Source organism: Geotrypetes seraphini, chromosome 4, assembly GCF_902459505.1.
Source record: "Geotrypetes seraphini chromosome 4, aGeoSer1.1, whole genome shotgun sequence".
In the NCBI taxonomy this organism is placed as follows: Eukaryota; Metazoa; Chordata; class Amphibia; order Gymnophiona; family Dermophiidae; genus Geotrypetes; species Geotrypetes seraphini.
In genome coordinates, this window is record NC_047087.1 from 307,768,161 (window position 1) to 307,912,339 (window position 144,179).

Consider the following 144,179-nt stretch of genomic DNA (forward strand, 5'->3'; position numbering starts at 1 on the left):
GACGCCGGCAGACTCATTAGCCCCTGGCAAGTGCACGCTATGGATTTTGTGTGCACATTTTATAGAATCTTGATTAAAGGTATTTAGGCATGTAACTGCTAATTAGTGCTTTTTATGGGGACGGGCGGGGATGGAGGTAATTCCTTGCGGGGATGGGTGGGAATGGAGAGGATCCTGGCGGGGACGGGTGGGATTTCTGTCCCCGTGCAACTCTCTAGTCTAGACCTGGCCTAAATTCTAGGGGGGGGGGGGGGGTGTCAAAACCAAAGTAACAAAAACATAATTTTTCATTTAAAATATACATTTTTCAATAGTTCAATGCAATCTTAAATTTATTCTATCTTTAGGTACAAGGTGCCGCTGAAAGGTTCTCAGCTCAGCCAACAAAATTGGGGCAGTCTTCGAGGGCTTTACACTTGGTCCAGCGATTTTCCACTTTTTTCATTCCGTCGGAAAAATATGGAACGAAAAAAAGTGGAAACATCACTGGACTAAGTGTACAGCCCTCGATGGAAACTGCCCCAACTTTGTGGGTTGGGCTGAGAACTTTTCAGAGGTCTCTCGTATGCTCTTTACCCTCAGAAGGGGATGGAAAATAACATTTTCAGTTGAGCACGACACATAGGATGCTCAAGCAACCTATTCTTGACACAGATACGGGAAGATAGGCGTGTGTCCTTTTTTTTTTCAAGCTGGTTTGTTTTTTTTTTGGCTCTGGAATGAATTTTGTCAAGAGTGCATGTTATGAGTTGGATTTAATAAATGATGCCCAAAAGTAGGCAAGTAAAAAACAGAAAAGCACAAAGGGCCTCAGAGATGGGAGTAGTGAAGTGCACTTTATTGAAAGTCCCGACACAGACCGTGTTTTGGCACAAAAGTGCCCGCATCAGGAGTCCAAGCTGCTGTAACTCCCTCACTCAATCAGACAGAATTTTAAGCCCTAAAATAGGTCTGTGATAAACACTTTGGGGCTTACAATTAGAAACATAGAAAAAAGCGGCAGAAAAGGGCTATAGCCCACCAAGTCTGCCCATTCCAAGTATCCCCTCCCCTGAATTTACTCCCTTAAAGATCCCACGTGAGTATCCCATTTTCTCTTAAAATCCGTCACGCTGCTGGCCTTTATCACCTGGAGTGGGAGTCTGTTTCTATAACCATAAAGCCCTATGACCTCACAATGCAGATGTAAAGAGCTTTAGCCAATAGGAAGAGGAGATGCAAATGTTAAGAGCCTTAGCCAATAGGGAGAGGAGGAGATAGTGGATGCTGTGGCCATTTGGCCTTTATCTGCCATCATAGAAACATAGAAAAAAGCAGCAGAAAAGGGCTATAGCCCACCAAGTCTGCCCATTCCAAGTATCCCTCCCCCCTGAGTTTACTCCCTTAACGATCCCACATGAGTATCCCATTTTCTCTTAAAATCCGTCACGCTGCTGGCCTCTATCACCTGGAGTGGGAGTCTGTTCCAATGATCCACCACTCTTTCGGTGAAGAAGTACTTCCTGGAGTCGCCATGAAACTTCCCTCCCCTGATTTTCAGCGGATGCCCTCTGGTGGTCGAGGGTCCCATGAGCTAGAAGATATCCTCTTCTGTCTCGATGCATCCCGTGATGTACTTATATGTTTCAATCATATCTCCCCGTTCTCTTCTTTCCTCAAGTGAGTACAGCCGCAATTTCTTTAGTCTTTCTTCATATGTGAGATCCCTGAGCCCCAAGACCATCCTGGTGACCGTTCGCTGAACCGACTCGATCCTCAGCACGTCCTTTCGGTAGTGTGGTCTCCAAAACTGAACACAGTACTCCAAGTGAGGCCTCACCATGGCTCTGTACAACGGCATCATAACTTCAGGTCTCCTGCTGACGAAACCTCTGCGGATACACCCCATCATTTGTCTTGCCCTGGAGGTAGCCTTCTCCACTTGATTGGCAACCTTCATGTCCTCACTAATGATCACTCCTAGATCACGTTCCGCCGTGGTCCTAACCAAGGTCTCACCATTTAGTACATAAGTTCTGCGCGGGTTTCTCTTACCCAGGTGCATTATCTTGCATTTTTTAGCATTGAAGCCTAGCTGCCAAGTAGTCGACCATTGTTCCAGAAGCAGTAGGTCGTGTGTCATATCATCAGGTAACAAGCTTCTGCCTACTATGTTGCAAAGTTTGGCGTCGTCGGCGAACAGTGATACCCTTCCTCTAAGTCCCCGCGTCATATCTCTTATGAATAAGTTGAATAGAATTGCCTGAGTAAAGGAGTTAAGCAGTTTGATGCAGGTACTTTTGTGCCAAAACACGGTCCATGTCAGGATTTTCAATAAAGTGCACTTTCACTATGCCCATCTCTGAGGCCCTTGATGCTTTTTTTTTTTTTTGTCACAGGATCGATGTGTACTTTGAGTCCCTCTTCTGGATATTTGGCTGAAAACTAGGCACCTGGAAAAGTCAGCACTATTCTACAAGGAGCACTCTGGGATGACTGCCTTTTGTAAACCAACACCTAGCTGTGCCAACTTTGGGCACAGGGATTCATGCCAGCTGAAACCTGGTGCAAATCGTGGCATTCAAGTTGGGCCAGGATCCCCAGAATTCTATTACATTGCGCACATCTTTTAAGAATGCCCCTAATCCACCTATGCCTATGCCTCCCCCCCTCCCCTCTTTTTAGGAGTCAAAGGTAGTGTTATCATAAACTGCATACCCGGGCACAATAGTGCGTCACAGAAAGATTCCAGGTATGCCGCAAAACAGACGAGCGTCACTGCTGGCGCCTCTCCTCCTCTCCGGATTTTGAAAGGCCTCCGAGCTTAGGGTTGCATCTACAGGGCCTCTGAGCGTGTGCAGATGTTGCCATGAAGATGTCAAGCATATGCGTGTGACATTACTGGTCAACACACTCAGAGGCCTTGTAGATGTGGCTCCGGGTTCAGTGTGCCGCGGCGGAAAAAGTTTGCGAGACACTGGCTTACAGAATATGCAAAAGATACCAATTGCCAATAATTAAATGCTAGCGTCCAATTATTGATGTTAACTAGCCCATTAATCAATTAGGTTGTGCACTCGTCTTTGGATTATACCCAGAACGGTGTGCCATCCCCCTCTAACTGTAACCCCTACCCTGGCATCTTGTCTTGTTTAGGCTAAGCTCACTAGAGCAGGGACTCTCTCCTTTGTGACTCTGTACAGCGCTGCGTACGTCTAGTAGCACTCTAGAAATAATAGTAGTAGTGTGAAGAGTTTCAGTCTTTGGGAAGCCGAGCTGAGATTGTGATGTCACAATGCCTCATTCCACCAATAAGAGCCAACCTCATCAATGATGTCACAATGGCTTGATTGTCCTGTACTCCCCTCTGCCCTCCAAACCCAGCCAGCAGATTAACCCAGCCAGCAGATTGTTTATCTGTTTAGATTGTAAGCTCTTTCGAGCAGGGACTGTCTTCATGACACTGTACAGCAATGCGTACGTCTGGTAGCGCTATAGAAATAATTAATAGTAGTAGGTACATATAAAGACAGTATACTCTTCTTAAAGACTATGTACTGTGTAAAATAGGGTACACTTTCTTAAAAATTGCACTACCAAGAGTATATAATCTTTACACATACTCCCCCAGACTAAAGTTGTACACACAAATCTGTGTGCATTGTTGATTTGCACCCATGACTTAATTAGTTAATAAATCAATCCATCCTGATAATTGCCAAATTAAGTCACTGCTGCCACTAATTAGAATTTACATTCACAATTTTCTAAGCATATTCTATGAAGTGCTTTGCGTAAATTCTGCCGCATGGATCTCAAATAGAGGTGAGGGTGGGTCATGAGCACTCCTAAAAGTCAGGCACCCTGTTTTTAGAATACGCCCGAGCCACACACAATTTAGGCGCCAAGAATTTATGCCGGGTTTTAGTTGCCATAAATGACCGCGCCTAAATTTTTAGTTGCGTGAAAATTGATCGCGCCTAAATTTTTAGTCGCGTAAACAAGTGCTATGCATAATTCTATACACCTCGCCTATCTCTGCATGTGGCTTATAGCGGATTTTTTTTCCTTTTGCAACATAAATAGAATCTGGCTCACTGTGCAACGTTATTGGTGAATGACATTTTGTCCATAGCTGTACATGCATTTGAAAAGAAGCTCTGGAATGAGAGGGCATAAAATGAAGTTAAAGAGGCTCCGGAGTAATCGAAGAACATAAGCATTGCCTCTGCCGGGTCAGACCAGGGGTCCATCGTGCCTGGCAGTTCGAAGGAAATACTTTTTTTTTTTAACAGAAAGGGTGGTAGATGCATGGAACGGTCTCCCAGTAGAGGTGGTGGAGAAAGAGACTGTATCTGAACTTCAAGAAAGGCTGGGATAGGCACGTGGGATCTCAGAGATAATGGTTACTGCGGATGGGCAGACTGGATGGGCCAATTGGCCTTTATCTGCCATCATGTTTCTATCTCTATCCTCTCATTAGACTCCTCTTGGGATCTCAAGCAGAAAGTTAACAGGAGAGCAATAAGGAGCATTTCTTTAGGACATCCATTATTTCCAAAAACACTTCTATGAAAGTACCAATGAGGCTAGCAGAAGCTCCAATGAAAGAAGAACATGCCCTGTGTAATTCTAGAGTTTTTTCCCAAAGGAAAAGTGTCTCACAGGGAAGTGTTTCTGAATAAATTAGTTTTGCATTTACCATTATTGGTTCTTAAACCTACCCTGGGGCACCCCCCAGCCAGTCAGGTTTTCAAGATATCCCTAAAGAATATGCACGAGGCAGATCTGCATATAACACAGGTGATGGACATGCAAATCTGCCTCATGCATATTCATTAATAGGGCTGATGCACCCCATGCATTTAGATGAATTTCTGTATCCAACCTGCGAGAGGATGGGGAAATCCATAAGGTCTGCATTATAGTCTGGTAGGAATAATGGTCTCTTCGCATACCTCTAATTCATTAGTGTGGCTTTTTAGGGACTCTTTTAATAAAGCTTAGCGCGTGCTAACAGAATTAGTGCACGCTACGCTTCCTAGCGTTAAGTGTGCACTAAGCTTTAGCAAAAAGGATTCCTTAGTGTATGCAAAATCAAATTAATGCATATAAAGTCGATCTGCATGCATTAAACAGTTCTAATGCACATTACACGTTTTGTTAGCATGAAACCAAAAAGTTAGTGTGAAACAAAAAGAAACTCCTAATTTCAGGGGTGGGGGGGGGGGGGAAGGCCAGATGATCCAAACCATTTTTTTCCCTTGTGCTTCCTTATTGTTTGGCACTGCTGCTTTAAGAAGGCAGATTAAAAGGGAAAATCCTAAAGCTCAATGAGCCAGCAGTACCCCAGGGAGGGACAGACCATCCTGCTTAAATGAGCACTAGTTAAAACAGATACAGAAAACAAAGAACCCAAGCTGCTAGCCCATTGTCAAAGTCACACTCATTACATACCATGAACCAGAGCAGCCAGAGGTCAACTTAGCAGCTTTGTTCCAGAGAACATGGAACAGGTTAGCTTTACAGCCTCCTCCAGAACATGCACAAAATTATGGCATGTGTCCCTCAGTTAGCAAACAGAGTCCAAGTTTTTAATGTTAGCATCTAACTACGCTGTTAATCTTGAACCAATGGTGTTCATATTGATCCCCAGGATTTCGTTAATGAATATGCATGCTATTCTCCTACTGCCTGCAAAATCTCTCTCGTGCAGGTTCATTTGTGGGTAACCTAAAAATAAAAGCACCTGGGCCCAAGGATCAATTTTAACACCAATGTACTGCAGAACATTTCCCAAACCATTTTGCAGCCATTCAAATCAGAGGCAAGGATCTGCCACAAATCAAATACAAAACCAACAGGCAGATCAGTCCAAACAAAAAGGTTTGTCAGTCCAAATAACAAGTAGTCTGATTTATTAATATCACTGATCCAACATGGCACGTTTTGCCCACAGTAGTTTTGCCTACGTCAGAGATAATGGCTATAACACAAAAAATTCATAATTGAATAATAATTCCAAGATGGCCACGGTACAAGTGCTGTGAGGATCGCACCTGAACCGCACCACTTAAAGTTTCTTTCCTGATAATTATTACAGCTCATGTAGCTTACCTTCAGCGATGCCGAAGAGGAGAGGCAGGAGCGCCGTTAGCGCCTCACGACGCCCCGACCTTTGGCACCATCGAGCAGTGCCTGCGGAGGATGCAGGGAGCCTCAGTTGCAACGCCGGGAGCCAGCCCGCTGAGGGCGCCAGGTCATGATGAAACCCGAGTCCCTTCTCCTGGGACAGACACCACGCTCAGCCCCGACGTTAGAGCTCCACCCCCGCAGTACCGTGTTACCAGCTCTCCAGGGGAGGAGGAAACCACGGAGATGGGGGAGGAACTCTCCCTAGAGGCGAGTTTACCGTCGGAGAGTTTGGAGACAGAGCCCCTGGTTCAGGGTGTCTCTGGGGGAGAAACCGGGGGAGTGCCAGCTACCGGAGGTGAAGACATCCAATCGGAACAAAGCCAAGGAACAGTACCGTATTTTCACGTAGATAATGCGCACCCGTGTAAAACGCGCACACGGGTATAGCACGCGAAAAACACAAATTTATGTACAGAAATTTTTATATACCGCGCACACCCATATACCGCGCATGCTGCCCGACTCTCCTTTCGCCCGCCCCGACTCTCCTCTGGCCACCCCGACTCTCCTTTCGCCCGCCCCGACTCTCCTCTCCCCCTTGAAGTCCTGTCCCCACCCTGAAAGCCTGATGCTGCCCCCGACGTCCGATTCACCCCCCCTGCAGGACCGCTCGCACCCCCACCCCGAAGGACTGCTCGCACGCACCCGCACCCCCACCCCGAAGGACCGCTCGCACGCACTCCCACCCACACCCCCACCCTGAAGGACCGCTCGCACCCCCACAGCCTCCCGACCCTCCCATCATGTAGAAGCTCCTACTGGTATCCTGCTGCTTCCTCTTGGCGGTCCCGACTCTTGGCGGAGCTCAAGCCCTCTTGCCCCAGCCAACCGCGGCACCCCTGACACGATTGAGCAAGAGGGAGCTCAAGCCCTCTTGCCCCAGCCAACCGCGGCACCCCTGACACGATCGGGGCAAGAGGGAGCTCAAGCCCTCTTGCCCCAGCCAACAGCGGCACCCCCGGCCAGGGGGGTCGCGGGTCGGCTGGGGGGGGGCGGTCGGAGGTTCTTGGGGGGGGGGGCGGTCGTTGGGGGAGGGGGGTTTGCGTCGAGGGCAGGAAGGCCTGGGATCCCTCCTGCCCGTAATGTAGTGCGGGATGGGGGTAGGGGGTCGCCGTGGCCAGGAGGGTTTGGGCTCCCTCCTGGCCCGAACAACTAGCGGGGGGGGGGGGGGGGGGGGTCGCCAGAGCCAAGAGGACTTGGGCTCCCTCCTGGCCCGATATTGTCGGGGAGTTGGGGAGTCGGCGGGGCAAGAGGGCTTGGGCTCCCTTTTGCCCCGATCGTGTCGGGGAGTCGGGGGGGGGGGGCAAGAGGGCTTGAGCTCCCTCTTGCCCCGATCGTGTCGGGGCTGCCGCGGTTGGCTGGGGCAAGAGGGCTTGAGCTCCCTCTTGCCCTGATCATGTCGGGGCTGCCGCGGTTGGCTGGGGCAAGAGGGCTTGAGTTCCCTCTTGCCCCGATTGTGTCGGGTGTCGGGACCGCCAAGAGGAAGCAGCAGGACACCGGTAGGAGCTTCTACATGATGGGGGGGTCGGGAGGCTGTGGGGGTGCGGGTGGGAGTGCGTGCGAGCGGTCCTTCGGGGTGGGAGTGCGGGTGTATGCGAGCGGTCCTGCGGGGGGGGAGTGAATCGGACGTCGGGGAGGGGGAATTATGTAAAAAAAAATTTGTACAACGCGCTCACGCGTATAACACGCAAGGGTATGCGCGGTACGTAAAAATCACGTATATAACGCGCGCGTTATATGCGAGAAAATACGGTATCTACAGACGGTGAGCATTTTTATACTCAGCAAAAGTTCTTAATTCCTGATAAACCAGCACAAGTGACTCTTGAGTCCCTATGGGATTTAATTACAAATTTTACAAAGACTATGAGCCCCAATTTCCAATATGTTGAAGCAAAATTGATTCAACATACTAAAGAGCTTCAGGTGCTAAAAGAGGATCTGACAGTTTCAAAATCTTCAGTTCAAAAGCTTGACCAAGACTTATTAACTAAACAAGTACAAAAATCCCTTGTTAAGGATCAAGTGAATCTTAGGAAGAAGTTAGAGATACTTGAGAACGCAAGAAATAATAATTTAAGATTAATTAATTTCCCAAGAGTAACGATGGTGACTCCTAGGGAGATGCTTATGAGATACCTAGTGGAAATCTTACAAATTCCAGAGGAAACATTACCACTTTTTTCCCAAGTTTGCTATTTGCCTAATAAAGGAGGGAATCAGCAATAGATTAAAATGACCGATCAAGCTTCATTAAATGTATCGGAAATTTTGGAAACATCAAACAGAGATATTGCTATACCATCCACGATGATAATAACAGGAGCTCTCTCAATTGATAAAATGTGGTTATTGAGGCTTTTTTTCAAAAACAAACAGAAAGAATTTCTTGGATGTAAAATTCAAATGTTTCCTGATCTTTCAAGGGAAACTCAAAGGCGTCGTAGAGAATTTTTTCTCCTGAGACCAGGAGTCACTTTACTGGGGGCAACATTTTATTTGAGACATCCTTGCAAGTGTATAATTTGCCACCGTTCAATTAAATATGTTTTCTTTGAACCTCAACAATTAAGTGCTTTTTTGGCAATGTCCCGCCTGGATGAAGGAAAATCAAGTGCTCCATAATTATAGAAGAAGCTCCTTCCCCAGCACTATCTGTATCAGATCTTGCTAAATTGTTGAACAATTTTCTTTATTTTTCGTCTATATGTAATCTTGGAATCCTAGATTGAGGACTTGAGAGAATTAGTCAAAGTTTTCCTAAAATCTTTTTCTTTCTTTGTAAATTGTATTAAGATATGATTTACACTTTATGGAATTGTATTCAGACTAATTCACTTTCTGTACAAGTGTTTTTTCTCTTGGTATGTTATGATGAAAACTTATAAATAAATAATAATAATAATAAAATTCATAATCATAATTAAAATCAATCAAAATAATAAAACTTATAAAATCATGCAATAAGAAAAATAACTTAAACGAGACCGCCACATAATAAAAAGATGTGTTCTGAAAAGAATAAATAGTAAAAAATAATTTTATTTGTGTGAAACATTCTGTGGTGATACACAGGCAATTACCTTTCAAAAGCATTTTGTCTTCTCTGGTTATTAAGTAGTTTTTTTTTTTTAGCTGTGTAGGGCCCACAAGCATTTCAATATATATTTTTAGGCTGTGTGATACAGAAGTACTGAATAGCAGAGCTTATTTCTTATTGTTTTCCCCTGCAGGTATATGGAAAACGAATAATTTGAGCACACGCAGCAGTCATATTACTGTATAATCTTTTACAATGCCTCTCTTTCTGCTGTCTAGCACAATTTATTTATTACATTTCAAGCCCACTTAAACCTAAGCGATTTACAAAAATACATATATAGCCATCAAACAACATACAAGTCCTGCAAACTCCTTATAACATTATTCCTTAAATAAAAGCATCCATAAACAAAGTAGTTTTCAAAACCTTTTTAAATTTCAGATATCTGAAAGTGATCTCATTGGTCCTGTTAATAAAACAACTCCTGCAATGGAAATCACAGTTCTCATATTTTCATAGTGTCTATGCACAAAACCCTCCACTGGCAGACGCACCTTCCCTTCAGATCTTAAGTGCTCTGGGGAGGGGGTTGGTAAAGTGTCAACACTTGTCTCAAATAGCAAGGAATCCTATAATGGATAACCTTGAAAATCAACACAAGAACTTTGTAGATAATATGAGATTTCACAGGGAGCCAATGACGTTCCTTCAACCAAGGTGTTGCATGCTCAAATTTATCTCCCCCACCCCCAAATATCATACGCACTGCAGCATTCTGGATCACTTACAACGCCTTAGGAAGAAGATATTCCCAAGTAAAGCACATTGCAACAGTCCAGTTTCTGAGTAATGACAGTCTCTGTACTACCAACCGAAAATCTCACTTCGACAGCATCTGAAAAAATAAAAATGCTGCCTTAATCACCGCCATTACTTGATCTCTCATACTTGGGAGTTGAGTCTAACCAGAGTCCCAAAATCTTCAACTGTCAACGTACTTTAAATTTCGTATCATTCGCCACAACACTTTTGAGATCATGATGGATCTTCTTTCCTACCAATTAGCATCACATCTGGAGTGGCAAAGTGGTTACAGCTACAGCCTCAGCACCCTGAGGTTGTGGATTCAAACCCCGCACTGCTCCGTGTGACCCTGGGCAAGTCACTCAATTCTCCAATGCCCCAGGTACGTTAGATAGATTGTGAGCCTACCAGGCCAGACAGGGTACCCGATTGCAAACTGTCTAGATAACCTTGATAGGCAGTAAATAAATACCTAAATAAATATCTAAAAACTGATGCTTATGAAAGTTCAATATAATTGCCTGTGTATGTCACCACAGCATGTTTCATACATATACAATTAATCTTTCACTATTTATTCTTTAAGAGCACATCTTTTTATTATGTGGCGGACAAGTTTCATTATTATTTTAATTATATCATTATCGATTGATTTACGATTATAATTTTATTACTGTGCTTTTATTTATACGCTTGACTTTTTTTAATGTTATTGCCATGACCCCTGGCTCAGCCTGTGGGCAAAACATGGCCATTTTGGGACACTGATATTGCCAAACCCATTCTTTTACTGAATGAATAATGCCAGCCCCGTCCAAGTTCCTCACTCAAAATTTCTAAGAGGCCCTTGTATGAAAGCTTAGCGCACGTGAACCACATGGAAAATTTCAAGCCCTTTTTTATAAAATTACAATTATTGACTGGTTTACGAAATTTAAAAATGTACCTATCAAGGATTTTATAATGCCGTTTCTTAATTAAGGAGCCCTTTTATTAAGCTGTGCCAGGCGCTAATGCATAACAACTTAAACATGGGGCTAATCCATGCCCTAAAAATGTTTCTATCTTTTTGGGAAGAGGTGACATGAAAACTGCCAATCAAGTGGAGAAAGCTTCATCTAAGGCAAGGCAGATATTGGGTTGTATCAATAGAAGTTTCATCAGCCGATAGCCTGAAGTCATAATGCCGTTGTACAGGGCCATGGTGAGACCTCATCTGGAGTACTGTGTGCAATTCTGGAGGCCACATGACAGTAAAGATGTGCGCAGAATTGAATCGGTTCAGCGGACGGCCACCAGGATGATCTCAGGGCTCAAGGGTCTCTCGTACGAAGAGAGACTGAACAAATTGCAGCTCTACACTCTCGAGGAACGTAGGGAGAGGGGAGACATGATCGAAACATTTAAGTACCTCACGGGACGTGTCGAAGTGGAAGATGATATTTTCTTTCTCAAGGGACCCTCGGCCACAAGAGGGCACCCGCTCAAACTCAGGGGCGGAAAATTTCATGGCGACACCAGAAAGTATTTCTTCACAGAGAGAGTGGTTGATCATTGGAACAAGCTTCCAGTGCAGGTGATCGAGGCAGACAGCGTGCCAGACTTTAAGAATAAATGGGATACCCATGTGGGATCCCTACGAGGGTCAAGATAAGGAAATTGGGTCATTAGGGCATAGACAGGGGGTGGGTAAGCAGAGTGGGCAGACTTGATGGGCTGTAGCCCTTTTCTGCCGTCATCTTCTATGTTTCTATGGGTGTGTCAGGGGGGGGCAACTATATTACAACACCCTACGTTGTTAGAGCACCCTCAAAATGGGTGGCAGTTAAGTGCTCATGCGATAATTTTTATTAATGGCCGTGCAAGACCATTAATACAATGGAAAATCGGTCATTTCATGACTGTGGCAAAAATGGCCTTAGTGCACAAGTTTTCCAAGTTTATTCAGATCTTACTATCCCGGTCCAAGGGTCAAGACCTTCTGGGTGACTTTCAATCTAAAGTCCTAATTAACTAAAAATTAATTACATAAAATCACTTATTACTTAAAATAGAATTCAAAAATAGTTGTTTAAAAATTTAAAAAGTCGTATATACATAAAATCAAGTCTTCTTATGTCTAACTGAAGCCTCTAAAGTGCTGAATTGTCGCTATTTGTTTTCATAGGTGACAGAAAAAAGAAATGTTTTAAATTCAGTTTTAAACTTAGGGCTCCTTTTACGAAGCGTAATAGCGCACGCTAAACTGCCGGCCGCGCTAGCCGCTACCGCCTCCTCTTAAGCAGGCAGTAGTTTTCCGGCTAGCGCGGGGCTTAGCGCGTGATTAAAAGCCGCTAACGCGGCTTCGTAAAAGGAGCCCTTATTGAGTGTTCTTATTAATTAAAGTGCTAGCGATGCAGAATTGCAAAGTGGACTATTTCTCGATAAGATGGAACTATAAGACATTTTTCATTTTCCGATTTAAGTGTTCTCGATGGTACATTTAGATTTTTTTTTAAACACATGCCAAACAAGGGCACTCTAAGGCCACTTTTTGCTGTAAAAGAACTCCTTAGAAATTTTGTGTGAGGAAATTAGACGGGGCTGGCATTCATTTAGTAAAAGAACAGGTTTGTAATATCAGTGACCCGACGAGGCCACGTTTCGCCCACAGGCTGAGTCAGGGGTAATGGCTATGACCCTGGGCAAGTCACTCAATCCTCCATTGCCCCAGGTATATTAGACAGATTGCGAGCCCACCGGGACAAGATGGGGAAAATGCTTGAGTACCTGATTGTAAACCGCTTAGCTAACTCTGATAGGCGGTATATAAATGCCTACAATGATATAAACAAAACAGATAGCGAGGGTGGTGGTGCTGGAATTAGAATCCAGGCACAGGGAACTAATGCGACTTTAGAGCTCATGTTCCAAAGCTTCCCCCTCAGCAACAGATCAATTCTCCTCCCTTAAGCATTCCAAGGTATTATAACATAGTAAGTGAATGAAAGGGTAATAATTATCCTTTAGCTAAATGCACGTCAAATATAAGTATACAAATCCATAATATTATTGCTTGAAAATCTCAGGACATAAATTCTCTCTTTGCAAAAAGAAATCAGTGCATGACAGCTCATCAATAGCATGGAAAAATTAAATCTTGGATCGTTTCTCACCGGTTTATATTGGACACTGCTTTAAATGTGGTGCTTCTGGTGCCTTTCAGATACACACACACACTGGGGGACAGATGAGGAGTTAATTCTGAAAGCGCAACCGGCATACCGAGTTAACCCTGCCGGAAAAAAAAATCAAAGCAGCTTAACTCATGAAGTAAATAGGCAGAAACAACTCCTTTGACCCTTTAATTGGCAGATGGTGAAACGGCTGCTTTTACTTTAACTCGCCCCTTCCCTTTACAAAAAACCGTGGCGCAGTTTTTAGCATTGGCTGTGGCTGTAACGGCTCCGACGCTCATAGAGTTCCTATGAGCGTCGGAGCTGTTACCACCGTGGCTGGTGCTAAAAACCACGCTACGATTTTGTAAAAAAAAAAAAAAAAAGGGAGGGGGAGGGGCGAATTGATGTTGAACGAGAGCAACAGTGTTAAGTAACAGGCATCTGGAGATGCAGATCTTCCATAAGGACCTTCAGAAGACACATGTTGCTTCTGAGCAACAATGCCAAATAAAGGCTTAATAATGACTATTGTTTGTATATCCCTCCATTTTTATAAATTTTATTACTGTAAACCGCTTAGAAAGCTGATAAGCGGGATAACAAATTTTAATAAAGCTTGGAAACTTGGATAAAGCCAACAAAATGATCAAGGATGCCAAGCTTCTGCGAATGTGACCTTCCCCCAGATGACGGCAGAGGAAGGGTACTCGAAACGTTTCATCCTTGAACACTCCATTAACCTTACCAGGATGCATCTGTCCAACAAATTTTGAAGGAATCGGCAGAGAGAAAGCTGTGCGGCAAAAGTTGTGCCAGCCAACAATTGCTGTATTTAATTAGACCCAGCTTCATCACATCGGTCACCTCTGAAGTGCACGTTGCAACTACATTAAAGAAATTGGTATTCTGTTCTGGGCCCCCATGCAGTCCCCAAGAGCACACTGCAGAGCAAGCCAGGATAAAAATGGGGAAAATAAGCTGATTTTCTTGGCAATTTAGGGGGATTTTTGGGGGGGAATGCCCCCATCTGGAAATAAATCAGAACCAAATTCTATTTAAATAAGAATAAAATGTAACTGGACCGGACTGCCAAGTGTTGGTGATATCCATGGCTGCTGTAATCAGAAGGACATTTCCAGTCTATGCCTAGAGGCCAGGTCACTCCTGTTACCATCCACTCCCCTATTTCATAACAATGACGTGCATTCTCCCATAGCCCGAACTACACAAAGCACTTTTAACTAACATACGCTTACCCACACTGTCTCTTGCTGAAAATTTGCAGCTGCAAAGTACATACCCTAAATGTAGCCACGTGTGGTTGGAGCAGGATACAAAACAGTGGAAGTAAAATTTAAACCTTCTGGCTTTGGGAAAACTCTCTTCATCCTCTCTTGACTTAGCTGCAACCTCTGGACTCTAAAGCCTTTCGAGGCAAGAACTGCCTAGTAGAGAATGACACAGGGACACATTTTTTCCTTGCCCTCGCGAGAACTAATTTTCCCGTTCTGTCCCGGCGAGTTCTTTTCCTGTCCCTGCCCCATTCCTGCAAGCTCCGTCCTCATCTGCACAAGCCTCAAACACTTTACAATTCTAAGTAGCAACATTCTAGAGCGCAGATTGTGATGTCATAATGCCTCATTCCACCAATGCCTAAGCTCCGTCCTCATCTGCACATGCCTCAAACGCTTTAAAATCCTAAATAGCAACATTCTAGAGCTCAGATTTTGATGTCATAATGCCTCATTCCACCAATGCCTAAGCTCCGTCCTCATCTGGCCAAGCCTCAAACGCTTTAAAATCCTAAGTAGCAACATTCTAGAGCTCAGATTTTGATGTCATAATGCCTCATTCCACCAATGACTAAGCTCCGTCCTCATCTGCACATGCCTCAAACGCTTTAAAATCCTAAATAGCAACATTCTAGAGCTCAGATTTTGATGTCATAATGCCTCATTCCACCAATGCCTAAGCTCCGTCCTCATCTGGCCAAGCCTCAAACGCTTTAAAATCCTAAGTAGCAACATTCTAGAGCTCAGATTTTGATGTCATAATGCCTCATTCCACCAATGACTAAGCTCCGCCCTCATCTGGCCAAGCCTCAAACGCTTTAAAATCCTAAGTAGCAACATTCTAGAGCTCAGATTGTGATGTCATAATGCCTCATTCCACCAATGCCTAAGCTCCGTCCTCATCTGGCCAAGCCTCAAACGCTTTAAAATCCTAAGTAGCAACATTCTAGAGCTCAGATTTTGATGTCATAATGCCTCATTCCACCAATGACTAAGCTCCGCCCTCATCTGGCCAAGCCTCAAACGCTTTAAAATCCTAAGTAGCAACATTCTAGAGCTCAGATTGTGATGTCATAATGCCCCATTCCACCAATGCCTAAGCTCCGTCCTCATCTGCACATGCCTCAAACGCTTTAAAATCCTAAGTAGCAACATTGCAGAGCTCAGATTGTGATGTCATAATGCCTCATTCCACCATTGCCTAAGCTCCGTCCTCATCTGGCCAAGCCTCAAACGCTTTAAAATCCTAAGTAGCAACATTCTAGAGCTCAGATTTTGATGTCATAATGCCTCATTCCACCAATGACTAAGCTCCGCCCTCATCTGGCCAAGCCTCAAACGCTTTAAAATCCTAAGTAGCAACATTCTAGAGCTCAGATTGTGATGTCATAATGCCCCATTCCACCAATGCCTAAGCTCCGTCCTCATCTGCACATGCCTCAAACGCTTTAAAATCCTAAGTAGCAACATTGCAGAGCTCAGATTGTGATGTCATAATGCCTCATTCCACCATTGCCTAAGCTCCGTCCTCATCTGGCCAAGCCTCAAACGCTTTAAAATCCTAAGTAGCAACATTCTAGAGCTCAGATTTTGATGTCATAATGCCTCATTCCACCAATGACTAAGCTCTGCCCTCATCTGGCCAAGCCTCAAACGCTTTAAAATCATAAGTGTTCAAGGCATGTGCAGTTAAGGCAGAGCTTACAGGAATGGGACAGTGACAAAACTCGTGGGGGTGGGACAGGAAAATTGAGTTCCTGCAGGGACAAATATGCATACCCAATTATAACTCACCTTAAACTCTGATTAGTAAAGGCAAATAATTACACCTAAAATGATCCTCCCCACCCCCCTACAAATTAAAATCATCTGTGCGTGTGCTGTTTTCCTTCCCATATCTGAGGACGCCCAAAGGAACACCCACAAGTTTGCACACTATGGAACCTCTGAGTTCTTTTGGCTGCATTCAAGCTGGGGTAACTTCAGTTGGGCCATTTTAGCCAGGGAAATGACCATTTACAAGGGTATTGTATAATAACAAAACAAACTCACTATGAAATTGAGGCACCTTGAGGCCTTGTCATTGCTTATTTGCTCCGTATTCCGAGGCTTTTTCATCTGCAGTTGAATATATAAGCTCTAGAGCAGGGGTAGGGAACTCCGGTCCTCAAGAGCCGTATTCCAGTCGGGTTTTCAGGATTTCCCCAATGAATACGCATGAGATCTATTTGCATGCACTGCTTTCAATGCATATACATTGGGGAAATCCTGAAAACCTGACTGGAATATGGCTCTCAAGGACCGGAGTTCCCTACCCCTGCTCTAGACTCTGTGCTTGGCACTTTATTAACTGTAAATGACATAAGAAAGTAAGCAACGACAAGGCCTCAAGGCGTCTCAATTTCATAGTGGGTTTGTTTTATTATTATAAAGTATATTTTGGACCACATGGTCAGACCAATATAGATTTCTCATTTACAAGGGTAATCACCTTTGTAAATTTCCCTCCCCATGAGCAATGATTAGAAATGTGTATCTGTTGCAAAAAAAAAAAAAAAAAAAAATTTTTACAGCAACTTTTCTTGGGAGAGGGACACTTAAGGTCATAGTTACACTTGGGTAAAGAGCACATCTTTGCTTTGTAATATTCTACATGAGATTTTTCGCCAATAGATATCAGCTCTCTCTCTCTCTACAAACAATCCTCATACGTTGCTTGCCCCCAACTTTCTGCTAATGAAAATTTTTTTCAGATGAACGTAGCGCCTGAGAAAGGTGCTGGGCCAACAGGAAGCAGCAGAAGTCCTTAATGCACCCACATAACAGGTATGGCATCAGCTAAAGCTGTGCAAATTCCTCCCCTCCCCCCCCCCCCCACTGCCCCAAAGGGACCACCATTAAGGCATGAGGTGGCTCTATCATCTTTGGTCCCTCTGCCAAGATTAATAATAGTATCACTTACCTCCAAAACCGTGGAGGTAGCTTTTCTGATGCACACCATCTGTACACCAAGAACTAAACGGATTATTAACCCCTATGCGCTATTACATGGCTTTGAGAAGAGAATAGCTTTTAATCACTACTAACCTGAATCTGACTGAACAGACTCACAATGCCAAGTCCTCCCAGGAGGCGTTTTTTCAAACATTTTTGCCATGTATATGGAATAAACAAAATATTGAAAAGAAGGTGCCTAGTATTTTTTGAATATTTCATGCTAATCCTGTCTGTAAGTCATGAAACTGTGACTTCAAGGAGGACAATGACCAAAGTGAATCTTTAACCAGGCTCACTGCAGCACGCCTCTGTACCCTAGATATCAAGTCACTCCCTTCCTCAATTCTGCAATGTTTGACAACTTACATCATTCTTAAGAACTGTAACCATAAACTCTATTTGCCTCTTCATGTGCTTTTCCATTACATTAAAAAAAAAATAATAATTAAATTAAAACAAAATCAGTAGACGAAAAATAGGCAAAAACTTGAAGAATCAAGTTTGAGAGAGATTAATTTACCATAGGAAACTATGATAACTGGTAAGTCACAGAACCAGGCAGAAATGAGCAAAAGCATGTCCATCGGTTTGTTAAAATTGTTGGTAGAGCATAAAATTGAAGTAGTGGCATTTTCACAGGCGGGCGGTCACAGTAGTCCGTCTCGAACAGCAAATTGGTTAGGCATATCAGATTGGAATACTGACAAGACCACGACACATTCAACGGGTGTTTCACCAAGTCTACGGGTTAGAATGTTTCCGTTAAAAAAAAAAAAAAAAAGTTCATAGTAACCATGAAACTTGTTAGATGCGCACCTCTATTGCAGCTTATCACAGATGAGGCGATCGTTAGATATCTACCCTAGCATTATTGCAAGAAGGCACTTCGTCTTCCAGTGCTGTACGTTATCAGGTCACACAGATTAGCACCTCACAATATGGCCAGTCACCATGAAGTTGCATGGGTGATCTTCCACATTCGCCTCCGCCTGCATGTGGGTTATAGCATAATGAAGCTCAGAATGTATTCCAGTAGCTTCTGTCTACTGCTGTGAGGTAGAAAAGAACTCTTCAGTTCCAAAATGCAGTCTCGGTTGACTTTATGCTCCTGGAAAACCTAAAAGAAAGAGGAGAAAAATGTTTGCATAATCTGAAATCACCAAGCAATTTTTTTAAGTGGATCCCATGTTTCTATTCTAAATAAAATCTGTTTGTTAAGTGAGTCAACAAGACCACATCAACAAGAAAACAAAAGAACAGTTCCTCACAGGAGGCTGTTGAACAAACTTGAAGGGCTGAAGTTAGGACCCAAAGTGGTGAACTGGGTTAGAAACTGGCTGTCGGATAGACGCCAGAGGGTGGTGGTTATTAGAAGTCACTCGGAGGAAGGAAAGGTGACTAGTGGAGTCCCTCAGGGTTCGGTGCTGGGGCCAATCCTGTTCAATATGTTTGTGAGTGACATTGCTGAAGGGTTAGAAGGAAAAGTATGCCTTTTTGCAGATGATAACCAAGATTTGTAACAGAGTAGACACCGAAGAGGGAGTGGAAAATATGAAAAAGGATCTGCAAAAGTTAGATGAATGGTCTAATGCCTGGCAACTAAAATTCAATGCAAAGAAATGCAGAGTAATGCATTTGGGGATTAATAATCGGAAGGAACCGCATATGCTGGGAGGAGAGAAGCTGATATGCACGGACAGGGAGAGGGACCTTGGAGTGATAGTGTCCGAAGATCTAAAGGCGAGAAAACAGTGTGACAAGGCAGTGGCTGCTGCCAGAAGGATGCTGGGATGTATAAAGAGAGGCGTGGTCAGTAGAAGGAAGAAGGTGTTGATGCCCCTGTACAGGTCATTGGTGAGGCCCCACTTGGAGTATTGTGTTCAGTTTTGGAGACCGTATCTGGCGAAAGACGTAAGAAGACTTGAAGTGGTCCAGAGGAAGGTGACGAAAATGATAGGAGGCTTGTGCCAGAAGACGTATGAGGAGAGACTGGAAGCCCTGAATATGTATACCCTAGAGCAGTGATTCCCAACCCTGTCCTGGAGGAACACCAGGCCAATCGGGTTTTCAGGCTAGCCCTAATGAATATGCATGAGAGAGATTTGCATATGATGGAAGTGATAGGCATGCAAATTTGCTTCATGCATATTCATTAGGGCTAGCCTGAAAACCCAATTGGCCTGGTGTTCCTCCAGGACAGGGTTGGGAACCACTGCCCTAGAGGAAAGGAGAGACAGGGGAGATATGATTCAGACGTTCAAATACTTGAAGGGTATTAACGTAGTACAAAATCTTTTCCAGAGAAAGGAAAATGGTAAAACCAGAGGACATAATTTGAGGTTGAGGGGTGGTAGATTCAAAGGCAATGTTAGGAAGTTCTACTTTATGGAGAGGGTAGTGGATGCCTAGAATGCGCTCCCGAGAGAGGTGGTGGAGAGTAAAACTGTGACTGAGTTCAAAGAAGCGTGGGATGAACACAGAGGATCTAGAATCAGAAAATAATATTAAATATTGAACTAAGGCCAGTACTGGGCAGGCTTGCATGGTCTGTCTGTGTATGGCCATTTGGTGGGGGATGGGCTGGGGAGGGCTTCAGTGGCTGGGAGGGTGTAGATGGGCTGGAGTAAGTCTTAACAGAGATTTCGGCAGTTGGAACCCAAGCACAGTACAGGGTGGAGCTTTGGATTCTTGCCCAGAAATAGCTAAGAGGAAAAATTTAAAAAATTTAAATTGAATCAGGTTGGGCAGATTGGATCGACCAGTCGGGTCTTTATCTGCCGTCATCTACTATGTTACTATGAATAGAATTGATGCACTTCTAGGTCACCGAAAAACTCTAGATGTGTCCTCAAATTATTCATTTTCCATATACCTGCGGGCAAAAAGGCATTACTAGGCAGCAGTGAATCCTCGACTAATTATTGTAATGCCATTTATCTCAGCATCACAAAGATCTGCCTTCAAAGACTACAATTGATTCAGAATACCGCTGCGAAGTTGATTTATGGAAAAAGCAAATTCGACCACGTTGACTCCTTTGCTTTTGAGTCTCCATTAGCTCCCAGTTTATCTCAGAATCCAGTTTAAATGTTTATGTATTATTTTTAAAATTTTATATGGTATTTTTGTTCCCCTTCTAATGTTTATAGATTTTTATATGCGAGACGCACTCATCAATTTAAAAATTTTCCCTCCCTTCTAGGAAAGGAATTCAAGGAGTCAAGAATTTTAGCCTCTCTCTGGCTTTTAAATTTCCCCAATTATGGAATGAACTTCCTTTAATTTTGAGGTGTCCCAGCTCTTTCCAATCTTTCCATAAATCTTTAAAAACTTTTCTATTTGCTAAACATTTTGAAAACTAATCCTCTTGTATTTTAGGTTATCTTTTAACTTATTATTAACCACATTGAGCATTCTCTGGTTGAAGATCCGCTATATAAAGTTAAGTTTTAGTTTAGTTTAGAATGACACGGTGACTGTTACCCAGCCGAAACAGGGAGGAAAAAAAACCTGGTCGCCGCAGGTATGGAAAATTGAGGACTGGAAAGTAAGAAAGCAGACAAGAGGTAGAAAACAAATTGATAAGAGAAGAAAAGAAAAGGAAGGGAAAGGGGGAGGAGAGAGAGATACCAGAGCACTGGGGGAGGAGACAGATACTATATCTGAAGGGAGGAAAGAAGGAGAGAGATGCTAAAAACCACCTGAGGGAGGGAGTGATAGATGGAAGCGAAGAAGCTAGAGATGGGGGGAGGGGGAATGGAAGGAAGAGGCCGACAGTTTCTGGTAGAGGCACAGAAATAGAGCAGATGCCATATGGAAGAGGCAGAGAGAAGGCAGACAGTAGATGGAAGGAAGAGAGTGACAAGATGAAGAAAGCAGAAACCAGACAACAAAGGTAGAAAAAATTTTCTATTTCTTTTCTTTTTGCTTTAGGATAAAGGAGTATTGTAGCTGTGTTGATAAACATTTATAAACAAAGCCCTGCCAGCTGAAGATCTCTTTCTCTAGTTCAGCAGCCAGAACTCTGATTTATAAAGTGATAATTGTACAGAATGTTTCTTTTTATACTTTAATAAAATAAGTTCAGTATAAAAACTATTTGAGGCTTGTATGGATGGGATCAGATTGTTTTCGGGGACAGGGTCTGAGCTCACGGGGATGAAGCAGAGACGGGGACCAAGCGGGGACAGGGACTGAGTTTGCGGGGACATGGACAAATTTTTTCCCCATGTCATTCTCTACTCTGAAGGTGCTGATGTCTGCATCAGCTCTAATAAGTAGCTGGGTATGGGAGAAGGAATTCTGCCTCAATCAGCCAATCCTCAAATGCTGAGATCTTCAGGTTTCCAGTTGGACTGATCCTCAACTGATCCTCGCAGAACCACGCATGTAAAAGAGGGGGAAGGCACCCTAAAAAATCCTGCTGAGACCCCTGCAGATGCCTAACAACCTGCGCTCAAGACCTTGTGATTCAGTAGGTGAGCCAAGGTATTAGGAGTACAGACCCCGAGCTCCACAAAGGTCTTTCCAGGCTGGCCAAACAGGTCCTCAAGAGATTAACCTGCCGGCTGCAGACCCAAGTCTGCTTATTCTCCTCGCAGGCAGAGGTATCCCCGAACTGGGAAGCTCTGGTGCACCGACAGCCATAAAAAAATCATGAAAAATACCAAAAATAAAGAAATATATAGACACCTTCCAGCTTGTGTGCAGAAGGAAAAACTGAAAGGGGCGGCAGAGCCCTCGGTAGGAGGAGGAGTTGAAAACCTGGAGTGGATTCATTCTGCATGACTCACAAGCATAGTGTTAGGAAATTCTACTTTACAGAGAGGGTGGTGGATGCCTGGAATGCGCTCCCAAGAGAGGTGGTGGATAGGAAAACGGTGGCTGAGTTCAAAGAAGCGTGGGATGAACACAGAGGATCTAGAATCAGAAAATAATATTAAATATTGAACTAAGGCCAATACTGGGCAGACTTGCATGGTCTGTATATGGCTGTTTGGTGGAGGATGGGCTGGAGAGGGCTTCAATGGCTGGGAGGGTGTAGACGGGCTGGAGTCTGTTTTGACGGAGATTTCGGCAGTTGGAATCCAAGCACAGTACAGGGTAGAGCTTTGAATTCTTGCCCAGAAATAGCTAAGAAGAAAAAATTAAAAAAAAATTAAATTGAATCAGGTTGGGTAGACTGGATGGACCATTCAGGTCTTTATCTACCGTCATCTACTATGTTACTATAGTGAGAATATCTTACTATCCAGAAATGATACAATTATTGAACTAGAAAACATTTTAGATAATTTCCTGGAGATGACATGCATAAATCATTATGGTAAACCCAAGGAATGCCACTGCTTATTTCTGGTGGTAAGAAGCAAGGAATTTTACTACTTTGGGAGATCTTGTCAGGTTCTTGGGACCAAGATTGGGAAATTTGGTCTGGCCCAGCATGGGAATTATGTTAACCCTAATATAAAGCATAAATTAAAAACAAACAAACAAACAAACAAAAAAAAAACCCACACACAACTTACCCCAAGATCCTTAAAGGTCTTGACAGAGTTCTTCACAAGACAAAGAGTGGCACTTTCAGCTATGGGGAGAACAAATATTAATTATGCTATCACACTTCAGGGGAAGTAATAAAACTCAAGAGAATTTAAATGAAATCAGAATCAATAAATATCATTAAATTATTAAATGTGTGCTCAATGACAAAAACCATCAGCCACGCCAGCTGAAAAGCTGTACAGATGTTAAACCTGTTACATCCTGGCACACGCTCTCCCTGCCTTCCTAACAAAATACTAACTCGACCAGTGTCATCCTTAAAGAGTAAAAAATGACTTATCTTAGTTGTTTCTTCAATGTCCTGATTGAAAAGGCGGTGAGCAGTTCAAGTACTGTAACATTGCATATCAGCTGGCAGCAGATTCTATGCGTTCCCATTTCCCCAATATCCACAGTGAAGTGATCAAACTCACAGTCCAGAAAACATTCAAAAATCATCCACACAAACTCCACATCTATGATCGTATAGTATCAGTGCAAATTCCAGAGTGAGGAAGCAGAGTTTGAACTGCTGATATGAAAACGTCAGCTCGGCATGTTATTCCCCTGTCCCAACCAAAACATGGCACCAGGAATGTGAGCAAAATTATGTAGACAACGGTGCAAAATGTTACCTGTCCAGAAAGTAAGAGATTTCCAAACAGCCCATTTTCAAGAGGTAAAATGGTGTTCTAATTCCAAAAAAGGACTTCAGTGATCTTCAAGTACCTTTTCATAGTTCACATTTTTACCCATTTTCCAATGACAGAAGAGGGAAAGAGGATGAGACGTAATATACCGCCTTTCAGTGGTTACAATTGAAGTGGTTTAGGAATTAAATAAAAAGTACTACCGTATTTTTCGCTCTATAAAAGATGCACTTTTTCCAACCCCAAAAAGGGGGTGGAAATAAGGGTGTGTCTTATGGAGCGAATACCCCCTGTAGGCAGCACCCCTGGTACCTTTTTTTGAAGTCCGTTGGAGCTTTCCCTACTCCTGCCCATCTCTCTCGCCGGACCGCTCTTCTGTTCGGGCAGAGCAGCGCAGAAGGCAGGCGCATGCTGTTCGCATTCCTATCTGGTCCAGTGCCACTCCCCAATTGGTTGCAGTCAGTTCTCATCAGAAGAGCCGTCCGGCAAGAGAGACAGGCAGGAGTAGGGAAAGCCCCAACGGACTTCAAAAAAAGGTACCAGGGGTGCTGCCTACAGGGGGTATTCGCTCCATAAGACATACGGGCTGCATACGGGGAGGGGGTTATGTGCCTGTGCTGCCTACGGGGAGGGGGTGTTCCTACGTTGCCTGCGGGGTTTTCGCTCTGTAAGACCCTGTGCTGGCCTACCACTAGACCACCAGAGGGGGGTACAGGGTAGGGTGGTGGGAATTTTTTTTTCTTGGATTTTCCTCCTTTATAGGTGGGTGCATCTTATGGTCAGGTGCGTCTTATAGAGTGAAAAATACGGTAATTTTGTACCTGAGGCCATGGAGGGTTAAGTGACTTGCCCAGAGTCACAAGGAGCTGCAGAGGGAACAGAACCCAGTTCCTCAGGCCGCATGAACATGGGCAGACTAAAGAGCATTCCTTGCCAACAGACTCATCAGTATACTATACTGAAAACTGTGTTCTACACACGCTCAATGGAATCTAAACTTACTGTATAAAGCGACCTTCTTCTCAGTCCTGGAAAGCAGGAACTTGTGCAGCCTTTGTACAAATTCCCTCTCGGAGACCGGTCCAGCGAAGTTGTGAATAAATATGGCTGCCGAGCTGTAGGCTTCCAGCATGGGCCCCAGCAGTCTCTGCAGGAAGCTGACAAAGTGCTGATGCTCCTGTGATTGGCTTATCTAATTCAGCAGCAGTAAAAAAAAAAAAAACGTTACCAGCAATAAACTCTGAAAGGCAACAAGCTACCAAGAGAAACACTATTTGATCATAAAGGGCAGGTTTATATAAACTATTGTATAAACACATCCATCCAAAGAGGCAAAGTACTAACATTGGTTTGCAATTCTACAGGGTTAAGACCACAAAGAAAGGGTTCAACAAGTGCACAAACAGCAGCAAATCTAACCAACAGTACTGTATTTCCCCATGTATAGGCCGCGGCCTATGCATGGGTTTTACAATCCCTTGCACTGGGTGCTGCTTCCTTATATGGGGCGGCCTATCTAAAGACATCGTAGAAAAGCCACCCCATTGGAAGATCAGCCGCGGAGTCCCCCATACCTGCAGCTCCCTCCTAGACGGCTGCCTCCTCGTGGCCAGCAGTGCAGGGCAGGAGCGAACATGTCAGCATCCAGCCGGCTCCGCGCTGCTTCCTCAATGCCTGCGCCAGTTCTCACGGGACTTGCGAGTCTCGCGAGAACCGACGCAGGCATTGAGGAAGCAGCGAGGGGCCGGCTGGATGCTGACAGGATCGCTCCATACCCTGCACCGCTAGCTGCGACGAGGCAGGAGGCGAAGGTATTTACTGGGGAGGGATGAATAGGCCACCCCACTTTATAGGCCGTTTTGGGTTTTAAAACGCTTAGATAAGCCACGGCTAGTAAAATGGGGCAGGTTATCTAAGAGTTTTAAAACCTAAATCTGCATTTCTTGCGGCCTATACATGGGGAAATACGGTACACAGGCCTGCAGAACTGGAACACAATATTCTTTATTCAAAGACCCGACACTGTCTGTGTTTCGGCCAAAGGCCTCCATCAGGGGTCTGTATGGTTGTCATCCAAATCAACAAAACAGATCTCGCTCTTCAAAGCACAAGTTATAAACTGGGGAGGAAAGCATCTCAGTAGGTGGTATGGAACAAGCCTCAACCAAGCCTTACAGGGCTCCACGTTTCATTTGTAGATCCTAAAAAAACCTCCCCCTCCTATATTCTAAATATAAATTGTACTTTATTAGTCTTCTTTTTAGAAATTGCTTTCTTTTGAACTATCTTCTATTTATATTTTTCTAAAACATGCATATAAATCTTGAATTCTTCGTCATCAATTGCCCTTCATAAATTACTTATCTTTAATGAAGCAGGCAGCCCTGTGTACTGTTTGTTGGATTTATAGGGTTGAGACCAGACAGGCAGTTCAGTGTCATTTTTCCAGGTACTTTAGTTAGATTGTGAGCCTTTGGGACAGTAAGGGAATTTCTAAGTACCTATTTTACTTATAATTTTAATGCACCCTTATTGTCTGTTTTTTTCTGTAAACCGCTTAGAATCCTAACAGAGTTTAGCGGTATATAAGAAATAAATTACATTGCATTACATTAATGCTGTGCGGTTCCATATGGAGAGACTTAGGATTGAGTCTCAAATCAGGTTTTCCAGTATCTGGGCGTGTTAGAAAGGCAGAATTCACAACCCCTGGGGAGAGGGAGTGACGGACACTGCACAACTGTGACCATCTTAGAACAGTGTTCTTCAAATGTCGGTCCGCAAAAATTTCCGGCCAGTCCATGAAGGATCAGCTGGGAAAACAAGGCGGCTTACTTACTTCGCGGACTACTTCGGCTAACCATTTCCAGGCAGCACCGGCGGCTGCTAATGGGGAGTTCACGTGAACCTGGTGTGGTGGCCGGTGGGTAATTTTGTGTCAAAGAAGGCTACTGGAGAGCCCAGAGACGTACACCTCGAAAGGGAGGCACCATGTGGTGAGTCCGCCAACTGCGATGTTCAAAGGCAGCTGCTGCGCGCTGCACAGAAAGTTACCGCCGCTCCGGCTTGCGCTCTTTTCCCGGTCTTCCTCGGGCTGTCTGTGGAAGGAACAGAGGATCTCCTTGCTCTTAGACCTGGCTAAAAGGAATGAAGGTCCTGCTGTTGCAACATGTGGTATGGAACTGGAGCAGTAAAGACGGAGAACGTGAGACGCAACTTCCCGAGCTTTCAGGTAGGCTGAGGAGGAGAAGCGGGCCTTCCAAGCAGCTAAGCTGAACCCATGGCTAGCCCAAATGATACTCGAGGCCCCCACCTACCTCGGCTTTAGAAAACTACTTAAAACCTACCTTTTCAGCAAACAAGACCCGAATTGTCCGTCCCCCCCCCCCGACAATAACTCCCCGCCTCCCCACTTCGCCTCCCTCATGAGGCCACTCCTTTTTCCCTGCTTTCCACATCCTCTTTCTAGTTCGATTAAAGCTGTAATTTCTGATAAAGAATTGTAAATCTGCCTGTCTAGGCAGATCCTAATCTAATTGATGTAAACCGCCTAGAACTCGCTGGGTATGGCGGTATATAAGAATAAAATTATTATTATTATTATTATTAATTGCACTTCTCAGTAAGGCAAAGTCCCGATTGTGTGGGCTGGAGACTAGAGACTCCTTGGACCAGTGAATGGACCGGTTTGGTGGCAGAACTGATTAGCAATTACGCGAACATAACGGGACGATGCTCTCCTGAAGTTCTATATTGTATTTACCGTAGTATTCGGGGTGGGAAGAATAGGGGAGTTTTTTTCTCTCCGTTCTTTATTTCTTATAAAAATATCCTTGATGATTCTTTTTAAGGTTTGTCAAGCTTCTTTCAGTGAGTCTTTAAAGGACCACTATTTCAGTAATGAAAGACTAATGAAAAAGCTCCCCAAAAAAGTGGCGAACTTGTACTTTTTTTCTAATCCCAAACTGATCGACATCGGATCAAAACAACATTTAATTTTCTTGTGACCCATCAGTATTTAGATTTTACTCAAAATCTGCTGAATTTTGCACCATTTGCGGTGTGTTTGGAAAATTGCTTAAAAAAAAAAAAAAAATTATTTGTAGCCTCCTAAATAGGAAAAGTTATACATTTTCATTTCCTATGGTAATTTAGTAGTGGCATCTGCGTCTACACCAATGTTCTTCAATCGCCGGTCCACAAAACAATTCTTTTATTTCCGCTGGGTCCATAGGTGTAAAAAGGCTGAAGAACACTGATCTAGAGTCCAGATGGAACACTCTAGGACCGTCAGGACACGGCTAAGTGAAGCTAGATGGGGACATAAGGGGAAATGAAAACCAGAGCTGGTGCACGCATGACTTATCGCACTGGGGGGAAAATGGAACCTGTAGGGGGCAGCGCACAATTGTAGGGGAAGGAAAGGAGGAGGAGTCCCAGCCTCAGCTTCTTTTATTAGGCTCAGAGCATTTCAAAATGCAATACGATTTTTATTTGCGTACCGCCAATACCTCTGTGAAGTTCACAGCAATGCACAAGCAAATAACTGATATAAGGTGCTTGGAAAACATCCCTAACTGCCCAATAGGTTTACAATCCAACTAAAGCACCTGAATAAACAATTGCTTACATATTAGGGGAAAAAAAGAAGACCCAATAAATTAAATAATTAAAAAGACCATTAATAAAGAAAACCAAATAAAAGAAACAAAAGAATATTAAGTAAAGCATGCACAATAATACTAGGGGCTCCTTTTGCTAAGGTGCGTTAGGGCCTTAACGCGCGGAATAGCACGCGCTAAACTGCCGCGCGCACTAGACCTTTAACGCCAGCATTGAGCTGGCGTTATTCTAGAAGCGTTTTCGCTAAAAATGCTAGCGCACCTTAGTAAAAGGAGCCCTAAGGTACCCTATAGAACAAAAAAGAAAAATTCAAAAAACTAAACAAAAACAACCATGTCCACAATGAGTTAGGTTCCGACAGCCTGTTCCAAAAAGAAGATGATCTCACAGAACGCTGTTAAAATTAAACCAGTTTAATTTTACACATACACAAAACTAGTTCTCATCATCTCTTAAAAGGCAACAGTTTGAGAACACAAAGTCCGATTTCAGCTAATAATAATAAACTTTTATTAATTTTAACAGGGGTCGCCATACAGCAAATTACTCAGAACTGGAAGGATTACACTAAATTGAATTACACTTTTTGGTGGAATTCAATTTGTCATATATATAAAATGGAAAAAGTATTGGCATTACAACAAGGTTATATTAAAAAATTTAATAAAATATGGGGACCATTGACAAATTATTCTACTGATCAGATATAATAACACATGTATAGAACATATAGAAGGGGTAGGGAGGAAAAACTATTGTAATATTAATATGATATAAAATTCTGATAAAGGGTTTATTTAATTCACATTGTAAGAACATTTAATAATAATTTCAAGTGTTTTTTCATAATTGAATGTATTACATGTATTTCACTTGATGTAAGAATTTAAAAAAAGAATAAAAAATATTTATTAAAAAAAAAAAAAAAGGCAACAGTCCTGCAAGGTGAAAAAATAACCACTTTGCTGTATTTTATGAAACAGCTGGTTAAGCAAGTTTTAAATTTTACTAAAATGAACTTCCCTCCTGTGCTGTTTTCGCTTCAACACAAAAACCACAATAATGTACCTCGTAGATTGATCTGAAAACGTTATTATTTCCAGGAGTATGAGAGTTTCCATTTGTTCCCCTGCTTGTCTTTTCAAACACAATAAAGTTTGTACCTTTTATATAGTTTATTTTAATGGCTTACGTTGTCATCTATTTTATGCTTTTAACTAAATTAACAACTGTAACAATCTTTTGGTATTTCATAGATAGATAGAAATAGAAATAGACGGCAGATAAGGGCCACGGCCCATCTAGTCTGCCCACCCCAATGACCCTCCCCTACCTTTCTCTGTGAATAGATCCCACGTGTCTATCCCATTTGGCCTTAAAATCAGGCACGCTGCTGGCCTCAATCACCTGTAGTGGAAGACTGTTCCAGCGATCAACCACTCTCAAACATTAAAAGTCTCAAACATTTAAATGGTTGTAATTGAAGCAGGCTATTCAGAAAGGGTTCCCTGAATGGCAAAATTTAAAAGATCAGTATAGTCTGCCGGTTCTATGCTTCCAGATAGATTTCCTAGGACATCAGGCTGCCCAGTGGTATAAATTAATATCTGAATTTGTGAATAAAAAGCCAAAAAAATAGTCTTAAAGACATTTGGAGCATTGAGACTACTGCAACTCTATCTACCTTAGCCTAACAAAGAAAAACCTTCAAAGACTCCAGCGGATTCAGAATACCGCTGCTAAGCTTATCTTCGCAAAAAGCAAATTCGACCACGTCTCACCGCTTTTATCCAAGCTCCACTGGCTTCCGATTATCTCCAGAGTCCACTTCAAATGTGCCTGCCTCGCTTTCAAGATCCTACACGGTATCCTCCCCTCCCTTCATTCCTCTTTCTTGGAACTCCTCTAACCCCAATTCTGCCAGATCCACCCAAAAACTGAAACTTTCCTTTCCCTCTCTAAAAGGCGTTTCACTCGTAGGAAAACTAAGTTCTTTCCTCCCTTTCAGAATCACTTAGCTCTGGAACAACCTTACCTCCCCTCTTAGGAATCTGAGCTCCCTCCAACTCTTCCATAAATATCTGAAAACCTGGTTATTCTCAAAAAATGTAACTCCTCCTCCCTCTCGGGTTATTCTAGTCCTCTAAATTTTCTCTTCATTTTGCCTCTTCCCTCCACTGCAGTTCCTTTCTATCCTAACTCTTGTTAACCGTGTCGAGCTTTACGAATGTAGAGATGATGCAGTATACAAACCTAAGGTTTAGATTAGATTAGATTTAGAGACGAAGCAGCAGATTTCTGCATCTCAATGGCCACGAATTTGGAATTGGAGAATGAGATGTACAGCTTCAGCATCTATGAGGCAGACTTGGTTTTTCTTATTGCATAGATCTTTTTGGACCCCTGTTAGGTTACAAAGGTTAGACGGTTCTAAATCTAATAGATGCTGGCACTGTCATCTTGAAGGAGGAACAGCGGATCATTTGCTCTATCATGGTCCCTTGATAATCAAATTCTGGAAATCCATCTGGGGTCAAATTATCACAATATTGGACGTTCTATTAGCATTATCATATGATATAGTATTGTTTGGAATGATTTTATTACCCCCCCCAAAAAATCAATTAATGCAAATCAAAACAAATTACTCTTCATCATGACAGGAGTAGCCATGCAATTGATAATGAAGAAATGGAAAAGTTTGGATAACTTAAATTATAGTTTCTGGTGGGAATCCCTATGCCAGATTTATAAGTTTGAAAACATTAATTCTTTACAGTTGGAACATCATAGCAAATTTAAGGAAATTTGGGGCCCGTTAACAAAATATGAATATGAACTATTATTACTACTATTATTTCCGTTTGTTTCATGAATGAAGTCATACATATCCAGGGAGGATGGGGAGTTGGTTAGGGTGGGAAGGGGAGATAAAACAGTTTTATATTTATTGTTGGAATAGAGTGCAATATGGTACGTTACTTGATTGTTCGTGTGTTTGCACTTTGTATTTGATATAAAAAATGAATAAAGAATTTTAAAAAAACCAAAAAAACCCCAAAGCTGCCACCACTTTTCATACAGATACCTTTAGGTAGCGGTCTCTCTGCTCTTCACCGAAATCACTGTCCTCATCTTCCTCATCGCTTCTCCATGACAAGTGATCTGGAAGCTTATTATCCCAGGTCTGCCCTGTGAGACCTGGACTTACATCCTCCTGGTCATCCTATCCATAGCCAAAATAAAATCACCATGAACAGTGCAAATTTACAGGCAGGCTACACACTATGTCTATTAAAAATTTCTATATCACTTATACAGGTAATAAATCCCTGTTCGAAGAGGTTCACACACACACACACAATTAATAATTAAAACTATTACAGGAAAAACAAATAATTAGAGGCTTAATTCAGCTCCATTTCATAGCGTTGTTCAGCCTTAAAGAACCAGATTTCTGGCTTTTTTTTAAAGTTATTCAAACCCAAAAAACAGGTTTTTAACTTCTTTATTTTTAATTGTTGGACATTTGTTTCCATTCTAAGATCTTTTGGGAAATTCAAAAGATCTTACAAATTAAAACAAGTTCATTACAAAGAAACAGAATTCACTATCAGTTAAACAGGGAAACTGGTGCATTAGACCAATAAGAACAGCCCCCCCCTTTACAAAGCCATGGTAGTGGCTGCCACGAAGTAAACACTCCAATGCACATTAAATCTCTATGGATGTCGGAGCGATTATTGCAGCTTTGAAGGAGCGCTGAATAATTAAGTTATCCGCCTAGATCAGCTAAGCGTTCCAATCTAGGCACCTAACTTCAGGTGCTGTTTATAGAATCTGGACCAAGGTGCCCAACTCTAACAGAGCATAACTCAAAAGGGGGGGGGGGTGTCCAAGGGAGGGGGCCTGGGTGTGTCAGAACAACCCTGCACATGCAGAATGGTGAACTCACCTCAGCCACTAGGAGAACGCCATAGTGTATAAATCTTTCCACTGCTTCGTGACAAACCTGATAAAACATCTGGCAGGGCTGAAGCAAAACAAAAAACAAACAAGAGAAAATAAATCCTCTTCATGCAGCCATTCAATTGCAGGTGTACCAGCTGCTCACCACGAGACCTCAGTTTCATACGGTCACAGTTCTCCTGAATTAATCATGATCTTGCAAGCTGAATTGCCAGTGAAAATGAAAACTGCCTTCAGCGTTATTTGAAAAGGTGGGACAGAGATCCAAATCCAAAATTATAAAAGTAAATCATGGCAAGCGATTGAGCAAAGAAACAAAGCAGACTGGAACAGCAGACCCTTGATTGAAAACACACTTAGATTTCTAGCACAGATGAGAATTTTGGGCTACTCTGCAATAAGTTGTATGCACAGCCTGCTCACCTCCTAACAAAGTAAATTATTCTTTCACCCATAAGAGCATAAGAATGACCATAATGAGACAGACTGAAAGTCCATTAAGCCCAGTATCTTGTTTCCAACAATGGTCATCTCAGGTCCCAATTACCTACCTAGTAGTATCCCAAGTAGTAAAACAGATTTTATGTTGCTTATCCTAAGAATAAGCAGTGGATTTCCCCAAGTCCATCTCAATAATGGCCTATTCTCTTTTAGGAAATTATCCAAAACTTTTTTAAACCCTGCTAAGCTAACTGATTTCACCACATTCTCCAGCAACGAATTCCACAGTTTAATTATATCCGTCCTAAACTAGACTGTTCACAACTACCACTTGCATCAGTTCCCCCACCCCCCCCCCATGTTTTTTTTTTTTAATTAACCGCCTTGAATCCTGATTTGAAAGGCAATATGTCAACACAAACTAAACTTGATTACCTATCACCTACATTCTTCCCTTGTCCTGCAGAGGGCAGCATATCCACAATCTATTTTATATCAAATAGAGTTCAATCCTACTACTACTCCTATTTATTTATTTATTTTTAAACGGCAGTACGTTCGCTTGTGGGAGTGACTGTGGGAGTTGGTACTTATTTCTAAAGTAGTTTTTAATTAGTTCTTCCTTCTCTTATGTTTTCTGCTATGTACTCTAGTCTTAATTATATGTGAATCGAGTCGAGCTCCACTGGGAGATGACCCGGTATATCAACCAAAGATTAAATTAGATTAGCGCTACTAGACATATGCAGCACTGTGCATCCAAACTTAGAAGAGACAGTCCCTGCTCAAAAGAGCTTACAATCTAGTCAATCCAAAACATTAACCCCATATTTTAATTTACAGCACATGGCTCAAGACAGGCTTTTTTTTTTTTTTAAGGTGGAGCTTTTATAAACTACAAAAGATCGCAGAAAGAGGAGACGGTCAAAAATATCTGGAAAAATTAAAAGGCTGGTCAGGAAAATAAAAATGCAAATGGAAGAAAAAAAATAGCTGACATGACAAAATAGGGATGATGACAAATTTTAGATATACAGTCAAACCTCGGTTTGAGAGTAACGCGATTTGCGAGTGTTTTGCAAGATGAGCAAAACACTCCAGCAAACTTAAACTCGCAAGACAAGCGCCGTCTCAATTGCGGAAAGGGATTGAAAAGCTAGCGTATGGAATCCCAAAGGGACGTTAACAGAACTGGCCTCTATCTGCCGTCATGTTTCTATATTACACTGTGAAATGGATTACATTACATTAGTGTCTTCTATTCTGCAAATACCTTTTGGTTCTAGGCAGATTAAAAAAGAATTGGTCTGGGCATATCCAGTGAGATTACAAGATAGATAATTAGAAGAAGCATTAGGGTCCAGGGATATATTGAGAAGCTTAGTTTGACTTGACAGATGCCCTGAATACTTGGTTTTTAATTCTCTCCTGAAGGTTTTATAGTCGGGTATTATCAGCAGGTAGGAGGTGTGTTGGTTCTAGTTTTGCTGTTTGGGTGGCTAGTAGGCCATTATACATTTTCTTACGTATGATTGGGAAGTGAGTGAAGGGCGTCTGTGTTCTCCTTGGTCTGAATGGTTAAGGGGCTGGAGGAGTTGCCGTACAGTGAGAGATTAAAGAAACTGGGCCTCTTCTCCCTTGAAAAGAGGAGATTGAGAGGGGACATGATCGAAACATTAAAGATAATGAAGGGAATAGACTTAGTAGATGAAGACAGGTTGTTCACTCTCTCCAAGGTAGGGAGAACAAAGAGGGCACTTTCTAAAATTGAAAGGGAGTAGATTCCATACAAACATAAGGAAGTTCTTCTTCACCCAGAGAGTGGTAAAAAACTGGAACGCTCTTCCAGAGTCTGTCATAGGGGAAAACACCCTCCAGGGATTCAAGATAAAGTTAGACAAGTTCCTGCTGAACCATAACATACGCAGGTATGGCTAGTCTCAGTTAGGGCACTGGTTTTTGACCTAAGGGCCTCCATGATAGCGGACTGCTGGGCACGATGGACCACTGGTCTGACCCAGCAGCAGCAATTCTTATGTTCTTATAAACGTGTTGATCCTGGTTAGGTGATTGTTTAGATGCTACTGAGTTAAAGTTGCATTCCTGTGTCCCTGCTGCTACGATTGACAGCATTCCAATCACACCCCCCCTCCAGTCCTAGAGATGATGGACATAAGAACCTAAAGAAGTAAATCTCAAAATGACTGAAGAATTATTAAAAGGCTAAAACGCTCTCGAGGGGAATGCCTGAATTCCTTCAAGTGCTATGAAATGAGTATTCTGATTAAGATCCTTAGCACCTGCTCCCTCCCTTCCTTCCCCCAACCAGCCCAGCCAGACTGATTTTCAGGGACTACCACAATGAACATACCTGAAATCTTTTACATTGAGATCCTGAGGATCAGGAGGTTAATGCAGAGAGCCAAAGTGTATAGCAAAATTGCCAATAAAATATGCCTCGGCGAAGCTATAAGCTAATGAGATGGAAATGCCCAATATAATCAGGGAAAGCTTGCTGGACAAATGCATGAACGAAAAGTCAGTGTCTGGGGGTCCCTTAAACTAGCCAAAGTAAAAAAATAAAATAAATTTTGGTCAGTTACAAAGATAGAAACATAGAAGATGACGGCAGAAAAGGGCCATAGCCCATCAAGTCTGCCCACTCTAACAACTCCACCCCCTTGAATTTACCCCCCTAGAGATCCCACATGTGTATCCCATCTTCATTTTTACCCTACTAGAGATCCCACATGTGTATCCCATTTCCTTTTAAAACCCGGCACGCTGCTGGCCCGAATCACCTGAAGCGGAAGTTCATTCCAACGATCGACCACTCTTTCGGTGAAGAAGAACTTCCTGATGTCCCCATGAAATTTCCCACAAGAGGTTTTTTTTCCCAGCTTGGTTTGGAACTCCGTAATGCAACATTCTCTTAAGCATGGAGCACTGAAAAAAAATCAAACACCAGTCGGCGAGTACTCTCAAGTTTAACCGATGACTTACCAGGGACAGCATGCCTTCATTTGACAGCAGGTAGCACAGGCCGGCAGCTGTACGAATCAGCGCTTCCTGGCTGATGGCACCGTGGTTCCCGTCTGCACCCTGCTTTCTCATCTCCGCGTGAAGGCTACATGCTACAGCGTAGAAAGGAACACATAAAATTAATGCTGTGGAGTACGTTCAATCGGAGGCCACAGAATAAGAGTTTCCTGGCTCTTCTAATAATTTCCTGAGGCCAATTCAGTAGTCCTCGTATTATCTCAGCTCATATTCCAAAGTTCATGGACTCCTGCATTTCAAATGTTACTAAAACCTGAAGATTTTTTTTGTTATATACAACTAGGCTTGTCTTAAAAACTTCAATATGGCTACCTGCTATGTTAGTCTTGTCTTAAGCTTGTATTGCTATGTTATTTTTTGTTATTTTATGATGTGTGTTTGCTTATACATGATTTTTTTTTTTTAAATCCTCCCTGCATGCTTTATTTAGCAAAAGGCTAAATTTAAATATAAATTTTTATATTAAATGCATACCAATAATGGCTTCCATGATAAAGACGTGCAAAACCCCGTTACTATAGAAATTGAGCTCAAAAACCGCAGGAATGCTGGTGTCTGGGGAGATGAAGAACTCGTTCTGGCTAGTGCTGGTGATGTTTACAGAGTTGCCCAACAAATGAATGGCATGCATGACGACGTCTTCACAATTTCCCGAAAATCCCAGGTCGAAATCACGTGCCAGGACCTCCTCCTTCATGGAGAAGAAGTCATCCACCAACATGGAGAGCTTAATACCCTGGAGAAGCAATTAAGCATAGAGTGATCTCAACTCCTCAACTTTAGGATCCTTGCTTAATTTTCTAATTTAGGAACTTATTTTCATCCAATTTTAGGAACCCTGAGCTAAGGAGGACCACCTAGAGATCAATTTTAAGCAGAGAGCCACCCGCACAATGCTTAGCTCAATGCGGACTTTCAGCGGTGCTGTTTTAAGTAGCACCGATGAAAATTCAAATAAAAGGACATCTTATTTAACCTTGATTTGTACCTGCTATTAGGGCAGTGACACATGCTAGGATGATTACAGGAACTTTGGCCGTTCATCTGTACGTGGTCTGGACCCACGGCATACGTTACTACACAAAAAAAGCCCAAAGGTCAAAAAAGACCCACGATACTTCAAAGAAGCACAACACAGAGGACTCCTCTGGTGAAACAGGAAACGTGGAATGATAATTTAAACATTAAAATATTAATATAGTGAGTGAATCTTCAGTGCGAGGTTATGAGTAGAGAATGACACGGGGACAAATTTTTCCCCGTCACTGTGGGAACTCATTTACCCATCCCCGCCCCATTCCTACAAGCTCTGTCCTCATCTGCACAAGCCTCAAACACTTTAAAACTCATAAGCTTTCAAGGCTTGTGCGGTTAAGGCACAGCTTACAGGAAGGGGACAGGGACAAAACTCATGGGGACAGAACGGGAAAATTGAGTTCCTGTGGGGACAGAGACAAATTTTGTCCCCGTGTCATTCTCTAGTTATGAGCTCTAAAGAGCACTACCCCCGAATAAGGAAGAAGCTCTATTGCTCATACGTGGCCCACAGACCAGAGGGGAAAAACCCCCCCCCCAAAACCTCCCACTGTTTTAACCACACATCATCATCAGATTATAACTAGTGTGCAATCAAAAGAACATGTGTAGCGATGTGCAATCGGTGAATCAAAAAAATGAAATAAAGGTTATAACGTTCCACGTTGCCACATTTCACATACCATGAGAAAGCCCCGACAGCTCGCTACAAAGGAAGCGAGCGCTGAAATGGCAAAAGCAAACCTCTTCTTGATGAGAGTAGCACGACAGCACAGTCACCAGGAAGTCCGACGTTCGGTAACGTTTAGCACGCTCCCACTTGTAGATAAAGTTGTGCACTTGGATTCGACTACGCTTAGTTTCGGGGAACAGCCCCCTTCTTCGGGAACCTCACAGCAGCTTTGCATAGCACGAAATAGCAAGAAAAACTGCTCTCCACATGAACCGCTTCCAGTCCTCTGTGTTGTGCTTCACTGCATACGTTAACACAAAGTTTTAAAGAAGGGGGTGGGGGGTGGGGGACCAATGTTCCACAACAGGATCGATGGATCCGAAAACACAAAAAGTGGAACACAAGTTGCTGGATATACAGGAAGCTTCTAAATAAAATGTTTATTATACACAAAATTAACTTATAGTAATAACATGAACATATGAGGTACAAAAGGTCCGTGTCAAATGTATCACGGTAATAATACTGCATACTCAATGTAAACCGGGCCCTACACGGGCCGTGTTTCGGCAGTACTTTGCCTTCCTCGGGGGTCCTGATGATTATCCATCAATGTGGATTTGAACCAAAGAGCTGTGACTGAATGACACAAAAGTGCCATACCCAAAAACTTAGGTGAGAATGACATGGCTCCTAACTTGAAACGCCTACGGTGAGAGAAGTCTGTATATGTTAAGACACACAGGGCCTGATTCTATAAACAGCGCCCAACTCGTAAGTGCCGCTTGGCGTGGTTGTCAACCAACCGCTAGGCGCCGTTTACAGAGTCAGGCTTAGCAGCACCTAGGTAGGCTTAGGCATTGCCGAGCGTTTTTGTGGTAGGTGCCGTTATATTAGGCCAGGGTTTTCCTAGTCTAATTTATAGGTGCCCACCACAGATGCATTACAAGGTCTAAGTCATACCATGCCTATACCCTGCCCCTAACCACACCTACTTTTCAGGCAGACATCGTTAGGTGCCTTGACATAGGTGTCGCTAAGCGCCGTGCAAATTCCTTGCAAAACTTTTAATTTTAAAAAATTTTTTATTGTTTTTTTTAATGGCATGGTTAATTACCCCGTCGATTAAAAAAAATTTAAATTGCACAAAGATTTTGGTAAGGCATCGCTAGGTGTCCTCAATAAGGACGCCATTTATAGAATTTTCCACACAGTGTAAGAGGGCTGGAACACTGCCCATACGCCGAGAGGTTGGATAGGCTGGGGCTCTTCTCTCTGGAAAAAAGGAGGCTCAGGGGAGATATGATAGAGACCTTCAAGATCATGAGGGGCATAGAGAAGGTGGATAGGGACAGATTCTTCAGGCTGAAGGGGTCAACAGGCACGAGGGGGCATTCGGAGAAACTGAAGGGAGATAGGTTCAGAACAAATGCAAGGAAGTTTTTTTTCACCCAAAGGGTCGTGGACACTTGGAATGCGCTACCGGAGGAAGTGATCAGGCAGAGTACGGTACAAGGATTCAAACAGGGATTGGATGGATTCCTGAGGGATAGGGGGATCGTGGGATACTGAGAGAGGTTCTGGGATGTAACACAGGTATAGAAAGCTAACCAGGTAATAAGTATAGACATCCAGCCAGGTCGTGCATGTGCAAGACCGGAGGGTTAGGACTTCGATGGGAAGATAGGACTTAATGGGAAACCAAGGTGGCAAGGGGGCCCCTTCTGGAGACTCAGACAGGCCGTGACCTGTTCGGGCCGCCGCGAGAGCGGACTGCTGGGCGGGATGGACCTATGGTCTGACCCGGCGGAGGCACTGCTTATGTTCTTATGTCAAGCATATACCTTTGCCCCCTAAACCTAGTACTACTGTTACTTTATCATTTCTATAGCGCTACGAGATGTACACAGCACTGTACACTAAACAAGTACAAAACCCTGCTCGACAGAGCTTACAATCTATTCAAGACAGAGAAACAGGACAAATAAGGGATTAGGGAATTATCCCTTTTGTGAGAATGATTAAAACAGATGCGAGTACTGAACAGGTGCAGCCTGTGAAAGGCGGGTGGGCTTTTAGCCTCGATTTGAATAAGGCCAGAGACAACGCTTGATATACCAACACAGAAAGTCTATTCCAAGCATATGGTGCAGCACAATAAAAAGAAACAGAGGCTGAAATTGGCAGCAGAGGAGAAGGGTACAAGTAAGAGAGACTTACCCAACGAACGAATCTTCCAGGGAGGGATGTAAGGAGAGATAAGAGCGGAGAGATACGGAATATATGCACTCCTAAGTCAGTAAGAGGAGTTTGATCTGTATACAGTAATGGATAGGGAGCCAATGAAGTGACTTAAGGAGAGGGCTATTACGAGCATAATGATGTACTGGAGAAGAAATTTAAGAGAGTGAAGGGGCGAGAGATGGTTTAGTGGGAGACCTGCGAGGAGCAGGTTGTACCTGCCTGCCTTCCTAAACAACTATCTCATTCCACCCCCACCCCCCGCTAGGGCCCTTAAGATCCACTAATCAGAATTTACTGACAGTCTCCTCAATCAAGGACCTATATTATACTAGAAACACCATTCTTCCCCCGCAATCGCGCCTTCGCTTTGGAATGCAATGCCACCACACCTCCGCAGTGAAAATTCACTAAATAAGTTTAAAACAAACCCTAAAACATTTCGATTCAAAGGCGCTTATCAAAATTGCAATTAAGAACCCGATAAAGGGAAAATAAAAACGAATAGAGAAACGCTTTCAGGAAGTGAACCCTCTTTCTCCTCTTGTTTTATCCTTTCCCTCTTCCCCCTTCTCTTATTTTTATTTACACAATGTAATTAAAATCTCTCTCCTCCCCCTGTCCCTTTCGTCTCCAACCTGTCTTAAATTTTGTCCTTGTCCTGGCCTCAATCCCCCCCTATTTTTATTTCAATTTTTTTTTTAAGCTATTTTTAAATATTTTAATTTTTATTACTGTAAACCGACTTTTGGTAGTGTGTTCAGAAAGGAAAGGACAAAGTTTGGTGATGTTACAGAGAAAGAAACGACAGGTTTTGGCCCTCTGCTGGATATGTGCCAAGAAAGAGGGAAAGGTATCAAAGATGACCCCAAGATATCAGCTGACGAGACAGTTATCCACAGAAATAGAGCATGGGGGAAAGATAAGGAGAAATTAGGTTCTTACCTGCTAATTTACTTTCTTTTAGCTTCTCCAGACCAGTAGAGGTTAATCTTTACGAATGGGTATATATCCAATCATGACCAGCAGGTGGAGACTGAAAACAAAACTATGGGACAGTATATACTATACTCCCTTCTCTATTTCCCTCAGTCTGCCGAATAGCCAAGCAGAACCAAGAACTGGAAAACAGAAAGAAAACAATACTCCGAACAGGAATAACAATTAACATACCCAAGTGCTGTTGGAAAATGTAGAGGAGAAATACCCGAAGGAAAATGTCCCCATAGCTCGCCAGCTAAGCCAGCCGAGCCACAGCCGCTGTTCTTTAATTCTCCCCGGCCCTAGAAAAATACTAGAAACCCGCAGCAAAAAACAAAAACTGCCCGCGAAACAGCCCCAACAACAACAACAACAGACAGGGTGGGGACCTCTACTGGTCTGGAGAAGCTAAAAGAAAGTAAATTAGCAGGTAAGAACCTAATTTCTCCTTCTTTAGCACTCTCCAGACCAGTAGAGGTTAAACTTTACAAATGGGACGTACCAAAGCAGTCCCTCTCACGGGCGGGACCCCCGCAGGGCCGATACCAGAACACGCTCACCGAACACCGCGTCCCAACACGCCTGAACATATACCCGATAATGTCTAACAAAGGAATGCAAGGAGGAACAAACCGCAGCCTTACAAATATCCACTGGAGGCACGAGCGACGACTCAGCCCAAGAAGCTGCCTGACCCCGAGTGGAATGAGCCTTGAGAAACTCTGGAACGGGCTTCTGTCTCAGAAGCTAAGCGGAAGCAATCGTCTCCTTGATCCAGCGCGCAAAAGTAGCCTTAGAAGCGCCAGCCCCCCGACGAGGACCCGCCAGAAGGACAAAGAGATGATCGGATTTCCGGACTTCCTGGGTCCGCTGCACATAAGAGCGAAGGACCCGACCGACATCCAACTTGCGCAGCTGCCATTGCTCAGAAGAGCCCTCCCGACTACCCAAGACTGGGAGGACCACCGATTGATTGACATGAAAAGGAGAAACTACTTTCAGCAGAAAGGAAGGAACAGGCCGCAAGACAACCCGCTCCCTAGAAAACTCCAAGAAAGGAGCCCTACAAGAGAAAGCCTGTAGCTCAGAAATACGCCTAGCGGAAGTAATGGCCACCAAAAAGACCGCCTTCAGAGTAAGGTCCTTCAAAGAGCAGCCGTCCAATGGCTCGAAAGGCGGGCGCACCAAAACAGAGAGAACCAGATTGAGATCCCAAGATGGAACAGAGGGCCGTATGGTAGGCCTGAGCAACTTGGCCGCCCGCAAAAAGCGAATCACATCAGGAATGGCCGACAAACGCTGACCTGTCACCAACCCTCGAAAAGCCGACAGGGCCGCAAGTTGAACCCGGAGAGAAGACCAAGCCAGGCCTCTATCCAGGCCATCCTGCAAGAACTCTAGAATGGTAGGCAGGGAAGCGCGAAAAGAGACCACTCCCCGTGCCCGGCACCACCCCTCAGAGACGCCAAACCCGCACATAAGCCCGAGAGGTAGAAAGCCTCTGGGACCCCAAGAGCGTAGAGATCACCTTATCTGAATATCCCTTCTTACTAAGGCGACCCCTTTCAAGAGCCAAGCCATAAAACAGAAGGGAGACGGGTCGAACATGGGAATGGGACCCTGCGTCAGAAGATCGTCCAAGAGAGGCAGAGGAAGAGGATCCGCCACCAGATGCCTCACCAGATCCGCGTACCACGGACGTCGAGGCCAATCCGGAGCCACCAGAACCACCAGACCCGGATGGTGAACAATGCGAAGAACTACTCTGCCCACTAATGGCCAAGGAGGGAACACATACAACAGCCCCTCTGTTGGCCATGGTTGGACCAGAGAATCCAGACCCTTGGCCAGACTGTCCCTGCGACGACTGAAGAAGCGGGGCACTTTGGCGTTGCCACTCGTGGCCATCAGGGGCCGCCCCCAAGCCTGCACTATCAACTGCAAAGCCACGGAGCCGAGACACCACTCTCCTGGATCCAAGAAGTGACGACTGAGGAAGCCCGCCTGAACATTTTCTACCCCGGCAATGTGAGAGGCCGAGAGGTCCAGAAGATGGGACTCCGCCCAAATCATGAGCCGAGCCGCCTCCTGCGCCACCTGAGTGCTCTTGGTGCCCCCCTGACAATTGACATAAGCCACCACCGTGGCATTGTCCGACAGGACTCTGACCGACTTGCCCAACAAAAGGGAGCGGAAAACTAACAGCGCCGGACGGACCGCTCTGGTCTCCAACATGTTGATCGACCAGGAGGCCTCCTCCGTGGACCAGGTGCCCTGAGCTGAGTGAACCAAACACTGAGCCCCCCAACCGAGGAGACTCGCATCCGTAAAGAGCACCATCCACTGCGGGAGATCCAGACCCACCCCTTGAACCAGGTGAGGGGTCCAGAGCCACCAATGCAAACTGCAGCGCGCCACGCCTCACAGGGGGACAGGAACATCCAAACTGTGCCTCTGTGGTGACCACCTCCGGAGCAGAGCATACTGAAGAGGACGCATGTGGGCCCGCACCCACCTCACCACTTCCAGGGACGCCGCCATCGACCCCAAGACTTGGAGGAAATCTCGCGCCCGAGGACACCGGGACGCCAAAAGAAGGCGAATCTGAGATTGCAATTTGCTTACCCGGGCCTCTGGAAGGAAGACCTTCCCCAAGGAGGTGTCTAATAGAACCCCAAGGTACTCCAGACGCTGAGCCGGGACCAACCGACTCTTGGAAAGGTTGACCACCCAGCCCAGCGACCGGAGAAACTCCACCACCCGAGCCGTAACCCGGGAGCTCTCCTGCAACGACTTTGCCCAAATCAACCAGTTGTCCAGGTAAGGGTGCACCAGCAAGGCCGCCGCGACGACCACCATCACCTTGGTGAACGTCCGGGGAGCCGTGGCCAGACCAAAGGGAAGCGCACAGAACTGATAGTGCCGACCCAAGATCGCAAAGCGAAGGAAGCGCTGATGAGAGGCTCAAATGGGAACATGCAAGTAGGCCTCCGTCAGATCGAGAGAAGTGAGAAACTCCCCCGGCTGAACCGCCAGAATGACTGACCGCAGAGTTTCCATGCGAAAAGAGGGAATCTTGAGAGCCCTGTTGACCCCCTTCAAATCCAGGATGGGCCGAAAAGTCCCCTCCTTCTTGGGCACCACAAAGTAAATTGAGTACCTGCCGGTGCCCCACTCCGGAGGGGGCACTGGAACAACTGCCTTGAGATCTAGCAAGCGCTGAAGGGTCTGGCGAAAAGCCTGCGTCTTCCAAGGAGCCTGACATGGAGAGGCTAGGAAAAAATCCGGCAGAGAGCGGGCGAACTCCAGGGCATAACCGTCCTGCACCACCTCCAGGACCCACTGATCGGACGTGATCTCGGCCCATTTTGGGAAAAAATTTGCGCAGCCAGGCCCCCACCGGAACCAAAGGGGGCGCCAGCAAGGAGTCATTGTGCAGGACGGGAAGCGGGGGAACCGGTGGAAGGATTCCCTGCCCCCCGACGGGCCCCCCGAAAGGGCTGCATGCGCTGGAAAAACTGACCCCGGGAAAACCCTGGAGCCGGGAAAGAAGCAGCCCCACGCCCCAGGGCGATACTTGCGGAACTCCCGCAAATGCCCCCGGGCAGTGCCACCCCGAGACGCCGGGTGGGCACAGTCCTCAGGCAGACGGGGCACCTTTGAGTCCATCAGAGTCTGAAGCAACTTATCTAATTCCTCCCCAAACAAAAAAGACCCCCGGAAGGGAAATTTAGTAAGTTTAGCTTTGGACGCAGCATCCGCCGACCAAGCACGAAGTCACAAAATACGCCGCGCGGCCACGCTAAAGGCCATAGACTTAGCCGAGATCCGCACCAAGTCATAAAGAGCATCCGAGAGGAACGAGGCAGCCATCTCAATCTTCGCCACCTACTGATCCACTAAAGACCAGTCATCAGACTCCAGATCTAGGACACGCTCAGCCCACCGAAACACGGTGCGAGCCACCAGCCCCCCACAAATAGCCGCCTGGACCCCAAAGGCAGAGACCTGAAAATTTTACTTAAGAATGTTCTCCAACTTGCGCTCCTCAGAGTCCCGCAAGGCAGAACCGCCCTCAACAGGCACGGTATGCCGCTTAGAAATCACCGAGACCACCGCGTCTACGACTGGCGACGTTAAAGTAGCCCGATCCCCCTCTGGGATGGGATACAAACGAGCCATGACGCGCGCCAAACAAAACGGCGCCTCCGGCATTTTCCACTGCTCCAGTACAATATCCCGAATATCCTGATGCATGGGAAAATAGCGGGAAACGGTACGGATCCCCCGAAGCAGAGGGTCCCCTCACAAGCGGAGTCTCCGGCGGCGCATCTTCAAAACGCAACACCGAAGAAACCTGTTGAATCAGGTCCGGTAGCTCATCTCTCTGAAAAAGGCGCACCACGGACGCCTCTTCGCCGGAGGACGGGAAACCCGACAACCCGCCGCCAGCGGCCGTCCCCTCAAGAGGGTCCTGGAAATCCTCAAAAGGGTCCAGGTCCTCATCCAGACCGACATGCTCCTCAGACCATAAATCCTCGTCCCAAGACACCCGTGGACGCTTGGACGAGGGAGGAGGAGGAGGGGACGCCACAACAGACGAGAGAGGCAAAGCCGCAGGGAGCGAGGAGGAAACCCCACTCCCCGAAACCCCCTGGGCACATCCGGGACCCCCAGCCGCCTGAAAATAGGCTCTGCACAAAGAAAAAAATAAATCAGGGGAAAAACCCCCCGGGGGTCCCAAGGGACTCCCTGCCACAGCAGGGGACCCAGCAGAAACCTGCCCCTGTTTTTCCAATACAGGGGGAAGGTCACCTGAGGTGGAAGACAAAATGGAGGGGCCAGACTGTGAAAATGGCGACTTTCCCGCCAAAAATGCTCCCTCCATAGCCTGTAGCGGCTGAGAAGCCTGAACAGTCCCAGCCGCTAAAACAGGCAAGTCGGCATCAGCTGTCAAAAAATCAGCTGAGAGGGAATCCTTCGGGGAATCCCTCCGTGGGCGGTTGGGGAAGACCCACTGCGAGGCACCATCGGCGGGGAGCTCTGGGCGCCTGCAGCCGCTGCCGACGGAGCTCCACCACCTCACCGGCCCAAACTACCGAGTTCAGTCCGGCTGCGAGTGCCTCGCGGCTGGACCGAATTGTGTCCCACTCCCCCGGAGAAGGGCACAATTGCTCCATACGTGACCTAGCTAGAAACAAAGTGCCAGTTAGATGAAAAAATACTGTAAAAAACAGTAACCTGACAGGGAAGCAACCCTGCAGACCGGCACTACCTCAGGATTTTTTCTTTTTTTTTTTTACAGAACAGACTCCACAGGCTCTCGAAGCAATATGCCTTGCTTGATTTAGGGGGCAAGGCTTACTGCTGAGGCTCCTCTAAAAAAATGTGGGGAGGTAGAGGAAGTGGGGGGAGGGACCCCGCTCGAGACCCGCCGGGTTTGACACCCCCGAGGTCAGACGGACCCCCAAACAGGGCCCACCCAAGCTCCGTCCGGCCAAAAACAGGGACTATAAACCCCCTAAACAAATTCCAACAGCCCTACCAAGGGAGATGGGTACAGATCACTCAACATCTGCTGGAGACTGAAAGAAGACTGAGGTAAATAGAGAAGGGAGTATATTATATACTGTCCCACAGTTTTGTTTTCAGTCTCCACCTGCTGGTCATGATTGGATATATACCCATTTGTAAAGATTAACCTCTACTGGTCTGGAGAGTGCTAAAGAAGAAACTCATTTTTGGCTGTGTTCAGTTTCAGAGAGCGGTGAGACATCCAGGCAGCAAATGTCAGACATGCAGGCCAAGACTTGGGCCTAGATTCCTGCTTAAATTTCTGGTGTGGAAAAATAAATCCAAGCGTCATCAGCATAAAGATGATACCAAAATCCAAGGGAATAAGTACAGAGAAAGAAAAGAGGTCCCAAGACAGAACTCTGAGGTACACCAACTGATAGCAGTGGAGGAGAACCCAGCAGAGTGTACCCTGAAAGTGCGATGAGAAGAAAGCCAAGGCAAAACGGAGCGCCAAAATCCAAGACAGTGTTATCAAGCAGTAAGTGACATCGAACTGTGTCAAAAGCAGCAGACGGACCGAGAAGGATGAGGGTAGAAAGGAGGCCTTTGGAACTGGCCGGGAACAGGTCACTGGAGACTTTAGCAAGGGCTCTTTCAATTGAACTTGGAGGGTGAAAGCCAGATTTGTAGTGGTTCAAAAATTAAGTCTGAGAGGAAAGAAGGTCAAGACAACAGCGGCAGGCACCACATTCAAGCAGCCTGGATAAGAAAGGGAAGAAGTCGATGGGGTGATACTTGGAAGGGTAGGTAGGGTCCAATGAAAGATTTTTTTGGAGAAATGGAGTAGCTGCAGAAAATTTTGAAGGCATCAGGAACAGTTACAGTAAAAAGAGAAAGATTAAAGATATGACAGCAAGAGAAACGGTGCTGAGTAGATGGGTGGGGACAGAACCGGAGAACCGGTAGTGAGTTTGGAGGAGAAAAGATGTGGTTACCTCTTCAGCGATTAAAAAAAAAAAAAAAAAAGAAAAGAAAGCGTGGCAGGGGTTAAGAGAATGGAGTGGGGGAAAGGAGAGGTGGAGGTGACTTGGTTGAAAACTCAAGGCTAATATCGTGAACCCTAGTCACGGAACCGCTAAGCCATAATTCTGGTGAGAAAGTGAAAGGGGGGGACAAAGGTGAAGGCACGTTGAGGAGAGAGATCAGTGTGGCACCTTGTGAGTTACTTAAGATGTGTTTTCCAATTCTTCCCCCCCCCCCCCGCATTTGGGCAGTCAAAGTGCGTACCAAGGTTGCAATTAAGCATTATCATATCCTCCTCGATAAATGCACAGTGTCACCCTAGGATTATAGTGAGGAAAAGTGGTGAATCGTTTCTGCTGGCATGGCACCAGGACTGCGTTGCCAAGGACGTGGACTGTTGTGTGCTATTCCCAGCACAGAGCTTTTCCTGGAATTTCAAGCAGCTTACCGGAGAATGTGAACCTGTGGGACAGTGATATAGCTGTAAGGCCATTTGCACACTGCAAAATCTCAATCTCACCTGCCTGTGTCGATACAGCAGCAAACAAGCAACAATGTGGGTTGACATCACAGCACACGTCTTGCTGGCGGCTAAAAGAAAACAAATAGGTGCTTTTTTTTTTTTTGCTTTTTTAAGTCAAAGTGGCGCAGTTCCATTAGCACAGCTATTTTAAATGTCTACTCTGTAAAAGGAGCTAAAGAGATAACAAAACGATCAACATTATTAATACTTCACTTGTTTTGTCTCTCCACACACCCAGTGGAAGTTTCAAGTGACTACACTTCTCCCTCCATATTTGCGGTTTCGATTATTCACGGTTTTCAGCTTGCTGGCTCCTCCCATCAAATTACATCAGCTTGCATAGTGAAATCGCTGATTCCAAGCGTTTACAGGGAAAATTGCTGATTCCCAGCACTTTCTTTATCGTGTTTTGCCTCTCCTTCAGGAACAGGCCAGGTTTCCCACCATGCTATTCACGGTTTTACCACATTCACAATGGTTTTTAATAGAAAACAGCGAACAACATATGAAAAAGTTATTCACGGTTTTTCTGTATTTGCGGTTTTGTTAATCTCCTATCACAGTGAATACGGAGGGAGAAGTGTACTCAGGTGCCCTCATTTTTCACCTTGATTTCAAGCATTAATTCCACAAAACTTCCACTGGGGGATTGCTCACAGGTGCCTTTTTGAACTTTGGTGCCAATGGGCCAGGCACGCCTTGGTGATTGCGCCTGTCCTCCCATTACGCTAAGACCCGGAGAACTAAAAATGTTATTGCATGCAGTCTAGATGTACAAATGTTACATTATACACATCTAGATGCTTCTAAAAATGTCCTCGGTCTCTCATACCAGCAGCTAAATTCATTACCAGAGGATGTGGCAACAGCGGTTAAAGTAGTTGGTTTTAAGAAAGGTTTGGACAAGTTCCTGGAGGAAAAGTCCAGAGTCTGCTATTCAGACAGACACGGGGGAAGCCACTGCTTGCCCTGGAATCAGTAGCATGGAATCTTTCTGCTCTTTGGGGATTCTGCATGGAATGTTGCTACTATTTAGAGTTCCAGAATCTTATTGTTCTTTGCAGTTCCAGAATGTTGTTACTATTTGGGATTCTGGAATCTTGCTACTCTTTGGGATTCTGCATAGAATCTTGAAACTATTTCAGGTTCCAGAATGTTGCTACTATTTAGATTTCTGCCAGGCCCTTGTGACCTGGATTGGCCACTTTGGAAACAGGATACCGGGCTAGACACACCATTAGTCTGACCCAGTCTGGCTGTTCTTATGTTTATATGCCCTTCTAGTATGTGAAATGTAACTTCTAGGACAGTGGGGCTTCTTAGCATGTAGTGCACACTAGCTTTAGTAAAAGGACCCCTTAGTATGCCAAACCTAAATGCTTTTTCCCCCTAAAGGTAACAAATTCATGCCAAATTCCTTCTTCACCCCTCCCTTCTATGTGGCTGAAAATTCAACATGCCTCTATCTTCATGTCCAGCCCAGTGGAGTACAGAACGTGCTGGATGTGCTACCCGAGATAAAGAGAGGTAGGAGGGTGTGCAAAGAAATGATCTGCCTAGCACAGGGCAGTATGAAAAATATACATTATGCATTTATATTTCCCGATGAGATCCAAATCAGTCACAAATCAAAGAATCTAGTAAACAGCTCTGGGAATATTACAAAAAAAATATGCATGGTTATTTTGCATTGCACGAAACACCATTTGAATTGCGATTGAGGAGGGTTTTTTTATCCTACCACTTATCTTCATTTGGTGGAGGTTGGATTCAGAGGCATTTTTCCTCCACTTATGCATGTTTTCCTGCACTCTGGATTTTTTTGTTTTTTTTTAGTGGAAGTGTGATTTATTATATTTATAGGTTTTTTCCATTTTTTTTTGGGTGGTATTAAAAACATAAAATACATACTGGGTCAGACCAATATCCATCTAGTCCAGTATCCTGTTTCCAACAACGGCCAATCCAAGTCACAAGTGCCTGGCAGAAACCCAGCAGCAGCTCCAATCTCAAAATGGCTGACGTGACCGCCAATGATAATCTTGCAAGTCTGCCACTGGACATCACAGCAGCCATTTTCAATGACAAAAGACAGCAAGGGCAGGAGTGTGTGAGAATAGCTCCTTCTTTAACTCTCCATTAGTCGACCAAACAAAATGGGAGGTCTAGGATAGTGGTCTCAAACTCGCGGCCCGACAGTACTATTTTGTGGCCCGCAGTCTATACTAGTGCTGTCCGCTCTTTGCGGCGTCCTCCGGCTTCCCCACTGGCCTCCCGCTCTTACCTTTAGATAATTACCGCAGCCTGCAGAGAGGATCGCCAGTGCTGTAGCAATCCTTGCAGGCTGCCGTCGTCCTCAGCTGCACATTCCCTCTGCCGCGATATTGCCCCTGACGTCAGAGGAGGGGCTGGAGGCCGATGGCAGCCTGCAAGGAACGCTACAGCACTGGCGATCCTCTCTGCAAGCAGCGGTAATTAGCTGAAATAAAGACCGGAAGGCCAGGGGGGAAGCTAGAGGATGTTGCAAAGAAGGGGGGGGAACATGCAGGCCTTCGCGGAGAGGGGGGAGATTTATAGATTATAAAGAGTTTTACCTATGCAAAATTGTCATTTCTTACATAAGACATTAGCTATTTTTTTCTGCGGCCCTCCAAGTACCTACAAATCCAAAATGTTGCCCTGCAAAGGGTTTGAGTTTGAGACCACTGGTCTAGGGGTAGGGGGAAAAGAGGGCCTGGCCTACAGGTATGTTGGGAGGCAGTCTCTCTCTCTGTTCAGGAGGGGGCGGCAGTGGTGAAGGAGGGACAGCATGGGGAAGGAAGAGATGTCTTAGATATGTTTGTTATATGATAACGTTTCTAGTTTTGTAAACTGCTTAAGTATAGGCGGGTTAGAATTAAAAAAAAAATTATTGGATACCACAGGAGAGGTGGGATCTGGAAGAATGACAACGGACAAGATTTAAATTTTGGCCCTTTTTTGCCTAAAAAATTCAGTTTATACTCAAGTAAATATAGTATTTATAAACTAAAGAAAGTATTTTAAAAAAAATTATTTGAGCATCCATAGGCAACCAATGAAGCTGGATTAATAAAAGGGGATGGATGTTCACATTTTAACATTTAATCGAGCTGCAGCATTTTGCAGCAACTGAAGTCTTTTCCAGTTTTTGTTTTGCAAGATTCCTACAGAGTTGAAGTGGCCCATTCGGGTAAAAAATTAGCAATTGTACCATTAAAGCAATTTTGTGAAATGGGAGCGAATCCATTCTAAGCATGTGTGCTTTTTAGTGCACAGGTCCTAAAGACTGCTTCAGTCATGTAACTAAGTGAGTAAACTTTCAGGTTCTCTCAGGCCAGGCTGGTCAGACTTAGCAGGGTTTGGCAAGGGCTTGGATTATTTCCTAGAAGAGAAGTCCATAGGCCATTATATTAAGATGGCTTGGGGTAATCCACAGATTATTGCTCGGATAAGAAACACAAAATCTGTTTTTCTCCTTAGGATCTTGCCGGGTACTTGGGACCTGGGTTGACCACTGTTGGAAACAGGATACTCGGCTTGATGGACCTGTGGTCTGTCTTAGTATGGCAATTCTTAATGTTCTTATGTGAACCAAGTATAGGATAATCAAGCCATTGTGACATCACTGCCGAGGCTGGCTCTTAGGCATTGGTGGAATGAGGCATTATGACATCACGATCTCAGCTCTGGAATGTTGCTACTCTTTGGGTTTCTGCCAGGTACCTGGGTTGGCCACAGTTGGAAACAGGATACCGGGCTTGATGGAGCTTTGGTCTGACCCAGTATGTGTACCATAAGAACATAAGAATTGCCAATCGATGCTCTAAATCCTACTTACTGAAAAGCACATGGTTAGCCAGGTTGGAAATCAGCTGCCTTTTGTAAGATTCTTCAGTAGACTCTCTAGAATTCACTTGCAAGTTTGCGTCTCCTTCGTATACTGCATCATTAGATCTACACAAAAAGAGAGAGAAACCCACGTACAAGTATGAAAAATCATGCAAACATTAGAAATGCAACCCCCCTCAGTAAGTCTGGATTAAGGCAAGCAAGCATTTAAGTAACACCTACTACGGAACAGCTGAAGAGATTTCAAGTGGCCACGTCAAAGACCCAACCTAGATACTATTCAACTTGGCAAGGCCTGAAGTAAGATTATTTGTGCAAGGAAGCCCTCGAATATCTGTGTGGGAGAATGGGCTAAAATTTCTCAAAAGTGTTGAGAGACTGACTCGCAGTTAATAGGAAACATTTTCTTAAAATTATTGCTGCTCACGGGATGTGCTACTGGTTACTGAACGAAGGGGGTCATATGCTTTTCTACCCAAAGATTCCTGCTGTTCAATAAATAGTACTTTTTATCCAAGTTGTTCATTCAAATAGGATTCCCTCTCTTTTGGCGGAGTTTAGATTATGATCTAATCATGTTTAGAATATAAACTATGTTTCTTCCCGAGAGGTTCATAAACTTTCCCAGCATTGTATTGGTACATAAAAAAAAAAAAAACACAAAAACACAACAGACTCTACTACTACTTCATTGTTTTCCTGCTTCCTGCTATTGAATTAGGATGGATAATACATGAGTCTAAACTATTTTGTTGCAGGACACAGCTAAAAGCCGCTTTAGAAAGTCAAATTCATGCCCTAGATGTGAATTAAGGGTTCTTTAGAGCAGTTAAAAAGGGCAGAGTAATCCAAAAGAAGGCCTTTCAAAATAAGTGGATACTGAAACCACCCAATCACCCTTTCTTGGAAACCCGATACTACAATCTACAATTATTGTGACAGCCCAGTCTGCCGAGCACAGATCTGGTACACACCGGCTGAAAAGAATGCAATCGGCTTAAATGGCAAGAGATTTGCATCATTCCAGACTTGGCATCGCTTACATCAACTATGCAAAAATGTAGCAGGAATCTGCTGGGCTAAGCGAGTGACTCATCTATCATAGGGTTATTAGCCCTGAACGGAAACTGCGAGCCCTTCTAATGAGTCCAATACTGGGTCAATTCAGTGAGACAACCTGAATGCTCTCTTGAATGATAAAAAACATACAGGACCACGGGATCTTTTTGTGGCTCAAATCTATCCCTGGCCTTATGACTGCACAAAAAAAATTGGGATTCAACAACTGCTAGTAGGATCATCCGAGTTAAAATTGGAAGCACCTTGAACAACCTTTGCTCCAGGCATGGAAGTCTAGATTGTAGCATGCGTCTCTCATTGGGAAGTTTCGGGCAGAACGGTTCAAGCCCTTGACAAAGTGGGAGGAAAACTCAAGACTTCCCATCTTCTAACACTGCTGCAGGCAGTACTGAGGGCACTTGCTGACATTTCTGGGGCCTGGCACCTATTATAGGGAGCCCTTGTCGCGGAGTGTTGAACTTCCCATCTTCCAAAGCCACTGCTGCACACAGTACTGCAGGCACTTATTTTAAGAAGCCCCCGTCATGGAACATGGGGAGCCCAGAGAAGCAGGGAGCAGGAGACTTATTGCCTTTTTTATTATGGGGAAGAAGAGGAAAACCTAATCCATACTAGAAACATCAGTAATCATGAAGGTGGTGAGAAGGCCCATGGACCTGCATGCGAGACCAACGCTCTCAGCAGTGGAAGCCGACTTCTCCCCAGTAGCTGCTTCCTTGTTCTTCTTTAAGAGAACTTCATCACAACCAGGGAATCTTTCTTTAGAGGAGAAATCTGCTTTTCTATAAGGTCACACGAAATATCTCTTCCTTTACCTCCATTACTGATGGGTGGATCTGCTAGTGAACAGGTTAAGGAGGGCAGTTTATTGAAAAAAACTCCCCTTCCTATACTAGACGGTCACTGAAACTGTTTCAAAAGAGAGATGTACAAGATGTAAGATGTGTGGCACATTAAAATTGATAGTTCAATGCAAGGAACTCCTTTACTATGTCAGTTTTCTCAAGAAGGCTCTATTAATTTCTCAGAGCCTGAGAAAAGATTAGAACATATTGAAATGAATTTAAGAAAAATGGGGAAATTGATCGATATCTTACAAGCTGCAGTCATCTCATTTGATGAAAAGATAATTCTTGTTTTGCACACCCAGTTGTAAAAAAAAAAATGGAAAATCGTTTCGTAGAAACCTGAGGATTTTGAACTTCCCAATAACTCATTATTTGGCCCCACTGGACCAAGAAAAGCCAGAAGGGTAATTCCACAGTGAAGCAGCCTGAAAGAAAAAAAAGATTGTTCCAATAGCTGTTTAAATTGAATCATTTTAAAAGAAGGAAAATGCAGCATGCCTATATAAGAAGAACTTAGTCACAACCCAACACAAGAGGGAAAATACTCTAATGATAAAGCCTCTTCTGTAATCCACTGAAAAGTTTAGAAATAAAGCGTAGTGTCTTAAAGGCGATTCTCTCCCACACTGGGAGCCAATGAAGGTCATACAAAGGCAGACTCGTATGATCAAATTTAGGACGCTTAAATATTAATCTAATCTAATCTTCCATTTGTGAGTCGCACATACCTATACAGGCTCAAGGCGACAGATCAAAGAGGAAGGGGAAAGAAAAGGAGAGGGGCATGGAGAAGTGATGGGGTATTTTGAGGCAGGTTTAGTAGAAGAAGTAAGAAGAAGGGCCTAGAAGTAAGGGGCGTTATATATAAATAGTTAATTGTCAAAACAGTTAATTGTCAAAGAGGTGAGTCTTCAGGATTTTTCTGAATGTGGTGTAGTTTGTCTCTTTCCTGATAGTGTCTGGTAGGTCGTTCCAGGTTTTTGCACCTAGATAAGTTAATAGAGTAGAAAATTCGCTTGTAGCAAACTCCCATATTATGGATCCGCTGAAGCTTAACGGACCTACCACAATACCTTTGTAGAGGAAGCTGCAGTAGTCCAATTGTGAAAGGATCAAAAACTGAACCAGAAAAAATGAAGCTCAGATTATAGACTTGCCAAGCAGTGGTAGCTTCGTCTGTTAAAGACAGTCTGAGGTTGCATGCTAAATTTGAAAATCTGGAGAATCATTTAAGAGCACCTAATTTAAGACTGCTCAATTTTCCAATTGCTCAATCTCTCTCCACAAGGAAATTCTTTAAACTTTACGTAAAAGATAATTTACAATTGGAATTTAGTGATAAAGATATTGTAAAAATGTATTATTTAACTAGAAGTTTAAGAGTCAAGGCCCAAGAGGGAGAACTAGATAATTTAACTACTCCAGATAGTCTTGACCTAACAACCCTCCACCCCCCCCCCCCCCTTTTACAAAACCACAAACTCAGTTTTTTAGCATCGGGAGCAGCTCAGAGCATTCAACGTGCCGGCCTAAGCTAAAAATTGCTTCTGCGGTTTAGTAAAAAGGTGGGAGGGGGGTAGAATTCTTGCCGCGAGCCCGCCATTACAGGGATCCGTGAAGTGCAGGGAGAAGAGGAGAGACGCTGGCCAGGAGGAAAGTCGTCCACGCCAGCTGACTTCCTATAAGACGTACCTCTCACTGCGAGAGGCACGTCCTGTAGGCAGGCAGCCAGCATGGACAACTCTCCTCCTCGCCACAAAAATCTTTCCTTTTGCTTAAAACTAAAGTTTTAGCAAGAGGGGGTACTTTTTTTTTTTTAAGTTTCCTTGTAATTATTTAATTACTTTGGAAGGAAATTTTTAAGTTTTTCTGGACTCAACTCATTTGGGGACTTTTCTATTAGATAAAGATGCGACTTCCTCTAAATAAATTCTTTTCAGGTTTAAAATAGGGCAAGTATGAGATAATTTTGCCTGCTCTTAATTGAAACTGAAATTTATATCATGATTATCTGTTGTATTTCTTTTTTGGTAGCTGTTCAAGTTGTGGGCTGAAAGATTATAAAGTGTATATACTGTATTTTTTGGTCTATAAGACGCACCCGGCCATAAGACACACTTCCCCTTGTAGAGGAGGAAAAAACAAGGAAAAAAATTGGTTCAGAATTTATTTTTTCTTAGGTTTTTCCTCCTCAACATGTAGGTGCATCTGGTGCTGGGAAGCCTGAAGCTCGCAGCCCAAAGCCCCCCCCCCTTTTTTTTAACCGGCGGTGGTCCAGTGTGGTCTCCTGCTGGACAGATGCCTTTCTGTTGCAGAGTGATGCACAATGCAGGAGTGCGACCTTTGCACTTCCTGCCTGGTCCCGCGCTGGTCCATGATTGACTGACATCCGAAGGGAAGTGGGGTGGAGAGAGAAGGGAGCAGACGCTGAAGGAAAGTGGGGTAGAGAGAAGGAAGCAGACACTAGAACGAAAGTGCGGTGGAGAAAGAGGGAGCAGACGCTAGAAGGAAAGTGGGGTGGAGAGAGAAGGGAGCAGACGCTGAAGGGAAGTGGGGTGGAGAGAGAAGGGAGCAGATGCTGAAGGAAAGTGGGGTGGAGAGAGAAGGGAGCAGATGCTGAAGGAAAGTGGGGTGGAGAGAGAGGGAGCAGACGCTAGAAGGAAAGTGGGGTGGAGAGAGAGGGAGCAGACGCTAGAAGGAAAGTGGGGTGGAGAGAGAGGGAGCAGACGCTAGAAGGAAAGTGGGGTGGAGAGAGAGGGAGCAGACGCTAGAAGGAAAGTGGGGTGGAGAGAGAGGGAGCAGACGCTAGAAGGAAGTAGGGAGGAGAGAAAGGGGATGGGAGTGGTAAAAAGTCTTGCTCCCAAAGTAAAAAAAAAAATTTGTGCCCCCAACTCCCTTCTCCATTTTACCTCAGGAAGTTTAAACCACCACAGAAATGAAGAATCAGAGACCTGCTTTGAGACCTTTCTTCTGCCCTCCTTGATGTAACTTCCGGTTTCACAAAACTGGAAGTTCATTAAGGAAGGACAGAGCTCGTGGAGACGTGTCCTTCTCTAGAGGAGATGAACTGCTGAGCTGCTTGTGATGAAGCCTTGATCAACCAGTCATCTAAGTAGGGAAATACATGAAACCCCCATGAGCGAAGGGTTGCAGCAACTACTACTAGGCATTTCGTGAAGAAATGAGGAGCAGAGGCTAGTCCAATGGGCAAAACCTTGTATTGGAAGTGTCAGAAACCTATGCAGAAGCGGAGATACTGTCTGTGAGCGGATAGGATGGATATGCACATGTAAGCTTCTTTGAGATCTAGAGGGAAAAGCCAATCTCCTTTTTCAAGTAGGGGTTTAAGGGTTCCAGGAGACCATGCACAACTTTTTCAGCAAAAATTTGTTTAGGCCTCGAAGGTCTAGAATGCGTCGAAGGTCTCTGTTTTTTTCTGATATCAAGAAACACTCGAGAGTAGAACCCCCGACTCCTCTCCTGCAAAGGAACAGGTTTTATTGCATTTAGCTGGATGGGGCCATCTGACCTTTATCTGATGTCATGTTTCTATCAGAAAGGACTTGAGCTCCTGGTCTTCTGGAGGGAGCTGAAGAGAGACTCTTGGTGGATGGTTTTGAAGTATTTTGATCAGATGTAAGGCAAAGCCCTATATAACAACTCGAAGCACCCACTGATCTGTTGAGATAAGAATCCTGCATTGATGGAAATATAGCAATCTGCCTCTGATAGGGAGAATGGGAGGTAGAATGAGGGGAACACTGTCAATGCTCTCTAGTAAAGTATCAAAAGGATGACTACTTTTGTACTGAGAATGAGGTTGAGGCTTGTGTGTCTTTTTTTTTGCTTTGCATGGCAACATTGACCATCAGGCCGAGGATAATGAAGATGTCCGACTAGGATAATATTTTAAGCATCTAGATGGAGCAGAGTATTTTCTAGAAAAACAAAACTGAGCGGTTTGAGGCTTGGACAAACTCAATATAGTGTCTGTGTTTTTTTTTTTTATTTTAGGAGCTACATTTTCAACCTGGCCTCCAAACAGATCTTGCAAAAAACATCTGAAAGGTGCTCCTGAAATGAAGTTTCCAGATCAGAGACTCTTAACCAAGATAGACGGTGCATAGCAATTGCTAATGTTACAGAAGAAGAATCAAATGATTTATGATGCCTCTAGCTAGGAACTATCTTGTAGTGAACAAATCTTGGATAACTGTTGGAATTCTTCAAGTTTGTCCTGAGGGAGGAATTCCTCATTCTCCCAAATTTGTTTAAGCAAGGATTTAAAATAAATGGAAGAATAGAACTGGTAGTCCATAATTCTATTTATGAGCACGGCCGATTGAAAATTATCAAGAGACTAGTGTTCTGGCTTCCCTTCCTGGAAGAGCAAAAGCGTAAAGAACTTGGAACTGACCATATTGGGATATGGTTTTTGAGTTATTGTCTGATATTTTACGCACCACTCTTACTCGATCTATGGGTAGTGCTCTTTTACATCTCCCCTTGGTTCCATTGACTGCTAAAGCCCATAAATTAGCTTGTTTTATTTTTACTGCTGCTAGACTTTTATTGGCAGCTTATTGGAAACAGTCTTTTCCCCCAGGTCGGACTCACTTATTGCGAAAAGTAGACTTTATTTTTCGTATGTCTAAATTGACGGCTTTGACTAAGACTCGTCTTACTCCCTTTTTTAAGGTGTGGGATCCCTATATTCGGTGATGTGAAAGTCCCTCATGACCAATGGTTAGCCATATATTTGTGGGTTTTTTTTTTGTTAACCTTTTGTACTGCTATTAGGTATGTTTTTGACTCTGGGGTGGAGTGGGATGGGGGGTTTGGTTTTGATGGCTGTGATTTTATGCATTGTACTGAAGAGTTACGGTACAACTTTATCTTTTCTGTTTTTTTGGAATTTGGGGGTGGGGGGGGGGGTTTGGGAGGATATGTTTCATGTGGGTTTTTTGGCTTTGTATTTACTATTCCTCTGAGATTTTGTTATTGTATTCTGAAAAAATTTTCAATAAACAAATTAAAAAAAAAAAAAAAAAGAACTTGGAACTGTGCGAGTGTTTTACAGCAGAGTCCACAACTAGAGAGAGTATTGTTGAAGTCGTGTTCTCTTGAACCCTGGACCACAGGAAGGTAGTAGAAGCATGGCACCTAAATCCCATGGCACGTACCTGATAAAGCGCCATGGCCAAGGGTGTGTCGGGGGCGTGCCAAAAAGGTACACAAGCAATTACAGAATACTGCCCTAAGCACGCCTAGTTTGTGTGCCAGCACTTATATCTGGCTTCAGCAGGGCATATAAGTCTGGCGACCAAAGCCAGGCGCCAGATCGGTACCTTAAGCGCAATTCTATAAAGAGTGTGCCTCCCCTTATAGAATCACACTGAGCACCGATCTTTTCCCGTGCCCAGCTCTGAGCACCATTTACTAAATCTAGCTCTTAATGCACAAAAGGTGTGTGTGTGTGTGTGCAAGTTACAGATCAAGCTCAGTTGAATGCATACATAATTAGATGGTAATTGCCTTTATTAACCACTTGGTGTTAATGGGAGCTAATTAGCAGTTACATGCCTAAATACCTTTATTCAAGATTCTATAAAATGTGCGCACACAAAATCCATAGCGTGCACCTGCCAGGGGCCATGCAGTCTGCCGGCGTCAGTGCCTCTCCTCCCCCCCAGTGTGTCACAGCACACCTGAAGTCTCAGGAGGCACACAGTTTGCGATACACTGGTCTAGACTTACGCATGTGTATTTACACTATAGTTGCACGGGGACAGAAATCCCACCCATCCCCGCCAGGATCCTCTCCGTCCCCACCCATCCCCATAAAAAGCAGCAATTCTTTCTGACAGGATCATCAATTCCACAGTTTCTTTTGTGTTTGCGCTGCTGTTTTCCTGGTGGAATCCTTTTTTTGTTTTCTGTTCAGGTAATTAACTTATAAACCTCCTCTTTTACTAAAGCTGACTTGCCCATTATATTATATGGATGAACCCTGCTTCCAAAGCCTTCCATCCCCGTGGGAGTCCCATTGGCTAGAGGGGGGTCCCTGTGGGAGTCCCATGGATTAGGGGGGATTCCCATGGGACCCCTGAAGGACCCGCGGGAATCGCACGATCCCCGTTCCTGTGCAGACCTCTAATTTACACCAGCCACCAGGCTGGCGTTGTGTTCACACTTAGGTGCACAATTGTGCACTAAGGCTAGTATTCTATGACCATTGTGCTCGCAGCTACCATTACAGAATGCATGCAGAGGGCGCAACATTCCGGCGCCTAAGGCACCCCATAGAAAAATACTCCTATTACTGCAAATGCAAGAGGACAATTTCACGCTGCCCACATTGCTACAAAGCCTATGGATGCTTTGTGCAGCAATAGTGAAATGGGATGTAGGAACCCGTGTAGCTTTGAAACGACTAATGCAAGCAGAATATGCTATTTTTTCCCTGCACACAGGGTGGTTAATTTTCAAATAACCATGCAGACAACTAAAGGGCTATTTCAAAATTGATCTTATAAAACTTAATAGCAGCACTTGGCTGGCTCTGAAGCAAATCCTGCAAGCAGTTGGGCTTGGAACGGTGGAGGGTGGGAAAGCGCCCTGAAGCAGCACAGTGCACTCACCTTGAGGAAAGGATAGCTGGTAGAAGGGCACACTCCAGTGAAAGTACTGCGGGCATGGGTTTTTGCCTTTGGTTCTCTAGATACTCCTGCAAATATAATTATTACTGGTGAGGTTTTGTCACCCAGTTTTATTATACCCATCTCTGTTTATCTTAAAAAAACAAAACAAAAAAAAAACTAGTTTTAATATCATACAGCTTTGGTATCTAAACTCACCATTTATATGGGCTATTACAAACAATTTAATAAAAAAATGAACGTTTAAGAGGCTGCAGCAGGGTTACTTTCAAGTCACACGCTTCCTCTAGTTTGCAAAACTATTATACCGTGCTTTGAAAACTATGTTTAAGTTAAATGTGCTTCAAAGTACAGGAACATCCCTAATGACTGACTCAGCAGTAACATGCTGCTTTTGGCTCCTGGCCTTGGCAAAGTTGGGGGATGTTTAAGGGACAGTGAATACCACAGTCATTACTCAACATCATTGCCCCTTGCGGTCCAAGGGCACAGCTCCAGAGACTTGTAGGCCCTAACTTTTGGACACTGGGTTACTCGGGAGAGCTTAACAATGGAGACAGTTCTCTACCCCAGTAGTTTAAGGAAATGCAACCCGACTCCCATGATTATCGCTGAGGTCTAAAGAAACACAGAGGCTGGGGTCCTTGTTGCTCTGGATGAGCTCTGTGGCTCTTAGGCCTGTCTCTCACTACACAGAGCTGGCAAAAGAATGCAGCACTTCAACCTTGCTTTTAACAAAGCAAACTTCAGCTGACTATAGACCTTGGTTTACATAGCCTTATATAATGAAAAGAGGGTCAAAATGGACATCTGGTTAATTAATGATTAATTTCATTATAGGGCCTGGGAAGCGAAAAGGAAGCTGGCCTATCAGCAGCTGTGCTGTGACATACCAATATTAAGATGGCATTCCTGCACATGTTCAGTTGCTGAACTAAGCATGCACGAGAGAGCTGGTATCCACTCATTAATCATTTCTAGACTAGACTATTGCAATGCTTTATACCATGGCATAACCAATAAAGAAATTATGAGACTACAGATAATACAAAATACAGCAATAAAAATTATAACAAATTCAAAAAAATATGACCACGTTACACCACTTTTACAAACTGCTCATTGGCTACCAATCACACACACAATAACTTTTAAAATTCAACAATCACATGTGCGGTTACTTTTGGACCGTTTTTTTGATACCATACTCTTCATCCAGGACACTCAGATCAACACAACATCTATTAACTATTCCGTCTTTAAAAATAATAGGGACCAGGAGATCTACCATTTTTTCCGTCATAGCACCCCAGCTCTGGAACAATTTACCACTATTTTTACGTAATGAACCTTCTTTAGAAAAATTTAAGCGTTCCCTTAAAAGCTTTTTGTTCAAGGACGCTTTCAATGTATAGAAAATATTACCTACAAGTACTAAATCCCGGTTTTTAATGAGTGTTATGTGTAGGTCGCCAAAATACTCTTTATTTTACTTTATATCTTGGATTTGAGATCCTAGCATATATGTTTTATATGACCCCCCTCCATATATGTTTTTTCCTTAAATGTTTCTCTTTCTTTTCTTAAAAATTGTAGTTCACCCCCTTTGCCTTTTGTACCAGTTTGTAATAGAATGCCAAAATTTGTCTATATTATCTTGTTTGTTATTTGTTAATTGTTATTTTAAAAACAATTGTTATACGCATTGAAATATATGATATTGCGTAGATAACAAATTCCAATAAACTTGAAACTTGAATCGGCAGCTGAAGCGCTGCTCAGACAGCTCAGGTGGGACTCGCGCAGGAGACTTATTCCACTGGTGGGACTTGGCATCCCTGCCAGCCATCAGACGGGGCTTGAGTCAACTGTGAAGGGTCCCATGCTACGCCACTGTTATTATGGTATACACACCCAAATTTTGTTCACCGATACAGAATCCAGAGGTAGGTTATTGATATACCAAAGAAACATCTTTTAAAAAGTTAAAAAAAAAAAAAAAAAAAAGAAATATTAAGTTCCTACCTGGATAATCTTCTTTCTGTTAATACACACAGGAATCTGTATATTAGGTGATCAATCGGTGCTTATGAAGTGTTTGCAGAAGGAAGTCAATCGCATCTTTCAGCTCCTCCTCCTTCTCCAGTGAGTATAATGACCTCTTCAGTTTGTACCAAAGCAATTGACTTCACTGTAACAGAAGAGATAAGGAGGGGCACGGGGCACTTCCCCAGAGATATACGCTTCTGTTCTGCTCTGTAACTCATGAAACAGGACAATAAGTATCATGAACTTGCAACACAGATGGATCAATGAACCAATCTGCTGTGTGCAACAAGCACTAACACCTTAGGAGCTCCAAAGCTCAACAAACTCAGTAGTTTATTAGTAATTTATTCATACATGGTCAACAAACTGACAGGAGAACTGCAGTTCTGGACTATAGAGTTGTCCAAGGCAGAAAGCAGGCCAGTTACAAAACCCACAGGGTGGGCCATACAGACTCCTGTGTATATTAGCAGAAAGAAGATTATCAAGGTAAGAACATAATCTTTCATTCTGATACATAAACACAGGAGTCTGCACGTTAGTGACATACCAAAGCTGTATCAGACAGATGGGACAGATGGATTCTCAGTTTTGGGGGCAGACTCAAATCCTTCTCTTGAGCCACCATGTCCACTCTGTAGAACCTTTTAAAAATATAGCGAGTAGATCAAGATTTCTTTGACCTGGGACTCTGCCCAAGAAGACACCACACTTCTGGTTGAATGAGCTTTGAGTGAAATAGGTGGCTGTTTGCCACAACCAATGTACGTTGACGAAATTGCCATGCAAACCATCTAGCGATAGAAGCCTCGGAAGCTGCTCTGCCTCATCTTGACCGACTGATAAGAACAAAAAGATCGGAAAGTCAAGAATCATTGGTCCTTACCAGGTAGTGGTGTAAACTTCACATATTCAGCCTCTGCAATATCTTATTTTGCTTAGTTGAACCCGTAGGATGAAAAGAAGCAAATTAACCTCTTGGTTGACGTGAAGGCAACCTTCAGTAGAAAGGAAGGTACCATACAAAGGAAGGCTCTCTGCAGGAAAGAGCCTGCAAAAAGAATATAGGAATAGCCTTACTGTATCAGACCAATGGCCCATCAAGCCCAGTAGCCTATTCTCACAGTGGCCAATCCAGGTCTCTAATACCTGGCCAAGACTAAAGGAGTAGCAACATTCAATACCACCAATCCAAGGCAAGCAGTGGCTTCCTCCATTTCTTTCTCAATAACAGATTATGGACTTTTCCTCCAGGAAATTGTCCAAACCTTTCTTAAAACCAGCTACGCTATCCGCTCTTACCACAACTTCTGGCAATGCGTTCCAGAACTTAACTATTCTCTGAGTGAAAAACTGTTTCCTCCTATTGGTTTTAAAAGTATTTCCCTGTAATTTCGCATGTCCCCTAGTCCTTGTAATTTTTGATAGTGTGAAAAATCGATCCACATGTACCCGTTCTACTCCACTCAGGATTTTGTAGACTTTAATCATATCTTCCCTCGGCCGTCTCTTTTCCAAGCTTAAGAGCCCTAACATTTTTAGTCTTTCCTCAAATGAGAGGAGTTCCATCCCCTTTATCATCTTGGTCACTCTTCTTTGAACGTTTTCTAACACCACTATCTTTCTTAAGATAAGGAGACCAGAATTGAAAGCAATACTCTAAGGTGAGGTTGCCCCATGGAGCGATACAGTCTTGTTAACCATTGGGTGAAAAGTTTCATCACATTGACTACTATGACATCTAGATCCTTTTCTTGGGCGCTAACTCCCAAGGTGGACCCTAGCATCTGGTAACTGTGATTCAGGTTATTCTTCCCAATGTATAATTCCAAGATCTGTCTCGTCGAGACTATTGCCAGCAGAAATAATGCCTTCACCGTGAGATCTAGAAGGGACACGCCTAGAAGAGGCTCATATGGAGGCTTAAAAAGGCCCTTCAAGATGATATTATGATTCCAAGGCTGGCACAATGGAGGCTGCAACCTGAGCACCCCCTTAAAAACCGGGTCACATCTGGATGAGATGCGATAGCTTTCCACCTTGAGTTCGGAAGCACAAGAATACTGCCACTTGAATTTGAGAGATGCCACCACTAGGTCTTTTTCTAGTCCGGCTTGCAGAAATGCCAAGATCATAGGATTTGGCACCTCAAAAGGCTCTACCTGATCTTTGGTGTACCAGAGCTGGAAAGCCTTCCAGGCCTTAGTGTAGGCCACAAAGGTCGATTGCTTTTTTGCTCAAAATGAATTGATGCTTCTTTCTCATTGGAGACACACTAGATCCACATACTAAGGCCAGCAATGCAAATCTGGGGCTACCAGGATCACAAGTCCCAGGTGATTCTCGATTCTGTGGATAACCTGGCCCACCGTGGGCCATGGTGGAAATACAGAGAAACCTCTCTTCTAGCCAAGGCTGAACCAACACGTCCAACCTTGTGCTTCCCGGTTCATCTCTTTAGACACAAAAGCAAATCTTTAGTCTTCCCCAACACTGGACAATGAAGTTGAATGCTCTTTGGAACAGTTACCACTCCCCTGGTCTAGAGTCCGCTGGCTGAGAAAGTCGGAGTGTAATTTTCCACTCCCGCTACGTGAGCTGTGGAGAGCGCCTGAAGATGAGCTTCCGCCTACTTGAATAAATCCGGGCCTCCAAATGTAATGGAGCACTTCTTATGGTGTGTGGTCTTCGTGATAAGGCGTATGGGGACAGACTTAAAGATCTCAAATCTGTATACTTTGAAGGAAAGGGGGAGAGGGGAGATATGATAAGAGTAATTTAAATACATATGTAATATAAATGTGCATGAGTCAAGTCTCTTTCATTTGAAAGAAAACTTTGCAATGAGAAGGCATAGGATGAAGTTAAGAGGTGATAGGCTCCAGAGTAATCTGAGGAAATACTTTTTTATGGAAAGGGTGGTAGATGCATGGAACAGTTTCCCACAAGAGGTGGTAGAAACAGAGACTGTGTCTGAATTCAAGAGGGCCTGGGTTAGGCAAATGGGATCTCTCAGAGAGAGAAAGATAATGGTTACTGTGGATGGGCAGACTAGATGGGTAATTTGGCCTTTATCTGCCATCATGTTTCTATGTTTCTATCTGCCACATAATCCACTTTCTCCAGCACCAGCTGGGGGCAGGACTACACCTTATCCTGTGCCACTAACAAGGCTGCCACTGCAGCTTTGATCCCCAAAGCTAGCACTTCAAATTGCCTGTTAAGAACCACGTCCACCTTGCAATCTTGTGCATCCTTTAACGTCACTCCTCTCTCACGAGGGAGTGAGGAACATTTAGCCACTTGAGCCACTGTGAAATCTACCTTCAGCTGATTAAACAGCTGCTGAAACTTCAGAGCTATAGGGTAAAGTTTGGACATAGGTTTTTGTCACCTTCAGGGAGCCTTCTGGAGTCTCCCACTGCTCAGTGACCAGCAAGGTGATGTCTGGATGTGCAGGAAAAAAGGTGTTGCGAGCTCATGACCATGCACTTTGAAGTTGAATGCTGCTGGGGCTCCAACTTTAACTCCCTGAATTCATCCGTAATAACATGTAGCATGGTAGCCAACTTTAGTCATTGCATTGATGGATCTTCTCCCTGTTCGAAAGCAACTATTGCCTCTTGACTCCTGGTCCCTGATAGAGAACTGGAATCCTCCAGGAAAGCAGCTGAGCCCTAGGACAATAAAGGCATGACCTCCAATCTTCCCAAGTCCTGCTCTGGTTGAGCACATAAGATGGGAGCTGGCTTTCTCCGCAGCGGGGAGACTTCTGGAAGAAGGCTCTCTTCCTGGTCCAAAGCCTCAAGAAACCGAAGAAAAATACTCGAAAATAATAAAAAAAAATGAACAGAGCAGATCAGAACACACCCTCTCAGTTCACTTCCAGAAGTTAAAACTGAAGAGGGCATGATACACCACTGGTGAAGGAGGAGCTGAAAGAGGTGATTGACATCCTTCTGCAAACAGTTTGCAATCACGAATTGGATCACCTAATGTACAGACTCCTGTGTTTATACTGTATAACAGAAGTTTAAGTTACCGCTTACAATATTTTGATTTCTGCCAATCTTTAAATGCCTCCCAGCCCATGAATATTCTGTCACTCCAATACTGTTGTAAGAATGAAAGCTGTTAGGAAACACCATATTTCTAACTAATTCTAATGATATCACTGTTATTAAAGGAGCGTTCACATTATCCATGCTGCTTCTCAGTGTTGCTTTGTGGCATAGATTACATAGGTATGCTGTAGATTGCCTTAAGCTCTGGAAAACGTGGGGTGACTTACCGTATATACTCGAATCTAAACCGAGATTTTTGGTTAAAAATAAGGCCCCAAAATGGAGGGTCTCGGTTTATATTCGGGTTTATATCCCCCCCTCCCCCCACCCAACCCGGTTTACAGGCCTCTGCCAGGCCTGCCATGAGACCTGGTGATCCAGCAGTGGCCGGGACAGGATGGATCCCTCCTGCCTCCAGTATCAGCCCGATTCTAATTATTTTAATCTCCCTTCCGCCTCCACGCATACCTTAAGTATCCCTGGTGGTCCAGCGGTGAATTGCGGCAGGAGCTACCTTGCTTCGCTCTTGACCATGAAGAGCCACTAGCTGATTGGCTGCTGCGAGTACAGAACCTGAGGGGGCAGGATGCAGAGCAGCAAGGGAGGGGGAACAGGGTGCAGAGCATTGCACTTGAATATTACCATCCCCCCTCCTTTTTTTTTTTTGGGGGGGGGGAAGGTAGGTTACCTCGATTTATATTTGGGTCAGTTCATATTCGAGTATATACGGTAAATAAATCCAGAAGCATTGCAAATGACTGCGGTGGATACATGTCTCCTAGCAGCTCCTACTCAACAGGCACAGTTATCAATCAATATTACTACATGAACGTCAAAAGCCTTCAGTTCCCCACAGCGCTAAGAGATACCAACTGCACATTTCAAACTTACCTTTAAGGAAAATGGCTGTGCAAAATCAACTCGGACACAACCGTAGTTCTTCCACAACATTCTGAAAACACCTCTGGCTACACTCCAAAGGCTCTCGTTCTTCTTGGGTTTACCCTAAGGAAAAAGAAAAAAAAAAGATATACAGTATGTAATTAGGGCTGTACATTTAATGCATTAATAACACGATTAATACCATTGACGTTAATTAGCTTTGATGCAGAAAATGCCTTAAATCAGATTAATTTACAGAATTTATTTATTCAATTTTCTATACCGCTCTTCTAAGGAAGTTCAGAACGGTTTTCATGAATTTATTCAGGTACTCAAGCATTTAGCATTCCTCACCCCCTTGGGACCCACAGAATTCTGCAGTGTCAGTGTAAATGGAGAGGTGAAAGGGGGTGCTGTACCTAAAAAAAGTGTCTAAAAGCCGCTCCTTGGACTCTCGCTGCCACCTACAGGTCCATATACAGAGCCTTCAATGCATTCGTAAACCATCCTGAAAGACCAAACTCCTTTAGGACCAGGAACACAAATTACTCCTGGTGGAACTCTGAGCGTGTAAGATCATGGTTCACATAAACAGTGGGGGTCCAAGTCAGTACAGGAGGAGGTGACCCGCTGTGCTCTTTCACCTCTCCATTTACACTGACACTGGGAACTTCTTTTGTGATCTTTCTGGGTAATAGATCCATCTCTGGGATTAAAACAAGGCAAGCACAATTTAAAATATTTGCTAGGATGGCTGATATGTTGGCACACACTGTGGAACCACATCAGACCGTGCCTGATCTGAAGGAGCAATTTTGGGAATACAGATCCTTTTTTGGGTCTTAAATTAAATGTGTCCAAGTCCGAGGCTTTACCCGTGCAGGCAAGTATAAAAGAAAACTGGCCAGAAGAGTTTCTCCTGTACTGGGCTTGATGGACCTTGGGTCCAACTCAGTATGGCAGTTCTTATGTTCCAGTCCTTACACATACCTAAAAGGTCTGATTCTTCACAATGTATTTTCATAGAAACATGATGGCAGATAAAGGCCAATTGGCCCATCTAGTCTGCCCATCCCCAGTAACCATTATCTCTTTCTCTCTCCGAGAGATCCCACATGCCGATCCCAGGCCCTTCTGAATTCAGACATAGTCTCTGTCTCCACCACCTATTCCGGGAGACTGATCCATGCATCTACCACCCTTTCTATAAAAAAAAGTATTTCCTTAAATTACTCCGGAGCTTATCACCTCTTAACTTCATTCTATGCCCTCTCATTGCAGAGTTTCCTTTCAAATTAAAGAGACTCAACTCATGCACATTTACATTACATAGGTATTTAAATGTCTATCATATCTCCCCTCTTCCGCCTTTCTTCGAAAGCATACCGATTGAGATCTTTAAGTCTGTCCCCATACGCCTCATGACGAAAACCACGCGCCATTTTAGTAGACTTCCTCTGAACAGACTCCATCCTTTTTATATCTTTTTGAAGGTGCGGCCTCAAGAATTGTACACAATATTCTAAATGAGGTCTCACCAAAGTCTTATAAGGGGCATGAATACCACCTCCTTTTTCCTACTGGCCATACCTCTCCCTATGCAACCTAGCATCCTTCTAGCTTTGATTCTATAAGGAACATTGAGTATTCTGGATACCTTACAGACCAGATCTCTGGGAGCTAATTAAAGATGACAGAGAATCACTTTTTTTTGTCCTTTTCTCACCAGTTGCTCATTGTTATAATGTCCCTCGATGATACGATCATAGGAGATTCCCACTGGAATGATCAGGATGTCTGGTACAGCATTTGTGCATAGGGTATCCACCACCATGGACAAGAGCCCCCCCCTGCCACACGATGTCTTGCCGCTCCTGGATCGTGTCCCTTCTAAGAATATCTCCAGGAACTGCTGCTGTCGGAGCAGCTCTTCAATATACTGAACAGAGAAGAGAAGAGAAACAAAATGATGATTTTTCTAATACACTTTAGGTCACGTTCAATGGGAAACTTTTCAGTTTTAAAATATGCAAATTAAATAGCATTTAAATTGTCATCGGTTAAAATTTTCCTCAAACGTTGGACTTCCAAAACATTTAGATCTTTTTACGAATATCTTATTGAGGTATTTTAAAACAGCTTTTAAATCGTCACCAGTTAAAATTTTCCTCCAACGCTGGACTTTCAAAACATCTAGATCTTATTGAGGTATTTTAAGTATCTGAATTCACAAAATCACTTAAGTAAAAACTATTATTTACCAGATGCAAGTACAACTGGAAGCCAGAATGGGGAAGAGAGCCAGGCATTTGTCTACGGACAGTTGGACATGATGACCCTTTAGGAAAGATCAGGGGGTAGGGGTGAAGGAATCAAGAGGGTTATCCTCTTGTTATGTGTCACACTGGACTACAATGAAGACTCTAAATGCAACGGAGAATTTTAAACAATGATGTATTTATTATTGCTGGGAGGGAATCATTTAGATAACCTTTGATATCTGCAAGAGAATCCAGGAGTGAAGAATTAAGCATGTGCTGCCTTTGTAAATATTGTTAGCCTAGTGGTCAGTGCAGAGAAATATAAATCAAGGGACCCAGGTTCAAATCCCACTTCAGCTTTTTGCCTGGCATGCACTCCTGAGAGAGATGGTGGAGAGGAATACAGCGACAGAGTAAAAAAAAAAAAAAAAAAAAGCGTGGGATGAACACAGAGGACCTAGAATCAGAAAATAATAGTAAATAGTGAAGAACTAAGGCCAGAACTGGGCAGACTTGCACGGTCTGTGCCTGTATATGGCCGTTTGGTGGGGGATGGGCTGGGGAGGGCTTCAATGGCTGGGAGGGTGTAGAAGGGCTGGAGTAGGTTTTAACGGAGATTTCAGCAGTAGGAACCCAAGCACAGTACCGGGTAGAGCTTTGGATTCTTGCCTAGAAATAGGTAAGGAATTTGGTGGTCGCGTTGCGGGTAACTAGTTTCATATAAGGGATTGTAGCCCTGAAGAACACCACCCCCCCCCCCAGGGTGAAACATGTTGACGTATTTATCCCTTAGAATTGACCACCTAAGTTAAGTATAAACTATAAATTATTTATTATGTTTTACTAAATAATTATGAATTTCTACATTCAATTTACAATATGAAAAATTGATTTAAGTGACCCGGTGAAGATTAAATGCATAAAGCCAGATACTATGAAATGTACTTGAGTATCCAGGTGGCATTTCTGAGGGTCTGAAGATTAACGATATATTTGAGGTGATTAAGAGGTGGTCAAAGTTAGACCATTCTCCAAGTATTGACAATCTCAATGGGGACATAAGTTAGCATTCTAGGTAAAGCTAGTCCGGAAGATGCTCCAAGACTTCAGGAAGGATCCAATACATACCCTGTCGCATAATAGAAGCTTGATGGGATCTATAGAAATTTGGAAAAAATTTACCCCACCCATCGCAATTGTTTTTTGCAAAGATACTAAAGCAATTCGAGCAGTTTTACCCAGCCAAATAAATTTAGTGAGAATTCCATTTAATTTCTTATAAAAGGACCCCTGAAAATAAACTGACAACATACTCATTTGGAAGCAAACTACAGGCAAAATCATCATCTTGACAGTTTGGACTCTCCCCCACCAAGAGAGATGTACCATATTTTCACGCATATAACGCGCGCGTTATACACGATTTTACAAACCGAGTATAACCATGCGCGTTATATGTGTGAGCGCGTTATACAAATTTTTTTTTTTTCAGTGCGATCTGGCATCCCCCCTGCGAAAAGGCAACCTCCCCCCCGCTCGCGTCACCCCCCCTCCCCCGCGATCCTACATCCCCCCCAGCACCGCAAAGACATCGGTCGCTTACCCGATTGGGCACAGGACGTGCCAGTGCCTGAAGATCCTCCCTCGTTGGGCTGGGCTGGGCAGTGCGAGGGAGATCCTCCCTCTTCCCTGTGCCGGGCTGGACTGGGCTTTGAGCATTTGCGCATGCTCAAAGCCTTCTGGTCTCGCTCTCTCCTAGATTCTCAGATTCAGAATCTCGGAGAGAGCGAGACCAGAAGGCTTTGAGCATGCGCAAATGCTCAAAGCCCAGTCCAGCCCGGCACAGGGAAGAGGGAGGATCTCCCTCGCACCGCCCAGCCCAACGAGGGAGGATCTTCAGGCACTGGCACGTCCTGTGCATTGGTGCTGGTGCCGGTGCCCAATCGGGTAAGCGACCGATGTCTTTGCGGTGCTGGGGGGGGATGTAGGATCGCGGGGGAGAGGGGGGTGACGCGAGCGGAGGGGAGGATGCCGGTTCGCAGGCCAGAAGAGGGAGTAAGCGGGAGTGGCGGGAGGAGGTTATAGCAGCATGCGCGGTATACGCGTGTGCGTGCTATATAAAAAATTTTACACAAATGGTTTGGACCCGCGCGCTATACGCGTATGCGTGAAAATACGGTAATGGGTTCCAATGCTCACACATTTCTTTGACTTTCAGCAATAAAGATTTTTCATTTACTGTCATTGTGTCTTCCAGTTTTTTGAATCATGATACCTAAATATTTTATACCCTCTTCTTTCCAGAGGAATGGGAATGAATCAAATAGTCCTTTTGCACAATGCACGTTTAAAGAAAGAACCTCTGATTTGCTCCAATCGATAACACAATTTACCTGTCGGTTCTTTTGGATAGCTAAAACCCTTGCTTTTTTTGTGCATAGCCAAGCGATGTTATTGCATCAATCACTTGGCTAGTTTACATGGGATTTTAATATTAAGGGCTCCTTTTACGAAGCCGCGGTAACGGCTTTAACGCGCGCGACTTTTAATCACGCGCTAACCCCCGCGCTAGCCGAAAAACTACCGCCTGCTCAAGAGGAGGCGGTAGCGACTAGCGTATCCGGCGGTTTAGCGCGCACTATCACACGCGTTAAACCGCTACCGCGGCTTCGTAAAAGGAGCCCTAAACAGTTTAACTTGCATTGCTGGATCGGAAAATGGGCGATCGAAGGGAAAAAACACACGGTGAGCCGTTTTGGGCATCTGGTCGGCAAATGCGATCGTGAATAAAGCTGTCAAAACAGGTTTAGTTACTATCGCTGGCTTTAGTGCATCTGGGCCCTGGTCTGCACAAAAATTCTCAAAAAGACAAAAGATAGTGGTCACTGCCCAGCTCCACAGAAGCAAACCAAGGTACGAGAAGGTTTAATGATTTATTCAGAGTCCCGAGGGTTACATTTCAAAGCTGGGATGACAAAATTGATGACTGTCAGGACATCTTCAATGGTGCAAGCATACAATGAGTTAGGAGAACTAAATACAGTATGTTGAAAATAATTTTAAACACATCAAAATAGAAAATAACGTACCCCATGTAACAATGATCTGTAGAGGATGTCTTTTCTTCCATCTGGGGATTCATCCAGTTTACGCCGAATAAAGAATCCTCCTAGCATGTGGATTAACGTACTACAGATCAAAACAAAGCATTTACACCTTTTTACTATATGGGAAAACAATATGATTTATTTTTTAAAAGGAAAATCAATTATTCAGTGTGAAGTTTGACTCCTGATTTCAGTTTGGGCCCAGGATCAGCCTGGAGCTGGGAAGATAGATAAGAGAGGACACGGGTGGTCAAAGGCATCCAATCAGATAAAAAATAATAATAAAAATTGATAACCCACTATACCTTGCAGTTCAGAGCGGTTTACATCAAGAGAAACTGCCAAACGCAGTGACTATATACATGAACACATTCAATACATGAGTAAGATTTCATTAGACAAATTTATCAAATAGGTTAGTCTTCAAAGATTTTCTAAATGTTTGATAGGAAATTGAGGCCTCCTTTTATGAAACTGCGATAGTAGTTTCTAGCGCAGGGAGCCGCGCTGAAAGGGCCACCCTGCTCCCAATGCTCATTGAGTTCCTATGAGCGTAGGGGGCAGCGCGGGCCATTCATGGTTTTACTCCAAACACCAGCCTGATAAAAACAAGGATTTATCCAGAAATCTTTTAGAGGTGCACCCTTTCAACATTGGAAACAAAAACAAGGACTTTACGCGCGAGTGTCGACAGTTTACTGAGAAGACAAAATGATTTAAAAAAATAAATAGGTGCTAAGCCCACTAACGTCTTATAGCATAGACATGCAAATTTTAAGATAATTCGGGCCTCGACTGGCAATCAGTGTAATTTTCTGTAATATTTTAATTTTAATTTAATTCTTATATACCGCTAATAACCGTGAAGTTTCCAAGCGGTTTACAATACAGAATACATTGAAGATACAATAAAATAAAATTATTGAAGATAGGTACTTGGAAATTCCTTAACTGTTCCGAAGGCTCACAATCTAGCTAAAGTACCTGAGGAATAATTAATGAATAGTAAACAAATATAATGTAAAAGATAGAAATAGAGATAGAGACGAGAATATGAATATTCTAACAAGAATTCAGTAAGTATATTAAATTAGGATTAAATAGTAAAGATAGAAATTAAAAAAAAAAAAATACAAAATAAAAATAAAAAATATATATAAGATAAATAAATTCCAATCAGCCAATATGATCTGATGAGAATGATCATAAAGATTACATAACAATTAAAATGGTAAAGATAAAAATAAAGCAGAGATAAAGATAAGAATCAACATCCCAAATATGAAGTTAGGATATGTTGTAATATGGAGTAATATGTTCAGATTTTTTTCAAACCAAAAAGCTGACGTAAAGCTGTGATTTGGATAATTCTCAATCTCTTGGTGGCTTTTTTGCAAGATCCTAAATAGATATTACAGTAATCCAAAGTACTCAATACAAAAGATTGGACCAGTAATCTAAAAGACGGAAAAAAAAATATGACTTCAGGGAGCATAATTTCCAAGAGTGTAGTAACATTTCTTTACTAAAGTGTCAGTATGGGCATCGAAAGTTAGGGATTGATCGAGGGTCCAGGAAGTGACGTCATAAGAGAATGACATGGGGACAAATTTTTCCCTGTCCTCGAGAGTTTTGTTGCTTAACCCATCCCATTCCTGCAAGCTCCATCCTCATCTGCACAAGCCTCAAACACATGATTTCAAAGTGTTTGAGGCTTGCGCAGATGAGGACGGAGCTTAGGCATTGGTGGAATGAGGCATTATGACATCACAATCTGAGCTCTAGAATGTTGCTACTTAGGATTTTAAAGCGTTTGAGGTTTGTGCAGATGAGGATGGAGCTTAGGCATTGGTGGAATGAGGCATTATGACATCACAATCTGAGCTCTAGAATGTTGCTACTTAGGATTTTAAAGTGTTTGAGGCTTGTGCAGATGAGGACGGAGCTTGCAGGAATGGGGCAGGGACAGGAAAAGAACTTGTAGGGACGGGATGGGAAAATAAGTTCCAGCAGGGATGGGGAAAAATTTGTCCCCGTGTCATTCTCTACTCCCTTCCACTTGAAATTTATTCTCAATTATTTTATTCTAAAATTTAGAGGTCTTCTGAAAACTCTTTCCATTTAATTTAGCATTTCCTTAACAAATAATTTTTTAGGATTTTGCTTTGCAGCCACTATTAAACTTTTTTTGAGCTTTTGATCTTTTCTTTCAAATGAAATTGCGTTCCTTTCTCTACTTTGTGTTTATGTAAACCGCATTGATGTTAAAAGCAAAATGCAGTCAATAAATGCTAAACAAACAAACATGTCCGCTTTGAATGCCAAAGCCTTAAAAAGGCGGTATACAAGTCCCCATTCCCTTTCCCTAAATCATCTATCCTGCTGCGTGTTCATGGACAGCGTCTTTACTGTGAGAGATGAAAGGAATGCTGGGATAGTCACCTGACAATCGGGAGGTTGAGGTTATTTCCTGAAGCGATATGAGGTGCTTTGATGTTATGGCAAAAGAGGATGAAAGTAAGCAGCAGGTAGTCAATGTGAGACTTGTGAACTGGCAGGAAGACAAGGGGAAAGTTCATCTGTTGGAAACAAAAGCAGCCGGGAAGGGAAAAAAAAAAAATTAGGCGCATTCCTGACACAATCTAATAAGCATTGGGAGATCATACAAGACACATTCTAGTTCAGACTTAGGACAAACATTTGGAACTGTTAAAAACTTACCCCTGACGCATCAAGCTAACTACTGAAAAAGCCTAATTACTTAGGGATGTCCACCTAAATGACCAGTTGCTGTTTTTATAAACATATTTTTAAGTTTTTATAATTTAAAAAAAAAAAAATTTACTCTAATTTTTTTTTTTTCCTATTGATAATGAGTTCCTTTCCTTTTGTTTAGTACTACGTAAACCGCTATGATGAAATACAGCGGAACCTCAGTTTGGCGAGTAACGCGGTTTACGAGTGTTTTGCAAGACAAGCAAAACACTCGGCAAACTTTTGTCACGCAAACCGAGCACCGCCCCAATAAACGAGCACTTACAGCTGCAGGCAGCACCGCTTCGGGGGGGGGATGCCTCTTCCGTCCGCCGGCCAGCCTTCCACGCCGGGTGCCTTCCGCATGTTGCGGAGCCTCTGAGTCCACGCAGCCGAGTGCAGTCCCACCTGTCAATCATCGACATTGTGCATGATCATATGCAACGTGCCGGTTGGGGTGGCGCTCGGCTGCGTGGGCTCAGAGGCTCTCCAACATGGGGCGGAAGGCTGGCCGGCGGACGGAAGAGGCATCCCCCCCCCCCCCGAAGCGGCGCTGCGTGGACTCAGGGGTTCTCCAGCGGCTGGCAGACGGTGAAGGCGTTTCCTTGAGACGGCGCTGCAGCACCCGGCACCCGACAGGTACACACCCCTGGGCCACCCCTCGCCACTTCCTCGGCACTTTTTGAGTTGTGGAACGAATTGTCAGCGTTGCCATTATGGCCTATGGGGAAAGTTGCTTTGATATATGAGTACTTTGGATTACGAGCATGCTTCTGGAACGAATTATGCTTGTAAACCAAGGTATCACTGTATCGAACAATGGTCTATAAATACTAATGTTTCTATGTTTCTAAACCTGGGGAAACACTTTCCCAACAGAACTATAGACACACAGTACTAAGACTGGACCCCCCCCCCTCGGTTTATATTTGCAGTTTATTAAATAAATTGAACTTGAACTTAAAGGAGGAAATTAGGAATTTTTTCACCTCTAACCTGGGAAAAGGACATTAGTGAGTTTTACTAACTAGCTCTCTTTCCCTGATGGTACTCTCGCTCCTTGCTAGACCTCATCGAAGTGTCTACGGTCCCAAGAGCTGCTCCAAGGGAAGGAGAGAGGAAAGTCAGCAATGGGGTGAAAAATCCCAACTGATGGCAAAAACAGCTTCATTAAAAAGCATCTTCACTGAAAGTAGCATCATCACCCTGGTGAAAGAATTTCTATCTAGGCCAGGGTAGGCAATTCCGGTCCTCAAGAGCCAGAGCCGGAGCCAGGTCAGGTTTTCAGGATATCCACAATAAATATGCATGAGATAGATTTGCATCTCAAGGAGGCAGTGCATGCAAATCCATCTCATACATATTCATGGTGGAGATCTCGAGGACCGGAATTGCCTACCCCTGCTCTAGGCAACTTCAGTGCCAAGCCTAAAATTATTCATTTATTTACATGAACATAGATATCAGGTATACAGAAAACGATGCAGAACGCTGTCTTCAAGACATTTGCTTACAATGGCCAGGACCAGATGGGAGATAAACGTCTGATGGAGCATCACCAAGCAGTTCCCAGTCTAGACTGTACCTCTGGATCTCAATCACTCTTGTCCAAGCTGCCCTTATATTGGGCTGTTTTGATGGTCTTATTTTGATATCCGTACAACCTAGGCTAGGGCCTATTTGATTGCCTCCACGTGTCATCTCACCCTGGTCAGAGTATAATGAAATGTATTGTCCTTACAAAAATAAAAACTGACCAAAACCATTTACAACTCAATTAATATCCCAAAGTCACAAATGACCCTCCTATTGGTTTCTGCCCAGATATGAGCCTGGAGGTTGACAAACCGAATCTGCAGCTGAAATTTGCTGCTCGGCTTCGACTAGAATCGAAGCAGAAACCGTGGTCTTGCCTCCCACAAGTCCGCCTCCTCACACACCTGACAGAAAACCCGCCTCCCTTGGGCTGCCCACCACCATCCCACCCCCTAACCTCCCACCCATAAACCCTCCCCAGGCCTACCTTCTAAAAAGCTCTGGTGGTCTAGTGGCCTCTTTGGGGCAGGAGCATCTCAAGTTGCTCCTGTCCATGGCTGGCTGCATTGTAAAAATGGTAGGTATGACTTCCCACAGCAGCAGGGTTGCCACATTTTACGATTGTAAGATCTGGACACCCTAGCCCCGCCCATCTCCATCCCAGTCCCACCATAGCCCCGACTCCTCTTCCTGCTTTGGACAGGCAGGAGGCAATCCGCGATTGAGAGGAGGCTTTTCAAATCCCAGAAAAAGTGTCAGATTTTGAAAAGCCGTCCGGACCCCCCGGACGGCTGCAGATCGTAGCTGCCATTTTGGAGAATTGGAACCGTGCTACAGGAGGCTGCAGCCACTATTCTGAGACTGGAAATGGCATGAGCAGGAACTGGGGAATGGCTCCTGCCCATGCCAGTTCCCATCCCAAAATGGTGGTCACAAGGCTGCCGCAGGAAGTTGCAGCGACCATTTTCACAATGCAGCCAATGGAGGTGGGAGCAAGTCGGGATTCTACCGCCCTGAAGAGGTCACTATATTAGCAAAGCTTTCCGAAAGTAGCGCTCGGGGAGGGCCAGCACAGGCATTTTTGGCTGAAACCCAAACCCAGATTTCAGGACACTTTCGGCGCTGAATCCAAAACGAAACCAAAATCTGGTCGGCTTCTAGGGTACCCCGAGACTAAACAGATGCTACAGGCATATACCATGAAACATAATCTTGCACATAATCTTGCCTCTGTGGCTGCCTTTTTAACCATCTCGAGCTGTCCTTTGTGGATCTGAATGTTCCAAAAGAAGCTGTTGAACAGTTTCAGCAAAATCCAACCAGTCAGCCTATTTAAAAAGAAAGATGGTATTTACTACCTTATTACTTGTAATGAAATTCCTTTGCACCAGATGAGAGGAATCAGCCCAAACATCACAAACAGAATGATACTGATTGAAATCAATATTTTATTTATTTATTCAATTTTCTATGCTATTCACCCAAGGGAGCTCAGAACGGTTTACATGAATTTATTCAGGTACTTAAGCATTTTTCCCTGTCTGTTCTGGTCAGCTCACAGTCTATCTAATGCACCTGGGGCAATGGGGAGATTAAGTGACTTGCCTGGGGTCACAAGGAGAAGCGTGGATTTGAACCTACAACTTCAGGGTGCTGAGGCTGTAGCTTTAACCACTGTGCCACTCTACAAATCAAAATGTAGCAAGTGATCCAAGTATAGGACAATCAAGTCATTGTGACATCACTGATGAGGTTGGCTCTTATTGGTGGAATGAGGCATTGTGATGTCATAATACCAGCTCTGGTTATCAGAGGCTGAAAGTTGTCACACTATTTATTTATTCAGTTTTCTATACTGTTCTACCAGGGGAGTGCAGAATGGTTTACATGAGTTTACAGTGTTCCCCCGGTCGTTCACGGTCGGCGGTTCACGGTCATTCGTGGTATTTTCCGACCGCGAACCGCCAACAAGAAGAGGGCAGCGGGAGAGGCCAGGAGAGAGCAGCCGGAGCACCGCAAGTGCAAGAAATCTCTCGCGGTATGCTCCAACCGCCTCTTCCTGCACTAAGTTGGGCCTTATCCAATCAGGAGCTGCTTTGACATGAGATTTCTTGCACTCGTGGCGCTCCGGCTGTTCTCCTGCTGCCCTCTTCAGTCTCCCCCATGAAAAACCGTATTTGTGGTTTTTCAAGATTTTGGTATCGGGGTAAAAAGCCAGAGAAACTTGGATGTGATTTTTGAAAACTGCCCTATTTAGAAAAAGTTCATTCTCTTTCTCTCTCTCAAAAAAAAAAAGTTTTCTAAGCCTCTCTCTCCTTTTTGTTTCCCTTCTCAAGCAATTTTGCTCTTACAATCAGAAGCATCAGTGGGATTTGAGCACCGACTTCTTTGGTTCTTAGCCCGCTCGTAACATTTGCTCTCCACAAAAGACAGAAGCAGCTAAGATCAACTCAAGACCTAAAATTGCAGGTCGAGTGATTTTGATTGTGTCTTTCTGTTACCTGATCAGAGAGGGAGAGATGTTGGCCACCATCTCCTGAAGGATCCATCTCGCTTTCCTTTTCACTCTGCTGACAGCCTTCTGATCTGGTTCACCAGGAGGACCCAACATGCTCTTTTCTGATGCGACTTCTACAATGGCCTTCTGCACTCTGATATGGAAATGCAAGGCATGTGCGTCAGATCCACAGTAAAACACCAAGCTGGTTGTAGAAATCTGTGCTAGGAAGCCAAGGCATTCCAGCCAGACGATCGATTTTGATCATTAAAACTCTACAATCACGATCACCCTACATCAAGTCTATAAAAAAACTCATATCGGTGGGCATCCTGCTGAGAATTCTTTCTGTGGCTGTCATAAATTACTGTTTTGTTAAGACTGCAGTTACTTTGTGCTGCCCCTCAAGGCAACTTGCCTCTGCCAGCCACCTCAGTCAAGATTAATAAGGTGGATTTAATGATGGAGACACAGGAAAGGCTAAAGGAAAAGAGAATGGGAGGCCATTTTTTGATTGCTGTTGGCAAACAGGGATGTCCAACTCTGAATATCACATTGACCAATAGCTCTTGCGTGAAATTTAACAAAAACAAAATGGCTGCTCTTTACCTGTAAATTCTAGAACCCTTATTTCTTCTAAGACAATAATTATGCGATTAAAAAAAAAGTCACAACATCCAACACACAGATGGCTAGTTAAAAACATCTAAAAATGTGATGTATTTTAAGATTTTGTTCTGCATTAATTGCTGCTATCTATCGAGAGAAAGAGAACACTTCAATAAATATGAGGACTCAGCTAGAAGGCAAAAAAGAAAACTTGGAACTTGCTAGGTGAGACGGAACCCCCGAATCCACTCGGTCTAAAAGGTGCTTTCTACCTGTGGACTTTTTTTTTTTTTTTTTTTTTTAAATCTTTATTCCTTTTTATTTCTTTCAACAAGTGTACAATATTATTACAATTAATTCACATAACTCACTTGACATTCTTAAACAATATTATTATACATGTTTTAATACTTTTTATTAAAAGTTTAAACAAAAAAAAAAAGAAAAAGGGAAAGTCTACTTTCCTTTTGACACAAAGGCCCTGATTCTATAAAAGACAACTAAAGTTAGGAACCTAACTTACCACACATCCCCCCTTTAATAAGCCACGGTAGAGGTTTCTACCGTGGCACAGAGAATTCCTATGAGCGTTGGAGAGGAGGCGGAGCATTAAGTGACCCAGGCCGCATAGAAACCTCTACCATGGCTTACTAAAAGAGGGCCTTACTTATTCAATTAGATTTAACTGGCGCTGATAATCGAAAAAGTACCCCAAAAGCACATACCAGAAAGAAGGCATGTTAGAGGAGGATTTGGGGAGTGGTTTGACTTAGGCATACTAATTTTGGTCAAGAAAACCCTGCCATAAAAGGGAGTGTGCCTAAGGTTTCAACACCCACCGGCACCTGAGACCATCGCTAGGTGGGATTCTATAAATGGCACCGACATGATAATTCAATTGTGCTCAAGGGTGCCTGGAAGTTAGGTGTCTTTTATAGAATCGGGGTCGAAGTGTCTTTGGACACCTGGGGCTTGATTCTCTATAGCACATGTGTCAAACACAACGCCCAAAGGCCGAATCCAGCCCGCCTGGCCGTTTTATGCGGCCCACGGCGACTGTGCACCTGACGCTACACTCCCACTACCTACCACTTCCCCACCGCTGAAATTTAAAATCTTCGGGCAGCCAACACAAAGCCAGCCTCTCGCCATCGACCTGCTCCAGAAGTGTTCAATTTTTGCGATTAATCATTATGTGTTGTTAATAAGATATTGTGTGTATATATGAAAAATGAATGGGGAAAAATGGTATTACAATTAGTACTATTATGGGGGCAGGTTCTGGGGTGGAGATTGGGCGGGGTCTGGATCGGAGCTTTCGGGACCCCCTCCCCCAAAACAAAAAAGCATTTTGCTGCCTATGCCTAGAATGATTATTTGAATAAAGTTGGGATTAACCCTTTCCTATCGTAATAAATTTTACGTTACGCTGGTTCCAATCGTAATTATTTTAGCAAAGTTTTGTATTATCATTTACGGCTATCTACTATAATAAAATGCTAAGCGCACATGTGCACTCTTACCGCCGTGTTCCCTGATCTGTAGTTCCGTGGTCGGCAGAGTGCGCATGTGCGTTTACCACGCATCTTTCTCTCTCTCTCTCTCGCAGCGGACTTGCCGGCTCCGGCCAGACTGACAAAGTTCCCTCCCTCACTGTAAGTTCGCCGCCGTCGTCACCCCCTTCCCCCCCTTTCTCGGCGCACACAAACCCCCATTGACCCTCCCACTGCGAGACACACAAACCTCCCGGCTCCAGCAGCGGCCGCATCACACTAAAGATGCTGCTTCGCGGCCTTCCCATGCTCTGATTTCCTCTGCCGCATCTCTGATGACATCATCATGGGAAGGCCGTGAAGCAATGTCTTTAGTGTGATGCAGCCGCTGCTGGAGCAAGTAGGTTTGACGGTCGTCTCGCGGTGGGTCAGTGGGGTCGGCTACACGGTGGAAATAGTGGCGGGGGAAGAGGGTTCTACTGCACAGGGGGATGGCTGGCAGGCAGGTTGGCTTCAGAAGGTGCAGGAGGGACAAAGTATGGAAGGCAGTGAGGGGGGGAGCAGGGAAGAGAAGCTGCTAGACCGGGGAAGCAGGGAAGAGTGACCAGGGGAGCAGGAAAGAGGTGCTGCTGGACAGGGGGAGCAGGGAAGAGGGGCAGAGGGAGTACGGAAGAGGTGCTGCTGGACAGGGGAGCAGGGAAGAGGTGCTGCTGGACCGGAGGAGCAGGGAAGAGGGCCAGGGGAGCAGGGAAGAGGTGCTGCTGGACCGGAGGAGCAGGGAAGAGGGCCAGGGGAGCAGGGAAGAGGTGCTGCTGGGCCAGGGTAGCAGGGAAGAGGGGCAGGGGGAGTACGGAAGAGGTGCTGCTGGACAGTGGAGCAGGGAAGAGGTGCTGCTGGGCCAGGGGAGCAGGGAAGAGGTGCTGCTGGGCCAGGGTAGCAGGGAAGAGGGGCAGGGGGAGTACGGAAGAGGTGCTGCTGGGCCAGGGTAGCAGGGAAGAGGTGCTGCTGGGCCAGGGTAGCAGGGAAGAGGTGCTGCTGGGCCAGGGTAGCAGGGAAGAGGTGCTGCTGGGCCAGGGTAGCAGGGAAGAGGTGCTGCTGGGCCAGGGTAGCAGGGAAGAGGTGCTGCTGGGCCAGGGTAGCAGGGAAGAGGGGCAGGGGGAGTACGGAAGAGGTGCTGCTGGGCCAGGGTAGCAGGGAAGAGGTGCTGCTGGGCCAGGGTAGCAGGGAAGAGGTGCTGCTGGGCCAGGGTAGCAGGGAAGAGGTGCTGCTGGGCCAGGGTAGCAGGGAAGAGGTGCTGCTGGACAGGGGAGCAGGGAAGAGGTGCTGCTGGGCCAGGGGAGCAGGGAAGAGGTGCTGCTGGACAGGGGAGCAGGGAAGAGGTGCTGCTGGGCCAGGGTAGCAGGGAAGAGGGGCAGGGGGAGTACGGAAGAGGTGCTGCTGGACCGGGAGAGCAGGGAAGAGGGGCAGGGGGAGTACGGAAGAGGTGCTGCTGGACCGGGGGAGCAGGGAAGAGGTGCTGCTGGAAAGGGGGAGCAGGGAAGAGGGGCAGGGGGAGCACAGAAGAGGTGCTGCTGCACAGGGAAGTGGGTTGGGGGAAGGAAATGCTGCTGCACAGGAAAATGGAGAGGGAGGGTTTGCTTCTGCTGCTACTTCACAGGGAAGTGAAGTGGGGAGGTAAATGCTGCTGGTGAGAAAAGGGAGCTGGGGCTAAAAGGGAAAAGATGGGGGAAGGGGTTGGGGGGATAAAAATCGGTTTTGAGCTGAAGCTGGGGCTGAAAATAGGGTGTCAGGTCAAAAGCGCGCCGGGACAAAGGCACGCACAGACAACTGAGCGCAACGCGGAGCTGCGCGCCGAAGAAAATGACTGTTTTAAAGGGCTCCGATGGGGGGGATCCCCCCACTTTACTTTATACAGATCGCACCGCATTGTGGGGGGTTTGGGGGATTGTAACCTCCCACATTTTACTGAAAACTTCACTTTTTCCCTAAAAAACAGGGAAACAGTTAAGTTTCCAGTATAATGAGGGGGGTTACAACCCCCCACAACGCCGCCACAATCTGTATTAAGTAAAGTGTGGGGGGGTTCCCCAACAAAACCCCCCGTCGAAGCCCCTAAAAACACTCTTTTTCTTCGGCACACGCTTCCGTCTTGCGCTCAGTTGTCGGCACGCGCCTTTGTCTTCGGCGGTTTTGTCTATGAACCGAAAATAGGGGACATGTGAGGGAAGGAGGCTTTACTAGCACCCGTTAACGTAACGGGCTTAAACACTAGTTGTAAACTTAAGTCTGTAAATTCAAATATTTTGTGTTCCTGGCTCTTTATTAGTATGGGACATACGATGGGAACAACATTTTTGAAATGTCCCGTCATCCGGGACACACGATAGGAAAAGGTTAAGTATGGTAACATCTATGAGGTGAAGATAACCAGGTGAATCGCTGGAATGGTGTCTCAGGGTGAGCAAGGATCTATACTTCTACTAAGTATCTTAATGTAATGTAATGTAATGTGATTTATTTCTTATATACCGCTACATCCGTTAAGTTCTAAGCGGTTTACAGAAAATATACATTAAAATTATAAGAAAGAAAGGTACTTAGAAATTTCCCTTACTGTCCCGAAGGCTCACAATCTAACTAAAGTACCTGGAGGGTAATAGAGAAGTGAGAAGTAGATATAGAGGAAAAATAATCAAGTAAACATTCTAACAAGACTGTTTTGAACTAAGTACAGGAGGAATCGTAGGACAAAAGAATTCTGGTGAATTTTAAATAATAGAAATAGAACAAAACAAAAACAAGTGGCAAAACAATGAATAAGATTAAAAATAATTCATAAACTGGAAAAATAAAACATTATTTTCAATCCATTGTTTCAGCTTCGGTGATGAAGTGGAGCAAGTAAGATTTGGAGGTTCCCAAAGAAAGGACTTCTTTAGGGAAGAGGCTTGGTTTATAGACCCAAGATGTCCACGTCTCCTCCTCTGCGATGGTCTCCTTCATGCAATCCTCCCCTTGTCACATTGCCCGTGCTCCAGCCGCCATCCTGAACGGCTGCTTCAAGGAGACTGTTCTAGATGAGGCCTGTGGTGAATTGCCAAAGTTCCTCTTCTGTGGAGAAGCCGCCCGGTGCCGATCTCGGTGTGCGTTGGTGCCGCAGGAGCTGGGGCTGACAGGGAACCCCCTGCCTTGCTGTAGCTGTGTTCCCCATTGCGGGGTAGAAGTCCACAAACTCCGGGCTGGGCTGGCGCCAAACAGGCTGGAACCAGGTGCGCAGGAGACAAGCGGAGTCGGTGAAGAGGACCGCAATGACCAAGAGGCACCGAGGCTGGACATTAGGGGCGAGTTCTCCACTCCAGTACTATCTGTCAGGCACATCCAGACAGTGGGTCTCCTTCCAGCTCCTCTAATTGCAGGCCGTCGATCGCAGTGCGGCATCTGCGTTGCTCTTGCATCAGGAGTTTGGCTTGATCGTTGCTTCCGGCCGCCCGCCATCTCTTGTCTCGGCAGTCCGCTGAAGCCTGCGTTTCCTAAGCCCCCGCCGCTACATCTCAGCAGGTGAATCCCGGGGGGCTTCAGAGCGATCTTGGCTGTGATCTGCAGATAGGCAGTGGCGGCGGAAGACGATGGCGGCGCTACTACAATGGCCGGAGAGTTCGTCGGCCATGTGCTACAGAATCTTGTCGGGGTTGTTCAGCCTCAGCTCGCCGTTGTGTTCGGGTTTGGGCAACAGGTACTGCAGGTTCAAGTAACTGAAGTCCATCGGCTGCCACTGCTGCTGCGGAGATGACTTGCCGCTAAACCTCAGTCGCTGCCGACCTCCGACCTCGACCACCGGAGAAGGCCATTAACACCGTTGCAAGCGGGCCAAACCGTCAAAAAAAAGATAGTAGGCTCCAAATTCAAAACAATAAGATCAACAAAAAATGAAAAAAATTACAGGAATGTAAATAATAATGTAGATAATAAAAATGTAATGTAATGTAATGTAATGTAAAACCAAATTAAATAAGAAAAGAAAACAAAAGAAACAAAAAATATAAACAAAGAAAATGGCGGGAGGAACTATAACAGCAACCTAACCTGACGCCATCTTGAAAAAAAAAAAAAAAAAAAATTTGGCCTACAACTTAGCCTGTGTTTTAGATTTCAGCCCCTTATGTGATCGAGTTCGACATCCCTGCTCTATAGGATGCCAATCGCATGTCAATCATGCATTTGGAGAATTACGGCTAGTTTTCCCGAGACGCCTAAAATGTAGGCCAGAATTTTATAGGCCTACATTTAAGGCGTCTGCCTTGCGCTTATGGAGACTGTAGGGATGCTTACCGAGGCTCAAGTCCACTTCCGGGAAAAAACCATGCCCATGCCACGGGTGTCCATAAGTGCCCCTAAGCGTTTCCATAGACATGCAACAGATGCCTACAATATAGGCATCTTTCCTCGCCCGAGTTGTTTTTTGTTGTTTTTTTTTTAAACATGCATCCCGATTGGCTGCCAGAGAGTAGGAAGCCTCCCACCATCTAAAATCGGGACGCATGGTTGTGTCTGATTTCCACCTCAATCAGTCCATTGTTCTTCCGGTGTTTTTTCCGAAGCCCCACTCTCATCCTGGGGAGGCGGCGCTTCACACGCTTGACTGTAAGAGAGCGTTGGCCTTTTATCTTCAACGCACCAAGTCTCATCGGAAGGTTCCTCAATTATTTTTGTCCTTTGATCCTAATCGGTTGGGACGTCCTGTTTCCAAGCGCACCTTGTCCAACTGGTTGGCTGCTTGTATTTCTTTTTGCTACGCTCAGGCTGGTCTCGCGCTTCATGGTCGGGTCACGGGACATAAGGTCCGAGCGATGGCAGCTTCTGTGGCGTTCCTCCGGTCTACTCCGGTGGAGGATATCTGCAAGGCTGCCACTTGGTCTTCGGTTCATACTTTCACCTCCCACTACTGCCTGGATACGTTATCCAGGAGTGACGGCCGGTTTGGCCAGTCAGTTTTGTGTAATCTGTTTTCCTAAATTGCCATCCTCCCACCTGCCCTTTTTTGGTTGGCTTGGAGGTTACCCACATGTGAGAATATCATGCCTGCTTGTCCTGGGATAAAGCACAGTTACTTACCGTAACAGGTGTTATCCAGGGACAGCAGGCATATATTCTCACAACCCGCCCTCCTCCCCGGGGATGGCTTCTTTGCTGGCTATGGAACTGAGGACCACGAGGTAGGGATGCGCCCTCTAGTGGGCAAGAAGGCATGCACATGCGTGGTGCAGCATAGCAAACTTGAAACTTCAATCAAGTTTGCTTGAAAAGCTGTCCGCACTGGGGCTCCGTAGATGACGTCACCCACATGTGAGAATATATGCCTGCTGTCCCTGGATAACACCTGTTACGGTAAGTAACTGTGCTTTTTAGTAATTGTAATAGCACACATATTGTCTATCTTTTGGTATGTCCATGTGGCAAGATTTACGTAGGTAAGACCATCAGAAGTTTAAAGATCAGATTAAATGAACATCGTTCAAATTTAAAGCGTATGAAAACAGAAGCTCCATTGGTAACCCATTGCAATGAGTTCCAACATAAATTCCATCAATTAAAATGTTGGGTGATTGATCAAGTTATGAAGCCATCCAGAGGAGGTGACCGCAACAAACTACTCATGAGACGGGAGCAACAGTGGATTTCGAAATTACACTCATTGGAACCCGATGGACTCAATAATCAAATAGACTGGCACATCTTTTTTTGATGAGTTTATTTTTTGATCACAGATATATTTTTTGTGAACACGCATATCATTGATTTCAATTGTTCATTATTAACTGCAATACACAAGTTCATTAATATTCTATTGTTGGACACATTTATAATTTGACACAAAAGTTTTCATTTCATCACATCAATAACAACTAATGAAAATAAGCTTTAAATTCTTTTTTGAAACTCTGGACATATAGGTTTTGCTTTATTATATCAATGGAGCAAACACTTGGACAACAGTAGTTTAAATCGACGCTAGCAGTTCTTGAAGCACGTCATCCATATTTACGTCATCTAAGATATGATTGGCCAGAAAAACCTCAGCGTTCAAACTAAACACGGTCGCCATTTTGACACAAAGGTTTACATTTTTGATCAATAATAATCAATTAAAAGAAGCCCTAAATTAAGTTAGAAACAAATACACTGACGCTGGTGAATTTTGCATTATATTTTCTTGAATTTTTGACACACAGGTTTGCTTCATTACATCAACGTAGCAAACACACGAACAACAGCAGTCTAAATTGACGCTGGTAATTTTTCAGTACGTGATCCACATTGACGTCATCTTAGATATGATTGGCTAGAAAAATCTCAGCGTTCTATTCAAATAGAAGCGCCATTTTAGTCACAGTTTGTGTCGACAAAGTCAGCAGCAGCTTTCAGTAAGGAGAAATTAGGTTCTTACCTGCTAATTTACTTTCTTTTAGCTTCTCCAGACCAGTAGAGGTTAACTTTACGATTGGGTATATATCTAATCATGACCAGCAGGTGGAGACTGAAAAACAAAACTTTGGGACAGTATATCCTAGCCCCTCCTCTCTATTTCCCTCAGTCTGCCGAATAGCCAAGCAGAACCAAGAACTGGAAAACAACAGAGAGAAAAAACAATACTCCGAAAGGAGTAACAAATAACATACCCAAAAAATGCTGTTGGAAAATGCAGAGGAGAAATTCCCGAAGGAAGAAGGTCCCCACAGCTCGCCAGCTAAGCCAGCCGAGCCACAGCCGCTGTTCTTCAATTCTCCCCGGCCCTAGAAAAATACTAGAACCCGCAGCAAAAACCAAAAACTGCCCGCGCAACAGCCCCAACAACAACAACAACAGACAGGGTGGGGACCTCTACTGGTCTGGAGAAGCTAAAAGAAAGTAAATTAGCAGGTAAGAACCTAATTTCTCCTTCTTTAGCACTCTCCAGACCAGTAGAGGTTAACTTTACGATTGGGACGTACCAAAGCAGTCCCTCTCACGGGCGGGACCCCCGAAGGGCCGATACCAGAACACGCTCACCGAACACCGCGTCCCGACGCGCCTGAACATCTACCCGATAATGCCGAACAAATGAATGCAAGGAGGACCAAACCGCAGCCTTACAAATATCCACCGGAGGCACGAGCGACGACTCAGCCCAAGAAGCCGCCTGACCCCTAGTGGAATGAGCCTTGAGAAACTCCGGAACCGGCTTCTGACTCAGAAGATAAGCGGAAGCAATCATCTCCTTGATCCAACGCGCAATAGTAGCCTTAGAAGCGCCAGCCCCCCGACGAGGACCCGCCAGAAGCACAAAGAGATGATCGGAGCTCCGAAAATCCCGGGTCCGCTGCACATAAGCATGGAGGACCCGACCGACATCCAACTTGCGCAGCTGTCGTTGCTCAGAAGAACCCTCCCGACTACCCAAGACCGGGAGGACCACCGATTGATTGACATGAAAAGGAGAAACTACCTTCGGCAGAAAGGAAGGAACAGGCCGCAAAACAACCCGCTCCTTCGAAAACTCCAGGAAGGGAGCCCTACAAGAGAAAGCCTGTAGCTCAGACACCCGTCTAGCGGAAGTAATGGCCACCAAAAAGACCGACTTCAGCGTAAGGTCCTTCAACGAACAGCCATCCAACGGCTCGAAAGGAGGGCGCACTAGAACAGAGAGAACCAGATTGAGATCCCAAGAGGGAATCGAGGGCCTTATGGGAGGCCTGATCAACTTGGCCGCCCTAAGAAAACGAATCACATCAGGAATGGCTGACAAACGCTGACCTGACACCAGCCCCCGAAAAGCCGACAGGGCCGCCAGATGAACCCGAAGAGAAGACCAGGCCAGGCCCCTATCCAGGCCATCCTGCAAAAACTCTAGAATGTTAGGCAGAGAAGCGCGAAAGGAGACCACTCCCCGCGCTCGGCACCATTCCTCAAAAAGACGCCAAACCCGTACATAAGCCCGAGAGGTAGAAAGCCTCCGGGACCCCAAAAGTGTAGAGATCACCTTGTCGGAATATCCCTTCTTACTCAGGCGGCCCCTTTCAAGAGCCAAGCCGTAAGACAAAAGGGAGACGGGTCGAACATGGGAATGGGACCCTGCGTCAGAAGATCGCACTCGAGAGGCAGAGGAAGAGGATCCGCCACCAGATGCCTCACCAGATCCGCATACCACGGACGACGAGGCCAATCCGGAGCCACCAAGACCACCAGCCCCGGATGGCGAACAATGCGAAGCAGTACTCTGCCCACTAATGGCCAAGGAGGGAACACATACAACAGCCCCTCCGTTGGCCACGGTTGGACCAGAGCATCCAGACCCTCGGCCAGACCGTCCCTGCGACGACTGAAGAAGCGGGGTACTTTGGCGTTGCCACTTGTAGCCATCAGATCCATCAGGGGCTGCCCCCAAGCACGCACTAGCAACTGAAACGCCTCGGCGCCGAGACACCACTCTCCCGGATCCAAGAAGTGACGACTGAGGAAGTCCGCCTGAACGTTTTCTACCCCGGCAATGTGAGAGGCCGAGAGGTCCAGAAGATGCGACTCCGCCCAAACCATGAGCCGAGCCGCCTCCTGCGCCACCAGAGTGCTCTTGGTGCCCCCCTGACGATTGACATAAGCCACCGCCGTGGCATTGTCCGACAGGACTCTGACCGACTTGCCCAACAAAAGGGAGTGGAAAGCCAACAGCGCCAGCCGGACCGCCCTGGTCTCCAACACGTTGATCGACCAGGAGGCCTCCTCCGTGGACCAGGTTCCCTGAGCAGAGTGACCCAGACACTGGGCCCCCCAACCCAGGAGACTCGCATCCGTAAGGAGCACCGTCCACTGCGGAAGATCCAGACCCACCCCCTGAACTAGGTGAGGGGTCCGGAGCCACCAACGCAGACTGCAGCGCGCCAAGCCTCGCAGGGGAACCGGAACATCCATCCCGTGCCTCTGGGGAGACCACCTCCGGAGCAGAGCATACTGGAGAGGACGCATGTGGGCCCGCGCCCACCTCACCACGTCCAGGGACGCCGCCATCGACCCCAGGACCTGGAGGAAATCTCGCGCCCGAGGACACCGGGACGCCAAAAGCAGGCGAATCTGAGACTGCAATTTGCTCACCCGGGCCTCTGGGAGGAAGACCTTCCCCAAGGAGGTGTCGAACAGCACCCCGAGGTACTCCAGACGCTGAGCCGGAACCAACCGACTCTTGGAAAGGTTGACCACCCAGCCCAGCGACCGGAGAAACTCCACCACCCGAGCCGTAACCCGGGAGCTTTCCTGCAACGACTTGGCCCGAATTAACCAGTCGTCCAGGTAGGGGTGTACCAGAATGCCCTCCGACCGCAAGGCTGCTGCGACGACCACCATCACCTTGGTGAACGTCCGGGGAGCCGTGGCCAGCCCAAAGGGAAGCGCACAGAACTGATAGTGCCGACCCAAGATCGCAAAGCGCAGGAAACGCTGATGAGAGGTCCGAATAGGAACATGCAAGTAGGCCTCCGTCAGATCGAGAGAAGTGAGCAACTCCCCCGGCTGAACCGCCAGAATGACCGACCGCAGCGTTTCCATACGGAAAGAGGGAACCTTGAGAGCTCTGTTGACCCCTTTCAAATCGAGGATGGGCCGAAAAGTCCCCTCCTTCTTGGGCACCACAAAGTAAATGGAGTACCTGCCCGTGCCCCACTCCGGGGGGGGCACTGGAACTACTGCCCTGAGATCTAGCAAGCGCTGAAGGGTCTGGCGAAAAGCCTGCGTCTTCCCCGGAGTCTGACACGGAGAAGCGAGGAAAAAATCCGGCAGAGAGCGGGCGAACTCCAGGGCATAACCGTCCCGCACCACCTCCAGGACCCACTGATCGGACGTGATCTCGGCCCATTTGGGAAAAAAGTCGCGCAGCCGGGCCCCCACCGGAACCAAGGGGGGCGCCGGCAAGGCGTCATTGTGCAGGACGGGAAGTGGGGGAACCGGCGGAGGGGTTCCCTGCCCCCCGACGGGCCCCCCGAAAGGGCTGCATGCGCTGGAAGAACCGACCCCGGGAAAACCCCGGAGACTGGAAAGAAGCAGCCCCACGCCCAGGGCGATACTTGCGAAATTCCCGCAAACGCCCCCGGGCCGCACCACCCCGAGACGCCGGGCGGGCACGGTCCTCCGGCAAACGGGGAACTTTCGAGTCCGACAGAGTCTGAATCAACTTATCCAAGTCCTCTCCAAATAAAAACGACCCCCGAAAGGGAAATTTAGTAAGCTTAGCTTTGGACGCAGCATCCGCCGCCCAAGCGCGCAGCCACAACACACGCCTTGCGGCCACACCAAAAGCCATGGACTTAGCCGAGATCCGCACCAAGTCATACAGAGCATCCGAGAGGAATGAGGCAGCCATCTCAATCTTCGCTACCTCCTGATCCACCAGAGACCAGTCGTCAGACTCTCGATCCAAGACCCGCTCCGCCCACCGAAACACGGCGCGAGCGACCAGTCCCCCACAAATAGCCGCCTGGACCCCAAAGGCAGAGACTTGAAAATTTTGCTTAAGGATGGTCTCCAATTTGCGCTCCTCAGAGTCCCGCAAGGCAGAACCGCCCTCAACAGGCACGGTATGCCGCTTGGAAATAGCCGAGACCACCGCATCCACGACTGGCGAAGCTAACGTAGCCCGATCCCCTTCAGGAATGGGATACAGGCGAGCCATGCTGCGCGCCAGCCGAAACGGCGTCTCCGGCGTTTTCCACTGCTCAAGAATAATATCCCGAATATCCTGATGCATAGGAAAAGAGCGGGAAACGGAACGGATCCCTCGTAACAGAGGGTCCCCCACACGCGGAGTCTCCGGCGGCGCGTCCTCAAAACGCAAAGCCGAAGAAACCTGTTGAATAAGGTCAGGCAGCTCATCTCTCTGAAAAAGGCGCACCACGGACGCCTCGTCACTGGAGAACGGGAAACCCGACAACCCGCCGCCAGCTTCCGTCCCCTCCAGAGGGTCCTGGAATTCCTCAGAAGGGTCCAGGTCCTCCTCCAGACCGACACGTTCCTCCGACCACAAATCCTCGTCCCACGACACCCGCGGACGCTTGGACAAGAGAGGCGGCGGAGGGGACGTCACGTCAGACGAGAGAGGCAAAGCCGCAGGGAGCGCGGAGGAAACCCCACCCCCCGAGACCCCCTGGGCGCAACCGGGACCCCCAGCCGCCTGAAAATAGGCTTTGCATAATGAAAAGAAAAAATCAGGGGAAAAACCCCCCGAGGGTCCCAAGGGACTCCCTGCCACAGCAGGGGACCCAGCAGAAACCTGCCCCTGCTTAGACAAAACAGGGGGAAGGTCACCTGAGGTGGAAGACAAAATGGAGGGGCCAGACAGAGAAGATGGCGTCTTTCCCGCCAAAACAGCTCCCTCCACAGCCTGCAGCGGCTGAGAGACCTGAATAGTCTCAGCCGCTAAAACAGGCAAGCCGGCATCAGCTGTCAAAATATCAGCTGAGAGGGAATCCTCTAAAACCCGACCGTCGGCGGCTCGGGGAATCCCTCCGTGGGCGGACGGAGAAGACCGGGCTTCTCCACCGTTCCCTGCCGACTCGCGAGGCACCATCGGCGGGGAGCTCTGGGCGCCTGCAGCCGCTGCCGACGGAGCTCCTCCACCGCACCGGCCTGAACACCGCTTGCACAGGCCGGCCGCAAGTGCCTCGCGTCTGGAGCACAATGAGCACTTTTTCCCTTTAGAAGTGCTCATTGCTCCATACGCGACCTAGCTGTAAAAAAGTGCCGGTTAGTTGAAAAAATACAGTAAAATACAGTTTTCTTAAAGGGATACAACCCTCCAGACCAGCACTACCTCAGGATTTTTTTTTTTTTTTTTTTTTTTTCAGAACAGACTCCACAGGCTCTCGAAGCAATATGCCTTGCTTGATTTAGGGGGCAAGGCTTACTGCTGAGGCTCCTCTAAAAAAATATGGGGAGGTGGAGGAAGTGGGGGGAGGGACCCCGCTCGTGACCCGCCGGGTTTGACACCCCCGAGGTCGGACGAACCCCCAAACAGAGTCCGTCCAAGCTCCGTCCGGCTAAAAACAGGGACAATAAACCTCTAAACAAATTCCAACAGCCCTACCAAGGGAGATGGGTACAGATCACTCAACACCTGCTGGAGACTGAAAGAAGACTGAGGGAAATAGAGAGGAGGGGCTAGGATATACTGTCCCAAAGTTTTGTTTTTCAGTCTCCACCTGCTGGTCATGATTAGATATATACCCAATCGTAAAGTTAACCTCTACTGGTCTGGAGAGTGCTAAAGAATGGCAAGTATTATTTTACTTTCAAATGCCTTTAAGGCAAAATGTTAACTAGAGATTTCTGGTTTAAATCATTTATACATTACTGGTCAAAAGTGTAACAGTAGTTGGTCTGAATCACACCAGATTTTCGGACGTTATTTAGACACTGTTGGCTGGTAAAAACTTTAGCGTTGTCTTTGAACATTAGTGCTATTTTAGCCGTTAGTTTCATGTCGACAAAATCAACAATAAATTTATGAAAGGGATTGTATTCACTTTGCCAAGTATTTTTTAAAGCATCAAACATAGTCACCAAAGTTAGTCTTTTGATCCACATATCTTTGATATGTTTGGTTGTAAAAACTTTAGCGTTCAATCTGAACACGAGTACCATTTTAGTTATGAGTTCACGATGGTAAATTTAATATTGGTTCCTTGGAAAGCCATCAGTGTTCAAATTTGGTTAAATATATTGAGTGCTTTTTTGGCAAAATATTATTTTAATTCTGTTACAAATGTGTCCAAATGAATAAATATTTCAACATTCTAAAATCTGTTTTAGTACCATGAAAGACTTTAGGTGCTTTTTGCAGTCATTCTTTAAACATTTAATATTGTTTTACAAAAAATCCAATGATTTGTCAAATATAATATAAATATAATGTGTTTTTTCTTTCTTCTCTTCTTTTGTTTAAGAGTTTTGAGCAACATTGAACACCATACTAGCACTATCTTAAGCTTTATCATTACCCTTGAAGAAGCTCCATCAGTGCGAAACGGGCTGGGCCTCCGTCGGGTTGTTAAGATAAGTGCTTTTTTAGTATTTCACATTTAAAGTATGATGAATATCATGTGAATACTTGATACATAAGATGCTAGTTTCATACATACTCATTCAAAAGAAGAAAGAAAATATTGTCATTTTTTGACTTATGGCTTAAAATAAAAAGATAAAAGCATACATAAAAAATTGTATTTAAAATATTTAAAATAATATAAAATAATCAAGGGTTTTTGACCAGTGATGATGCCCACCCCGAAAAAGTTGTGACTTATTGATCACATTCTAGGGGTATTTTGAGGTCTTTTTTCCCTTGTTTATAAACACACACATTATATATTACAAGTGTTCCTATATATTTTTTGCTAGTTTCTACATTTATTTGGTCACTTTATACTTTTTCCATTACTGTTTTTCAGTAAACCCAACAACAACTACCACCTTTAATTTTATCTGGCCCCCACTTTTCATAGGGGTGTTCCCTTCGCCTTTTTGGCTTCTTTTTTTTTTTTTAACCTCACTTTCCAATCTCGCCCCAAGCGCATTCCCAGGAACATGTCCCCTAAAACATGGACGCGACACCGCACATATTTCTATGCATAACGAAAGAGGACATTTTTCAGCAGTCTGATGGTTTTCATAGCCCATGTAACACAATTCTCTCCTTGCTGGGGATTTTTGCGCGTTGGCAAAATTACAATCAGCCCTCTGGGAGGAAACCTGAGGTGGCGCAAACCTCAGAACTGCTGTTCTGCAGGTTTTCTGCAGGAAGGGCAACTTTTGTTATCAGCAGACGCCAAAGCAAAGGCTTCCCTCCCCTTACCTGCCGAGGTGCAGCACATTTTCCGTGACATTGCTGGCAAACATAGCTTTGTGTACATCCCTCTCTTGCACAAACAACACGTAGCAGAGACGGCGTGCCAGCCACCCTCTATGCCTGCAAGAGAAAAAAAAAACCACAATCACCTTGCTCACAACATTCCTCCCTTTTAGTTGTTTGTTTTGGGAGTTTTGTTTGGGTTGTGTTTTGTTTTTCTTGGGGGGGGAAGATACAATTTCAGATTCCTGTTTAAAATTGTAATTTTTTTTTCTTCTCTCTGCCTATATTTTTCTGCATTGATCTCTTTTCCTTTATAAAGGTTACTTAATCTGCATGGCAACACAGTGGCAAAGGCTATAAAAGACCTATCAAATGTGGGCTGATGGCAGGACGAAGCACTATTGCTGGAAGCTGGAAACGAGAGGCGGCAACGGCGCTGTAATCTTGAAGAGAACTTTGGACTTTATTAGCTGAACGGAAAAGTTGACAGATTATAGGTTGAAGAATGGGACTCAGATAGAGCACTGTTGGGAGGCGGGGTGGGTGGGGAACTGTGATTAAGGATATTCTGGGTGAGATGAGGGATAGGAAAGGGAAAGAGAGGAGTTATATGTTGTGTTGGAGCTCCTGTACCGTTGTACTGCTCCTGTTGCCAATTTCATAAGTGTTGCATGAATCAAATAGTCAAAACCAGTGGTCTCAAACACGCGCCTCGGGGGCCACATGCTATTTTGAGGCCCTCGGTATGTTTAACATAATCACAAAAGTAAAATAAAACAGTTTCTTGATCATATGCCTCGTTAGCTATAAAATTACAATACAGTGGTACTTTGGAATCCGAACTTAATCCGTTCCAGAACCCTGTTCGAGTTCCAAGACAATTTTTCCCATTGAAAAGAATAGAAACTGGATTAATCCGTTCCTTGGTCCCACAAACTCTGCAAGATCGGGCCTACCTGGCAGAAACAGCAAGAGCGGGACCCCCAGCAGCAAGTGGTGTTTAGCCCAAAGCTTCCCTCCCAGGCAGAAACAGGAAGCTGCCTCAGAGGGGAAACTTTGGGCTGAGCACTGCTTGCAGTTCGGATTCCAAAGCAGCGTTCGGACTCCGAGGCAAAAATGAAGAAAAAAAAAAAAAAAAAAAGATCGTATTCCAAATCGTTCGAGTTCTGGGGCGTTCAGATTCCGAGGTACCACTGCATTATTATTAAGACTTAGACAAAAGGAAAGATTTATAAACTATAAAACGTTTTACCTCATGCAAAATTGTCATTTTTTAATAAGACATTTAACTATTTTTTCTGAGGCACTCCAAGTACCTACAAAATCCAAAAGGTGGCCCTGCAAAGGGGTTAAGTTTGAGACCACTGCTCAAAGCCAAGCCACCCTCAACTGGTACCGTATATCACTTTGCGATGGCCAAAACTAACAAGTCCACCACTGGCGACTTTAAGGTATCCCTATCCCCCTCTGGGATTGGATAAAGGGGAGCCATGGAGCGCGCAAAATGAAAATGCGATTCCGGCTCCTTCCACTGCGCAAGCACAATATCCCGAATATCCTGATACATAGGAAAAGAGCGGGAGGCAGAGCAGATCCACCGAAGCAGGGGGGTCCGCCCCAAGCGGGGGCTCCTTCGCTCTTTCCTGAGAAAACTTGAAGAATAAGCTCCTGGAGCTCGGCCCACTGAAAGATGCGCACCACAGACATCCTCACCAGCTCCGCCAGTGGCATCCGTCCCCCAAAGAGGATCCTGGAGGTCCCCCAAGGGGTCTAGGGTCCTCATCAAGCAAAAACTACTCCCCCATACAAAATAAAATCTTCAAGAGATCCTCAGCCGCTTAGATGAAACCGGAGGAGACGAAACTGAAGGGAGACCCCGGGGTGGAAGCAGGACCCCCGGCCACCTGAACATAAGCCTTGCACAAGACTAAAATAAAATCAGGGGAAAATCCCCCTGGCAGCCCAATGGGACTCGCTGCCAAAGCAAAGGACCCAACAGAAACCTGCTTCTGGCTCTCCAATATAGGGGGAAGGTCACCTGAGGCTGCAGACAAAATGAAGGCGCTTCCCGCCAAAATCAGAGCAAAGTCCGGAGAGAAAAACACCCCCGAGGCCTTTAGCAGCTGGGAAGCCTGAACCGCCCCAGCCGCTAAAGCAAGCAAACCGGCAGCAGCTGTAAGGGAGTCCCCAGTAGCTTTGACAGTAAGGAAAACCTTATTTCCCTGACCATCAGCGGCTGAGGAAATCCCTGTGTGAGTGGCGGGGGAAGCCCAGGTTTCCCCGCTGTCAGCATGCGAGGTATTCGCAAAGGGGAACCCTGCTCACCGGCACCCGAAGCGAATGAGGATTCCCCTTCGCAGTGGTCTGCACATCGCAAGCACAGGCTGGCCGAAGCTACCTCGCGTCTGGAGCGCAATGAGCACTTTTTCCATTTAAAAGTGCTCATTGCGCAATACGCGACCTAGCTAAAAGAAAGGTGCCGGTTAAAAATAAAAATATAGGTACACTGAATAGAGGGCTCTCTACAAACCGGCACTGCCTCAGGTAGATTTTTTTTCTTTTCAGAACAGACTCCACTGGCTCTCTAAGCCAGTGTTTTTCAACCTTTTTTGGGCAAAGGCACACTTGTTTCATGAAAAAAATCACGAGGCACACCACCATTAGAAAATGTTAAAAAATTTAACTCTCTGCCTATATTGACTATATATAAAGTAATTCTCTTGAATAGGAATCAAATAAACACAAAGAAAGTATTTTATAATTACTTTATTATGAAATAAAAATTATAAAAATTATAAAATACTTTATTCAGTGCGAAACCTGGGCCTGTTTGGCTGAACACAAAGCTGATATTCTGGCTGGAATGGAAGAAAGACACACACGTACCTCTTCGTCAACAGCTCTCAGTCTCTCTCTGTATTTGGTTTTTATAGCATACAAAAATAGACAAATATACCCTCCATCCTTTTTATTAAACCACAATAGCAGTTTTTAGCGCAGGGAGCTGCGCTGAATGCCCAGCACTGCTCTTGACGCTCATAGGCTCCCTGCGCTAAAAACCACTATTGCGGTTTAGTAAAAGGTGACCATATTGTAAAATATAGACAGCAGATATAAATTCAGAACTGTGCATAGTAAGTGAAGGGAAGTTTTCATCTCTGGGAATTTACCCAGTTAACTATTAAGTTATTTGGGCAAATTCCTTTGAAAACTGTGGTAATACTGCCTCCACTTTGCTAAATTTAAAATAAAATCATTTTTCCTACCTTGTCTGGTGATTTCTGGTTGCACTTTCTTCTTCTGACTGTGCATCCAATCTTTCTTCCCTTCTATCAGCCTGTATGCTTTCTCTCCTCCACACCTCATTCCCTCCCCCAACTTTTTCTTCCTCTCTCCCTGACCTTTCTTTCTTTTTTTCTGTTTCTCTTCTTTCCTTCTGTTTCCCTGCCTGCCCCCTTTCTTTCTTTCTCCCTGCCGTTCCCCAAGCCACTGCCACTGCCGCTGCCATCGGGGAACAGGACCCACCAATGGATAACAGGCCCCAAAGCCGACGCATGCTCTCCCTGACGTCAATTCTGCAATCGGAGAGGAAGTTCCGCCCAGCCAGGCTGGTGATTTCTGGTTGCACTTTCTTCTTCTGACTGTGCATCCAATCTTTCTTCCCTTCTATCAGCCTGTATGCTTTCTCTCCTCCACACCTCATTCCCTCCCCCAACTTTTTCTTCCTCTCTCCCTGACCTTTCTTTCTTTTTTTCTGTTTCTCTTCTTTCCTTCTGTTTCCCTGCCTGCCCCCTTTCTTTCTTTCTCCCAGCCTCCTGTCCAGCAGTAACTCTCTTCCCTTCCTCCCCTCCCAGCAGCATCTCTCCGTCTCCCTCTCCAGTAGCAGCTGTCCTTTTTTTTCCTGGCCCAGCAGCTTCCCAGATTCCTTTCCCTCCTCCCCTCCCAGATGCATCTCTCCTTCTCCCTCTCCAGTAGCAGCTGTCCCTTTTTTTTCCTGGCCCAGCAGCTTCCCAGATTCCTTTCCCTCCTCCCCTCCCAGAAGCATCTCTCCTTCTTCTCCCTCTCCAGTAGCAGCTGTCCTTTTTTTTCCTGGCCCAGCAGCTTCCCAGATTCCTTTCCCTCCTCCCCTCCCAGATGCATCTCTCCTTCTCCTTCTCCCTCTCCAGTAGCAGCTGTCCCTTTTTTCCCCTGCCCAGCAGCTTCCCAGACTGATAGTGGTTTTCTCCCCTCCCAGCAGCTCTTCTTACTTCCCAGCGCAGCGATTCACGAAGGCAGCCTCGGGTCCTTTGTTGGGTCGCGCCGCCTCTGAGGAAAGAGGAAGTTGCATCATCAGAGGCAGCCGCGACTCAGCAAAAGCCCCGAGGCTGCCTTCGTGAATCGCTGCGCTGGGAAGTAAAGGAGAGCTGCAGAGAGGGGAGAAAGCCACTGTCGGAGGCTCCCCAAGATCTCTCCGGCCCAGCGCACGCTTCCGATGCTGATCTTGCCGGTCCTGCGCGGACCGGCAGGAAGTTCAAATGAGTCAATCTTGCCGGTCCTGCGCGGACCGGCAAAAATTTCCTGCGGACCGGCGGTTGAAGAACTGTGGATTAGATCGCCAAGACAAAGTGAGTCCTGGGTGATCGACTCACTTTGCCTTGGCGAGCTACTGGCGCCCCTGCCTCGGGCCCCCTGTAAGCTCCGGGCCCGGCGGCCCTGCGGCACACCAGGCAACATCTCACGGCACACTAGTGTGCCGCGGAACAGCGGTTGAAAAACACTGCTCTAAGCCATATGCCTTGCCCGTATTGGTGACAAGGCTTACAGCTGAGGAACCTCTACAAAATTTTGGGGAGGTGGAGGAAATGAGGGGAGGGATTCAATTCGTGACCCATCGAGTGCGACACCCCTCCGAACTCGGGCAGACCCCCGAAAGGGTCCCCCCAACTCAGTCTGGCACCAAACGGGGACAAGAAGGCCACTAAACCAATTTCAACACCCCTACACTAACCAAGGGAAGACTAGCAACAGCTTATCACCCCTGCTTGGAGACCGAGAACAGACTGGTGTATATTAGGGGGAAGCACAGCTACTTGTATTACAGCCAAAAGATTTTGTCTCAGTCTCCACCTGCTGATCATGGTAAGCTATTACCCATCAGCAAACTGTAACGGTTTGGAGAGATTCTAAAGAAACAGGGATTCAGTTCTATAAAATATAAATGAAGGACTCAACGCTGCAAGCGTTTCAGTAAGTTTCAAGTTTATTAGTAATTTGGTACACCGACCATCACAGGTATCTGGCCGGTTTACAGTATTAAAAGTTTAAAATATCTTAAAAAAATAAAATAAAAATAGGGCAGGTAGGGGCCAAGACAAGGTCAAAATTTAAAAGGAGCAAAGGGGGAAGTTAAATTTTAATTACATTATGAAAAGAAAATAAAGAAAGAAAATAAAGAAACTAATGTGCAATTCTGGAGGCCACATTACAGTAAAGATGTGCACAGAATTGAATTGGTTCAACGGACGGAAACTAGGATGATCTCGGGGCTCAAGGGTCTCTCGTACGAAGAGAGACTGAACAAATTGCAGCTCTACACTCTTGAGGAACGTAGGGAGAGGGGAGACATGATCGAAACATTTAAGTACCTCACGGGACGTGTCGAAGTGGAAGATGATATTTTCTTTCTCAAGGGACCCTCGGCCACAAGAGGGCACCTGCTCAAACTCAGGGGCGGAAAATTTCATGGCGACACCAGAAAGTATTTCTTCACAGAGAGTGGTTGATCATTGGAACAAGCTTCCAGTGCAGGTGATCGAGGCAGACAGCGTGCCAGACTTTAAGAATAAATGGGATACCCATGTTGGATCCCTACGAGGGTCAAGATAAGGAAATTGGGTCATTAGGGCATAGACAGGGGGTGGGTAAGCAGAGTGGGCAGACTTGATGGGCTGTAGCCCTTTTCTGCCGTCATCTTCTATGTTTTTATGTAGTCAGGTTTCTTAAGTCCATTTTGAAGAAAACATATACTCAAGATGAGATTAAACAGAAAACAGAGCAACCAAAATGTTTTGTTGGCCCCGGCACTACTCGCCAATGAATATACATGAAAGAGATTTGCAAGCCCATTACATCCACTGTATGCAGATTTTCCTCATACATATTCATAAGGGATATCCTGAAAATCAAAGTCAATAGAAAGAGTAAAACGGGTGAAGACAGACATGGTTACATACCTTGTGTGTGTTTCATTAATATAGATGACATTACGAAGACCCAAAGAAGGGATGTTTGCGTTGAAAAGTTTATCCTATTCAAACATTACAAAATATATATCAGAAATCTTTACCTTTTAGAAAAGCACTGTTATTTACCAAATATCAAGGTGGATAAATATTAAAAAAAAATAAAAGAAATCTGATTTTTTTTTTAATTTAAAATCACATATTATTTTTAATAAAATGCTTTTTTGAAGGAAAAAAAAATCTAAAGATAGATTTCTATTTAAGATACATTATAGCCCAAAAGTTATTCATCATGAAAAATGACTCATTTTTAATTATGTAGCAAAAGGCTGTATGGCAGTCTCTCTCAAACTTTTTTAGCTCCGGCACACTAAACGGAGCAAATGTTTTTCATGGCATAGTATAACTGAAATGATAAAATTGCAAAAAACAAAAAAAATAAAATTTGAAAATTTATTTATTTAAAGTTCTTTAATGGTAACAACAGTTGTATCCTTATGCACACAGACGTTCATAACATTGACAGACGTACATGTCATCTATTTTAGTGTATACTTACGAAGGGAATTTTTATAAATAAAGAAAAAATTTCTGGAATCTCTCTTGGCACACACAGAATCTCTTCAGGGCGTACACCACTGTGCCTTGGTGCACAGTTTGAGAGACACTGTTATATAATCAATGTTTACTTTTTTTTGGTAAATTAATTCCATTCATCATGTCAAGGGCAAGATTTAAATCAAGTCTTTATGACTAGTGATTTAAATCAAATCCACCCTGTCAAATACACATGCAGAGTGTCAAATTCTCAGACACCTAAAAACTGGCAGCTGTTACTATAACAGGCACAGGTCAAATCCGGATTTAAGCAGCATTGGCCCATTCCCAAAAGGACTGTGGCTCAGGACTGCCCACCCACAACAAAAAGAGAGGCAAAAAAAAATACACTTCTCCCTCCGTTTTGCGATTTCAGCAATCGCGGTTTCGATTACAGCAATCGCGGTTTCGATTATTCGCGTTTTTTAGCTTGCTGGCTCCTCCCCCCAAATAGGTCAGCTTGCATAGAGAAATTGCTGATTCCCAGCACTTTCTTCACCATGTTTTGCCTCTCCTTCAGGAACAGACCAGGTCTCCCACCACGTTATTCGCGGTTTCACCATATTCATGATGATTTTTAATAGAAAACCAGTACAGATACTGCTATTACCCAGCACTACACTTCTAAATATAAGCCCTTCCAGCTGTCTGGGCTTATATTTAGAAGTGTAGTGCTGGGTAATAGCAGTATCTGTACTGGTTTTCTATGATATATATATATATATATACTGCTGGGGTATTTTGTTGTGATTTTTAATAGAAAACAGAGAATAACATATGAAAAAGTTATTTGCGGGTCTGTTAATCCCCTATCACAGCAAAAATGGAGGGGGAAGTGTACGGAGAATGGCAAAAACCTCACTTTTTAACAATTATTTATCTTCTATTTTTCTTTCCATGGCTTTTTTCACATTACACGGAACCTTGGTTGCAAATAGTCTAATGCAGGGATCTCAAAGTCCCTCCTTGAGGGCCACAATCCAGTCGGGTTTTCAGGATTTCCCCAATAAATATGCATTGAAAGCAGTGCATGCACATAGATCTCATGCATATTCATGGGGGAAATCCTGAAAACCCGACTGGATTGTGGCCCTCAAGGAGGGACTTTGAGATCCCTGGTCTAATGGGCTTTTTCACTAAAGCTTAGAACACACTAAAGGACATCAGTGTGCGCTAAGGGGCAAATTCTGTAAACAGCATCCTGATGGCAGGCATCCTACCGTTGTCTAACCGGCCAATCAGGACGCACATTTTCTAAAAAAAAAAAAAAAGAAGCCCCCCCGAGGCAGGCCGCCTACACTGTAGTCATTTGTCACGGATGCAGGGAGACACGTGGGGACACTTAAGCTTGCCCAAGGCAAAGTGGCCTTGGGTGAACTTAAATGGCCCTAGGCGTCTCCTTAGGGCAACAATAGATACCTGCTGGCCTACATTCCAAATAGATGCGGCCACTGAGCTGATCGCAGCAAGGAAACCTCCCTGCCGCGATCAGCTGAGCAGCCACAGCATGGAACCCCCCCCCCCCCCCATCGTGAAGTTGGCTAGCAGGAGAGATGCCCACACCCTCCCACCACTGCATCCCCTGTGAATGACCGCAAAAGAAGGGATGCCCACACCCTCCTGCCGCCAAACCCCGAACCCCCTCATGAATGTCCATGGCAGGAGGGATCCCCACTCCCCCACACCTCCCCCATACCTTTTAAGATGAAAGTCTGACCGGAGGGATGCATACACCCTCTGGCCAGTAGGCCCGCTACTGCAAAATTGTGGGCCTTCCCCTTCCCAATACATTCTGGGATATGCTGAGGAGGGGCCTAAGGATCCAACTGACCCAGATGCCTAAGGCCCCTCCTTCCCAAGGCTCTAAAATGGCAGGCCTTCCCCTTCCTGGTGCATTCTGGGATGCACTGGGAGTGACCTAAGACTCTGATTGGCCAGATACTTAAGCCATGTAATTTTTATTTCTTGTTGTAGGTATAATCCAAGAATCAAAATGGTCTTACCCGGCTCAGGGGCGAGCAGGAACAACAACACCTTCCCACGAAGGGCCTCTTCCTGTTCAGTAGGGTCTCCTTCCATTTTAGTGTCGCAGACCTGAAGACCTTAGCACTGGCACTTACATCTCCCTAGATAAAGTTGAAACAAAACAGGACATGGTTTCCAGTACTGCATGTGCTGTTATTCTATCACCGTAACTAAAGCAGGTGCAAAAACCTCCGACATGCAGCAGAAGCCCTCCCTCGTATCTGGATTACACAGGCAGAAGTGGAAGAATGCTTCTTTTACTCCAGGGGTAGGCAATTCCGGTCCTCGAGAGCCAGAGCCAGGTCGGGTTATTAGGCTATCCACAATGAATATGTATGAGATGGATTTGCATGCACTGCCTCCTTGAGATGCAAATCTATCTCATGCATATTTATTGTGCATATCTTGAAAACCTGACCTGGCTCCGGCTCTCGAGGACCGGAATTGCCTACCCCTGTTTTACTCTGTAAACAGTATATCGCAAACTGTGAGCCGCGGCACACTAGATAGAGTACTGCAGCTGATTCCAGTAAGAAAGAAAGGCGGCGCCACTGGCCGGCTGCTTATAGGACGCGCCTCTCGTAGCGAGGCACATCCTGTGCCGACGACGACTCTCCTCCTCCCCCCACACCTCCCCTCCTCCAGGACCCCCCACCGAAGTGACAAGATTCAGGGAGAGGGCTCTCCGCACTTCAGGGTGCCTTCCGGACCTGGAACTGGGTTTAATGTGCCGCCGGCCGAAACATTTGCGGAACACTGCTGTAAACAGTCGTTTTGCACATACACTTCACCCTCCGTATCCGCGGGGGCAGAGTCGGCCTGCGAATATTAAAAAACTGCAAATAATATTCAGGACGGTTCTGCCCTTAACCCCCGCTTCCTCCGGCTATTTTAAGCCCTGAAAGCCCCCCCTTAAGCCTTACCTGGTGGTCTAGCGGGTTTTCAGGCAGTTTATAGTGCGTTTTATGCAGTATTTTAGGTTCAATTAATTGTATTGCACTGTCGAAGTTTGAAAATCAATAATAAAGATTTTTTTTTAAAAAAAGAACAAATTACCTCAGATTTTGAAAAAAAAATCTGAAAGCCTTTTTATCGGACAGGCTTCAATTCTCTGAAATATAACCATATAAATATATACCTCAAACCACAACCAACAAAAACTACCTCACAATCTAACCAATCTACAGAAGATCAAACCTACCCAAGTGAATGTACTGACCGATAACCATGTCAAAAGATACTGCTTAATCCTAACTACTATACTGGACTCCCAACATGTTAAGAACCATAAAAATGCAAAACAGAACTCATTTCTCAACCTGAAAAATGATGACCGATTGTAATAGCTCAACCAGCATAATGTAAATTCCCATATTAGGGCTCTTCAGCTTGGAAAAGAGAGACGGCTGAGTGGAGATATGAATGAAGTCTACAAAATCCTGAGTGGAGTAGAATGGGAACAAGTGGATTGATTTTTCACTCCATCAAAAATTACAAAGACTAGGGGACACTCGATGAAACTAAAGGGAAATACTTTTAAAACCAATAGGAGGAAATTTTTTTTCACTCAGAGACTAGTTAAGCTCTGTCCCTATGACGCCTTATGACGAAGACCACCGACCATTTTAGTAGCCTTCCTGTGGACCGACTATCCTGTTTATATCTTTTTTAAGGTATGGTCTCCAGAACTATGCACAATATTTTAAAAGAGGGCTCACTAGAGTCTTACACAGGGGCATCAATACCTCCTTTTTCCTACTGGCCATTCCTCCCCTTATATACTCTAGCATCCTTCTAGCTTTCGCTGTCGCCTTTTCAACCTGTTTGACCATCTTAAGATCATCACATACCACATCAAGCACCACTCCTCTTTCATGCACAAAAGTTCTTCATCCCCTAAACTGTACCGTTTCCTCATGCTTTCACATCCCAACTGCATGACATTGTATTTCATTAAATCTTGCCTGTAAAATTCTTCCAAGCTTTGTTAGATCCTTCCTCGTGTTACTCACTCCATCAAAGTATCTACTCTACTGCAGATGTTGGTATCATCTGCAAAAAGGTAAATCTACCCGACAGCCCTTCAGCAACATCGCATACAAAAATGTTAAAAAGAACAGGCGCAAGAATCAAACCTTGAGGTACACCTCTTATAACATTCCTTTTCTCTGAGCAATTGCCTTTCACTCAACTAGTTTTTGACCCAGTCCATCACTTTGAGGCCCATACCAAGGGGACTCAGTTTATTTATTAGACGCTTCAAAGAAGCTAGAACAAATATCTAAGAAACAGAGTAAATAACAGGGCTGCCTCAAGAGGTTATTGCACCCCAGGGGAAGGTTATTTTCTTACCTCGATAATCTTTCTATTAGAAAGGCCCGAGTCTTATTGTACTGAAGAGTTACTGTACAACATTTTGCTGAGTTGGGAGGGGAGAGGTTTGATTTTCATGGTTGATGTGTATATCTTGTTGTTTATGCATGCCATATTTTTTTTCAACAAAACTTATTTGAAACCTAAAAAGAAAGGCCTGAGGCTTGAACCAAGTGGGTTATTCTCCTTTACTTGCAAATTTGCAGAAGGCATTATCTACCTTTTTCTCTCAGCTCTGCCTCCAGCATCTCTGGGCTGTGCCCTGTCTGCTCAGTTTAAGAACAGAAGAATTGCCACTGCTGAGTCAGACCAGTGGTCCATCATGCCTAGCAGTCCACTCACGCGGCGGCCCTCTGGTCTAAGACCAGCACCCTAACTGAGACTAGCCCTACCAGCACACATTCTTGATCTGCAGAAACTTGTCTAACTTTGTCTTGAATCCTTGGAGGGTGTTTTCCCCTATAACAGCCTCTGGAAGAGCGTTCCAGCTTTCTACCACTCTCTGGGTGAAGAAGAACTTCCTTACGTTTGTACGGAATCTATCCCCTTTCAACTTTAGAGAGTGCCCTCTTGTTCTCCCTACCTTGGAGAGGGTGAACAACCTGTCCTTATCTACTAAGTCTATCCCCTTCAGTACCTTGAATGTTTCGATCATGTCCCCTCTCAATCTCCTCTGTTCGAGGGAGAAGAGGCCCAGTTTCTCTAATCTTTCGGTGTACAGCAGCTCCTCCAGCTCCTTAACCATCTTAGTCGCTCTTCTTTGGACCCTTTCGAGTAGTACCATGTCCTTCTTCATGTGGTGAGACCAGTGCTGGACGTAGTGCTCCAGGTGAGGGTGTACCATGGCCCGGTACAGCGGCTTGATAACCTTCTCTGATCTGTTCATGATCCCCTTCTTTATCATTCCTACCATTCTGTTTGCCCTTTTTGCTGCCGCCGCACATTGTGTGGACGGCTTCATCGACTTGTCGATCAGAACTCCCAAGTCCATTTCCTGGGAGGTCTCTCCAAGTACCGCCCCAGACATCCTGACAATTCTTTTAAGAGGAGAGATAAGGAGGCGGGAAATGGGGTACTCCCCAACCAGCCAATTCTGTTCTGATGTGCAATAAGTCAAAGGCAATAAATCAATAGTTTAGTGGGCATTATGCAGGCTTAGGTCCCCCTATCCAAGCTACGTTCTGTCCGTCAGGGTGACTTGTTTGTGCCACCCGTAAGGGAATTGAGACTGAATACCTCACGTGCAGGTATGTTTTTCTGAGGGGACTCCCAGGAATGGAATCGGCTACTGTTGTACATTAGAAAGCACTGTAATTTTGATGCTTTTAAGAAGTTACTGAAGAGACATCTATTCTGTAACATGAAATATAGGCTTTAAGACATTTGTGATGGTGTAAGCACTGGTCGCTTATTGGTTTGTGTTTCTTATATGTATTATTTGTACTTTTTTTTAATGTTTGTTTAAATTGTGAGCCGCCTTGGGAAAGGCAGGTTATAAATAAAACAAAACCAAACCAAACAATAACAATATAACTGAGAACAAGTTGGAAACGAACAAGCCACCTACCTGAATGCAACCAGCATTAACACTTATGTAACTGTCAAGACTTGCGACTCATCTTCTAGCAAACTCACTACGCTCATGTCACCCCTGTCCTTAAGTCACTTCACTGGCTCCCTATCTGCCATCGCATACAGTTCAAGATCTTATTGCTGACCTATAAGTGTGTTCATTCTGCTGGCCCTCAATATCTCTCCTCGCTTCTCTCTCCTTATACACCTCTCAGAGAACTCCATTCCTCAGATAAGTCGCTCTTAACATTACCCTTCTCCTCCACTGCCAATTCCAGACTTCGTTCCTTTCATCTAGCTGCCCCTATGCCTGGAATAAATTACTCGAGTTTGTCTGTCAAGCCCCTTCCCTTGTTTAAAAGCAGACTAAAAACCCACCTTTTTGATATAGCCTTCAATCCTTTACCCTAATCCCCACTGCCCACCAACCCAGCCAGCTGATTAACCCTTCCCCTTACTGTATCCATGACATCTTGTTTGTCTGCCTTGTCTGTTTAGATTGTAAGTTCTTTCGAGCTGGCACTGTTTTCTTACTCTTTGTGACTCTGTACAGAACTGCGTGTGTCTGGTAGTGTTATAGAAATAATTAATAGTAGTAGTATAATTTCATATTCTTGTCGATGTATCTCTGAATTGCTTTCTGTAACTTCGCTGTCTGTGTGCAGTCTCTTTTTATTGTAAACCGCTCTGAACTGTTTGTGGTATTGCGGTATATAAAAAGTTATTATTTTTACATTGGAACAAAGAGATCAATCCATATTCTTTGGAACTGTCTTGACAACAGACACCAGCATCAAGCAGGCTGATTAAAATCTGACAGAGCGGGCCTTCAAAATTCATATGCCTTTCTACTAGAAAGAAGATTATTGAGTTAAGAACCTAATCTTCCCTTCTAGTGCAAAAGGCATATGAGTCTAGAACCAGTGGGACATACCAAAGCAGTTCCCAAAGTCTAGGATGGGGCAGAAGAGCCTGCTGTGAGTACAGAGGACCCAAAAGTGGCATCCTTTCAACCTGCCACTTCCAATCTGTAAAATTTTGTGAAAAGTATGAAGGGTGGACCATGGAGCCACCCTATAAATTTCCCCATGAAGAAAGCCACACCCCTCGTAGACTATGCTCTCAAAGTAATCAGTATTTGCTTACCACACCCGATATAAGCTAATCAATAGCTGCGCGAATCCACCTGGAACTAGGGCCCCTAGAGGCTGGCCTACATGTCAGGCGTCTGCCCAGGAGTGTAGGCAGATTCTACATAGGATGCCAGTGCGTGATTGACATGTGATCGGCAGCTGCCGATACAGGCGTCCTATACAGAAGAATCAGGCCCTCAACTTCCCGGTACTGAATATTCAAGTTAGTTAAGTCTGTGTCTGGGAGCAACTTAAAAGCAGGCTGAATGTCACAGTGTCTTCAAAAAGTGTCCAATCTTAACACCATGAACCTTTTATAAATACAGGAGGGGGGTTTCAATATTCAGCCATCGAGCTGGGAGCATTTTGCTCACCACCAATGGTATTATTCCCGGATATTCAAAGCCAGGACCTGTGCGGGCTCCAACTTTAAACATCCAGTTATTTTTAAGCTGGATAACACATAGCAACTGAAGTCGATATTCAGCATAAAATTAGGACAGACTTTTCTGCGGAACCATTTATGGGGTACACCTGGCCACTCAGGACCGGATTCTATAAACAGCGCCTGGCGGCACCTAAATTATAGGCAGCACTTGGCGCAGTTGTCAATCACCCGCTAGGCACGGACTGGTAGCGCTATAGAAATAATTAATTGCAGTAGGAGTTTTTCACTGGCCTAATATACCGGCTCCTATCTTGGATGCCTAACTCAACCACGCCTATCCTCAGCCCCTAACCACACTAACTTTTCAAGCAGGTGTCGGAAGGCGCCTCCTTTTAGGCGTTGTTAGGCACCGCGCAGAATTCTGCATCTTTAAAAAAAAATTTTGAATTATTAAATTATATTTAATGGTAAGGTCAATCGTCACGCCATCTCGGCGAATTGAAGTAATTTAGGTCAGATAGGGGTTTTAGTTAGACGTCACTTGGAGGCCTCAATTAGGGTGCTTAGCAGCTCCTCACCAGGATGCAGCTTATAGAATCTGGCCCTTAAGGGTTAAATATCAGCACTTAAGCAGCCAAGTGCTGAATCCAGCACCGGAACCCCCCCCCCCCCCCCCCAACGCAGCTAGCTTTGATTTAGGCGCTAATCGCGATACCAAGCGGCACTTAGCCAGTTAAATGCTGCTGAATATTTATTTGAATTTTTTAGCCCATCCTCCCAAAGAAGCTCAGAATGGGTTACAAATGACGTACTCAAGCATTTTTCCCCGTCTGTCCTGCCACAATCGGTGACAGGTCAAAAGCGCGCGAGGACAAAGGCGCACCGACAACCGAGCGCGGACAACTGAACGCAGGGCTTAATCGCGCCGAAGAAAACCCGTATTTTAAAGGGCTCTGACAGGGGAGAGGGTTGTGGGGGGGGGAACCCCCCCACTCTACTTAATAGGGATCGCGCTGCCTCACGCTGCCATGTTGGGGGGGTGTAACCCCCCACATTATACTGAAAACTTAACTTTTTTTCCCTAAAAAACAGGGAAAAAGTTAAGTTTCCAGTATAATGAGGGGGGTTATAACCCCCCAAACCCCCCACAACACCAGCGCGATCTCTATTAAGTAAAATGGGGGGGGTTCCCCACCAACACCCCCCGTCAGAGCCCTTTAAAATACGGTTTTTCTTTGGCGCGATGAAGTCCTGCGCTCAGTTGTCCGCGCGCCTTTGTCCTCGCGCGCTTTAGACTATGAACCGCCACAATCTATCTTGGGCAATTGAGGATTAAGTGACTTGCCCAGGGTCGCAAGTAGCAGCACGGGGTTTGAACCCACAACCTCAGGGTGCTAAGTCTGTATCTCTAACCACTACACCACACTCTCCAATCAAGCAATTTAAGCTGGCTAAATTGACTTGAATATCAGCCCCATAGTATGGAGTGGAGGCCTGTGGTCCAGTGATTAGTGCTGCTGCCTCAGCGCCCCGAGGTTGCAGGTTGAAATCCCCGGCTGCTCCTTGCGACTCTTGCCAAGTCACTTAACACTCCATGACCCCAGGCACAAAATAAGTGCCTGTCTAAAATATGTAAACCGCTTTGACTATAGCCAGAGAAAAGGGCGGTATATCAAATCTCATCCCCTTTACCCCTTTAAACAAACCATCAGTAATATGGGAAATTAAAATATAATTCTTAGTTCTGCATGTGAGTCAGGATTATAAAGAGGAATCACACTGCAGAAATTGAACACTGCATCCAGACCATGTGAAATACACAAGGTATGAGATTTTTCAACGTGGATTCTTAGAGCCTGATAACTGGAACAGACGAATGATATCTTGGGGCAGTAAAATCCAGTTATGTTTATGCCATGACAATGCTCATTAGTCTGATGATCCCTTAGACCAGTGGTTCCCAACCCTGTCCTGGAGGAACACCAGGCCAATCGGGTTTTCAGGCTAGCCCTAATGAATATGCATGAAGCAAATTTACATGCCTATCACTTCCATCATATGCAAATCTCTCTCATGCATATTCATTAGGGCTAGCCTGAAAACCCGATTGGCCTGGTGTTCCTCCAGGACAGGGTTGGGAATCACTGCCTTAGACATATATATTTATGAGGAGTTTCTTGTGAGGTGATTTGAGCTGATCAAAGCAGCATTCAGGCAAAACAGATCAGAGACATGTGCCACCCCCTCCCCCCACCTTTCCTGTGGAGAAAACCCTAGGCATTGCTCAGGCTGAAGAGTAAGCCGTCATCTTCATGGCCTAGGGCCAAGAACGTCAGTGCCACTGATGGGCTAGGTAGAAGGGGGAATTAAAATGAGGGGAAGCCATTAAAGATTCATGCAGCCTTAAACCCATCAGAGGACTATTCAAAACTAACGGCCTCTTTTACAAAGCTGCGCTAGCGGCTGCCGCGCAGCAACAGCCCCGAAGCCCATAGGCCGCTAGCGCGGCTCTGTAAAAGAGGCCACAAGTTGAAAGTACAAAATAAATCCATTAAAAAATGAAAAATAAAAATAAAAAAAACGCATTGTCATCCTGGCCTCTTAACTTTAGAAGGATCAAAAATGGCCAAGAGCGTACAAAAAAGTGGATGGCAAACACCGCTAGGAAAAACCGACTCATTAAAACGTAGACATGCCTTCTCAAGCAAAAGAAAACTGAAAAATTAAAAATGAGAAGGAAATCCGCAGTGGCAAGACAAACATTTTAACGGAAATGTTTAAACAGCACTTGAACGTGCATCATTTTGTATGGCGTGTAAACGATAAGGAGCTAGAACGAAGTTTAGATTTTCTCTCCTAAGAAAACCCGACGAACAGATTTTTACTTACCCATTCTTCCACGGAATGCTTGAGTCTCCCAGGGGTGCTTTCTCCATGATTATAGAAACCATCTATCGTGCCATGTGAGTACGCCGCTTCATCCATGATACAGACTATCCCAAATCATGGGCTACAAAAAAAAAAAAAATAAATAAATATTATATAGTCAAAGTTTTACAGAGAGTAGGACACTACAGCACACCTGCCATGACTTATCACTGTGCTCTCTCGAACACAGTACAGCTACCGTCAAAACAACAGCATGAGAAAAGATGCTTTTGTGACTCGCGGGTATTAAGTCCCATGGGGCTCTTTTGTACCATATAGCAATTAATGCGATACTGAAGAGAGCTGGAACTTGCTCGATGTCAAAATAAAAGGGACTTGGCAAGAAGCAGCCTAAGACGCTCATTCAGCCCATTTGCTCATAAAACCCACCGATTGCCTTGATTATGCAACCCTAGACCAAATCAGGCATACCGGTTCACAAGTAATGCAATCCGATTGGTAACAAAAGCAACTTCATTCAGGTTAAGGTGCTAACAAATTTAGTGACTAAGCAGCGTTTTGCGAAAGGGTTAAGGGAAAACCAGCAGCATTAGAAAACTGATACAGTAATAGAGCTGGCAATATTAAGAGCACAGTGTTACACCTCAAACCGTTACAAGCTTATACCCCACAAGGTCACCATGCTGTCCTTGAGCAAATGATTCCTTTGTATGCAAAGGCAAGAGAGCATTACAAAGCACGGTTTATATTAGGGGGGGGGGGGGAAACATTTTTTTATCCTAGTGGAATGCTCTATGCTCTAGCAGACTTTCCAAATAAAATGCTACTGGTTGTTCATGTATCAGATAATCCTTATACAGTGAATGTCAGAGCTCTGAATCTGGAAGGTGAGCCTAAAAAGCCCTCTCCACCTTTTCCTGGCATCAAGCCCTAGCCATCACCACCACGTAGCACAAGCATCTGTTCAGGTAAAAATGACAAGCCATACATTACCAACAAGCAGCCTGGGTTTTGGGGTTTGTTTTTTTTTAACTAAAAGTACTGCTGATTGCTTGAAAAGAGTAACCAAATCAAATGTGAACGTGTCCCACAAGCATTGAACCCAGCCTAAGGGCTCCTTTTATCAAGTGGGGTTAGCGCGGACTTTTAATCACACGCTGGTCAAAAAACTACCCCTTGCTCAAGGCAGGCGTTAGGCTAGCGCCGGCCAGCGGTTTAACGCGCGTTAAACCGCTAGCCGGGCTTGATAAAAGGTGCGCTACGGGGGTTAACGCCTCGGACATTTCATCACCGCGCTATCCCCCGCGGCATATCAAAAAACTACTAGGCAGGCGGTTGAAGGCGCGGTATTCCGCGCGTTAACCACCTACCGCAGCTTGATAAAAGGAGCTCTAAGAGTAGCTTGAAGAAACAGCCCGACTCGTCTGCTCTTTTGCACCGCAGGAGGAGGGTCGCCGGCCTCTGGCTCGCCTGAGCTTTACCTCCGAGCAGCAACCGGGCAACGGCCGCAGCACTTCGAGACGTCCCGACTCCCCCCCCACAAAAAAAAAAAAAAGTTTCCCCAACGCCCCGTGCGGGACAAGTTCAGCCCAGCGGCTCGGCGCCCCGCCCACGGGAGGGGCCAAGCGAGCGCGCGGACAGCGCGAGGGGGCCGGGAGCCGCAGTGCGCGCCCTTCGGGCCGGGGAGGAGGCGGCGGCTGGTGACCGAGGAACAAAGAGAGACGTAACGAACCGAACCCAAACTACGCCGTTAAGAAGAGAAAGTCGGTTCCGGGGGGGGGGGGGGGGGGGCGAGGACGACGACGAGGCGGCGGAGCGGTCCCTCGTCCTGCCGGCGCCTCCCGCTTCCAGCCCCTTCGTCTCGAGCTCTCACCTGCCCCGCGCGCGCGCGCGCCGCACTCACAGCTGTCCGCAGGGCCAGGGCGCCGGCGTGTGAGGGGAGGGAAGAGGAGGGCGCGCGATGGTGACGTCGACAAAGTGCGCCGCCTGTTCTAGGAGACCCGGAGAAAGCTGCCGCCCTCCTCCCGTCCCAGGAAAGGGAACCCCAAAATGCCGGGGTGAGGGGGGGGGTAACTCCCTTCCCCCCTCCCCGCATTCGTTCAAGTTAGCTGGGCTGGAAGAGCTTTTGTATTTTATAGCGTGAGTCCGAGGCTGTGGAATGTAATGCCAGAGTCCCAACTAAGATGATGATTTTCTTGAGGCTTAAAAGAACATTGTTGGATCAGAAAGCTTATCCTTCATCCAAATCATTTCCCTATCCCGTCCTCAACGAGCTCAGAACGGGTTAGAGGTTAAAATACTTAAAAATAGTCATTCACATACATATACTTAACGTGACCATTTAAAAGGGGACATCTATTAATAGTCAGCCCCGCCCCCATCCCGCCCTAGCCCCGCCCTTAATTTCTTCCATTCATTTTTCATGTACACATAATATCTTATTAATGGCCTCCTTCCCATGTTCTTAGTGCCCAGAGCCTCCTTCCTATGTCCTCAGTGCCCCTAGTGCCTCTTCCTATGTTCTTAGTGTCTCATCCTATGTCCTTCTGTTCGGGACAACGGGACAATCAGTCCGAAAATGAGACTGTCCGGTTGAAAACGGGACGTATGGTCACCTTATTCATGAGTGATTGACTCAGCATTGACAAGAACAAACACATAATGGTTAACCACAAAATTAAACTACACAAAGCACACTGCATGCTTCTCAACATTCATTCCTACCAGAACACAGATAACCCCTATGCAAGCACAGGATCAAAAACTAAAAGTACAAAGAAACCCTAAGATGCAAAACTCAGCATGCAGTACAACCCCAGAGAAAAAGAACAAATGCATTTCTTCCCGAACAGTGCAAAATACAGACAGCAGATGTAAATTCTCAAAACTGACACAATTCAATCACTAAATTTAAAAATAAAATCATTTCCCCTACCTTTGTTGTCTACCTCCCTCCCTCCATGCTGTGTCTTATCTTATGGCCTGCTCTTGCCTGGCCTGTTATGCCGCCCCCGGCGTTATCTTCGAGCCGGCTCCTTCTTCCTCACTGCCACAGTACAGTGGCAGTGGCTCCTTGCGCGTTCCGTGTTTCATCCAGAAATCCCTCTGACGTTGTGACAAAAGAGAGAATGCTTCTGGTTCAGGCACAGGACGCGCATAGTAGCCACTGTGTGCATACATATTTAATATATATTTGTTTGGGAGGGACAGATTGAGGGCTGTTCAGACTAGAGGAGGTAGAGTCAGGTGTGTGTTTGGGGGGGCTTGATGTCATTTAACCATGCTAAGGAGCTGCTGGGGGGGAAGACAGAACATTCTACCATACGGTTAGTAGGCAAGGGAATTAGGTAAGGAGGTAGGATTTTATTGCCCTTCTAAAGGCAAGAAATAGGAGTAGGAACGGCTTCTAGTGCTCTGGAGTTGGAGGGAGACGTGTTTCCTTCTGTTTTAGGATGTATGGGGGAAGCTTAGCTGAAACGTAGTTAGGTGCCATGTTGTACAAGGACTTGTATGCTAGTACCCTGCCTTTAAAGATGCAGCTCTAGGTTATGGGTAGCCAGGGGGCTGACGATAGGGCTTGAGAGACAGAATCGTGGGCATTAAGTTTATTTAGCAGTCCAATTGCTGCCGGTACTGTTATCATATAAGGTGGATAGTGTTCAAATAACAACAATTTGCAGGTTGAAGAGCTTTTTTATTTATTTTTGTTTGTCTTTATTCTGTTGTTATTGTTTACGGTGGATTTTAAATATGTATTAAGTGTAAACCGCTTGGAATGGTAGATTTGAATTGCAGTACAGTATATAAATATTAAAATGTGAGGAAACAGCAAGGCAGATGGTCCCCTAGGGAATCGAACGTGGAGCACAAAACAAGAGATAGACCAAATGAGGATGAGTGATTTTATTGAAAATGCTCCCAGGAGCAGCGCCCAACACATTTCGCCTGTGCAGCTTCTTCAGGGGCATATAACTAACTGAAGTTAAAAGCTTCTTTTGCCATCAAAAGTAACTACACTTCTCCCTCCGTGCAGGCTCTGCTTCCGCTCTGTGTCGCAACGAGAGGGGGCGGGGGCCTGCGTGAAGGACGCATCCGTTTTCAAAGCGCTCGGCACTTGAGTTTCCTGCGCTGTCTTTTTCAGTTCTGTGCTGTGAGAGGAAAGAGCGGCTAGCAGAGGAGATGATGTGCTGGATTGATGGAGGAGATGATGCGCTGGATTGGTGGAGGAGATAATGCGCTGTTCCTGGGTAGGAACTTTAATCATGATGTAATTTGGGGGGGGCGGAGTCAGCAGCTGAAAAATCAGGAATAAGCAAATCCGCAGATATGGAAACCGCGGATACGGAGGGAGAAGTGTAAAGCTCGATGTTCAGCAAGAACCTTTTAGAGTTCTTTGTTTTGGTGGCCTCACACTTTCCACCATAAATGTAGTGGTTAGAGTGTCTTATTGGCCTTGGTCCTCCTATTGCTCAGTCCATCCACCAAGCTATTTAAGATACCTACTAACTTTTTCCCTACCTGATGCTGCTGTTCTAGAGACAGTTATGTATTCATATTTTTGGGAGGTGAGGGTCCACTAAATCCTACCATACTGCCATATAAGTGCCACTTGCAGCCATAAAGGCTATTGAGGCAGGAGACGGGTAGGTATAGTAGATTTGGGGAAGTTTGTTGGGATCACCATAAATTATAAGGGGGTTATGGTGAGATGTATATCTAGCACCCTTTATGTGAAGTTCACAGCAGTGCTTTCTTAAGGTACCCAACTGGTGTATGATAAATGTGGACAGTGTTTTTGTTTGTTATTTTCAAGGATATATTGAATTAAAATTACACCTGAAGGTCCAAGGACATTGAGTTTCCACAGTCTCGTCTGTTTACCATTGGTTGAAGACTCATATGCCTTTTGCAATAGAAAGGACCTATTGAAGGTGTACAAACCGGTTAGGCTAATTAGCTCATCCCAACAGATTTTTCTTGTATTCCAAATAGTATTACATTTCAAATCACTTACAAAAGATCTTTTGGAGTGCAAGGTCCAAAATTATGGAATAGTTTGTCCTTGGAGCTCCATCAGATGCACTGTTACGACAAATCTAAGAAAAGTTTAAAAGCATGGGTTTTTTAAAAAATATTTTTCATTTATGAAGTTTTAAGATATCAAGCATAATACTTTAGAGTTGATCCAGAGGCAATCCACCAAAATCAAATCTCATATAATCCTTTTAGTCCATAATAGATGAGGATACCAAAGAGATTAAGGAAATGTAAAGAAAAAGAATGCAAAAGTCTTCCCAGTTAAACCCAATACATTATAAAGAGCCTTTTAAGTGGTGACAGTAACAGAGGTCTCTTGAACTTCCCCGGTGCCGGGATGCACTAAACTCACCGAGCTTCTAGTAATCATTGCTAAACCAGTTTGAACTGGTTTAGGGACAACCTAATTTGCCGACTGATGTATACAATGGCTCACAGTGTGCTTTTCTGTACATTTGTACATTCTCCGACTTAAAATGAGGTCATTAATATTAAAATGAGCCCTCTGACTGATGCTCTTGCATCGCTAAAGCATACACTAAATTTAGCGAAAGCTGTTAAGGACCCAAAATTACTGACAGTTACTCATGCACAATATCTTCCCATTTAAAAAAAAAAAATTGTGCCTGCCCGATGATATCCCTGAACAAAAAAAAAAAAGAGAGAGGCAGGAGGGATGCCCACTCCCTCCTGTTTGGGCCACCTGGACCCCTCCACACTCAGAACCCCCCATGAGTATTGCGCCACCCAGACCCCCCCACACTCCTGATCTCCCCCATGAAGCTCGTGTCCCCACCCCATATTCCCGACCCTCCCCCTGCAAAGGTCACGGCCAATCAGACATTCTACTCTCACAAGAAGATTGCAGCCCCCCTGAACACCCCAATGCCACAAAGATCCTCGGTAGGAGGGATGCCCATTCCCTCCTGCCTTTGCCAATTGGGAAGGGGCCTAAGACCTTCATTGGCACAGTCACCTATGACCTCTCACCTGGAGAAAGGGACTTTAGGCATCCCTCCCTTATTAATTGTATCTCCTCTATCTCTATTAGCACCAAATTGAGGGAATGCCAAATTCGGGTGGTTTATCAAGCATACTTTTCCCAGGAGCAGGTGCACAAAGCAGGGGGTATTTCTTCCCCGACCTGTCCTAAATGTCAACAGGGGTGTAATTCCTTTTTCCACGCTTTTTGGGGTTACCCTCGAGTAAAGGTTTTCTGAAGGCTGTACACCCTTTATGGAACGGCTCTTTGGCCAATCTCTTCCAATGTCGCCAGTAGGTTTACTTTTGGATCGTTATGAATCTTTGAGGGTGTCTGCTCGGGGACATCGGATGTTGATTCGGAAGGCTGCTGTTTTGGGTTAGAAGATCATACTTAGTGTTTGGATGCAACCGACTGCACCTGCTTACTGGGCTTGGAGGAACCGATTTCATAATTTGATGCTCTTGGTGCAACGCCATGACCGCTTGTCTTTCAAGCGGAAAAGAGTTTTTTTACAGATTTGGGACTCCTATATTCAATCGCTTTCTCCTAGGGTCAGAAGTCTGGTCTTAAACTCATTTTAGGCGATGATACCACCTGTCTTTGGCTGCTTTCCCGGGGTGTTTGGTTGTGTGTGGTTGAAGATATGGCTGTTGTGCAGGGTGCTGGTCTTTAGTTTTTCCTTTGGGTGCGTGGTATGGTATATGGTAGTGTATGGATGGTTGGTGTGTTTGTTGGGGTGTGCGTTTCTCAGTGACTGGAGAGTTGGGGAGGTAGTTTCTATGGGGGGATGGGGATGGGGGGATTGCTGCTGTTATATGTTTGCTGAGTGGCATAAGACCACAGCTTGCTCAGCCTGATTTTTTGGTATGCTCTGTTCTTGGGAAGGGGAGGTCTTTGTGAGGGGTGGGTTTAGATAGGGATGGTTGGGGGTGGTTGGGGTATGGGGTGGGGGATTGGGGATTGGGGAGGGGTGAAAACAAAACTGCCTATTGTTGTACTTGGTTTTTTTCTGGCTCGTTGTGTTAATTGTTCCCTCTATTTGCTTATCTGTTGTTCTCCAATAAAAACAATTTACACTAAAAGAAAAAAAGAAAAAGTCTTCCTCTGAATAGCTGAGTGGCAGGAGGCTGCTTTGGGGCTTCCCCTATAACTCAGCTGTTCGGGCTTCCCCTACCGGCTCAGCGCATGTGTCAAAGTCGGTTTTCCAGTGACTGGTAGGGGGGATTACAGCAGACCTCAATGAAACTTAATTTGCATGCAAAGTCATCTGGAAAATCGATTGCCATTTTAAAATCAGACAATGAATCTGCTCACTCGGATGGAGTGACCATTTTTAGTGCATGCAGGCTTAGTGAGAGGGAACAAAGAAAACATACTTTGAGAAACAAGTCTGATCATGCATTTACAGGGATTTTTTTAAATGAACCTCTAAGTTGCTGAAGTCCTGTACGTATTAGAAGTTTTCAAGTTTTTATTAAAATTTGATATAATCGCTTATTTAGTTTTACTAAGCGAAATACAATAATAAAAGTCATTAAAACATACACATATACTATTACAGTTTAGAAACTATAAATAGGGTAAACAATTCGACATACAGACCAACTGATACAAAAGGGTAGAGGAGGCAGAACCACAATTTAGTATTTTAAAGTTCAGAGGAGAAACATGTATGGAAATAATGATTGGGTGGGGATTCAAAAAGAGTAAAAAGAGAAAGAAGAGAGATGAAAGATGGTCTGATCAAGAAAGGGCAAAAGGATATTTTGTGAAAGATGATCTGATCAGGAAAGGGCAAAAGGATATTTTGTGTGAGGACAGAAAAAGATTAAAGGCTGAAAGCATCCGTGAATAAAAAGCTTTTCAGATGACTTTTAAAATGGATCAGATTAACTTCCTCTCTTAGATGTGGTGGCATAGCATTCCAGAGCTATGGCGCCATCACCGAGAAGATGTCTTGTCGTTGCATCCCAGTGATTTTCAAGGAGGGGACTGTTAGAAGCTTTTGATCCATTGACCGAAGTGAGCGTAAAATACTGTACGGAATGAGCAATTTGTCGATAAATTGCGGTTCATTTGACGAGAGGGTTTTGAATATTAAAAGCAAAATTTTGAAAGTGATTCTATGGGTGATCGGAAGCCAGTGAGATTTAACTAATAGGGGCATTACATGATCATATTTTTTGGCATTTTGGATCAGTTTGGCAGCAGCATTCTGAATTATTTGAACTATTTACATTTTCTTTCAATTTCTCTAGAAAGATCCAGAAAAATCCCCAAATATTTTTTTTTTTTGCATAAAACAGTTTTTCTATATGCTTAAAGTAAATTATTAACAACCAATCTCTATCAGTAGACAAAGTCAAAGTCGCATTAATGTTGAAGTCTTAGGGCTCTTTTTACAAAGCTATGGTAGAGGTTTCTACCGTGGGCCAGCGAGGTAAATGTTCTGATGTTCATAGGAATTTTGTGAGTATTGGAGCATTTACCTCGCCGGTCTGGGGAAGAAACCTTTACTATAGCTTTGTAAAAGCCAGCGTTAGTCATTTCCAGCTCAGAGGACTCTAAAAATTCATAAGAACATAAGAATAGCCTTACTAGGTCAGACTAATGGTCCATCAAGCTCAGTAGCCCGTTCTCACGGTGGCCAATCCAGGTCACTAATACCTGGCCAAAACTTGCGAGGAGCCGGGATCTGGCCCTCAGCTGCAGACAAGGGAAAGCTCTGTAGAGATTTCGAGTTTACGCCCAGCTGTGTCTACAGTGAGCTATCAAAACTCAAGGTGAACAAAGCTATGGGACCAGACAAGCTTCACCCCAGGGTGCTCAGGGGGCTAAGGGACGTCTTGGCGAACCGTTGTCCGCGCTCTTCAATCTTTCCCTGAGTAAAGGAAGGGACCCATTGGACTGGAAAACGGCAAATGTCATTCCACTCCACAAGAAAGGATGCAGGACGGAGGCTGCGAACTACAGACCGGTGACTCTCACATCGATGGTGAGCAAGCTTATGGAAACTCTAATCAAACGCCAATTGGACACGATCCTGAACGAGGAGAACCTACGGGATCCCCATCAACATGGGTTTACTAAGGGTAGGTCCTGCCAATCCAGTCTGATTGGCTTCTTCGACTGGGTAACAAGGAAACTGGATATCGGGGAGTCCCTAGACGTCGTGTAGCTGGACTTCAGCAAGGCATTTGATAGCGTCCCACACCGCAGGTTGTTGAGCAAGATGAGTTCAATGGGATTGGGGGACACATTGACTCAATAGGTTAAGGATTGGCTTAGTGGTAGGCTTCAAAGGGTGGTGGTGAACGGCACCTCCTCCGAAACGACGGAGGTGATCAGCGGTGTGCCACAGGGCTCGGTCCTGGGACCTATCCTGTTCAACATCTTCGTTAGGGACTTGGCTAAAGGGCTTCAAGATAAAATTACGTTATTCGCCAATGACGCCAAATTATGCAATATAGTAGATGTGAGCACAACAGACACAAGTACAGAGCCTAATAAAAGCTCAATGCCCGACAATATGACGTATGACCTGGAGCATTGGTCCAGGACCTGGCAACTAAGTTTCAATGCCAAAAAATGCAAGGTCATGCACCTTGGCAGCAGAAATCCATACAGGTCTTACACCCTTGATGGTGAGACCCTAGCAAGGACTGTAGCAGAACAGGACTTGGGGGTAATCATTAGTGAAGACATGAAGACGGCCAACCAAGTGGAGAAAGCTTCGTCCAAGGCTAGACAAATCATCGGCTGTATCCGTAGAAGTTTTGTCAGCCGTAAGGCCGAGGTCATAATGCCGTTGTACAGATCCATGGTGAGACCACATTTGGAATACTGTGTACAATTCTGGAGGCCACATTACCACAAAGATGTGCTGAGAGTTGAGTCGGTCAAGCGTATGGCCACCCGGATGGTTTCGGGACTCAGGGATCTCCCGTATGAGGAACGGCTGGATAAACTGCAGCTATACTCACTCGAGGAACGCAGAGAGAGGGGAGACATGATAGAGACATTCAAATATGTCACAGGCCGTATCGAAGTGGAGGAAGATATCTTCTTTCTCAAGGGTCCCATAGCAACAAGAGGGCATCCATTGAAACTCAGGGGTGGGAAATTTCATGGAGATACCAGAAAATATTTCTTCACTGAAAGGGTGGTCGATCGCTGGAACAATCTTCCGCTACAGGTAATTGAGGCCAGCAGTGTGCCAGATTTTAAGACAAAATGGGATCGGCACATGGGTTCTCTTCATAGAGGAAGATAGGGGGTGGGTCATTAGGGTGGGCAGACTAGATGGGCCGTGGCCCTTTTCTGCCATCAGTTTCTATATTTCTATGTTTCTAACAATATTCCATGTTACCGATCCAGGGCAAGCAGTGGCTTCCCTCATGTATTTCTCAATAACTATGGACTTTTCCTCCAGGAACTTGTCCAAACCTTTCTTAAAACCACTACGCTATCCGCTCTTACCACATCCTCTGGCAACGCATTCCAGAGCTTAACTATTCTCCAAGTGAAAACAAATTTCTCCTATTGGTTTTAAAAGTATTTCCCTGTAACTTCATCGAGAGTCCTCTAGTCTTTGTAATTTTTGATGGAGTGAAAAATCGATCCACTTGTACCCGCTCTACTCCACTCAGGATTTTGTAGACTTCAATCATATTTCCCCTCAGCCGTTTCTTTTCCAAGCTGAAGAGCCCTAATCATTTTAGTCTTTCCTCCTTTGAGAGGAGTTCCATCCCCTTTACCATCTTGGTCGCTCTTCTTTGAACCTCTCCTAGCACCACTGTATCTTTCTTGGTCGCTAATATTTTGTTCTTGATTTGGCAGGACTTTTGTGGCAAATAGTATACTTTAGAACAAGGTGGTATTTTGAGAAATCTCTAGAACTTCCATTGAATACTTGTGTAGCATGTCAAGAGGGGAAACTTTTTTTGAATACAGGCAATGCAACAGAGACAAATTTGCAGCCTTAGTCATATTTTTGATCATTTACATTTTTCGCTTCATGTTAGGCACATCCTTAATTATTGCCAATTGTACAGTTTTAAAATTTTTATTTCCTTTTTCGATCTCAGTCACTCCTGTTGCTAAACACCCCAAATCAGCAGTAGTTTCCTCATGTTGTACTTGTACCAGTGAAACATTCTGAGACAGAACATTCACTTGGAGAATCAGTACTAAGAGGATATCAAATGGGCTTCAGTGTATCCACCATCTTGACCGCTTCTTAAAAGCAAGGTTTTGAAGGGCTTTCACAACAAAATTCAAATTTCTGACCAACTGACTTTCCCACCAAAATTCAAATTGGTGGACTGCCCTGTTCCACTCAGGTCAGTGAACCCACTATTTCTAAAGTCACACTGGAGACTTCAAAGCATATCTTGAAGAAAGCCATGGCATGGTGGCTGAAACATCAGTTTCTACCTGATAAAGACGCAGAAAGACCTGGAAACCTGCAACAAGCACAATGCCAGCTGCAGAAACCCTGAGAGAACATCTAACCCAGCTCCACAGGGAGAATATCTTTAAATATGTCAGAGACCTTTCCTTTCGTTGGACTTTCACAACAAAATTCAAATTTCTGACCAACTGACTTTCCCGCCAAAATTCAAATTGGTGGACTGCCCTGTTTCCAATCAGGTCACTGAACTCACTATTTCCAAAGTCACACTGCAGACTTCAGAGCGTACCCTGAAGAAAGCCACAGCATGGTGGCCGAAACGTCAGTTTCTACCTGACAAAGATGCAGCGAGACCCGGAATCCTGCAACAAGCACAATGCCAGCTGCGGAAACCCTAAGAGAACATTTTGAAGGATGTGTTTTGTTAGGGAAGGATTGAGAGTGATTGGATTATGGAGGATTTAAGAGAGATGTATTTTATTTGAATTTGTCTGTTGTAATTCACCTCGGGCTTTTGTTGGTGAGGTGATAAATCAAAAAATATAAAGTAAAGTAAGTCGCTTGGTACTGACGGTTCTATTGACAATGCTGTTTTTATGTGTTTCTCCCTTACTACATTTTCTAACATTGAGCTTTTTATGAGTTGTAAAGGGAATATCTCTGGTAATCACAGCTTCTTTATTCTCTACATTTCTGTCAGAGCCCCAGCGTTGATCCCTGTGTTTTACTGAGTGCAGCAGTGTTATTGGCTAGTGGTTTTCAACATAGGCCTCAGAACACATCCAGCTTGACAGATTTTCTGAATAGCTATAACGAATGTGCATGAAATAGAAACATCTCTGGCAGATAAAGGTCAAGTGGCCCATCCAGTCTGCCATATGCAAATCTTATCTCATAAGTATCCATTGTGGATATCTGGAAAACAACTGGCTAAGTGTGTTCTTAGAACTGGGTTGAGAAACATTATTCTAGAATATAATTTTATAACATAACATAAATCTTTATTTTTAAAGCAATGAACTCAAATGATTAAATCTTTAAAACTAGTTGATTAAATTTATGGTTGGTATGTTGTTGTATTGCTTGATTTTGTATACTTGAAAGAAACAATAAAAAAATGATTGAAAAAAATATAATAAATTATTTATATACCATGAAAGACTTTCGGTTCGAGGCAGTTTATAGGAAAAATGGCTGAGGAGAATCAGCAAGCTACAGCAATGGAGAGAGGACTGACAATTGCATAGATTGCATAGAGGGAGGTTAAGCAGGGTTTTATAAGGAAGGAGATAAATAAATAGGTAGAAATGTTCATAGTCTTAGAGCAACAAGTCAGTGGGTCGGGAGTCTTTTCATGGAAAATTTAAGGTGGGTCGTCCTGTTTGGGGAAGAGGAGCGCTTTTAGGAGTTTTATGAAGTGCATGTAAAAGGTTGATGTTCTGATCAGTTGGCTCCATTTGGGATCTTTAGAGACTGCTTGGTAGGGTAGGATGAATCTCTTATGGCTGTATCCTTTAATTGAGAGGAAGGCGAAGAATGATTGAGGTTGAGTAGATTGTCCGGGTCTGGTGAATCTGAAATGATTGGTGAGGTAGTTGGGCAGTAGACTCTACAGAGCTTTGTAGAAGAGACATCCAAATTTGAAAAGTACTTGGCTCTCAAATTTCAGCCAATGAAGATTTTGGTAGAAAGGTACGATGTGATTGAACAACAGGGCAGCTAGGTTGGGTAAGCACATAGGCAGTGACAAATTCCATCCAAACAGCCCCTGCAGCTCAGGAAGGTCCATTTATAACTGCTCCCTTGTCTTCAGAGTTGTTTTCTCCTGCTCTGCTCATACTTTGAAATATTTTGTTTAGTGAGCCTTAATTTGAATGTCTACCATTGCACATAGGTGCATACGTTGCATCTATTTTATTCAATCAAAATATGCATCTAGGTGCCTTCATTAAACAGTCTTTCTGAAAGGTTCACTTTCTCCAAAGCAGGCACAATTTTTTCTCTATAAGTTTAGCCTCTTACACATGTATTTTATAAGATATGATACGTGCTACTCTTGTCCCAGCTCCCCTCTCCAGTTCTCTTGTTTCCTGGAACACCTACATACAATGTGATTGTAATACTTTTATGTGCATGTGCCTTTGGGCAGCTTTATAAGTGACCTTTTATAAAAGGCTTATCTCCATGGTGTTTACATAGCTTCCGGTGGATGAGCTGTGCTGCTTTAGTAAGCCTTTCATTTTACAGGCTTTAATACATCCTATCCAACACTAAGATGAGTGACATTTTAGCAGCCGGGAAACACATCAGTGTCATCATTGAACAAGGTGCTCCAAAAGATTCCCCTACTAAGACAAAGGGGGTTGCTGCCTGTGTAAGTAGATCTTTCTCAACAACAGTACATCAACTTTTAGATTCTATATATGTTGCTTAGAGTGGCCCTTGCAAATTTGGGCACACAATTGATTAACAAACCAGTCAACTCTAATCCCACTATCCTGGGATTCTTCGAGACCTGACACTACCAGATCCGCCCACATACTCAAACTATCTTTCCCCTCATTAAAAGGCGTCATGTGTGCAGGTAAATTAGGGAAATCCCTTTTCTTCAAATTCACTGAGCTTTGGAATAACCTCCCTGCCCCACTGCTGAACCTAGGCTAATTCCAATTATTCTGAAAGCATCTGAAAACCTGGCTTTTCTCCAAAACATAAAGCTATCTATTTAAAATGTAAAGCTAGCTATCCTCTTCATAACCTCTAATTTCTTATGATGTCCTTCCCTCGTTTATTGAATTACCTGTAAACCATGCCGAGCTCTATCTTTATGTAGATGATGCGGTATACAAACTTAAGAACATAAGAAGTCAGACCAGGGGTCCATCGCGCCCAGCAGTCTGCTCCCGCAGCGGCCCATCAGGTCCATGACCTGTAAGTGATCCTTTGTCTAAAACCTTTCAATCCCCATTTTTCTTCTATCTATACCCTTTCATAATCCTATCTTTACCTCTATCTCTACCCCTCAATCCCCGTATCCTTCAGGACTTGTCCAATCCCTCCTTGAAACCCCTTAATGTACTATGTCCTATCACATCCTCCGGAAGCGCATTCGAGGAAGCATTGGTTCTAAACCTGTCCCCTTTCAATTTCTACGAGTGCCCCCTAGTTCTTGTATTTCCCAATAGGCTGAAGAATCTGTCCCTCTCCACATTCTCTATGCCTTTCATGATCTTGAAAGTCTCTATCATGTCTCCTCTGCGAATGAAAGGTTTTCCATACCTTTTATCATTTTTGTCGCTCTTCTCTGAACCCTCTCAAGTATCTCCATGTCCTTCTTTAGGTACGGCGACCAATATTGGACACAGTATTCCAGGTGCGGGTGCACCATTGCGCAATACAGCGGCATGATGACTTCCTTCATTCTGGTTGTAATACCCTTCTTAATAGTTTAGTTTAATTTAGTTTGACTAATAATTGGCCACTAACAAGCAATTATCATCACTAATTAGAATTTACGGGCATATCTTTTTAGACTAGGGTTACTAGACGTCTGGGAAAACCCGGACATGTCCTCTTTTTAGTGTCTGAGTTCCCGGGCAGACTTTCCAAAACCCAGCAGTTTGTCCAGGTTTTGGAAAGCCCTGATGAGCATTGGCCACATCTGCAGGGCCTGTTGACCATGCGCAGATGATGCCACACACATCCGCGCATGCCCCAGGCCCTCCAGATGTGGCCAGAGTTTGTCGGGGCTTGGGTGGGACTGGAGGCAGAACAGGGCAGGGCCATGTATCTAGGTTTTTAACACTCAAAATAATGGCAGATGAAGTTCAATGTGGAGAAATGCAAAGTAATGCATTTAGGCAGTAAGAATAAGGAACACGAGTATAGAATGTCAGGTGCAACTCTGGGTAAGAGCGAACAAGAAAAGGACCTGGGTGTACTGATAGATAGGACCCTGAAACCGTCGGCAGAATGCGCGGCAGCGGCAAAGAAAGCAAATAGAATGTTAGGCATGATAAAGAAAAGAATCACAAGTAGATCGGAGAAAGTTATAATGCCGCTTTATAGGGCAATGGTCAGACCACACTTGGAATACTGTGTCCAACATTGGTCTCCCAACCTAAAGAAGGATATAAAACTTCTGGAGAGGGTGCAGAGACGAGCAACGAAGCTAATAAAGGTAATGGAGAACTTGGAATACGAGGAACGACTCAAGAAACTGGGACTGTTCTCCCTTGAGAAAAGGAGACTGCGAGGTGATATGATCGAGACTTTCAAAATACTGAAAATAGAGCAGGAAAAAAAAATTATTTACAATGTCCAATGTGACACGGACAAGAGGACATGGACTGAAGCTAAGGGGGGACAAGTCCAGGACAAATATCAGGAAGTTCTGCTTCATGCAACAAGTGGTGAACACCTGGAATACTCTCCCAGAGGATGTTATTGCGGAATCCACCGTTCTAGGATTTAAAAGCAAACTAGATGCACATCTCCTTACGAGTGGCATAGAAGGATATGGGTGACTAAAATTACGCCAGGTGTACAGCTGGCTGGGCCTCCGCGTGTGCGGATCGCTGGACTTGATAGACCGAAGGTCTGATCTGGAGATGGCAGTTCTTATGTTCTTATGTTGTACCCAGTCATTAGTAGCGGTATAGAAGCTTTCAATAAACAACAATACTTTGTGAGGGTACCCCCCACCATCCGCGCGCAGATGCTGAAGGCTCGGCTCGCTTCGCCAGGCCCAGAGCTCCCGGAGCCGTGGCACATCTACCTGCTCAAGACCTGTATCCGCACCTATAGCAAATGGCCCTTTACTGAGGGCTGTGCCTGCACTCCGGCCAGGATGGCTGCAGCAGGATTCATCCATTGTCCAAGCGAGAACAGCCCTGATATGGCTGAGTGTTTCTTCTGTTTCAAGGAGCTGGAGGGGTGGGAGCCTGATGATGACCCCATGGAAGAACACAAGAAACATTCTTCTGCATGTGCTTTAATCAACATCAAAAAGAAGATTGAAAATCTGAGTCAGAATGAGTTTCTCAAATTGGACAAGGAAAGGCTGATGAATGAGTTATGCAGAAAATTGATCAGTTTCAAGAAGCAGCTAAGCAAGTGTGATCTTCCATCCAGAAACTGGGACTGGATATGTCTGCCCTGGAATGAATCATCCCTTCAGAAATCAGAATGTAGTCTTATGAGGTGTGAAGTTCTCCTGGTCTTCTGTTTTAATGGTAGGCAGCATGAGTCCACTGAACACTTCAGTCTATGGTTGGCTTTTATCTGGTTTGAAAGAGTCCAAAGAAGAACGACTAAGATGGTTAAGGGTCTGGAGGAGCTGCCGTACAGCGAAAGATTAGAGAAACTGGGCCTCTTCTCCCTCGAACAGAGGAGATTGAGAGGGGACATGATCGAAACATTCAAGGTACTGAAGGGAATAGACTTAGCAGATAAAGACAGGTTTTTCACCCTCTCCAAGGTAGGGAGAACGAGAGGGCACTCTCTAAAGTTGAAAGGGGATCGATTCCGTACAAACGTAAGGAAGTTCTTCTTCACCCAGAGAGTGGTAGAAAACTGGAACGCTCTTCTGGAGTCTGTCATAGGGGAAAACACCCTCCAGGGATTCAAGACGAAGTTAGATAAGTTCCTGCTGAACCAGAACGTACGCAGGTAAGGCTAGTCTCAGGGTGCTGGTCTTTGACCAGAGGGCCACCACGTGAACAGACTGCTGGGCACGATGGACCACTGGTCTGATCCAGCAGCGGCAATTCTTATGTTCTTATATTCTTATATAAGAGATTTTAGCAGTGACTTGGTAGTTGTTCAGAGCAAAAAGTTCTCTGTGCAGGCTGGCTGCAGTGGCAGAGTGCATTCATAGTATCGGGCTGCTTTCTTGTATTACTCTGCCGCAGATCATCCTCATTCATTTTCTGATTGTTCTTCTCAATACTAAAATGGCTCTTGTATCATTTGCTACATCAGAGATTTGAGTATTGCTAGGGTTTTTGATTTTGCTACAACTGCACCCTGAGAGTTTAATGTGAAACTGTTGCATCTTTCTTCTCAGAATGCAACAAGAACATGCTAAATAAGCCTTATTGTTTGGGGTATAGCAAAGAATGTTCAATAAAAGATATTAACTTTTTTCTTGGGAGAGAAAAAAAACCCAATACTTTGTGAAACATTATTAAACTTCCCTGGTGGATTGCCATCAGCTGAGACATTGGTGGTGGGGGGGATTCTAAATATAGCATCAAAAAAATAGACAAGGAAAAAACTTGCTTAGTGCTGTTGTATAAAGCAGTGGTCTTCTCATTTTTAAGTCAGGGCGACTTTGGATCTAATGAGCTGAAAGAGGGCCACCACATAGCTTAGACAAAAAAATGTAGAAGATAGGAAGTGAGGTGTACAGGAAAACTCCACACGGAACAGGATCCTCACTCAATAAATATTTAACGTGTTTAAAAAATAGATGACGAACAAAACTTTTGTCATTCTTTACTTATCCTTTATTATATTTTAATATGTTTGCCCCAATGCTTATGTGCCTGACGGGACCCGTTTCGCCAAAACAGGCTTTCTCAAGGGTTCCAGCAGGAAGCACTCATTTTCGGCTCTCTCTCGCTTCCAGGGCAGGAGCTTTGTTTTTTTTTAAATTTCATTGTTGGTAGATCATTTTGACTTGGTCATTTTAAAAGTAGCTTGCAAGCCCAAAAAGTGTAGGCACCCCTGGTATAAGCGTTATGAGATGTTGAAGGGAGGGGAGGGAAAGGGATAATTTTATTTAATATGAAGAATTGTAGAATTTCAAGTGATGTATTTAAGTCAAAATGGTTGATACTTTTTGATTGATGCACTTCATGAAAGTTATAAAAATGAATAAAGAATAAAAATAGGTTTGCTAGATATTTCTAATGCATGTTATATTTAATAAATTGATTGTTCTCACTGTTGGTTGACTGTGTCCCTTCCCCACTTCTACTTTTGTCTACATTTCACACGTGGTATTGTTTTTTCCTTTTTTGTGGGTTACAATACAATACATGATTATATGAGCTTTAGTAGGGGACATTTACAATGACTCAACAGCAGCTATGCCGTACAGTGATAACCCTGAGCTAAAGTGGAAGTGATAAACTTGCCAAAGAGGCAAAAACTCATAACAATTTTTTTAGGTACATCAGAAGCAGAAAACCTGTGAGGGATCCATAGGAGCATTGAATAATTAACGAGCAAAAGGGGCACTCAGGGAGGATAAGGTCATAGCGGAGAGACTGAATTAATTCTTTGCTTCAGTCTTTACAGAAGATGTAAGAGATCTACCTGAACCAGGAATGGTTTTCAAGAGTGATGATGCGGAGGAACTGAAAGAAATCTCAGTGAATCTGGAAGATGTACTAAGCCAAATCAACAAGTTAAAAAGTGATAAATCACCTGGACTGGATGGTATACATTCCAGGGTACTGAAAGAACTCAAACATGAAATTGCTGTTAGTGATCTATAGCTTGTCACTAAAATCGTCTGCAGACCTGAAGATTGGGGGGTGGCTAATGTTATGCTAATTTTTAAAAAGGGTTCTAGGTGAGATCCAGGAAATTACAGACCGGTAAGCCTGACTTCAGTGCCAAACAAAATAGTGAAAACAATTCTAAAAAATAAAATTGTGGACAAACATGATTTAATGAGACAGAGTCAGCATGGGTTCAGCTGAGGGAGATCTTGCCTCACCCATTTGCTTGACTTCTTTGAAGATGTAAATAAACATGTGGATAAAGATGAGCCAATTGATGTAGTATGTCTAGATTTATATAAAGCTTTTGATAAAGTTCCTCATGAGATGCTCTTGAGAAAATTAAAGAGTCATGAAAGGTGGCAAAGTTCAGTTGTGGATTAGGAATTGGTCATTGGATAGAAAACAGGGTAAGGTTAAATGGTCATTTTTCTCAATGGAGGAGAGTAAACAGTGGAGTGCCACAGGGGTCTGTAATGGGACCGGTGCTATTTAACTTATTTATAAATGATCTGGAAATTGGAATGATGAGTGAGGTGATTAAATTTGCAGATGACACTAAACTGTTCAAAGTTGTTAAAATGTATGTGGATTGTGAAACATTGCAGGCAGACCTTAGGAAATTGGAAGACTGTGCATCCAAGTGGCAGATTAAATTTAATGTGGACAAATGCAAAGTGATGCATTTTGAGAAGAATAACCCGAATCATATTTACCGGGTTAGCACACAAGGAAAGGATCTGGGTGTCATCATAGACAATAGGATGAAACTTTCCGCCCTATGTTCGGTGGTGGCCAAAAAAGCAAACAGGATACTAGGAATTATTAAAAAAGGGATGGTTAAGAAGACTGTTATAACGCACCTGTAACATTCCATGGTGCAACCTCACCTGGAGAATTGCGTTCAATTCTGGTCTCCTTATCTCAAGAAAGAGATAGCGGCACTAGAAAAGGTTCAAAGAAGAGCGACCAAGATGATAAAGGGGATGGAAGTCTTCTCGTATGAGGAAAGACTACAAAGGTTAGAGCTCTTCAGCTGAGGGGAGAAATGATTGAAGTCTTCTAAATCCTGAGTGAAGTATAACGGGTACAAGTGGATCGCTTTTTCACTCCGTCAAAAGTTACAAAGACTAGGGGGACCCTCGAAGTTACAGGTTGATCATTGGAACAAGCTTCCGATACAGGTAATCGAGGCCAACAGCGTGCCAGATTTTAAGAGTAAATGGGATGCCCATGTGGGATCCCTAAGAGGGTAGAGTTAAGGAGTTGGGTCGTTAGGAGTGGGATCTCTAGGAAAGTAAACCTAGGGGGGTGGGTCAGTTGGGTGGGCAGACTTGATGGGCTATGGCCCTTTTCTGCCATCATTTTCTATGTTTCTAAATATTTTTTCACTCAGAGAATAGTTAAGCTCTGGAACGCATTGCCAGAGGTTGTGGTAAGAGCGGATAGCGTAGCTGGTTTTAAGAAAGGTTTGGACAATTTCATGGAAGAAAAGTCCACAGTCCATTTCATGGAGGAAAAGGCCATAGTTGAGAAAGACATGGGGGGGGGAGCCACTGCTTGCCCTGGATTGGTAGCATGGAATGTTGCTACTCCTTGGGTTTTGGCCTGTACTAGGGCCCTGGATTGGCCACTGTGAGAACGGGCTACTGGGCTTGATGGACCATTGGTCTGACCCAGTAAGGTTATTCTTATGTTTTTATGACCCTAAAGAGATTCAGCCCTAACCAACCACTTAATTTTTGTTTATACGGGATGGAGTTTTTGCTATTTTTTGTATGAATGTTTTACATATTGTAAGCTACAGTTGAATTTTATATGATTATTTTTTTGTTTAAAATAATAAGACATTAAATACAGATGAGTGACATTTTCAGTTCTGTTCTATAGACTGTGCATCTATCTGTTGCATAACCTAAGAAGTCAATTCTTTATACCTCAAAATCACTGTGTTCCTGTCAAGCCATTATTTTACCCGAAGAGAGCTGTAAAATGTTTTTATTTTAGGTTTCAGGACAAAGAGTTAAAAAGGAGCATGACACCTGATTAAAAAGCACTGAACTTGGTATCTGGAGCAGAGCTGAACAGGAGTTTACCCTGTAATTAGTTACCCTTGCCGCATGCTGCTTGTGAGCTGCACCATTCCCCCTGGAGATGAAATGATGCAATTCTCTTAAACCATAACCTAAAGACTGGAATGACTATCAGACTGATGCAATAAAGCATGCAGGGCTCTGTGTAGCGTTAGCACGGCTTTGGCGCATAGATGCAGAAACGGATTTTGCACAGGAGCTAACCAGCACAAAGCCTTGTGCCCCTGTATACTACTCTAGCACACAGCATTTTTTTTTTTTTAAACCATGGTAATGAGACTATCAGTTATTCTATGCAGATGCATAGAAGGCAGAAAAGATTAGCTCCTCCTCCTGCAGTAGCATCTGTAAGGATTTAATTCCTGTTTCTTCTTTTCTTGCTGCCAGTAAACAGGTCCTGCAGCTTTTCTCTGACCTCCATGAAGAGCATGGCAGAACTGGACTGTTGAGAGCACATGGTTCTGCTTTAAGGTCAGTTAGAGCTCTGCTCAGGTCCGAACAGAAGAGCATTGTGTCAGCACACATCAGTGCATGTGCTGGAATGCGATTATGCACTTAAACATTATGTAATAGTGATATTTAAGTCCAGAATAGCATTCCAGCACATGGCAATACTGATTTCTATGCAGACTGGTGCACAGCTGTAACTGCCATTAGTGGAGAACTGTCTATATGCATGTGCTCTCCCAGGTTAGCACCCAAGTAGGGTGCAACAATTTAATGCGCTAATCCAGGTGTTAAAACATTTGTATTTTTAGTGTGGGGGGGAATCAGGGGGGCAGAGAGCGCTAAACAGTGCATCCATATTATCACGTGCTAACTGGTTAGCACAGGATTACTACTACTGCTAATCATTTCTGTAGCACTAGTAGACATATGCAGAAGCGCTGTACTTCAGAACACAGAAGAGCCAGTCCCTGATCAAAAGAGCTTACAGTCTAGTCAAGACAGATAAACTGGACAAGAAGGTGCATCAATACACAGTGCTCAGGTGGGGGAATTACAGAGGGATGTTGGTGCTTTCAGGTGGGTTGGAGTTTGGAATTGAAAGCAATTTCTAAGAAGTGGGCTTTGAGTCTGAACTTGAATATTGCCAGGGACAGAACCTGACGTATCGTGTCAGGCAGTTTGTTCCAGTGCAGCATGGTAGAAGGGATGGAGTCTAGAGTTGGCCATAGAGGAGAAGACTTTTCCAATGACCGAAGAGCCCGGGGAGGGGGGGGATGGAATGTGAGGAGAGAGACTGAGGAGCTGCCTGAAGAGCCCAGGGGAGGGGATGTGAGGAGAGAGACTGAGGAGCTCGGAGCGAATACGCTTGTAGGTCAGTTAGAGGAGTTTGAACTATGTGTTTAACAGAGATTTCGGCAGTTGGAACCCAAGCACAGTACCAGGTAAAGCTTTGGATTCTTGCCCAGAAATAGCTAAGAAGAAAAAAAAAAAAAAATTTAAATTGAATCAGGTTGGGCAGACTGGATGGACCATTCGGGTCTTTATCTGCCGTCATCTACTATGTTACTATGTGGAAATGGATAGGGAGCCAATGAAGTGGCTTGAGGAGAGGGGTAATATGAACATAGCAACATTGGTGGAATTTGAGGCATGCGGCAGAGTTCTGAACAGATTGAAAGGGAGAGAGATAGTTTAGCAGAAGGCCAGTGAGAAGTAGGTTGCAGTAGTCTAGGCATGAAGTGATGAGGGTATAAATGAGGTTCTTTCTATATGAGTCCTTACCTCCTACAAATTGTGTGCCAGTAGATCTTTCACGCAGTCATTTTTTGTTATGGCCATATGCTAATGACAACAGTGCATGGCCATTAATACAAAAAAACCCAGAAAATCAGCTGTTTTACGGCTGTAGTACAAATAGGCACAGGAAAACTCACATGAGCACGCTAACCCCCCTCTACAAAGCCGCGCTAGTGTTTTTAGCACTGGCCATGGCGGTAACAGCTCCGAAGCTCATATAAGCATCAGAGCTGTTACCACCACGGCCGGCGCTAAAAACCGCGCTCTGCTTTTGTAAAAGGGGTGGGGTGGGGCAAGACTACTTTGCACCAGCTTTGTAAAAGGATCCCTTTATTATTTAAGAAAAGCTGCTAACAGATGGTTCAAAAATGAACTTGCAAATATTAGAACTACAAAAAAGGTCAAAAAAATATCGAATTCCCCAAACTTGCATCTCAAAATCAAAATAATTGTGAAAACTAACAATCTATGGATTTCTTTTTCATTTTTTTTTTTGTTTTCTATTTATTAAGACGACATCAGAATAATTACTTGTGAGGGTCATATGAAGTCCAGACTTTTAATCAATTTTTAGGTCCTCTTTTACAAAGGTGCGCTAAATCAATGAATGTGCTAACCACTAATGCGTCCATAGGATAACATGCACACGTTAGCGTTTTGCGCTTGATTACTCCACGCTAATATTTACTGCGCGCTAAAAAGCGTAGCGCACCTTTGTAAAAGAGGGGGGGTTAATCGTTTGACCTCGGTTCCATAAGAACATAAGAATATGCCTCCGCTGGGTCAGACCAGAGGTCCATCGCACCCAGCGGTCTGCTCCCGCGGCGGCCCATCAGGTCCATGACCTGTAAAGTAATCTTTTGTCTAGAACCTGTTCTTCCCTCGTCCTTTATATCCTTCAAATCCCTTTTCTTTTTTTATCTATACCCTTTCTTTCTCCTTTATCTGTAACCTTCAATCCCCTTATCCTTCAGGAATTTATCTAGTCCCTCTTTGAAACCCCATAATGTAGTCTGACCTATTACACCCTCCGGAAGCGCATTCCAGGTATCCACCACCCTCTGTGTGAAGAAGAATTTCCTAGCATTATTGAATCAAGTGAAAGCCATTCCCAAAATGCCATGTGTCAGCCTGGAAAAAACAAACAGCAACTTTGGACATTTTTCAAGCACAAAGTTCAAAATGGCAATAAATGTATCTGTCTTTCAGCGCTGGGCCAGATCGCAAATCGTGTCACCCGACAGCCACATCAGTCACAGAACAGGCTCAAAAGTACTGGCCATGCAAAAACAATGGTGTTTTGGCGGAAAACAGGCGCCTGTTTCTGGGGATTAACAAAGGGGTCTTATTACTAAGGCGCGATAGCCGATGTAGCACGCGCTAAATATTAACGCGCTCTAAACGCTAAGGTGTCCAAAGAATATAATGGGCGCGCTAAATTGGCTAGCTCGCCTTAGTAAAAGACTCCCCCAAAGTTTAAAAAAGAATTCCCATCATGTCTAAACAAACAAATTCCATGAGTCCATAACGTTCGCACTTAAAAGTGTTTCTGGAAAAAAAGAAGGTACCACAAGAAAAAAAATAACGTGCAAATTTTCACTTGGCTATTGCAATTATTATACCATTTAGGGATCCTTTTATTAAGGCGCGCTAACTGATTTAGCGTGCACTACAGATTGCGCTAAATGCTAAGGCATCCATTATATTCTATGGGCGCCTTAGCATTTTGTACCCGCTAATCTTTAGCATGCGCAAATTGGTTAGCGCGCATTATATTTAAATGTATTTATTAGAACAAAGTGCAAACAGATCAACAAGTGCAAAGTACAACTTTTTCTTAGTACAAAAGCACAACTAGCAAACCCCCTATCTAATCCCCCCCTTCCCCTCCCAACACAACCCAAGATAGGCACAAAGTACAATTGGACAGAATATGGGTCACGTAGTCAATAGACCTCGCAAATGGTGTAAGGTTCCCCCCCCAAAATGGCTCCCAAATCAGACTAAAGCGCTTTCCCGCATCAGAATCGAGGTCCACGAATCGTCTGCGTTCCCAAGAGGCCTTTGCAATCATTGCCGATCTCCACCGGCTGTAGGTCGGGGGCTCACTGGATAGCCAACCGGACAGGATTGTCGTTTTTTCAAGCGGCATAACTCGAGCAGCAAACGCTGACATGCCTTTAGGTTTAGGGGAGACTATCATATAAAAACCAAACAACGCTCTTGGAGCTGGAGTCCACCGCCTGCCCCATAATGCAGATGTGAATTGTCCCAGTCGAGTCCAAAAAGACATTATAGCCCAGAGGTGTCAACATATTCCTTTATGATTCCATCATGTAGGCATTGTAGACAGCCAACCTAGTACTAATTTTGAGATTCTGGCTGCAACCTGGGAGGAGGACTTACATTGTATCCTTACTGCACAACAATTACAATAACGACTGAAAAACTCACGAAAATTAACAGGAAATGTATTGCATTGGGAACTGCAACTGAAGTTTCTTTTGAGACTCTATATTTCACCCATGATGGCTTTCTGCATGGGAATCACGCAACCCAACGGTTGTCCCAAGTGTGGTCAGGCTCAGGCCACCTTGGGTCATATGTTTTGGAAGTGTCCAGCTATAACAGGGGTGTCAAAGTCCCTCCTCAAGGACTGCAATCCAGTCGGGTTTTCAGGATTTTCCCAAGGAATATGCATGAGATCTATTAACCTACAATGAAAGCAGTGCATGCAAATAGATCTCATGCATATTCCTTGGAGAAATCCTGAAAACCCGACTGGATTGCGGTCCTTGAGGAGGGACTTTGACACCCCTGTTATAGCTGGACACTTCCAAAACATATGACCCAAGGTGGCCTTAGCCTGACCACACTTGGGACAACCGTTGGGTTGCGTGATTCCCATGCAGAAAGCCATCATGGGTGAAATATAGAGTCTCAAAAGAAACTTCAGTTGCAGTTCCCAATGCAATACATTTCCTGTTAATTTTCGTGAGTTTTTCAGTCGTTATTGTAATTGTTGTGCAGTAAGGATACAATGTAAGTCCTCCTCCCAGGTTGCAGCCAGAATCTCAAAATTAGTACTAGGTTGGCTGTCTACAATGCCTACATGATGGAATCATAAAGGAATATGTTGATGAGCCGAAAGACTGAACATCTCCGACATTGTCTCCCTACAGTCTTCAGTAAGATGACATACTGGCAAGGCCTGTATATAGTGTCGTAATTGATAATAGGAGAAAATATCCTCTCTAGGCAACTTATATTTACAGCATAGGGTTTCAAAGGCGATCTAAACACCTTCCTCCGTAAACAATTGAAACAAATAACAAAGTCCCCCAGCTGCCCACCTCTGAAACGACTGACTCTGAATCCCTGGCAAAAAGGTTGCATTACCCTGAATAGGGAGATAAGGAGAGACAGAAGAGGACAGAGACAGAACCTTGCAGACCCATCGCCATGCCCATCACTCCCCACCACGGCATGAAGGGCAGGGCTAGTCATGTGTAGCATAAAACTAAAATGATATGGGGCCAGCATGGAAAGCTCAAGGACTGGATCAGAAAAATAACAAGTGCCCCTAAACCAGTCATTGTGTCTCATCTGACACACCAGCATGTACCAACGAACATTTAATAAACCATATCCCCCTCTGTCCTGAGGTAAACATACTCTGTTCAGAGTCATACATGGTCTCTTACCCCCAAAATAAATTTTTGTAATCCACGGGCCAGCTTATATTGATGAGAAAGAGATAGCAAAAGTGGTAGCACTTGGAATTAGAGAATGACACGGTGACAAAATTCATCACCGTTCCCGTCCCCGCAGATAACCACGGGAAATAATCCCATGTCATTTTCTAGTGTCTGTTTCAACCTCAGTCCTTCTACACCAGCATTCTTCAAAGCAAAGCTTGCGGGTCAGTGGTTGTGCCCAATTATACTCTGATTCTTCCCTCTCTTCTTAAAGAATGACATGAAGATGGTTTCCCGCGGTTATCCTCGGGTACGGGAACGATGATGAATTTTGTCACCATGTCATTCTCTACTTGGAATCTATACAGCCATTTTGGGAACAATACCATATTATATAAAGCCACCCGCCCTGCCACTGATAAGGGGAAAGTAGACCAAAGAGTCAGAAAATGAAGTGTATCAGCCAGTAAAGAATCCACATTACACATGTAAAGCATAGTAAGATCTCGAGGAATCCATACTCCCAAATACTTAATGGAGGTCTGAGCCCAGGAAAATGGAAAATCGCCCACCCAATGGACCGAAACTGTGGCCAGAATGGCCAAAGCCATGGATTTAGTATAATTCAGCGTAAACCCCGTAACACTTCAAGGGATTGTAAGAGATGTGATATCAACTGATGGGGATTAGATAAGGTAAAAAGTAAGTCGTCGGCAAAAGCCAAGGCCTTAATCCACTTCTTTGGAAATTGGGGCCCGGCCACATCCGGATCCTGCACCACGGTACGGAGAAAGGGTTCTAAGTAAAATTTAAATAGAAGGGGGGACAACCCTGTCTAGTTTAATGGGAAAAGGGTCAGTAATACGATCATTGACTAGGAGGTGCGCCGTTGGATCAGAGTATAATGTCTTAAGGGCCTGCAGTTCGGTTAGCGCACATTAAACAAAAGGACCCCATAGTGCAACTACAAGGAAATTTGAGAAGAAATCGGTTCCTACTAGTTGGAGGATCCTAATCCATTGCAATAAGAACTGCCTCCTCGTTTTCCTGAATAGATTTAACCACATTTATTTATCGTTACTGTTCTCCCAGGGGAGCTCAGAATGGTTTACATGAGCTTAGGGGCAGATTCTCAAAACTAAAATCTTGCCTTTAACGTGCTCGCTAAACCAGTTCCAGCCGGTTTAGCGTGCATGTATTTTAGCGGCTGATTATTTAAACGGCTTACGGTGGTCTTTTCCAAGTTTTCTGGCAGCCTTCGATACTGCTATGCAAATGTAGTACAATGAGGTCATTGCTATTAAAATGAGCACTCCTGAAGAGGGCCGGCTCACACGAGATTGAAGAAGAACCTAGCATTTGCTTAGTCGATGTCCGAGTGTGAAGCTAAGTACCTCTTCGTTTTCACTTTTGAAACAAGCAGTGTTGGTGCTTTGAATTGTTTTGAATGAACACTTTATGAATGAATGAATGAATGTAGTATGCTGGGAGTTGACTCTGTTTGATCTTTGATATACTGGACTGAATTGTGCCATACCATACCTTGGAGTTGCAGCACTTGATTGGAGTTTTTTGGGGGTACCCACGAAGCCCTTTAACTGAGGCCTCTTTTTTCTCCAAAATTTTTTTTAGTGCTCCTTCTGTTTTTTGCCAGATATTGTGTCTCTGCTACCTGGGTAGTCTGCATTCATACATTTGCATATATTAATACTTTGATATATATGATTTCAATTACCCCAAAATTCCTAGATGTCATAAATGACTGCTTCTTGGAGCAACTGGTCTAGGAACCGACAAAAGGAATGCTGTTTTAGATTTGGTCCTTAGTGGAATGCAAGACAGTACAGGAGTTAACTATGTTGGCTCCGCTGGGAAACAGTGATCATAACGTGTTCAAATTTGAGCTGATACCAGGAGTAACGTCGCAAAAGAAATCTACTGTAGGGGCATTTAATTTTTGAAAGGGACATTAGATCACTTGTTATTCTATTGTCCCTTGATACTTAAATTCTGGAGATCTAAATGGGGTCAAATAAATGAGATATTAGAAACCTCGCTGTCATTATCATATGATCTAGTGTTATTTGGAACTTTTATTATCCAAGAGTCCAATCGATATACATAAGAATAAATTATTCCTTATCATGACAGGAGTTGCAATGCAACTTATCATGAAAAATTGGAAGAATTGGGATAGGCTAAATTACAATTTCTGGTGGGAATCTATATGCCAAGTTTATAAATTTTAACGTACACATGCAACACAATTAGGACACTACAGTAATTTAAAAAAAATTTGGGACCTATTAACAAAATTTTGTTTGGCTTGATCGTTAGTATTACCCTTTCGTTTCTCTATGAGTGTTGAACACATCCAGGAAGTGGGAGAGGGGAGGAAGGAGGGGTGGTGGTAATATATACTTATTATTATATTTGAATGTAATGAGTGCTGTTTATTGAAATATTTGTTCATTATCTGTTGCACTTTATGTTGGCTTGAAAAGGAATAAATAATTTTAAACAAAAAGAAAGGGTGACTATGATAAAATGAGGAAAATGGTTAAAAAGAAGCTAAAAGGATCAGCTACAAAGATTAAGACTGTAAACCAGGTGTGGATGTTATTTAAAAATACCATCGTCAAAGCCCAGACCAGATGTATTCCACGTATCAGCAAAGGTGGAAAGAAGAAGAAACGAGAGCCAGCGTAGTTAAAAGGTGAAGTGAAAGAGGCTAGTAGAGCCAAAAAAAAACATTCTTTAAAGAATGAAAAAAGGATCCAAATGAAGAAAATAAGAAGAAACACAAGCACTGGCAAGTTAGATGCAAAGCATAGATAAAGAAAGCTAAGAAAGAATATGAAGAGAAACTTGCAAAAGAGGCTAAAACTCATAACAATTTTTTTTTAGGTGCATCAGAACCAGAAAACCTGTGAGGGGCTTTGTGGGCCCATTGGATAATCAAGAAGCGAAAGGGGCACTCAGGGAGGATAAGGTCTTAGTGGAAAAACTGAATGAATTCTTTGCTTTGGTTCTTACGGAAGAAGACGTAAGAGATCTACCTGAACCAGAAATGGTTTTCAATGGTAATGATGTGGAGGAACTGAAAGAAATCACAGTGAATCTAGTAGATGTACTAAGCCAAATCGGCAAGTTAAAAAGTGATAAATCACCTGGACCAGATGGTATAGATCCCAGGGTACTAAAAGAACTCAAACATGAAATTGCAGACCTGCTGTTAGTGATCTGTAACCTGTCACTAAAATCGTCTGTAGTACCTGAAGATTGGAGGTTGGCCAATGTTACGCCAATTTTTTAAAAGGGCTCCAGGGAAGATCTGGGAAATTACAGACCGGTATGCCTCACTTCAGTGCCGGGCAAAATGGTAGAAACAATTATAAAAAATTAAATTGTGGAACATGTGGACAAACATGATCTAATGAGACGGAGTCAGCATAGGTTTAGCCGAGGGAGATCTTGCCTCACAAATTTGCTTGACTTCTTTGAAGGTGTGAATAAACATGTGGATAAAGGTGAGCCGGTTGATATAGTGTATCTAGATTTTCAGAAAGCTTTTGATAAAGTTCCTCACGAAAGGCTCCTGAGAAAATTGAAGTGTCATGGGATATGTGGCAAAGTTCAGTTCTGGATTAGGAATAGGTTATCGGATAGAAAACAGATGGTAGGGTTAAATGGTCACTTTTCTCAGTGGAGGAGAGTAAACAGTGGAGTGCCATAGGGGTCTGTACAGGGATCGGTGCTATTTAACTTATTTATAAATGATTTGGAAATTGGAACGAGTGAGATGATTAAGGCCCCCTTTTACTAAACCGCGCTATCGTTTTTTAGTGCCGGGAGACGTACTGAATGCCTCACGCTGCTCCCGACGCTCATAGGAACTCTATCTGTCATTTTCCTTGGCTGTCGCAGATAATAAAGATTTGACAAAGTATACATTTTACTGAAAAAATGTATTCCATCCTTAAACCTAACAATTGTCAGAATATAATATGTCAAGGCTGCTAACCTCATGCATAGTTATGAAAAAGTCACATTTTAATTCTTACTTCAGAAAAAAAAAATGTTGGGGTTTTTTGTATATCTTTATAAATTTTTCAGTCTAAAAACAGTGCATAAAGGAATACATACCAGTAATTTGAAAAACAGCACTTACATCAATCATTAAATATATAAGAAACCATTTTCATCCCCCTCCCACCCACCCTAATTCCAATATATTCAATAAATCATACAAAAGTACATACAGTATATGTAATTAATAAACAAATCCAAATATAATATCCCTCTCCCTCCCACCCACCCCCTTTCCCTGGATTATATTTATTTAAAAAAATAATAATAATAATAATAGTAATATATTCAGAAATCTTTTCTGATTAAAAACAGTTTGACCAGTGTTTAAGGGCTCCTTTTACAAAGGTGTGCTAGTGGTTTTAGAGCGCACGCTAGCCGCTACCGCCTCCTTTTAAGCAGGCGGTAAATAGCGTACGCTAATCTTGTGCGTGCGCTAAAAACGCTAGTGCACCTTTGTAAAAGGAGCCCTAAGTCTATAGCATAAATTGATACTGGATTGTTAAAAAGAAAAATTTAATCTCCTGTGAATATTCAGATGCAGCGAGACCCAGACAACGGCAGCAATCGAGACAGAGTTGTTCCAGAGGATGGCTACTAAGATGATCAGTGGACTCTATCATAAAGCCTGAAGTTGTGATGCCGTTGTACAGGTCCATGGTGAGACCTCGTCTGGAATATTGTGTTTAATTTTGGAGGCCACATTTTCAAAAGGATAAGCTGAGAATAGAGTCGGTTCAGCGAATGGCCACTAGGATGGTCTCAGGGCTCAAGGATCTTCTCCTATGAAGAACGTCTAGGTAAGTTGCAGCTAAACTCTCTCGAGGAACGCAGAGAGAGGGGAGACATGATAGAGACGTTCAAATATGTTACTGGCTAAATTGAGGTGGAAGAAGACATCTTTTTCCTTACAAGACCTACGGTAACAGGAGGGCATCCGTTGAAAATCAAGGGTGGGAGATTTCATGGTGATATTAGGAAGTATTTCTTCGCTGAAAGGGCGGTTAATCGTTGGAATGATCTTCCACTTCAGGTAGTTGAGGCCAGCTACGTGTTCGATTTTAAGAAAAGATGGGATAAACATG

The 144,179-nt window shown here is 44.5% G+C and overlaps 2 protein-coding genes across 5 annotated transcripts; one reads left to right on the top strand and one right to left on the bottom strand.

The window, feature by feature from the left end:
* Positions 1-17,963: 17,963 nt before the first annotated feature.
* On the bottom strand, positions 17,964-114,626 carry GPAM (glycerol-3-phosphate acyltransferase, mitochondrial). 4 transcript variants are annotated; one of them, XM_033940080.1, is made up of 21 exons: positions 114,426-114,626; positions 112,523-112,643; positions 104,146-104,268; positions 101,537-101,610; positions 95,328-95,441; positions 79,360-79,509; positions 78,087-78,186; positions 75,011-75,147; positions 72,551-72,650; positions 68,927-69,139; positions 67,210-67,323; positions 60,188-60,273; positions 51,608-51,723; positions 47,746-47,816; positions 36,230-36,491; positions 35,699-35,829; positions 32,241-32,318; positions 31,374-31,511; positions 24,665-24,854; positions 22,997-23,055; positions 17,964-18,585 (listed from the first exon to the last, which is right to left on the bottom strand). In XM_033940080.1, the coding sequence occupies exons 2-21, from the start codon at positions 112,616-112,618 to the stop codon at positions 18,469-18,471; spliced, it is 2,469 nt and encodes an 822-aa protein (XP_033795971.1). In that variant the 5' UTR covers positions 112,619-112,643; positions 114,426-114,626; the 3' UTR covers positions 17,964-18,468. The 4 variants fall into 4 exon arrangements, with proteins under 4 accessions (XP_033795971.1, XP_033795972.1, XP_033795969.1 ...); XM_033940081.1 differs by having other exon boundaries at positions 114,396-114,626; XM_033940078.1 differs by lacking the exon at positions 114,426-114,626 and adding an exon at positions 114,004-114,240.
* Positions 114,627-128,674: 14,048 nt separating this feature from the next.
* LOC117359764 lies at positions 128,675-143,695 on the top strand. The gene is made up of 4 exons (XM_033942981.1): positions 128,675-129,285; positions 133,949-134,032; positions 141,913-142,051; positions 143,633-143,695. The coding sequence occupies exons 1-4, from the start codon at positions 128,675-128,677 to the stop codon at positions 143,693-143,695; spliced, it is 897 nt and encodes a 298-aa protein (XP_033798872.1).
* Positions 143,696-144,179: the final 484 nt, after the last annotated feature.

What these genes read in the sequence shown, in the direction of transcription:
- GPAM (XM_033940080.1), bottom strand. Translation starts at nt 112,618, where the DNA reads ATGGATGAAGCGGCGTACTCACATGGCACGATAGATGGTTTCTATAAT. An exon ending in CTCAACCTCCCGATTGTCAG is followed by an intron (nt 72,651 to 75,010) that starts GTGACTATCCCA and finishes TTTGATCTGTAG; the next exon opens with TACGTTAATCCACATGCTAG. An exon ending in GCGTTCTCCTAGTGGCTGAG is followed by an intron (nt 31,512 to 32,240) that starts GTGAGTTCACCA and finishes GGCTATGGATAG; the next exon opens with GATGACCAGGAGGATGTAAG.
- LOC117359764 (XM_033942981.1), top strand. Translation starts at nt 128,675, where the DNA reads ATGCTGAAGGCTCGGCTCGCTTCGCCAGGCCCAGAGCTCCCGGAGCCG. An exon ending in ACGACTAAGATGGTTAAGGG is followed by an intron (nt 129,286 to 133,948) that starts TCTGGAGGAGCT and finishes TCTTGCTGCCAG; the next exon opens with TAAACAGGTCCTGCAGCTTT. An exon ending in TGGTTCTTACGGAAGAAGAC is followed by an intron (nt 142,052 to 143,632) that starts GTAAGAGATCTA and finishes GTGAATATTCAG; the next exon opens with ATGCAGCGAGACCCAGACAA.